The sequence below is a fragment of the Tachysurus fulvidraco genome, chromosome 2 (assembly GCF_022655615.1).
Source record: "Tachysurus fulvidraco isolate hzauxx_2018 chromosome 2, HZAU_PFXX_2.0, whole genome shotgun sequence".
Taxonomy (NCBI): domain Eukaryota; kingdom Metazoa; phylum Chordata; class Actinopteri; order Siluriformes; family Bagridae; genus Tachysurus; species Tachysurus fulvidraco.
The window spans coordinates 30,186,032-30,313,940 of record NC_062519.1 but is presented as its reverse complement, the minus strand read 5'-3'; the positions used below and the strand labels follow the sequence as shown (position 1 = coordinate 30,313,940).

Sequence of the window (127,909 nt, the reverse complement as noted above, 5' to 3'; positions counted from 1 at the left end):
CGCGCGTGAGTGTAGCCTACTTGCCAATATTAAGGCAGAATGGCGCGTTTGTCCTTTGTGGTGATTGGCGGGAGAAAGTACCGTCATAAATATAATAAAAATGGCGAAAACAGCGTTGTATTTCAATAAATTTAATATAATTTACTTTCTATTTAACTTTCTATTCAATTTATTTTTTCTTACCCTGTATACACACAACACAACTTTTCAAAGATGACAGTTGAGTGGGCCTATAATCTTGACTGTAATAACACTTCTGACTTAACAGACACCAATAATAACATTATTTAACATGCTAGTAACATGCTATTTAACATGTTAGTAAACAAATCAAACTCACTTGGCAATAAACAGCTACCTGCAATTTGTTCATTTTTATTTAGGGTTCAGTATTTATTTAGACTTTGTTTAAGAAATTTATTTTCAAACATAAATATTTCATATGCATATATGTTGCAAATACTGAAAAAAAAGATTTAAAAAGTACACCCAACAATTAAAATACTTTTTTGAAAAGTAACACACAAGGATGAATATATGTAAGGAATAAAGCATGAAAAGAAATAATAAAAAAAGGGTTGTATGTCCTTTTATTCCACAGCATTTTTTACAAATTCATTGCAATTTATTCATTAAGATACATTTACAATTTATCCATTTATAGATACAGTGAATATAGAACATCTGCAAGACCAGTTAGTTCCAGTATAGTCTTGTACTTTATAGCAGCTTTAAACAGCCTGCACAAGCCTCTTTTTAAGTTATTAAGACAAAATGTCATGTTACAGAGAAATCTCAGAGAAAGTGTGTCCCATGTCACAGATCATCTCAAGGCTCTTACACTGAAGACCCCTTCAAAATATAATAAATTAGTAAGACAATTTAACCTTTATTCTGGTATGTATGTTGTTGTTGTTGTTGTTGTTGTTGTTGTTGTTGTTGTTGTTGTTATTATTATTATTATTATTATTATTATTATTATTATTATTATTGTGCACCAGTGAAATCATGTAAAATAAACTGCATAAAAAATAATAATAAAATCAAGAAGCTTTTATTGTTATTTCAATCATATAAAGCAGGTGCAGTACATAGTGAAATGAATCATCGTTCCTCTTGACCATGGTGCTACATAAAAAGAAAGAGCTACATTAAATAAAATTACATAAAACAAAAGACTAAGGACTAACACTGATAAAGCAAAGTGTATGTGTGCAAACATGTGCAGAACAGTGCAAAACATGAGACATGAGCCAGTACTAAACATTACAATACACTACACTACAGTGTAGATCAAAATTAGAGAACAACCTACAAGTCACCACTAAGTCCTATTTGAAATTAGCTAAACAGGAGTAAATGAGCATTTTAAGCATATTTCATGAGTTACATATATTTTGAAGCACAGAAAAAAAACTAAAATGAGATTATAAAAAATAACAGATCAAAATTATTGAACACTTTCAGATTCCTCCCAGTTATTGGTGTTAATCTGGCACCTGGTGCTAATTTCTTTAATTTCTTTAATTATCTGACAAACCCTTTAACTGGCAGCCTAACTTTACAGTTTTCACTGACTTTGCCAGATGGTGAGCTGTTCTAAGGTGAATGAAACCCTCTGGCAGCAGATTGTCCAGATGAAGGCCAAAGCGATGACCCTTTCAGCCATAGGAAGAGAAGGTGGTCTGAGATTTCTGTATAATGTCACAAACTCATTCAAGTCCCCCAAGAAGCCTGATCATCCATAAAAGTCAAATGCAAGAGAGGACAGAATAATGCAGAGAATCTCAATGGGTAATCATTTCAACACTGCAGCTGGGATTGCTCACCAGTTCAGCGCTGAACAGAGTAAGGTTCTGTCTCGTCATGGTGTCTCGACGTTTAAGGGAATTTGGACTGAACCCCCACTCTGCATTGACCAAACATCTCATTAGCAGAAAGACTCAAAAGGCTAGACTAGGAGCATGCTGTGTAGACAGTGGATAAGTGATCCAAAGTTCACTTGTGATGAAAGCAAGTTTAATTTATTTGGTTTTGATGGAAATGTTCGTCAATCAGGGGAAAGACTGAACCCAACATGTGTAAAAAAGTCAGTGAAAGGTGGAGGGTGAAGTGTCATGGTTCGTGGGATGCTTTCTGCAGCAGCAGTTGGACCTCTTATACAACTACATGGCAGAGTGAATTCAAATGATTATCAGACCCTTCTTTTCCTTCCATGCATCAATCACCCAATCAGACCGCAATTTTCATGCACAACAATGCCCCCCGGTCACACAGCAAAACAGGTAAAGCAGTTCCTCGAAGTAATGAAATGGCCAGCCCACAGTCCTGACATTAGGGCCAAGAAACCTACTAGTCACCAATTTAAACTCCTACCATTAAACTCATGGTATCTTAAGTATGTAACCTAGCGAGCCAGCATTAATGTATCCATTGTTAAGAGATTTAAGCACTTATGTACGTCGCTCTGGATAAGGGCATCTGCCAAATGCTGTAAATGTAAATGTAAATTTGTGGAAGAGCCTGGAAGAGTGGACCAAGATCACAACAGATCAGTGTGAGAGACTAGTGATGTGCTGTGAGGGCAGATGTGCTGAAGTCATTCAAAGCAAGGGCAATTCTTACCAACTGTTGACTGTTGCAACCTTCAGAAATTTTAGTTGCAATCTTTATTCCTGCTTAGTCCTTGCTGCTCTCTAATTTGTAGCAACGAACGTCAATAAATGTCACAGGAATATTATCCGACCGCACATTTTCAGCTGCTTCGCGTTCTCACTGGAAATCTGGCGCCATCTTGCGGTCACAAGGTCGGGATGAATCCTAAATCACTTTAGCTACATAGCACACTACGGCATTATGTCATACACGTATATAATGAGTAGGTAGCGAGCTTTTTTATTTTTATTTTTTTTAAATTAACCTGAAATTTAGGTTTTTACGCTTCACTGTTTTCAACGGGGCAACAGAAATATTATACGTATTTTAAGTTTATAAAATATAAAATAACTTTTGGGACGTTTCCTAAAATCCCTCCAAGTCCACTACAAACTTTCAAGTGAACTAATTTCTAGCGTATGAGCAACAGATAATATAAGTAGGAGTTTTGTTTAATTTGTGCAAAACCTTTCACACGAAACATGGATCGAACATGGTGTCTGCATATATGATTTAAGTGCACTAGTTTAGTTTATAGACACCATTATACTATCACACCCTATCTAGAGCACTTACCCAAGCTGTTTGTAACGGGCCCATTGTTCTTTTACCTTGTGTCGTCAACGGTCTACCAAACTTCCTGTTCCTGTTTCTCTATGGAAGTAACCAAAGGCAAACAGCGTTACCGATTTAGAGGTATGTTTGTAAATTACACCGCAGTGGATTTTTTGTTGTTGTTAATGTTTTTCTTGTTTTGATAGTCCAATATTCAATGGGTTAATAGTATCGTGTGTAAGAGTGTAATCAAAATCAGGTCGAAAATTATGTTTTACCTGCGAATTTATTGTTCAAATTTGATCTAATTGATATTTTATTAAGGTACTAAATCTTAACTATCCAACAAACCCTTAAAGAAAAATTCAGGATCCCTTCAGCAACCTACATACCAAGGCAATGTGACTAAATCATACGTAAAATAGCAGTTTAGAATTGTAAACAATCATGTAAACGGGTGAATAAATAGGATCTGTAAAGCGTTAACATTCCAAAGTGTTCTTGCTTGTGAACATTAGTAAATGTGAGTTAAAAGTGTAAATGTGAGTTATTTTCATACCTAAAATGCATGAGGGGGAAAAAAGAAGTGTGGAATTTCTAACTCATGACCCAAAACCTACAGTTTCCCTAATATATAAAGCACTTACCTTTTTTCATGATGCTATTGTAAACTTTGTTGAAACAGTTTGGAATTTTTCACAAGTATTGGAGGTTTTAACTTTTCACAACCTTGTCAAGAATGTCAGCTCTGATATTGCTGCGAATTGCCGCACTTCTCTCAGGTCACGTCTTTCTCTTATGCAACATTACCACTGTGGGTTGATTTTCAGTATAGCTGATGCTGTTTGTGGCAGACCAGTTATTTAGTTTAATATTTAGTTTTTATCAAGATATTTTATTCCGAAAGTCTGATCAATGAAGTCAAGGTAAGATATAAAAGGAAGTAAAATGGATCTGTTTCTTTTGCAGGGATGTGGACATGGATAAATCGGGTTCATCAACCCGCTCGGTCAGTACTTTTGTAGAGCAGGAGGACTGAACATGTGTGCTGGATATGGTGGTTTGGCCAACACTTGTGTTACACCAAGAACAAAATGACAGAAGAGACGGCATTGGTGGAGGAGAAGAAGCTGACAGAACCCTGTGCGGACCATAACACTGGAGTAAACATCCCCACAGAAAATACAATCTCAGAATCAAGAGGCACTGAGAATATCTCTGGAAAACACACAGTTGCTGGATGTCTGATTATGGGTGCTGCTCTCCAGCCAGGCAGGGGGACCACTGAGGAATTAAACACTCAGAAAGAGCCACCTAAACGAGATGATAGCTACCCATCCTCACTTCGCTCCACCTCGACTTCCTGCAGCTCATACAGCCTAGAAATCAGTCTGTCCACAACCAATAACAGTGACAAAGAATCTAGACCACTGTCTCTTAGGACACCTCCAGAGAGCAGAACTGGTCAAAATCATGAGGCCAAGCCCCCAAGTTCCCTTGACAATCAGAAACCAGTTTCTCCAGTAACAAAGTCATATGGCTCTTTAAATCCCAAGCCTGTCAAAGAAAAGGAACACTTAGCAGGATTAAAGGTCACTCAGTGCCTAGATACACATGGCACTTCTGAGATCGTAACCCCCAAGAGCCCAAGAATAGAATCCAGTCTGGAAAAGACATTTTTGTCCAGTCCTAGTGGTGATGGGAAGTTAGGAGCTCAACCAGTGTCAACTAGCCAGCCACATAAAGCATCTTCCACTCAACCAGACAGCTTTAGTACAGAGAAGCGAGCCAGCCAGGAGAAAGAGGACATGTTTTATGCCTTTGTAATCCTGCATGCACAGGAAGATTTTGAAGAAGCTGATAGACTCAAGACCAGGTTAGAGTCACTCTCCTCAACAACTGGAGCAACGTTTGCTGAGGACTTTGCATTGCCCGGCTTTTCTAATTTCAGGTGTGTGGAGCATGCCATCGAGAACTCAGCCTACATCATGCTGCTGCTCACTGCAAACTTCAACACTCACCTAAATGAGACAAACACAGATTCTGTGCTCATGAACTCAATTGAAAAGCCACACAAATACAACACTGTCATCCCTCTGCTCCCCCGGACGAATTGTTTGACTCGTGATCAAATGCGTCCCATTTTGAGAACTAAAAACCCGCTAGATGAAACGAAGGACAGAGATATTTTTGAAAAGATGGTCCGAAAGGTCTTGGACTCAAAAAACATAGAGAGACAGAAGTCAATGTGGAGACATGCCCAACTGCTTAAAAAACAACGGGAACATCATCAATGGTTACTGGAAGAGAGACAATACCATATGAACATCATTAGAGAGACTACAAGGGTCCGAGAGTTAGAGGAGCAAGTACAGCGCATGAAAATGCAAGAGCAACGTCTGCCACCTCCTAATGCTCACCAGTCCTATTCATACCAGGGTTTTAATGGAAGAACACAGTCGCCTGGTCACATGCAGTTCCCAAGCCCGTGTCCAATGCCTTCATATTACAATGGAAACATGTGGCAACAACCACCATCCAGCATCTGTATCCAGAATGCTAAATGCATCATGATTGGAAATAACTCCACTATGACTGTGGAAGGAGGTGTAGATTCTGAAGATAACCTTTGAAAAAATAAACACAATTTTAAAAAAGTGCAATTTACATGACTATGATATTGGCCCTTAACATTATCCAATGATCAGCATTAATATGGTATCACATTGTTATAAAAGATCGGACAGTTCACACATCACAGTTGACTTTTTTGCAACACAGATTAAATCTTTCCATTACTAATTTTTTTTTTTAATTGCAATGTGTTTGGCTGCAACTCCCCAAAAATTCTGCAACTTCTTTTCTTTGAATTTAAATTTAGTCTCCATTTAGGAGACATCACTGTATCCCTTTAGCCGTTGAATCCTCTACTTTTGTAAAAATGTTTTAATGCCTCCTCTGCTGAGACTCCTTTCATGTTCATAATTTTATTATCTACAACATCTGTCAATCACACAGAGTAATATGGCTAAACCTAACAGCACTCTGGGGTGTTTTGGCTAAGAAGTGCTGCATACCACCATGCTAAATGCCACTCTGTCAATAAGCTTATAAGAACAATGGGATAAATACTAACAGTGTAAAAGATTTTAGGAAAAAGCATTCTTGAATGTATTAAGTTAGGGGAATGTATTGTAAAGAAGAGTTAGGGGATTTTAATTTCTGTTTGTTTTTGGGTTTTTTTTTTGGAGGAGGATAATCAATTTAATTAATTCATTATCACTGTCTTTTTTTTGTATTTTTAAATGGTTAATTAGTACCATGAAATCGAGATTTTTTTTAAACTAGGTTATCATACTGTGATAGTTGCAATGATTCACAAATGACTGTAGGTGGTTGATGGACTGAGGAACAAAATGATTTGAGATGTGTGTGCACTGGCACTAAAATATGTTATTATAAGAGAAGGTGTTTTTGGGGGAAAAATCCCAAATGTCTGAAAATGTATCACATACTAAAATCACAAAAAGTCAAATACAGTTCTTCACAGAGGCTCTTGGACTTCTTCTTGGACAGCCAGAGGCAGATCAAGTTGATCAAGAACAAAGAAATGAAGAACAACATCAGTATAAAGAACAGGTTAAATAATGGCACCATGCCTGTGACAGTTGGTGGAGTCATGCAATTATTAAACCATTCTTGTGTATTGATTGTGGTACCCGGCATATCAATAAAATGATTACTCTGGAATATGGCAGCAGTCAGCATAGTTATTTCAGAAGAGGTGGATTATCAGAACTGTAGTTCTGTAGTGATATTAAAGGTTCTAAATTTTCTGTAAACTTCATAGCATTAAATCCAGACTTTCAATAATGTAGGTCTTACCAGCTGAACCGGTTCAACAATGTAGTCACTCCACTTCCATCCATTGTCTTCTTTCATTTTCCACCACTTGGATTTGAACTTGTGGATCTTGTTTCTAAGAAAAAGGAATGTGTATGTATGTATGTATGTATGTATGTATGCTATAACAGTGTGCTTAGCTTGAGCTGCCAAAACAGTTCTGACCTGCTGAAACATGGACTCCCCAAAACCTCTGAGTGAAGTCCTGTAAGTTTCAAAGTGGGGCCTCCATGGATAAGAATACTCAACTGGATTGAGATCTAGAGAATTTGAAGGCCTGATCACTGTCATGTGGTAGGTGGCATTAGGGAATACCATTGCCTTGTAGGGGTGCACTTGGCCATCAACAATGTTTAGGTAAGTTGTATGTATTAAAGTAACATTTCCAGAGCCTCACACTGCCTACTTCCCATAATGCGTCATGGTGCCATCTCCAGGGCTGTCAAGTGTCAACAAACACTTACAATAAACAACACCAGTCATAATCTCTCTCTCTCTCTCTCTCTCTCTCTCTCTCTCTCTCTCTCTCACACACACACACACACACACACAATTAATACATGGAAATTAAACAAATTACATTGCTTAAATCGCGGTCAGTGATCCTTACCAAACACAACAACTCCCCCGGTTTTTTTTGCTTTTTGCCTTTTTTTGGGGGGGAGGCAAAAAGCAAAAAAAGATGTCACGCTTACCTTATTTCATCGCTCTATGGTCCAATTCTGATGATCTCATGCCCATTGGCTGTACTAATTTACTCCTAGCTGAGAATATGTGTGAATGTGTGCATTGTGCTTTGCTTAATGCACACATTTAATATAGTTTTAATATACTTAGTTTTAATATACTTAAATCCTTAAAGTTTTAATATACTTAAATCCTTATATATACTTAAAGTTTTAATATACTTAAATCCCATTTAGGATGCGTTCCAACTTGTGCTGTGTGATTCATGGATTGAATCTTGATTGATCAAATATAGATATCTGCTTTTTACAAACTATTTATATTTTGAAAAAAAAAGGAACAAAAAAAACAACAACAACAACGCATTACTCTTTACATTTGTTTTATAAAATCCAGACAGGATCCTTCATAAATAAATAAATGTATAATAAAGTAACAATGTGCTTAGAATAACAATCAAGTTGTTTTCTCATCAGGATGAAGCAAATAACAATATTAGTATTTCTGCTGCCATTTTTAAAACTCTACAAATCAACCCACAAAAAATTGGTACCAAGAGACAAAAGGATAAATAATTTCAGGTCTGCTGTCACCTCCACGTGACAATGCGGTCGTGGTTTCCGCCTCCAGAAACGCGTCACAAGGTCAACAGGCGCACACAGGCAACGCGACCAAGATGGCGGCCTCCTTGTGTCACTTTTATCAGGTGGGATTTTTTTTTCCAATTAAAACTTTTGTTCAAGTTTTCATCAAGTGACTGTGTACAAGAGGATTAAAATGTTGTGCTCTGGCTGAGAAATATTCATTTATAATGTGTAAGGATGTAGCAGTAAAAAAATAAGCAGGGGTAACAGCTACCCGGTTAGCATTAGCATTAGCGCGTCACGCCGGCGAACCATTTATTGTATCAGATATGTTATTTCTGACATTCCTCAATCTGATTTTCGGGAGTTTTTCTATTTATTTTGATTGCTTTTATTGGTTTAATCTCTGAACATTTGGAGGAGTTTCACATAAGAGTATGTTCTTTGCTTTAGAGTACAAACACTAGCAGGGCTCTGAAGTTTTGAAGACAGGCAAGCATGCCCCCCCCCCTTTTTTAAATTAAATTATTATTTTTTTAAATTTATTTTAATTAATTAAATTGTAATGTTGCTACCATTTGAAACAGTTCGGCTCAAGCCCAGACATTTTCAGGGTCATGATTGAGGACAATGTCCCGTCCGGAGACAAGCTGTTTCGTTTAGAGGTTTTGTTCAAACCGACCATCGAAAATACCCTCTCTATTGAATGTTTTTTTTTAAATTGGTTGTTGCGTTAAATATTACTCAGATAGTGCTATTTTCTGATTGGCTGTTGTGTAGGCTATTTTTTTTTTGATTGGCTGATAAGTGTCAGTCTCGACTAAGAACTCCAGGTGACGCGATTGATTCCTGCCCGGTTCCATAGAGACAAATACGCGTGAGAAATACGATGTGTGGCGGGAGAGCGTGACAAAAGACTCAAATACGTGACTGTCGCTTTCAATGCGTGACACTTTACAGCCCTGCATTAGCTACGTGCTTGTCTGCTCGTTGCTCTGTGTATCGCAGGTTTTCTGTATTAAATCTTCAATATTTGGAACATTTGTGATTTTGGTTTATTTATTTTTTATTTTTTTGGTTTGTTTGTTTGTTCGTTTTTGGTGCTATACTTATTCCGGTGTGAAGTTAGCGGTTGTGCGTCCTTCTGACGTCACAGGGCGACCATGATGGTGCATTTATAATGATCCGTCCATGATAATCCATACTACTAATAGTGTTTACATAAGAAATACGATCCTTTTGTTGGCAAAATTTCACATTCACAAATGTAAATTTTCTGGGGGGAAAAAAATCCTGTTTCATATCATTTTAAAGTGCGGTCTCCCTTTTTCTGTTTTCAGCGCTATGCCAGGAGGGGTTTAGTATTGCTCACTACACGCACTTGTTTGTCCACATATGACAGCTCCTGTGTGCACAGGATATGTGGGTCTGTCACAAGTGCCTCACAGGTTTGAACTATACACTTTTCACTTACACTTTAAAGTGCCAGTTGGATATTGCTGTAAGATGACAGTCTAATCTTTGTGCTTTTGCAGGTACGGTATTTATCAGCAGACAGAGGAGGACGTAAAGGCTTTTTAGGTGAATTTCTGGACACCTTGAAGCAGGAGCTGGGCAAAAACAAGGAGATGAAAGAGAACATCAAGAAATTTCGTGAGGAGGCCAAAAAGCTTGAGGAATCAGAAGCACTTCAACAAGCTAGGCGGAAATATGTAAGTTCTTTCCTGTAATAAGCGTCATGTTATTTACAGAGCAGACATTATGAATGAATTTAGCATAAATCACAGAGATAGGAGTGTGTTTATGTGGCTGTCCTCTGGAAATATCCATACATACAACATACTAATGGTGTATAGTGTGTGTGTGTTTGCGTGTGTGTGAAATAATAATATTCACTGTTGCTGTTCACTTTTTATGTTGTATGCTTTCTTTTAGATATTTTGTCCTGCTCTAGCTGTTCCAAATTGTTAGACTGTTCATATTTCTTTCTGGCAAAATTCTGCTGCCTGTTAAATAGTATTAGTAAATAGCAATATTAAATCCACCCCTTCTCCTTTTCCTCAGCAGCATGAAAAGGAGAAGGAGTAGTTTGTGTGAGGGCTAAGGCAATCTTACAAGCACACATACTCTCTGCAGATTTGTATTGACATGCACACTTGGATCAGTGCTTCCGTGTGTTGCTATTACAATTTCAGGACAGTTTCCACAAACACAGGTTACTTGCAGTATAGTGGCAGAATTAACAAGTTTATTAAGATCACAAGTTTTGCAGCGTGTTTATCCACCTAGCTGGCATGAGCATGGCATGAGGAGATGTGGTGAAGGAGTTAGCTCAGAGCACATCTGTTTGCTGCATAATTATTGTCTTATTGTTTATGCAGTATGACAAATTGTATGTGTGCTGAAGCCTTTAGTGTACACCAGGAAATAGACATTTATTAAATGTTAATAATTCTTTGTTCATTGATCTCTCTATAGAAAAACATTGAGTCTGAAACAGTGAAGACTTCAGGGGTGCTGAAAAAGAAGCTGGGGATGCTGTCCGAGACAGTCAAAGAGGTGTGTGGACTTGTGCAGAACATTTAGGGAAGGACACGTGGATAGTAAATGGGAGTCTTAATTACTAATAAAGTAACAAACATTATCCAAAAGGTAGTTAACTTTATCTTCACTTGGCTTGTTCCCTTTAGTATTTTTACCTAGAATAGTGCATGCAGCACTCTAAAAGTTACCCTAAAAGGTAATTACATTCAAATATCTAAAATGATTTTCAGCTGCACATTATATCTGCATTTCTAGGTGATCTTCACATATTAATGGTAGATTACAAAAAGGTGATCTATATTCTTAAGAGTTAAGTAGAGCTCTGTTTACAGTGTATTGATGGTTGGTTGTATTGTAAATCAACATCCTGTGTGTGTGCGCACGCGCTCCTATAGGGTTTAGAAGAGGTGGGCCGCTCGGACATTGGAAAAAAAATCATGGAAGGTGTGGAGGAAGCAGCAAAAACAGCTAAGCAGTCAGCAGAGAGCGTGTCTAAGAGTGGAGAGAAGCTGGGGAAGACAGGAGCTTTTCGAGCAATCTCACAGGTCCCAATTTAAACCTGGAAGCTTTGTTTTTGCTGTTTGTAACATGAAAGAATTCCACTTTGCTGAACTTTGTCAGATGTGTCCTAAACCCAGTTGCTTATGTGTGTTGCTCCTCAGGGTATGGAGAGCGTGAAAAAGGAGATCGGGGACATTGGTCATAGTGGACCTTACAGAGCACCCAGTAGTTTACGAAAGAGAAGTGACTTCTCATCTAAAGCAGCAGAGGCTGAATCCAAAGTATTTGATGCTAATGAGTAAGGATTAATGAATTTGTTCCTCGTCTTCACCCTTTGTGTATTTTTGTAGTCAAGTTTGAATGACTTTCTGGTAGGTGACCTCCAAGTCTGTCTTTTCTGCCTGCCTGTCTGCCTCCCTTGCCTGTCTGCCTGTATGGTTTTTCTGTACGTCTGCCTGTGTGTCTTTTCTGTACGTCTGCCTGTCTATTTTATTGATCCGATTTACTGACCAAACTAAATCTGCTCATTCTTTTCATTTGGTTGTTGAGTTGAAATGTAGACTTAGAATTAGTTGTATTATAGTGTTAATTAGCTGCATTAATAATTACGTCGATGGAAGGTAGTTGTACAGATATTATTAAACGTGTCTGTGTGTTTTCAGGGAGGCGACAGGTGTCGTGCTTCATAAAGACTCGAAATGGTTCCAGCAGTGGAAGGATTTCAAGGACAACAATGTAGTTTTTAACAGTAAGTCTCTCCCATGTACATGTGTTTTTTGTTTTTTTTTGTCTTGGAAGAAACATGGAAAGGCCAAGAGGTTGCATACAAGGATTGTTTGTTCAGCAGATGGCGCTGTAGTCTCGACCGAACCAGCAGTGTCAGATGCGGTGCCAGATGAAAATTGGCTTTAGAGCTGTGGATCATGTTTTTTTCCCATTAATGTTTGTCCTAATGAGGCCCATGAATGAAGCGCTGCTGTACTGCATTAATTCAAAGCAAGCTGCATGAGCTGGAATCTGAGTCTCACAGTTGAAACCTATGATTCATACAGAATGAGAGAAAGGATAAATTGGATGTTAGCTCATGCTGGTATTGGTAGGGGGCCTGTCTTTTTTTTTTTCTGTTCGGTTTACTTTAATATTATTTTCTAAGCCCCACAACAGGAGGCTTGAGAGCTAACAAGAGGTTTGGATTTTTCTGTTTCAAAATTTTATCAGCAGTGGAATTTAAGAGTGCCTCCTATTAACTCTTGGGCTGTTAACTGCTGTCAGCATGACATATTATATATCATCTTATACTTGCACTGCTATCAATGATTTGTAAAAAGACTTATGATCCATGAAAATGGAGTCTTGCTAGTGAAATGATCTTGGCCAAAAAATATGATGCTGTTAATCGAGGCCCATTAAGCCACATTGTGCTTTGGGTTAGACCTTTATGTAAAGGAAAAGTATCTGCAAAAATAAAATTTACAGTTTACAACCCAGTCTGGTGCTTTGAAGCTTGTGTAGCCAAGCAGGAATAAAAGAATAGCGCTTTTTTTTAAGCATCATTCAAACCACATGACCGAATCATCACATACTCGCCTCAATCCTTGTTGATTTCAAAAAGACTTATTGATGTGGTGCTTTACACTGTATGATAGTTATCTATCAAAATTCAACAAATGTAAACCAAGAGCTAAGTACATTCATTGCTTGGCCTAAAGTCTGAATTGTAAATATATTTTTTCCACCTGTTTTCTGTCTGCAGGATTCTTTGAAATGAAGATGAAATACGATGAGAGTGACAATACCTTAATCAGAGCATCTCGTGCCATCACGGATAAGATGACGGATCTTATAGGTGAAGTGGATCGGCACCTTCGCCACCTGTGGCTTACTGACATCTCATAGTAATAATTTGATCTGAAAATAGGTTTCGTGTGTTCTATATTATGAAGCTGATGAATTGGGAGTTGGAGTATACCTGATCAGCATTCCTTCTTCAATACTGTTTAAAAATGTTTCTCAGAGTCTGTAACACTAGCTGAAGGTCATAGTACATATAATTTCCCAATATGGTTTATTTTAATGACTTTGGGCATGTGTCAGACCCTGATAGCTGTGAACAGATTTCTAATTATTTCCAAATAAAAAGACTTCCTACTTTAAAGTACAAGATAGCTTTTTGTCTTGAGTTGGAAGATTTAAAAAAAAAAAGGGATAGAAATGATGTTATGAGACATGTTTATAATGTGGAATTTAGAGCACACTGATAGCATAGTCACAGTAAAGGAAGCGTGTCCTCTACTCCTGTCAGTACCATTATAGGAGACACGGACTCTTTGCCCATACTGTACTTCCCAACAAAATGGCATGGCATATGTATTCAGTCCTAACAATAAAGGGTGGAGTCTGTGGCAGAAAGAGGCATGTTTTCTGCAGTGATCAGTCCTAAGAGACTAGCTGTGGCCTTTGCACCTATTAGTCTTGGTGAATTATGGAGATCTCTTCTGTGTAGGACTTGTGGTCCCAGTAAAGGTGGGATAGATTTTGTCCCACAGGTGGGTTGAGAGAGAGAGAGAGAGAGAGAGAGAAAACGATCATTATCGATCTTTGCTTCTTCATAGGTGGCTTGTTCTCCAAGACTGAGATGTCTGAAGTTCTTACCGAAATTTTGAAGGTAGACCCCAACTTTGATAAAGACTCATTTCTTAAACAATGTGAGAAGGACATCATTCCCAACATCCTGGAGGTGCGTCTGCAAAACATTTAACTGTAACAAAGTGATCTGTGCACTTGTGGGCCACACTGAACACCTCCTCCTCCTCCTTTTTATTTATTTATTTATTTTTAGGCTATGATTCAAGGAGAGCTTGAGGTCCTGAAGGATTGGTGCTATGAAGCTGTACGTCGACATAATTTAGAATTAAAAAAGTGTTCTTTTGATATTTTGTTACAGGATTAATGATTCCTCAAATGATTTTTTTCCCTATGCTTTTGGTTTTGCAGACCTACAGCCAGATGGCCCATCCAATTCAGCAAGCTAAAGCGATGGGACTACAGTTTCACTCGAAGATTCTTGACGTCGACAATGTGGATGTGAGCATTAAGCTGACATTATGCAGGAAATATGTTACATTTAGTTTTTTTCTTTTCACATTACTCACTATTTTGTTATATGGAATTTGGCTAAGCTGTGTGCTCAGATTAATTCCCCTCAAAAAAAGTTTTTTAATGGAAGAAATGTTTAAAAAATAATAAGTAAAAAAGGGTGATTTTAAAATTGTGTGCACTCTACACAATTTCAAAAAGTCGCTGACCCGCTCACACTACATGACTAATTAATTGTATGAAATGTATTATGTGTCAGACAGAATCATTAGAACAGTACCATTATATTTATTTTCCACAAACGGAGCATTAGCATTCACTTCAGCACTCATGTGTTCGTTTTTATTCTAAAGACGTAAATCAGTTTGTAAAAGCTAATGGAGCGTGTATGCACAAGACAAATGCTTTCTTCTCAGGAAATGCAATTTAAACTAATTCAGTTGTGTGCATGTGTATATATGTGTGTGTCTGTAGCTGGCCATGGGGAAAATGATGGAACAAGGTCCTGTCCTCATCATCACCTTCCAGGCCCAGCTGGTGATGGTGATCCGTAACACCAAGGGCGAAGTGGTGGAGGGTGACCCGGTGAGTTATAATGCGGCTTGAGGGTGTGCAAGTGTTGGCCCACTTTTCATTTTGGTTAATAAATGTGTAGGTGCTGGTGTGTTTTTAGTTAAAACGATATACAACATGGAACTCAAGTCCCAGTGCAGCAGTTAGGGCTGATGTAGTAGCCCACACTGCCCCAGAACAAGCATACATGTTATGTACTCGTGTGTTGGCAGCCTCCTATGTGATAGTCTGTGCATGATATCATGAAATCTAAATCAGAAAACCAGTAAACAGAAAAACGGTGTTCTGAAGATCAAACATCAATGCTATGACATTAATTACAGACGCTTGTAGCTTTGGGCTAGGAGTCGTCAGTTAAAGGTAATCTAATTATTTTTGACTCTCTTCATTTTTTGTCATTTCAGGTCAGCTTTTATTAGCCTGGTGATATTGTCTGGAGCTGCTCAGTCAGAGTTGTATTAAGAAGCACATAAACACTGGCTAACTCATTAATATGACATGAAGGCTTTCTTGCAGCCTGTCAATGCTGTTTTAATGTAGATGGAGCTGTTTATTACAGCAGGCTCCCATCTGAGACACAAGAGAGGACAGTGAAGTAGCCAGGTCATTTTAGACCATTAAGAGCCAAGAATAACATAGTGATTTAACCTGTAAAGGAATCGTTTTTCTGAATGAAATGCAGTTATTCCTAGTCTGTCACCCCAGTTATTTTTATTTTTAGTCCTTGAATGCAAATTTTGTAAATACATACACACTGGTATTTTGGTTTACAGCATTATGATTCTTGTGGAACAGATTTTTGGTCAAATAGACTTACTTTCTGACCATTAAGCCTCATGGTTTCACTGCAAATTTAAAGAAGATTAATGGAGATTAGTGTGTTTTTATTTTAATTTATTCATAAAAGGAAAAGTCTGTTTATTTCTCCATCCATTTAGCTCTCTCTAGGATGATATTTTAACTGGGAAAATACCTGTTTGTGTTTGTCTTTCTGTCTGTGTGACGTCTGGGTCATAGGAGAAAGTCCTCCGGATGATGTACGTTTGGGCTTTGTGTCGAGACCAGGAGGAGTTCAACCCCTATGCTGCCTGGAGGCTGCTGGACATCTCGGCCTCGAGCACAGAGCAGGTCCTTTGAGGAGCCGGAGTTTGGAAGCACACGCGCTCATGGCACAGAATGGAATGAAGTGGCTGTGCACAAACTCCACTGTGTGACACTTTCCATGAAGCATGACTGTACTACATGAGCCGTGTCCTATCACTGGACCTGAGAGTGATGTCACACTGTTAGATGTATGTGTGACTCTCGGCTGAATGTGAATTTCCACTGCAGATTTGTGTTCAGTTCATCCCAGTGTGGTCTGTGGTAAAGCAGTGCCATTTATATCAAATAATGACCTTAAATGGATAGTTCAACCGGATATGCTAACTTGGCTATGAATAAGTGGAAAAGCTCAAAAGCCAACATTATCCTAAAGTTCACCTGTTACTAGCTACATTAGCATTTTTGCCCAGACTATATCTTTTAATGGCTAAGATTTGTATAATATAATCATTCCCAGAAGTTTATGATCAAATAAACTGTAAGAACGTATTTGAAGTATTTAATCACATTTAAAAATGTGGAAAATGGTTGCGAGACTTTAACAGGAAGTTCCACCTATTGTAAGTTCATATTTCAGTTTTTTTAGTCTCATCAAAGTAATTCTGCTGTTGCCAAGGCTTTGACTGACACATTAAAACTGAAGTTTGAAATAAATAAATGAAATCCACTGTAAATATTTAAAGTAAACTCAATTAAAATTCATTTAAAGAAACATTGTCAGGATGAAAGTAATAAGGATATGTTTTGTGTTTGAAATTAGATTCTTATGTGCTACAGTATAAGGCTAAAGTCGCTTACAATTAAGCTTATAGGTACCGTTTTTGATTAATTAAAATCAAATGTCTAAATAATCAGTCATAAAACGCATGATTAAGTGTCCCTGAAGGGCATTTGTCCTTTGTCCCTGTCTGTGCCACAGAAGGGGGTGTGGCCTCTCTCCCTGTCTGTGACAATGAAGGGGGTGTGACCTCTGGGCCTGTCTGTGCCAATGAAGGGGCGTGGCTTCTGTGTCTGTCAGTTTCATTGAAGGAGGTGTGGTATCTATGACTGTACCTGTCACTCTCAGTGTATGAGGAATAGCCTCTAGTACTGTTGTTCCACTAAAACTGATTTGTTTACTGACTCTCATTGGAACTACTCTAAATCATATACTAAATTGTTTGCCGCTTCAAATATATTTGATTGTTAATCCCTAACAGTGTGTATTATATCATGTCTAAAAAGCAGATGCACACCATAGCATGAGAATGGGGCTTGGCTGACACAGACGGGGGATTAGATTTATATTCCAACACTGAAAAAAATGATGAACAAGCACACGTATTCATCCATCGCTGAGCTCGGCTATTTCAGGCCTGTCTGCCGTGATAAATCCCCCTGCTGAGGCTCACAGCTCCTCACCACCCACATCCCTTGATATGATTCTCGTGGGTGCCAGCAAATACAACACACCTCCACAACCTGCTCCTGCCTGAAACCGTATGCAATTGTGTATTAACACCAATATATTTAGCAGATAAACCAATTTCTCTGACTCTCTACGAGCATAAAATCTGTGCATTATGAAGAATAATACCTTTACTAGCAGAATTAGGAAAGGTCATTACTCGCTACTTTTCCGAGGCTAGTCACTTGGTGAGAACATGCTTTAGAATAAATAGTACATCTTGAAGTTTCCACAAATGGCCAACGGAATGAAGAGACATGCAGGAAACCTGAGGTGGCAGATTAGAGACAGTTTGCACAGGTGTGTACAAAGATAGTGACTGTGTGTCTGTATGCAGGAGCCTCATGAGCATCACAGTTCTTCAGCCAAGAAAAGCCTGTCCAGAAGCGAGCTCATGCCGAAATTAAATCTGTGAGTACCTCAGACACAGACATGCCAAGTCTGTTACTAAAAGCCATAAGGCAGATTCTTTTAACAAGAATATATCATTTTGTCCAGGAAGGAAGCGATGGCTAATTTGGTTTGTATTGATCACAGAGTCTTGTGCCGGCTTGACAATGTCCGGATTGTGGCTTTCAAGAGAACACTTTATCACCAAATTTAATGTGAATGCAGACCAGAATAAATCACAGACTCGGTGGCGGCTCACCGGTGGCCAACTGAAGTTCATGCTTCAAAACCACAAATGGCTTAACAAAACAATTTGGTGCAATATCAAATTCAAATTTTATTGGTTACATGCAAAATCCAAACACAGTACAACATGCCGTGAGATGCTTTTTTTTTATCATAAAAAGACTAAGTATAGAGTTACAACAAAAACAGATGATGTAGGGTGGCAGAAGAGTAGTGCAGATATGTGCAATTTTAGTGCAATATATGCAATATACTGTACGCTGTGCAGAATCCAGCCGAGGCAGTGGGTGTTGTACAGACCGGTCCTAAAAAGTCCACATTCTGTGTGTTGTCCTGATTGAGATCCTGACTGGCCTGCAGGAAGAAGCTTCTCTTTCTTTCTGTGTTGGCCTACAGGAAGTAGAAGTGCTTTCCTGACCACAACATATAGAAGAGTCTATTGATATCAATCTGAGTCAGTATCCCTATACTCAGCTGTGGTAGTTCTATAGATGCTAGGTCTGCATTTCCATTTGTTTTGCTCTGGATTAATGGAAGTCTATATCACCCAAGTCTTTTCCCTAAACACATGCTGAATTCTTTATTTACTTAAAAAGTCATTCCCTCCTAAGCCTCATTTTTCCTCTTTGTTGAAACTAATCAGACATTAAAAAACACAGCTGTTCATGCTATCCAAGAAACCAGAAAGTGAAAAATCCTTTGTCCTGAATACTTTATTCTGGTACTTATTAACTGCTACAAAGAGCTGACAATGGAGACTCTTTTCATTAAACATTCCCATACAGAAAACTCCAGAGTAGCAACAAATTATTATTATTATTTTTATTAGCTAAAGATTCTGTAGGTTGTCCACTACAAGTTCCTTCATGTTGTTGGAATACAATCTATACCATGTTAGAACGAGTGCATTAATACAAACCTGTGATATGAATTTCAGCCTGCACTTGTCAGAGCTGCTGTTAAAGAAAATTAAACAACAACCTCTGGCCTACACCTGGGTTATACAAGATTAGTTTAGTCTTTAGTATAGTTTAGTTACTTATGTTTATATACTAAAGTCATTCACACTAACTGCATATCTTAAGTCATGTCACTGAAGAACAAGATGGCTCTTTATGCAGAAATATACATTTTATATGAGATAGAGATTCTTTAGCTAGTTGTTAGCTACATTAGCATCATATTTCAATTGAAAAACTATAGAAGCAAATATTAGACACTAAACATGACATAGCTGTATTTGAGGTGAGGATTGGGGTCAGTTTGATTTAGTTTTTCATCCAAGTAAATCACCAGACAATAAAATCTCTTTATAAAAGTTTGAAATGATAGCAGTGAAGTCAGTGAACATTGCTGCTGATAAAAGTCTAATGCTGATGTCTTCATTGTGTCAGATATAAACATAGCACCCTAGCAAAGGAAAAAAATCATAATCCTTCACTGATGCACAGAAGTAGTGGATGAATTAGTGTGCCTACACTCACAAAATCTTCCTAACAAGAAATTGCGGCTTTATACACTTTGGAATATTAATGTTTAAGTGTCAGAGTGGCGTGTTTGGATGTAAATCCTCATGGCTTTACAGGGCCTGCCTCAGGAGTGCAGTGAAACAGGCTGAGCTCAGCTGCATGGCACAATTTCCCATCAGTCATCTCTCACACAGCATGTTAACATGTGTCCATCCTCTACAACATACTTTCAGCTCTCGGCAACTGTGCTGCCTCGGTTCTCCCACCGTTGCTCATCCATAAATTTCAAGCGATTTCACATGTATTGATTTCACTAATAAGGTTTTTTTTATGTGTGAAAGATTTTCTGTCAGATGTTAGCTTTGCCCACAAATTCTAAATAATAAAAACAAAAAATCTTTATTGATGTAGCACTTTTACACTGAAAATCACACAGAAGATGAAATAACAAACACACGAATAAAGCCATTAGTGAAATATTTATCAAAAAAGATTCAAATCATGAAAATAATCAACAGTTATCAGGCTAAAACAGGGTAAAACATTTTATATTATACGTTATTTTAAAGGAGTTTAATGAAACAAAAAAAATTATAGAAGTACAAATGAGTTCAATGTGCTCTCTTGTCATTATTTCATTATTTCCTTGCCTACTTTTTCTGATGCGAGGAGTTTGAGCCGCTGCAGCCTAGAAAGAGAGTGCCAACATTTTTCAACCCACGATAAATCACAAGGAGAATGCCAAAACAAGTGTGGATGGTGTGCATCTGTTCTGTTTTGTTCCTTGCCACAAAGTCTGAAGCAAACAATTATATATTATAGGATGTCCTTGTATACTATACAATTATGATTTCCCATCACTGGAACAAAGGAGTCCATAGAACGGCTTGTTAGCCAAGATTGATCTCCTTAGACACTGAATTTCACACAGTTTCACAACCATCACGTTTTGGTTAGCTACAGTATGTGCTCTAATGAAACATTCACTACGACATTCATTATACATGCATGGCTATAGGGGACAGAATGATTTTCAATTGCTGTTAGGAAAAATGTGATTCTTGTACAATGTGGCTGCCCTGAAAATAGCCTAATAAACTGAGTGCTTAAGTTTTCCCACAGATTGATGCTTTTTTGTCACGTGACATCACTGAACAACTGAATGGAACTGAAAGTAGTTTTACAAAGATATTTATAGAAAGGATTGCATGTAAACTTTAAACTTTGAAAATATTCAGTGAAAAATGAAAGACAAAAATAGGGAAAATGCTATTTGTATAGCACAGCTGTGCAGCAGGAATTTACTTTTTAAATTTTCAGATACATTTTTAAGGATACAACTTCTAATTGCCCTTGATGTCTTGCTAAAATTACAGTACACTGCTTGCTCTTCCCTATTCTTAAACTGACATGTTGCTCAAGGAAGCCATGTCTTACCAATGATCTGAGAGGGGCATGCCATTCTTCTCCATGGTTAAGCCTGAGCTATGACAGAGTGAGCATACACTGTGTGTGCCATATTATATGGCAGTTTCATGTGTACACTGCTGAAATAACATCTCATTAGCATGTGGAGAGTGACAGTTTGTCCATGAGCTGTCAAGTGTAATAAATAGCCGTATTAAAGTGTGATGCGGCTGCTCTGAGCCGTAGCTTACTCGCCTATGAAACGGTCGGCATGGAGCAACAAGGCTGCTGTGCAGTGATAGATGAGCCCTACACCTCTGTTACACATTTAAAGAACAGAAGGGGGTGAGAGAAGGAGAGATTTAGGAAGATAGCCAAGCTTTTGATCAAATATGGAAAGGCAGGAAATTAAACCATGGACAAAAATATAGAAATCATCCTTTGTGGCTTTTTTTCATGCCGATGACTGATTAAAAGAACAGAGCCCATTTAATTTTTAATGAAGTCATCCAGTCCTGATCTGAGTCTTAACTAGGGTAAAAGATTGAACATGGTACAATCTCATGCAGAAAGAGTGTGATACTGGTGTTACAACATATCGTAAAATCCCGGAGAGTTTACATAGAAAAACTCAGTTCTGGATTTTCCATGCAGTAGTGATTGTATGTCGGGTTTTCAAAAGACTAACATAACTAATGCTGTGGGTTGCATGGTCCAAAATCCATCAATTTTGCCCATTCATCTATATTAACTCCTAAATTTTATAATAATAATCTAGGTACAACTTTCCAAATGACTTGTATGTTTTACCAGTTCCATATGCATTGTATCAGTGTTTCTCTATCATCCTGAACTAAAATAATCCTGTTGTAGTGTTGAATATACTTTAACACCACCTTTGACAGTAGATGTGGCTGTGATGCAATGGCAGGTTCTAATATGTTTTTATAGTAACAACCTACACAGGGCTTGTACTGATGATGCACTATGTAATCTCACACTGTTGAGATATTTCTATAAAGAGATGTTTATTTAATTTTTTTTTATAGGTATCTTGTTTTGCAATTTTATAACAAACATATTTAGAGTTGTAAAAGCTTTCCATCATGAGGGAAAGAACAGAGCAGTTTACCAACATACAGTAAACAGAGCTAGTGAATATATTCCTTGACATCAGTGATTAATTCTCAGTAGGTTACTCATGTATAAATTTATATTTTTGGCAGTCACCAACAACCTGCATATTTTATCTCTTTTTTTTTGTTACAACTGAGGACATTTCTCAGGGACACAGCAGTGTCAGCTTGCTGGGCCTGGGATTCAAACACACAACCTTCCTATCAGGTGTTCAACACCTGTACCACTAAGCTACCACATCTCATGTTTGTAGCAGTATCTCTACTGGCATTGACATTTTCCCAAATTGTATCCCAATTAAAAACCTGAACCCTATTTCTGATTTGAAATAAATAAAAGAATAAATACTTTAGTTTTATATACACTTACCATCTACTTTAAAAGACACAACAGCAGAGAACCACACTTTGGTCACTCCTGAGAGCCAAGAACAGGAATCTGATGCTATCATGGGCACAAGAATGTTGAAGATTAGGGGAAAAAATTGTCTTCAAGCGTCCATTGTTTGTGCCCAGATTCTTGTTCTTGGCTGGTTGGATAATTGTATAAATGAGAATATCTGTGCATGTGTATCTGCAGTGATGATGGGAGATTCGTTCACATCCAGAGACTTCACTGTGGCCATGATTCCTTCCCCAAGAAAATCATTCTAAATGTGGGCAAAATAATGATTAATGCAGTGTGATTAAAGGAGGCCTCGTAAGAAACATCGCTTAATTTGGCCTCCACAATTAACTGTGCCACTCCCTTTTTTCCATAAGTAACATAATTTATTATTCATGTGCTCTGGGTCAGTAAGGCTTCATTTCAAACCAGCTGTAATTACACTGGAAATGGCATTTCATTAGTTAACTGTCAGTTTAGCTTTAGAGAATAAATGAGTTCCAGGCTGTTCTAATATCTAATGTTTTAAAACCCTGTGAACAGTAAAATCCTCAATATTAAATTAACTTTACATGCTCATTCATAAATTTATAGAATGTGTAGAAACATCAATTTGAAATTAGAATCAAAGAATAAAAGCTTTCTGATGATTTTTAGTGCCACTGCATTCCTGTAAAAAATTAATACTGAAAGGTTCTTTAGGTGGCTAATCTTCTATTGAATCCTTTTCTGAAAATGAAACCTTCCCAGAGGGTTTATAAAAACCTCTGCAGGTTGAACTCTGAATCTTTTTATGCTATTTTTATAGATTATGTTAAAATTCAAATTTAATTTATTTAAATGAGACCTAATGAAACGCATCATTCTAAATGTATAATTCATAATAAGTATAATTAAAATCATATTTCAATAGACAGATGTACTCAATTTAAGTCCAAATCATAGCAACATAAATATAACTCTTCTAAGTTCTTTATTTTCAGTAAAACATGGCAGAACCAAAATAAGTATTCTTTGAACAGTTCTTTTTTACTAGTTGTAATACTATTCATACCTCAAAACCAGAGAAATCTAACACCAATTAGGGAGATTTTTTATTACATATATTTTAAATAATTAATTTAAATAAACAAGCTTACTCATTTTTATTCATACTTGACTAACATACTAACATACCACTAACATACTGTATAACCAATGCCATGACACAAGTTGCTACATTTCCTTAATAGCAGGGTCGCTGACAAAAATACTTTAAAGTACATACTGATTGTGTAGCCCTATTTATTTTTTTACTGAGATATAATATTAAAAATTTGCACATGACCAGCATGCAGAATGTTCTGTAAAATGTTTCATCATCTCCAGAAGAATGGGCATAAATAATTACATAGCATACGCTGAAAGTCAAAAGTTTTTGAGCACCTGGAGTTTCATTTTATTGCAGTTTAATAACTAGTATTGCCACAGACCAATTACTGTGATACAGAACAGCCATTAAATAATGAAAGCTAAATCTTTGTGGATCTTATTAACTGCTTACTCTCAGATCCGAATAAAACTCTAAATGAGTGCATTATTAAAGGCTGAAGCTGTAAAGACTATAGATAAAAAGCTAGTATTAACTATAAAACATAAATATAGTGAGCAAAAAAAAGTTTAATTAGAGAACTAATGATTGTGGCCTTTTATGATTAAATTAGTTCTAACATGTTCCAATAAATTAAAGTCATTTCCAGCATTTCTCAAATCTTAAAATATTTAGTAATAGAAAGTTCTCCATTTATACCTATAATCACTCCTAAATAAAATATAGGGCAGGGTTATCTAAATTTATTTACAAAAGGTCTGCATTGGTGAAATTTTTCATTCTAATCAGTGATTCCTCAACCGATTCCACCTGTTTAATCAGTTGATATTGGCTTAAAAATAGACAATCAAGAAAAGGCTTTTTCAAAGACTAGACAGCCCTGATATAGTGTTTACTAGCGTGAACATATGATGGATTTAAATTTTAAAAAATTTAATTACCATATTTAAATTTTAAACATTTGGTGAAGTAACTTAGCTTTAGCTCTGAAACATTTCTCATAAAAACTCATATTTCATATGAGCAGGTGAGATCAAAATGTATGTGGCAACCTGTTGAAAAATGGTTCCAATATTCATCTTATGGGGAGCACAGGCAGACAGATAGATATTGAACTTAAGACATCAGGTAATGGAAAGTATATCCAGTAAAAAATATTACTAAGTACAAACAGCTATATTAAAAAAGGAGTAAAAATTTAAACTGATTGCTTTGTTGATCCTTCTGAAGATCAGCCAAATTCAATCCTGAAGGTCACTGAGACATGTAATGTGTTCATAATGTGTTCAGCTCCCTCATGCATGATAAACCCATTCCCAGTGGGATTACTGAAGTGATGGCTTTCCCTCGAATGTTGATCGATACATGTGGGGATTGAGGAGAAGGAGAAATGAGAGGCTATCAGTCCTAACTTACTCCAGCAAAGGGCACTGCTGGACATGCCTACATTTTCACACAGCTGACCTCCAGGGGCTTGGTGCTGCTCATGGGATAAAGCTGTGACGGAAACACTTTAGTGTGTGGGGAACATGATTACACTAAACTATTAATATTAGCTGCTTTCTGCAGGAGTGTGTTTTATGATGTTCAGGATAACATCTACATTTTTTATTTCACCTCAATCCAGTTTTAGGGTTGGGGGAAAACTGTGAAACCAAAGCACAACAGCAATACCAAAACACTTCAGCAATAACAAAACACCACAGCAATACAAAATAATAAAACAGTCACAACAATACAAAAACGCCACAGCAATACCAAAACACCACCCTAAAACCATAACAACACATCATAACCAAAACATCACAGCAAAACATAAACCTCACATCAAAACCAAAAATCAACAGCAAAACCAAAACATCACACCCAAACCAAAACACCACGTCAAAATCAAAACACCACAACAGCATTTGGATCCCAAGGGGCATAACAGAAAAAGCCTCTACACTATTGTTGGAAGATTGCAAGTTTGAATATTTTCAATGTTTCATTATTATATAGTTCATTATTTTAAAAATCTTGGGAAAATATAAATATGCAGAAGGCAATTAGTGCTTTTCTCAGTGTCCCTCTGGGGCATATCGGCAGCAGCAATTCAGAAGTATATGGTGGGTTCACATCTCAGAGGAAGTGTTTGCCAGCCATCACCCATCCTGTTAGGGAGAGCTATTTAGAGAGTGGGAATTGTCAAACTGAGCAAACTGAGTGAAAATGTAGTTTTTAAGAAAGAAGTTGCCAATAAAAGTTCTAGACACATCCTTGGAACCTGACTTTTGGTTTAATGTACTGAACATTAATCTTGAATATGACAACTGCAGATTTAGCCCTGTTGACTAATTATGCTTTGATTTGTTGCCTCTTACTGCAGTTGTTTTCACCAGTGTTATAATTTATACACACTTACATTCCTCCAAAGACCAAATTATTATTGTGTTCACTTGTAATTAAAACAGGATTGTTTTAACGACTACTCAGGGTCACTGAAGGTGCCTTTAATACTGTTTTTATTGCTAAAGGATGAATTTACTGTCTAAATTGTTAACTTTTTGCATCAGTATTATGTATATTTTAACATTTGTAGACAGATGCTTATTCTGTTTGAGATGTTCTTCTGTGAAGCTTGAATTAACACCTAAATAATAAAAAAAAATATTCTCACTTTTCGTTATGGAATACCAATACAAAACTCCTCCATCTTTCCTCCCACAGATAGAGAGTGAGAGAGAGAGAGAGAGAGAGAGAGAGAGAGAGAGAGAGAGAGAGAGAGAGAGAGAGAGAGAGAGAGAGAGAGAGAGAGAGAGAGAGAGAGAGAGAGAGAGAGAGACTGTATAATGCACATACTATATAAGAGAAAGCATAATTGAGCTCAGTATGTGAAGCAACCACTCTGGGATTACCAGACCAAAAACAGACTGCTTAATGGCCTAATAAGTAGTTCTTTGGTGTAGGAGTGCATGATTAAAACAAAAATGTTCTGATAATCAACATTAACTCTCTCTGTCACAGAGATTTGCCTAGGAAATAACAAGAGACAAACAAAACAGCCCTTCCTTTGATTCTGTGTTACTCTACCTCAGTTTTATTCTTGGAACTGAAAACATAAAGTCAGCAAGTGCTCAAGCCTTATGGTACTTAATTCACAGGGCTCAGTACTTGGTCCTCTTCCTTTCTCCCTGTATACTCACTCTCTTGGTGAAGTTATTTCATCACATGGGTTCTCTTACCACTGCTATGCTGATGATACACAACTTATCTTCTCTTTCCCACCCTCAGATGCCACAGCTTCTGACCGGATCTCAGCATGTCTGGCAGAAATTTCATCATGGATGACTGCTCATCAGTTAAAACTCAATCCTAGCAAAACTGAACTGCTGTTCATCCCAGGTGATTTATCCCCAGGTCATGATCTTGCTATATCCTTGCACAACAATCTGATCTTCCCTTCAGCCACAGCTCGCAGCCTTGGGGTAACCATGGACAATCAACTGTCCTTTTCCTCTCATGTTGCTAATGTGACTCGCTCATGTCGGTTTCTTCTCTACAACATTAGAAGGATTCTGCCATTTTTGTCCACACAGACTGCTCAGGTACTTGTTCAGTCTCTTGTCATTTCTAGACTGGATTACTGTAATGCACTGCTGGCAGGTCTATCTATGAACGCAATCCGTCCTCTGCAAATGATCCAAAATGCAGCTGCCCGGCTTATTTTCAACCTGCCAAAGTTCTCGCATACCACCCCGCTGCTGCGACCCCTCCACTGGCTTCCGGTAGCTGCACGCATCCGATTCAAAACACTGATGCTGGCCTACAAAGCCAAAAATGGACCAGCTCCCTCTTACCTCAAAGCCCTCATCACTCCTCACACTGCACCCCGCAACCTCCGATCTACCAGCACTGCTCGACTGGTTCCACCATCTCTCAGGGTAAGAGGCAAGTATACTACAAGACTCTTCTCTGTTCTGGCACCAAGGTGGTGGAATGAACTTCCCCTAGAGGTCCGAACAGCTGAGTCACTGGCTATTTTCAAGCGGCGATTAAAGACCTACTTATTCAGGAAACACTTCAACTAGCACTTCTTTCCTTATCTTTTGCATTTAAAAAAACCTTTGACACTTTTTCATTGTAACTTTGAACAAATGTTTTAAACTCATGGTATCTTAAGTATGTAACCTAGTGAACCAGCATTAATGTATTTAATGTTAGAGATTTAAGCACTTATGTACGTCGCTCTGGATAAGGGCGTCTGCCAAATGCTGTAAATGTAAATGTAAATGTAATTCTTTTCTGTGATATCTGCTTAGCTTAAGACTACTGCTCAAATTGTTTCAAATTGGTACTACCAAAAAAAAAAAAGGATTATAGAATAAGCGGTAATAATAATAAGCTGAGTGGTATATCTTTCTATGTCATCTTTAGTGATTATAATTGATTGCTGCTTTCATATGGTCATTCAATCTAGAATCCAACTGTCTTCATTCTGTTTGTAGATTTTAAAGCAATTTAGACAGAGGGATAAAATATTTGTTATATATTTTTCAGTTGTTATTGTTATTGTAAAACAGCAATAAGCATAGCCTTAATATTAACTTTAACCTCTTGAGACCCGAATGTCCTCATATGAGGACATAAAATTTTCTCACAACTTCATTGTCTGTATATATTTATTGTACCAACCTTATATGAGGACTGTTAGGTATAATTCTTTTGCAAAACTGCTTCCTTGAAATCACTGATTAAATTTATAGTTATCAGATATGAATTAAGAGAAACAGTCAGTAGAAATTGTAATGTTCACAACAGTAGCGTACGTGTCTCAGTAGTGTAAGAACATTGTTGCTAGGCAACCAGGGAAGCATTCATTCAGAGCAAAATATTAGCTAATGAACAATGCTACTGATTCAGCTAGCAAATAACAGTTATCCTGTAAAAAAGACAAAGACGGTTAAGAATATTATTTGCCTAAAATGTGCGGATAAATTACTAAGAAATGACCCTATATTAGCATGTAGCATCATCAGCTTATGAAACCTACCATCAACATAGAATTAGGAAATATCCAAAATGAGTCCCAGAAATCTACAAAGTTTTTCAAATAAAAGATTAACACTGTCCCATTTAACCATTACATGTCTGATAGTCAAGAAGAAACTTTTATTGTCATTTCAACCATATATAGCTGTTGCAGTACACAGTGAAATAAGACAATGTTTCTCCAGGAACATGGTGCTACATAAAACATAGACAGAGCTAAGGACTTAAGTAGTCCTAGATACATAAAGTACATCTGTGCAACCTGGTGCAAACAGTGAGGACAAGACAAAAAGACAGTGCAGGACAAAAGACAGTGCAAACAAACAATACTAGACATTACACAAAAGACAATACACAAAAGACAATAGACAAAAGCAGTACTGACCAGAGTAATTACTGTATGTTCAATATTACATGTGCAGAATTACTGGAATGAACACATTAGTATTATAGCAGCAGTTACCTGAGGTATTGTAATATATTGTGCAAGCAATCAACTGAAATGTGAAAGAGCAATAATTTTGTGAAGGAGAGCTGTAAAGGAAAAATGATCACCAAAAAGTTCAGTTTATGCTATGTGTGGTTTCCTGTCCATGTGTGAGTCTTTTCTAAGTAATTTATAAACATATGTGAGAGAAATGCTGATGTTCTGGTAGTTTTGTCTTATGTTTACTGTACCTGCATTTTCACATTGTATAAAAGGCTTAAAGGTTACTAGCTAATTAGCTACAATCATTAACATAAGTTATATTATTCTTGTCATTTATGTTTCCCAGTTGCCTAGAAACAGTGTACTTTTGACTTTAATCACTTGAATGTGTTTGTTTTTTTCATGACAGAAGCTTGAATAAGCGAATAAACAAAGCATATCTTTATTAAGCACCCAGATGCCTGTTTCTCCCCATCAGTCTGTCAAAGTCCAACCACAGCATTTACACAATTCTAAAATAATAGCTGTATGTTTCCTGTACATTCATTTGCATGTTAGATTTATGCAAAACACACACACAAAATAAACCTTTCAAGCACTGGCCAACAAAGAAAATTGGACAAATTATACCTTTAAAATTAACCTGTGTTCAACCTCTAAGAGCAGAAAAACAACCCAGGAGTAGATCTTTGACCAAACGAAAGTCTTTTAAAGACCTCGAAAGGTTAATGAGGCTTATTGTACAGGGACTGAGGAAGATGCTGTTCGTTATGGAAGAAGAGCCATGTGGTGCTTGAGGGGAGGACAGTAATGACACCCCATGGATCTCATTATTGAGGTTATTGATTCGATCGAGCCACCTGCAATCCACCTCTCTCACCATCCCCATCTCTCTTCCTATATTCATTTTACACTGCCCAGCAGGATGTAGACTGCCAGGGTGTCTGCCTATTACCTTCCACAGTGGAGAGCAGTGTATCTCTAATTGTGGACACGTTTTTGTGTGACAGTATGGCTGGAGAGGCACTGCTCGTAGACTCTGACCTCATGGAAAATGTGATATCCATGAGCAGCACAGCTGAAGACTGGCTGTATGCGGAGGAAGTGGCAGCAGGTGGCACAGATGGCCAAATGGTTGCCTGTCCATGCCTGGGGCTCTGGATCACATCTAGACCACTGAGACTGGACTGGCTTCTTGGTAGAGTCAAAAGGGCGAAGGTTGAGTGAAAACCTGTGGTCATATTAATCACAAAATAAGTTAATGAGGCATACGTATACAATACCCAAAACAATTGGTTCTGATAATACCTTGGATGTGCAGCACTGATGCTAGCTCTTTATAGCACATTCATATATTGAGACTGGGCTGTATCAGTGTAGCTACACTTTATTTTTTTGGCATCAGAAATAAGGCATGACTCATTGTATTAATTTCAAAGTAGTTTGATGTAGCTTGTAACACATCAAAATATTTTCCAATGCAACTCAAATTTCTAAATATCTGCTAGGCTGTAAAGTTTATTACTGCAATTTAAAGCAAAATATGCAGTGTTGAATTTTATTTTTACTCTATTTATTGTTCCTGCTAGTCAGAAAATGCAGCTTGCCTGACATAACGGTGAACGAAGATATCTGAAACAACCATCTCTGCATAAACAGATAGGCCTGCAATGCCATCTACACCTACCTGTGCGATTTCATCCTGGCAGGGGTTTCAGGCCAATTCACACCTTCACACCATCCCTGGTAACAAATGCATTGTACCACAGGTATGAATCTCACTCACAGCAGTTAAATAGCAGGAATTCCCCACCATTCATTAAGTAAGTAATGGGCCTGTAATCAACATACTGTAAGTAATCATATATAATGAAGTCAATGTCTTAAAAACTTAAAGCCATTCTGGTCACCAAGATGGTTTGGTGAGATGTTTTTTGTCATGGTTACTCTCATGATTAGGCTACACAGAAATCAGCAGCATTGATGTAGCACTGTGTTTGATATAGAACATTAATTTGTACAGATTTCTCTGATTTAATTTGTTACAGTTTATACGAATATTCTCCATCCACTTGTATAATAGCTTGTAATGGCAATGTATTATCAATGACAAAAATTGGCATATATATTGTTTAAAAATCTTTGACAAATCTAACAAACTTATTGCAGTTACTTTTGTTGTTACTACTAATAGTAGAACAAGTATTGTTATCATATAAGTATTATTATAAGTATTATTATAGTTATGGACATATTCTATAGTTATATACTTTTTTTTGGTAATATTAAGATTTTTTCTATAGTATTTTAATTTCTTATTTTATCCCATTTTATTGTCTTATACATACCTATCTGCAGCAAGAAATAGATACAATAATACAAGGGAATGCAAACATTTGCTTCGTAATATTAAAAACTGTTTTCAGTATTAGATATAAAATAGGTTTACTCTGTTTTTATGCATGACACGCTCGCCTTCGTACATCTTCCGATTAAATGACTCTGACACTGCGCATGTGCAGTAGCTTATCAATATAGAATGACTGCAAACATGTTATTTAATGAAAAAGTGAAATTAAAGGCTGGAATACGCACAGTCTCAACAACGCGAATGCACAAACACATACTTTAGATTACGTAGGATGAGGGCGTGGGTGAAAAAAATCTCCGTATTTGTTCTTGGTTACGAATCGATTCCGTGATTCAATTGTAAAGAATCGTTCATAAAGAAACGATTCGCTCACGAATGGCTTTTCACTACCCGTTGCTCGATGCTGTTATTCGAGTTCGTTTAGCGGAGCTGCAAAGCGGCTGAAGTTTCACTTCACTTGACATCTGATGCTAGACATACTCATCTTTTTTGGCGTAACAGAGGTTAGATTGTTATTTATTTCGTCTCCGTTTTTATTTGCACGCAATGCATGATTTACTGTTTATGCTGTTTGATGGAACGTTATATCCTTCGGATTGCTGACAGCTTCAGAAACTTCCATCGGATTTATTTGACACGTTGATTAAAATAGCAGGAATAATATCTGGGAAAAAGCTGAGATGTTAAGTCATTTTATTCCAAGGTATCATTATTTATTACTTGAATATAGTAGTAATGCTGTGTCATTTATTTAAGTGCAGAATAGCTAACAGCCTCAGTTTTAATGATCTGCCCCATTATATTCTACAATTTAACGTAGAAAGTGGTTTTACATATATATATATATATATATATATATATATATATATATATATATATATATATATATATATATATATATATATATATGAGATAGATAGATAGATAGATAGATAGATAGATAGATAGATAGATAGATAGATATGTTGGTAATACTTGAATCTGAAAAAGGTACTGTGTTCTTAAGAGAACAAAGGAGTTTTTTTAAGGTCCAACTACTTGCCATAAATTAGTTTATAGGTAATCTTCTCATCTTCATGTTCAATGGGAAAGATACATAATAAAGATACAGAAAGTGTATGTATTCGAATTATGTACTCGAAATAAGCGATTCTTGTGTGCACAAATCATGCAAACATATGAGAAAACATTTTCACGTGAATATATTTTTTTAGATTCTAACTACAGTACATTTGACTTGGTACATACTGCAAACGTATACTCATTCTGAGCAGAATCATTGTTGGACCTGTGATCACTATAATCATGATCAATGATAAAAGGGGAAAGTTTTGGTGCAGTCAGGAGTCTCACTGGTGTCGCTTAATTTTTAGAATCAGTGCTTACGTTTGTCGTAAAAGAAGCCATTGCTAAATCTGAGATTCCTGTTGCTCGATCCGAAAACATATTTAATGAAGTAACACTCTGACTGTAATACTGGTCAGAGTTAACATTAGTCATAAATCTAAGATGAATAGAATCATTTAGCTCAAACCATGACCTTAACAAAAGACTATGAAAAACACTAAAAAAAACTTCTTCATTGGTATGTTATTGGATTTTTTCTTGAAAATAATGAAAAAAAAATGAATATGCAAAATAAATAACATATGCGTAAGTAAATAAGTGAGTTTAAACCCAGATAACATTGTTTAAATTTTTTCCTTACAAAATGTTTTCCTAAGTAGTACTTTGTTTTGTGTGAAGCACTGACCTTAACATTATTGTTCTAAAACTATTAATATTTACATTAATATTTGTTGAGTCTAGAAGTCTCTATTAAGGTTGTTGGATCTTGATATTGGTCTAGCAAAATTTTAAGAACTTTGTCTACTCATTGACTTGTTTATGTACAGCCAAGTCTGTACTTCCTAGCAACCAAGTTTTGAGCTAAAATCTCTTTACTTGGTAAATTTATTCACAAGAAAATAGGCCCAAAATACAGTCCCAAATCATTGGTGACCTTCCCCAGTATTTGATGGTGGATTTTGGGTCCTTCTCCTTATCCGTATTGAGTCTTCTTTCGTCACCAAAACCTGGCATTTGTTTTCAGCCAAAAAAGATTTTGGTCTCTTAACTACAATAGACATTCCCAATTATAGTTTCAGTGGTGATTGATAGATTTTAGAGCTGCATTTTTGAGAGGTTCTAAGGAAGTGTATTTTTTAATGCTTCCAAAGAGCTTGTTGTTATGGAGATGGCATCTAGTAGATGAATTAATATTTATTTTTATACCTGACTTGTGTAGCTCAACAACAGTCTGTCTCTGTCTCTGTCTCATGCTGATAGATGATAAAGTAATTTTCCATGTGTGCAACCTTGCATTTGGACAAAGGCCACATCAGGTTTTTTTTTGTTAGAGGAAAGGCGAATAGTTACACTAATTAAGTCGAAATTTTAATCATTCTCTGAAGGGGGTGACTGCATATGTACAGTACTAATCTCTGTCTGTTTTAATATCAAAGAGTCCCAGGTTCCTTGGTCAAGATGCAAATTAATGTCAGTAAATGTTTTGAACTGAGCTTGGAATGATATTGATTTAAAGAGAAGGGTTTAGTTTCTTTCCAAGATCCCTACTGAAATATTTATTAGAGCTATAATTTTGAGCCAATTGATAATTGACACCATGTCTGAGTTTTTATTATCTTCCCAGTCAAGACTGCCGATTTACAGTCTGGTCCAGGGGCTGTTAACTTGTTTGGTTTGGATTCTAGCAGTTTGGACTCATGTCCTGCTCATACCGCTAAAGGGGGAAATACGGAACACTGCTTTTATTTAGTGTGTTTTTTTTTTCTTACATAAGGATTTTGAATCCTATAGGCTCTTTTGAAGATCCTTCATATCTTCTTTCCTTTATTTTTAATCCAAGCTTTCTTTTTCTGGTTTATGAGCTGGAGTTTTTCATGCACACACCGCTTGCTCTACATCAGCATTTTCATTTTCTCCTGCACAGATTTAATTACTGCATTTCATTCTGTTTCTGCTGACAGAAGTTCAAACTTAAATCAGTTTTTATAATACCGCTCACAGCACAGATAGTTTGACCTTTTTTCTGTCCCTTCCCATTGTCCCTTGCCGTCCATTTGACATTTGTTGCGTTTTGATGTGATGCCCTTAATGACAGACCGCTGGAAGGGACTGACATGTCTGTGGGCGGATAGTCCCCGGCTGCATGTCCTCACAGCAGGTCATCACACAGTAGAGATAGTGCTGTCCTCTGTATTTACACTTTAGAAAGTGCTGAGGTTTTTTTTTTAACAGGGTGTGTGCAGTGAGACGGAAGATTCTGGGCATTAGGTAGGCTTGTGTCAGTCCTATAACTGTGACATTTCTCTAGTTCTAGACCTGTGCTGCAACATACACTCCTGCTGCTCATCCTGTCAGTCACTCACTGCCATCTGTGCTGTCCATTCCAGCTTAATATTTCATGCTGTGATTTGGGCTGGGAATTAAAGATGCGGCAGGTGGGTTTGACAGAGTGCTGGCATATTCCCTCTGACTGAGCTCCAGGTAGATAGTGTGCACTCAACCAGTCAGTTTGAATAAAGCTGTATCATGTAACATGCATTTTAAATTTGTCACTCAAGTTCTTACTTTATACTCCATGTCCTTTACATTTTATGCACATTTTACCATTTATGTTTGTCTCTTCCCTTGTCTCTTTTAAACTATCCATTTGGCCATGCTTCTCAAAACACTTAAGTCGTAAGACACTTTTTGTCAGTATATACAGTGTGACATTTCTAAGTTAAAAGAGAATTTTGAAATTCTTCACTGGGCATAACAGGATCAGAGGCAAAACCTCCTTCACTTTGGGACTGCCTGGCACGGAAGCCAAGATGCCTTCATTTTCACCTGACAGGTACAGAAGCCACGCCTCCTTCACACTGACTGACAATTGCACAGGTCATGCTTATTTGTCATGATAGCAACCGATCAAAAAATGGTAAGAGTTGAACACATACAGTATGCAAAAAAGTTTAAATAGCACACTTTATTTAAGCAGAAACAGTAGCACTGAATCCTCTGAACATTTTGTTCTGTAATATTTTGTTTCAGTTCTACAATTGTGAATAATACCAAAATTAGATTCTGCTTTAGGCAGTTAAGTTGTTCTTATTGGAAAGCCTCAGTAGCCTGCGGTGGGATGGGAGGCAGATGTGTTTGACATAAAGCCCATCAGCAGCAAGGGGTCTTTTGTGGATAGCCACTGGGTTCCTCCATTACAACGGATATCAATGGCACAGACTCAGTACAGAAAATTACTCTGTCATTTTCCAGCACCGCCAGCTGGGTCGTGTCCAGAAAACCGCTGTTAGATTTTTCTTTATTAGTCCTGTGACTGCTTAGAACGAGATTTTTAAAGTGATTACTTCAAATCTGGCCAATGATAGATGAGACTGTACATTTATTTGGAGAGGAGGGAGCAGGGAGTTCAGCTGTCTGAGAAGAATCACCATTTCCAGAGACACAGCAGGGCTCAGTGAAGAGGTGGAACAAGAATTCTCTAGCGGGCCCTTATATTAAATTTACTTATAAACATGGCTATAAAATTTTTCCACTTTCCTGAGGTTGAGCATACATCGATTCAGATTTTTTCTTCTCACACTTTTAGGCAGCACACTGTTTTTCCCAGTTTAAGCATTATTGCTACGAGTCCAAGAGCACATTGGCCGTGTCTCTCTGTCAGTCAGAGCAACACTAGGTAATAATCATGGGCATCGGTGAGTTTATGCATGTGAAACAAGGATGGAAAAAAAATTTCCTCAAAGAGTGTGTCCTTGCCCTGTGATGCAGTATGTACAGCAGTTTGAAAAGCACATTTTACGAGTGTACTTGTGATGGTGGGAACAGGTGTGTGTGTTTGTGTGTGTGTGTATTGGGGGACTTTTAGCTGTCATTTAAGATTATGGGATATTAATTCAGACTCAGTTTGTTTTTAATTTTAACCTATAAATAGCTTTATTACGTGTTTACAGGTATGGGCTTTTAGCCAGTAACTACCTTGTGGTTAAAAAAGGGCACATAGTTAAGTGTGGACCTTTGATTCTGAGTGGAACTGTATTACTGGGCCTGTGTTTCAGAGTAGTACATGGTTCGGTGGTCTAAACTCTGTGGCCCTTGGTCTAAAGACTACTACAGTTCTGGTTATGGCACACAGTTAACCTGGACTTTGTAAAGAGTATACTGTGATGATGTTAGTTTTTCAGATCCAGCAGACTGCTTATAATCATTCGTGTACATTTTTTTCCTCCGAAACTTTGGTCAGTTTCAAAGCATTAAGAAAAACAGCCACAGGATTTAAGAGCAGCAGTATGAAAGTGGAAACTCGGGCTAAACTGTCAGCAGGCTGAAACACACTCTGTTTAATTTCTCCAATGCAGATTAATGGTAATAAGTAAACCCCTACGCAGAATGAATTAGGGCGCTTATAAAAAAATTATGAAAAAAGTTTAAAAAGGGAAAAGGGGAGCTCCATTAGGAAAAGAAACTAGTATGTAGATAGTAGGATACTGGAGAGGGAATAAATTCATGAACATTAGATGCCTGTGGTTTTGGATGCATCTTTGTTCAAGGTGACCGTGTTTTTAAGCAGGATCTTATTACTGGAGATGTTCTCTACCGATCAATGAATTGAACCAAACAAGAGCCCAGAACCACCATCAGAACTTACATGATTGATGGCATAAATAGCTCCTTTGAACTTCGCCACACATCCGCACGCACACACAGACACACACACAGACACATAAACACACACACTCTCTCTCGCGCTCTATCTCTCTCTCACTCTCTCTCACTCTCTCTCCCCTTCTCTCTTCCTCTTTCTCTTTTTCACTATCTGTGTGAGTTTCTATTGTAGCATTTGTTCTGCTCACACACTGTGTTTCCTCTTGCCCTTTTCTCCTAAACCCATTTTATCTTTATAAGCAGACAGTTGGAAGGAGTTCAGCTAATTTCCCATCGAAGTGCAGGCCATCAGCATCAGCTGACTGTCAGTTTGGATATGACATTGGTGGTGTGTCGGGGGTGAGGGTGGGGGGTTCATTTTAGATCATGGCCTCTAATTCATTTTGCAAAAGGACCACAGACAAGTCACAAATAATGATAAATCCAAGCTTTTGCTCCTCAGTGTCACCACATGAGGAATGGCTGCTGGTGAGGTCAGACACTGTGGGCGACGTAATGATCGGACACAGTGGGGACACTCCGACTCTAAGCTCCAGAGGACAGCATATAACACCAGCGGACACAAGGGTGCTTTAATAGAATGCCATTTATGTCTCTGCTTGCCCTTGTTTGTTTTATCTGTCAGCAGTGAAAGAAAACCCTGAGGGTTTTAGATAAGAGACAGACATGTTTTTGAGGATCATCTCTGTCCCTGCTGGGAAAGAGAGAGTAGGATTCCAGCAAAGAAAAGAAAAATGAAAGCAAGTGAGAAGGAAGAAAATGAAGAAAGTGAATGTAGGAGATAAAGAAAAAACAATAAAACAACAGGCGAAATGAAATCCACATAAAAATTGAGGTAATAAATGACCAAGAGAAAGGAGTGAAAAGAAACACAATGATAAGAGAATGAGAACGACTGAATGAAGAGGAGAAATTGGTTATGAGAGAACTATAGAGAGAATGGAGAGCAAAGGAAGGAAATAGGGAATGAAAAAGAAAAATGAGCTAAGGAAATGGTAAAAGAAAACAAGAAATAGAAGGAAAGAATAAAAGTCAGATCAGAGAGAATGGATGATAAAAAAGATACATGAAACAGGAAAATGAGTGCTAAACTGAATAAAGACAAAAAAGAGAGAATCAAAGAAGGAAAGAAAAGAATGAAAATATGAGAAATTAAAGTAAGACTAAGACTTAAAGGCTAAAAAGAAAAAAGAGAACGCTTGCATCGAAAGAAAATGAGCAAGAAACGTACAGAATGAAAGAAGGCCAAAATAAGTGACTAACAAGAACATAGAGAAATGATAAAAGAAAGAAATGGAACATGGAGATTGAATGTGAAAGAGAGAATGATAATGAGTGAAAGCGGAAATCTAGCAATGTAAAATGAGAGAAAGGAAGGGATGAATAAGATAAAATGATAAACAAACAGCAGCATATTTCAGCATATTTCATACATTTATTTTTAAAAGAAGCAAAATGATCTACATTTTTAATATGATAAAAGGGGAAAGGGAGATAGAAAGGGAGAAAAATGAACAGATACAATGAAACCTAAAACAGCAATTAACAACTGGGCAAATGGGAGAACAGGTTAAGAAAGAAGACAGAAAAAGGATAAAAGGACAACATATCAGTATCAAGCCCAGACTTTTGGCCATGTGCTTTTGTTTATGTTCTGTGTCACATGTCTGCCCCGCCCTTGTCCCATTCTGGTTTTCTCCCCCCCTCCTGAATCTCGCCAGGATCGTGGTCCCCTCGTATATGGTTTGATACCGGATTGGCGCTTCGGAAGCCGCGCCTCGAGGTGTGGGTACTGTCAGGATCCAGCCCGGACTTTTGGCCATGTGCGTTTGTTTATGTTCTGTGTCACATGTCTGCCCCTATGGCAACGTGGAATCCTTGTCGTCTCTTGTTGCATTTTGTGTCGTGTCTTTCTCCCTGTTTTGTGTCTTTTATTTTACGCTATCCTGCATTTGGGTCTGTTTTTAACCCCGCCTCGCTGACACAAAATGAAACTTAAATGAGGGAGAAAATAAGAATGATGGGGATGAAGAGAAAAAAATAGTACAGACACAGAATATTCATTTCAAAAGTAATGAAATGAAGATATAAGAAAATAAAATACATGAAAGAGTGAAAAAGTAAGAAAGTGTATAATCAAGAAGTGAAAGAAGAATGAAAATAACAGGAACAAAGGGTCAAGAATCAGTGGTCTGCCTGCACCTAAAGGAGAGCAGAGATACGTTCAAGGATTAAATGTTCTCATTTGTGTTTAATATAAAGATCTAATTCATATCTGAAAACTGGAATGTAATATGAACTCTGTCATATGACTTTACTAGTGAACCTCTTTGAGCTTTCTTTGTATTAGAACTTTCCAGAAGTCAGCTGCCATTGTAGTCAGCTGCCTCATTCTCTACCTAGATCTGTCTGGAGTGAACCTGATGACTGAATTCTGTGATGATCTTGTTGTGTAGATGTTAGGCGTCAGATTACTATCAGGAGTTTGGCAGGATGACCAGTGAACCATTGAGGCATGGGTTTACAAAAAAAAAAAAAAAATGGAAGTGCTAAAGGATGCTGAAAGGGGACCTGATGCTTGCAATAATAGCAGCTGCAGAAAAGGAACATCGATTGTCTGAGTCTCACTTTCACTTACTGCAATGTGTACTGAATTCAGGATTTTTTCCCTATATGTACATTAGGACAAAGCAGCATTACAGAACTCTGGATTTAGGTATTGATCCATATCAAGAAAGCCATAGGTGATAGTGGAAAGGAAAATCTCCCTGAGGCAAGATATATGAGGAAGAACTGAAGAGAGAAGAACAAGAACCAAAAACCACATCCTCTTCTCAGTGACTCAGATTCCAGGATTATGAAGAGATCATGCTTATCAGGATAGAATTGTTTCATTGCAGGGTAAAGGTGGTCAGTCAGAAGAAATTCCTATTCCAAAAGAGAAGTCGAACCATCTCAACAAAAAGAAATATATAAATGCCCCCTAGTCATAACAAAGCATTTAAATGTTTGTATGCTATATGTGTGGGAGAGATTACAGTATGTGGCTGTATTTTTACTCAGAAGCAGGTGTCTTGGTATCCTCAGCATGTCCTCTCCTTTCCTGTAGGCTCTGATGTAAACGTTTTGGGGCTCATGCTGCGCTGCCATCTGCTTTGCTCTCTGGACAGACGGTCACTGCCCGACCCTGGAGTCAGAGCCTTGCACAGCCCCTTTCATCTGAAGCTTCTCCCTTTGCACGACCTGGAGGACACACAGCACATATGAGGTCCTACAAGTGAATTTTTTTCTTTTACAATCTGTGTTGTGAGTGCAGATCATGTCGTAATGTTTGTAACACTGAATGTGTAAGTGGTAAAGGATATGAAGAATTGTTTGGCTGCTATATCATGGATTAGAAATAAAAAACCCAATATGATCAAAAAGCAGATGTATACCTAGTGTTAACATATTAATGATATCATTAAACACTGTCATGTCAATTATCACAGAATGCATTGATTTATTCATAGTGCTATAACCAGACCTATTTTAGTGAGGTCTACAATGCAAAGCTGTAGTCAAGATCAAGCTTCAAGATCAAGATTCTTTTTTATTGTCACTATACTGAGTAAAGCAAAATTAAAGCAGTCCTTACAGTTCAATTCACATATAATTCGGTGCAAGCTAAACAATAATTTAAAAAATTGAAAAAACAAACAAACAATTGTAGTTAAGACGATAATAATAAAACAGGAAACTCTGTTAAGATTATCATTAAATAATTTTTTAAAATTGAAATTACCCAAGCACATTGCTAACATAATCTTTTTACTCACTTAACAAACATAACCAACAAAAGTAACTACTACACCTCAGGAGTTTAATTTTTTAATTATTAGATTTATTCTAAATTTGGAAGCACTGATTTTGTTCTAGTAGACAAAATGATGTGTAACCTTCTCCTGGGATTAAACTTTAACAGTCTTTACAGTTGCTTGTGCTTATTTACACCTTCTGTTTGCTCTGACGTCTGCCCTCGGAGTGTGCCTTCAAGAACAGCTGATTAATCTGCTTTTATTGATTAAGCATTTTATTTAATCAAATGACTTAAAATTTGAAGTGTGTTTGTGTTTGCGTGTGTGTGTGTGTGTGTGTGTGTGTGTGTGTGTGTGTGTGTGTGTGTGTGTGTGTGTGTGTGTGTGTGTGTGTGTGTGTGTAATGCAAATATAGTGTATAAAAGAACCTGGACCACAGAACTACAGTCAATGATGAAATAAACAATAATTTAATATAATATGATTTTATTATTAAGAATCATAGAACCAGAGTTATTGTGTTCCCAGTGTCACCAAGTATTCAATGCAATATTATTTAAGGCTATAATAATATTTAGAAGATATAATGTCCATTCAGCTCCAGAACTATTGGCACCCATAGTTAAGTTGGAGGAAAGAAGCTAAATGATTAAAAGTTAAATGATTAAAAGCTTAATCACTAAAAAATCACTAAAATTTACTGTTAAGTTAAAAGCAACAAAAACAAGTCTTGAAATTATTGGCATCTTTCTTTATGTTTGATGAAACTGGAAAAATCCTGATGAGTCTGAGCTGAAACTTTTTCTCATTACAGACTCTACCCACATCCTTCAAGGCCGTAGCATGGAATTGTTTCTTCACCATCCTCTACATCCTCTGTTATTCTTTCAGTGTTCGATTGCTCCTCACAGCAGTGTGTTAATATTACTGAAACACAGCCCTGATGAATAGGCATCGTATTTACTCTATTAATGTCTCAGTGTGCTATAGTTCCTGACTGCTAATGCTGCTGTAATGAGGCAATCACTGACTGATCATGCTGTCAGTGTGTCAGAGTAATACTTAAAGCCATTTTAATTCATGGATGTTGTAATAGACATTTGAAAACTAATTTCATGCAGTGTTTTTCAAGCATGCAGGCTTTTCACATGTTTACTAGATGTAATTATTTCCATTACTGGGCTTCTGGTTTGGCTGCTGGTTGTTTAAATACTGTATGCAGAGATTTCTCAGACCAGTGGATTTACAAACTTTTAAAACCTCAATCACACCAGAACTGTAGGGCAATTATGGATTAGCAGTTTTAAAGGAAAACTCTACCCGCAAAAACACATTAAATATGTGTGTGATGTGTTTACTGATTCTTGTCCGAATTTGTTGCCTGGTGATGTATCATTAATCCTGTCAAAAATGATTGCTAGCACAGTTAGTTTAGTGTTTAATATGAATTTTTATTTTAATAATCTCAAACATAACAGATAACTATCAGTTTTTGCTGTTAGGTCCTGAAAGAGCCATGGCTTTCTTTCTCACTCACCATTTTCCAGCACTGATATAATATGATATCAAGTATGATATCATATTAATGAGAAATCCAGAATGGAAAGTGATGTAGGAGGTGATAAGTGTAATGGTGTTGTTGAGGTATTTAATCTTTAAAAGCTGATGTGTTTGAGATGGTGCGAGCGCTGGAAAGTCTTGAAGGACTAAAGGACTACTGCATCGATCTCATTAGGTAGAGATGAAGGAAGTGCTAAGTCATATGCTGCTAAATCAGCATTGTGGGTAATATTGAAACCAAAGTGAAAAATCGAGCAATATGTCGATTAAATAAGTGAACAAATCCAAAGTTAAAAAACAAATCTTTATCTTTAAATCTTACAACACTAAAGATTGCATGTTTTAATTACAAATGGTGATATGCAAATATTTCAGTGTGGATCTTTCCTTTTAGCTACTGTTCAAAAGCTACTGATTTTAAATCCCAGCACCAAAAAAGCTGTCACTGTTGTCTCCTTGAACATCAAATGCTCAGTTGAATCCTGACTGAACTGCACTAGAACCGTAAATATGTATATTTAAAGATTGTGTCTTCTTGCTTGCTAATGATAACCAACTTTATTTAGTAAGCAATATCAGGTAAAATGAATATATATGATTGGGGAATGTTACATAAAATATCATGTTAAGCTCTAATTAGTATATCATCCATTTTGGATCTTCTGCTACATATTCAAAATCTAAAGAAGTTGCCAAAGTCAAAAAGTTGACAAAACCTATTCACATCAGAACTGTAGGTGATCCCAGCAGGTTCCATTGAAATGGCACTTATATTTTGCTGACAAAGAGAGCAAAAGCAAGTGTGAGTGGAACGTTATCTCTTAGATTTGTCAAATACAGGTTTTGTGTGTTCACAGGTGTGGACCAAGGAGATAAGGAAGACGACTAGAGACATTCATATGTGTAATGGATTGCTAAATCTGGATTGGAGAGCCCCAGACTTCCTCTTCTCTGACCCCACAGCCTTCAATAAGTGACTCAATAATAGATTTTGAACCTTCAGAGACCACCGTCTATCTGTCACCAACTTCCTTGATTGTTTGCATTGTTTGACAGTTTGTGTAGCACTATCAGCAGCGTGTATTTCCCACTCCATCTCCTCCCTCCAGTGGCCAGACACCTTATTTTGTAACTGCTATTATTATTCTGTGTGCATCCAGCTGCTGTCCCACTGATCTGATTAGTCACAGGTCTGCAGGCTTGGACACGCTGAAAACAGGAAACAAGGACACGTGTCATCAAACCATTTACAGTTCAGCTGTGTTAAGCTCAGAAAAGCAGGGTCCAGTTTATATAACACCTGGACACCAAAGTCCCATCTGGATCCATTTAGCTGGTGTGAGAGCTGGTGTGGATTAGCTATCTGTCCCTTGCCGTGTCATGCCGTCTTTCCTCACACCAAGTCTGCTGTTGAGAGGACCAGACGTGCTGGGGCTAAAATAAGCAGGCTTGTCGTTTTGTTCTTCCTGAGGGCAAGCTGCGGTTCACAGTGTTGCCACTTGTGTGAGATTCTAAAGCTCGAAGAGGTTCTCTCCCTTTCTGTTCAATCTGGCCGAGCTGCCCATACTCCCGAGTGTCCAGACGGTGTGCAGGTTCTGTGGGCGTGGCGTGTGGAGGATGAGCGATGTTCCCCCACTGGAGTACGAGCCGCTCTCCCCTGCGCTTCCCAGCAGGCCACCGCTGGCTGCAGACGCTGAGCAGAGAACGGCTCTAGCCTTCGTGGGCCTACTCATGCTCTTCCTACTTTTTCTGCTTGTGCGTTGCTTCCGCATTCTGCTTGATCCCTACAGCCGCATGCCGGCCTCGTCTTGGACTGACCACAAAGAGGGCCTGGAGAGAGGCCAGTTCGACTACGCGCTGGTATAAAACACTGCCCAGCGATGGTGGACGAGCCGAGAGCCTCTGCCTTCGCTCTCTCTGTGGTCAGCCCTCGACAACTTCCCACATCCGTGTGAATCTCCTTTCACCGCATCCTGTAGTCACTCCTCAGGTTCCCCTTAGGGCAATGCTGCCTGATCCATGATCCACTTTCCCTTGGCCCATAAAATCTGCAGAGCATTCAGTCAGAGTCCAGTACTAGGAACAACTACTATTCTATCAGTTATGAAAAACTAATACAGTTTTGTGAAATTCTGTCTTCTAGATTCACTAGTCCAGAATGATATGATTTTATTTAGTCAGTATCAGGTGTTAGGTATTTAGAAATTAGGTTGGTAGAAATTAACACAATGTGTTAGGCGTATATATGGAGTTACACAGTTTCAGAGACACAGGATATTTTACACCCATTTAATATCATACAGTCACAAATCAATCTCTTTTTTAAATGAAAAAATACAGATGCAGCAGTTCTGTATCTGACCAATGATGGCCTGAAATTCAGATCATATTTATCTCTCATCCAACCCACTCAATTTTTTAAAATGCTAAACTAGCTTAACTTAACTAAACTAGCTCAGTCCACCTCAGGTCCATCATTAGTTTAAGGACAATAACTTCAGGCACCTTCACAGTGAAGTCTTCTGAACATGTTCTGCAATTACTAAAGTGAATAGTTTGTAGCCTCAGCCCATATTAGAGCTCTGATAATCAAAAATGGTGTTGCCAAATGCCAACTGGGCAGTGTATTAGTTTTTGATAAATGAGGAACTGTTCTTGGTAGTGGACTCAGAGAAAGTATGAATTAGATGTATTTTATTCCATCACCACTCATGTCATTATTCACATCATAATTTTTGGGTACCCACTGCTCCAGAATCCAGGATTTCATTTAACACAGCGGGGCTGCCATATTGGATTGACTATTTCAAGGCTAATCAGCTCATCCCTGCCTCATTCACTACAAACCCAGACGTTAACAAAATGAAAATGTATAGTTTTTACAAATAATCATCAGACAGATAAAACTGAGCAGCTTAAAGCAGTAGTCAGGCCACCGGCAAATATAGTCACCTAGCTGTAAATAGAATAAAATCAAGAACCTATAGAAAGGATGACAGGCTTTGCTCAACTGGTAGTCACAGCTACAGCTATGGCAGCTACTTTGCTTTTCATTAAAAAAAAGGAAAATAATTAAAACAGGTTAGCTAGCTAATGTGCTAGTTGTTCACTGGATTTTCTATTGTCCAGTTTGATCTACTAATTTACTGATGACATTTTTTCTTATTATCTTTTTTGTATTTCTATGTACTTAGCTCACTTACAGCTAGCAGATAAGAGAAGTACCTCACGCAGGACTGCCGTAATCATCGTTTTGCTCTGCTGAAATAAAATGCAGTGTGATCAAGGCTACATTCCAGTCCAGTATATGTCACCAACCTGTTGTAATAGAGACCGGATAAACATACTTACAACTCACTTTTGGATAGAATTGGTTATCATATACCAGATGTGTAAACAGTGTACACCTGCTATGTGAAAGTCCCTTCTGACTGCTGCCTTCGTACACCCGTAATTAGCACTGTTCTTTTTCCCTGATGGTGTTTTTCCTTGGTGTTTACAGGAGCAGAATCCCCTTTAAGATGTCAGAAATGTGATATTGCTGCAGTGTATTTCAGTGTATTTGTATCATTTAAAAGCCATATCTATCTATATTTATGCCTTGGACAGTGTTATGTTGTGTGGCTATTAGCCGTAGCTGATCTGCCGAGCTCTGTGACTGCGTAGTGAGTTACTGTGTGAGTTTTAGAACTACTGAAAGTGCTTTATTTTTGTATTCAGGCTCAGATTTGGAGTCTCCTTTTGCTAATACTGTACTGTATGTATTCAGTTTAAGATTTCTAGCTCAATGTCTTCTCACTGGATCAAGAAAAATATACCCATAACAACGTGTTGCTTTGGTGTGTTTTTGATATTTGTACTGTAAGCAGATTGGATATTTTCCTAACTCATTTGTTTTGCTAAGCTGGGGCAATTGTGTCAAATAAATAAGGGTTTTATTCTCTTTATGTTTCAGAAATCCTCAGTAATAGAATGAAAATTATAACCGTCACTTTCTACATTCTCACAAAGACATTTCCCACTTGATATAATTTAGGACATAATTTTTGGTTTTTAGGTTTGTGCTTTTAAGTGTTGCACTGAAGCTACAGTTAACAAGTGAATAAGACTCCCAGCTCCCAGTGTTGCATGAATCAGTCATTACACACTCATCTCAAACTGTGTTGAGTTGTTCAGTTTATCAAAGAGACTTCCTGATCTGGCACGGTGTGACACACTGTTATCTCTAAAACCCAGAGAAAGTATGTTATAGCGCTATCATCGATCTATCTTGAAACAGATTCACTTTCTTTCTCGGAACATTTTTTGTGTCACATCACAAAGTCAGAGATAAAGTTGGAAAGCAGAATTGTATGTTAGAAGTAATTCTGATTATTACAGTGTTTTTAATGGGCATAGATATTGAGACTGGTTATTTACACAAGTAATACCAGTGACAACATAGTGGCGTGTGCTGTAATAGGAAAATAATCAATCCCAGGGTGTTGCGATGCAGAGATACTGTTCCACCCAGAAGTATAACAAATACAAAGCAATAACAAAGCAGAAACTACATTTCTTATGCCTGGGAATGAGTAATATGTCATCTGTTATTGCTACACTGTGGTTTAGCATCTGCGTTATTGGTGCACATATATTCTTTTCCAAGTTTGTTAATGATTTCAATTCTACACATTTCCAGATATTCTTAACAAAATGTGGCTTTCAGGGTAAAGAAACTGACACACACACCACACACACACACACACCAAAGCATTTAAAAACATAACCAATATTGCTTTATTACCATTTGTTGTGTTTTACAGGTTGTTTAAAAATGGCATGTAACTGATCAAATGTTTCTAAGATCTCTTTTATTTCCAGAGTGTGGTGGATGCTCAGATACAGCCTCATTCCTGTATGTTCACAAAAATACTGCTGTGTGTGTGTGTGTGTGTGTGTGTGTGTGTGTGTGTGTGTGTGTGTGTGTGTGTGTGTGTGTGTGTGAGTGTGTGTGTGTTAAACAGTGTTAGGGGCTGCCAAACCATCACAAGCACCACAGATGAAATGTGTTCAGTTCTAAGAGCATGACGATTACTGAAATATTTCAAGTTTGCTAACGATGTTGTAATACAGTACACACACGCACATTCGTTCCTTTACATGTAGTGGCAAATAAAATTATGATTAAAAACATTACAAAAAAAGATACAAAAGTATACAAAGTTCCCATGTTAGACGAATGGTTATGCATAAATATAGCTCAGGCTGTTTTTTTTTTTTAAAAACAGTGCAGTAACTTTGATGTTCAGGTTTGAAGATTTGATGATTTTTAGCACCAGAGAGAAAGCACCAGACACTGCAGTCAGGCTGCACCAAAAACAGTACGATAACTCAATGTGCAAGTCCTCTATCTAGCCCACTTCACACTAACACCAGGCTGGTGTTATTTCAGTGAGCGTAACATAAAGGACGGCGCCATGTAAACAGTGACGGTATCACTCAGTGTCTGGCAGCAGTCAAGGACGCCATTATTAATTACGGAAACAAAGTCAACAGCACTTTTAAGTCTATTGCGTGTTCTGTTTGTTTTGTCAGCCTTGATGCTCTTCAAAAAGTTTGACTTTAAAAAAAAAAAAATCTACATTTCACTTTTAAAATATACAATTTAATTTTCAAAAAAGCAAGATTGATAATATTGGTTTTCAGCATTGAGACAATATAAACACAAAAAAAAAAACCCAGACAAACAACACAAGAGATCAGGATTGCAATCTGTAAATTGAGACTGCATTTCTGTATCACTGATGGAGTCATTTAGCACCTTTTTATTCCTTGAGAGAAAATAAGAACGGCAGCTAATAAAAGTCCCGATTGTTGGTGATGTGGTCTGGAGTTTCAGAAAAATCAGCTACTTAAGATTTAATTGGACAACAACTTGTGTGTAGTTGTGTTGTATGTCCATCTCCCTGATTTAATGAAAAGCAGATCTAATGCATAAAAATGACCTCTTATAAAGGGACGGTTTGTAATTTTTAGAGACGTTTTAACTTGTGAGGTTGAATTACAATGACAATTAAGAAGCCTACAACTGATTTCTGACCCTCTCTGATGTAACAATGATTTCCTTGTAAGTTTCCATTTTAAGGGAAATGGCTTGGGCTTGAGATTATTTCTCAATGGAAAAATGTAAACAGAAGCCTGAAGAAAAGGCACTATTGCGAATCACAGCTTTTCGAAGGTACCTTTAAAGCTAAACAACTTTCACAAATTATAAACTGCACCTTTAAGATCTGTACGTTTGAGGTATTATGACATGGCAGCAATTTCAACCTTCTCCTGAAACGTCCAGACTTGGGACCAGAAACCGTTTGCTTCAGAGGTAAAGCAGTACTGTATGTGACTCCATTAAAGTGTGGCAAATTTTACACTCAAGCTTTACCTCAAGACAGATTTCAATTCCGAAGCTGATCCAACATTGGCTCTAGGTGTGTAGCTGCTGGATTGGTTCAGAATGAAATAGTGGGATTAAAGCTTTAAACTTAAAGGAGCTAGCTTGATCAACTTTGACATGATCGACTTAAGTTTTGACCTGAAACATGGTTGTTGTTGCAGTCCTTTGTGACTTAAAAAAAAAGAAAACAGTACAATATTTTATGAATGACTCAATACTGAATGGATTATCCTTTGACCCCAGTGTTCACTGAGATTACAGAAAGGTCAGTGGTTGTTCAGGCCACACGTTCAATACATTATGTAATATTATAAGACAAGGCTTAACTGTATGTGCATTTACAGGCTGATATAGTCGCTACATTAAAATCTAAGAGGAATACTGAATTGTCTTGGATTACAGAAAAGAGATTTGGGCATCATCGTAAGTCCTTTTTTTGGTCATTTTGACAGTTTCATCTGTCACTAATGGCTTAAATACCTTTGTGGAAAATTGATCTTTCTGATTGTCTTCATGCATGTCTTGCTTGACTGTAATGCTTTGGTGTAAGGGGGAGAATGAATAAGGGGGGGGAGTGTGTGGTGATTGAAGACAGTTCTTCAGCATTATATAAAGCTCTATAGCGTAGGGACTGGGGTCAAAGGTCAGGAATGCGCTCAGTGCAGGTAAATGTGCAGCTTGATGAGCAGCGCATCTCCAATCTCCCCCAGCAGGTAGTCAGTGTCATGTTGGTCCTCCAGCTGGCGGAGTTGGCGTGGGCCATACAGGGGCAGCGAGGCGATCTCGAGGCGGTAGGAGCCGGCTGGGGGTGTCTTACGGCCCAAGCGCAGGATCGTCTTACCGTCACGGCGCTCTATCAGCCTGAAGTGCTCAGCCTGGTTTCCGTGAGTAATGACATAGCGGACATGATGCTCCAAAGGCTCCAGGGCTGGAATTAGCTCCACAAGCGGCTCTCTGTTCTGGAGCGAGGCCAAAGACAGATTCATAGGGATGGAGTTCTGAGTGTCCACACTGGCCATGCTTACAGACTCCTGCAGCACAGGAACGAGATGGAGAGTTAAAAACAGCACAGACATCGCTTTATCAACAAACTGACAAATAAAAAAACACAACTAGAATCAGATGCCGAAGACGATAAGAGATACAAGTGGCTTAATCTGTAACAGACCTTTAGCTCGTTGTCTGTAGCACTGCGTCTGTGACGGCTGCCTTTGTCCCCGTTAATCTTACACTCGTAACAGGCTTCGGGTGAGAGAGCGCTGTCCTCATCTTCCTCAGAACCAAAATGACCCTGGAAGCCTGCTCCTGTGATACAGTGCCTACACACACACACACCACACACACTTCATCAAACACTAATCTACAGCAGTTTTTTTTCACTACTGTTTTACTGCCAAATTGTGAGGAAACCTGTTGCTGTGTGTGTATATATATGAAGAAGATGAATTTTCAGGTGTACAGGTGTTCATAATAAATTGCTTAGTGAGTGTATTATATATAAAATATTTAACAATGAAAAGGAGATCATTAATACAAAAATTTCTTCAAGTATTGAATCTAGTTAAAGTTGATGTTTATGTTCATTTGAATTGAGAAAGTGGTCTTACCCCTGTCCTGCTCTGAAGAAGCCCCCAGGGCAACCACACAGGTAACCACCGTCTGTGTTGGAGCATCCGTAAGTGCAGGGGTTGCTAGACATGCTGCACTCGTTAACATCCTGGCACCCACCCATGTTCTGCTGGAAGTCGAAGCCTGATGGACACACGCACTTGAAGCTGCCCAGAGTATTATAGCACGAGGCTGAGCCACACACCTGATTGCCCACACACTCGTTCTCATCTACAGAGCCAGAGAGAAACAATGAGAGAAAGAAACACAAAGAGAGCGAGGAGAGTGAGTAATGCTTCAGAGGTTAAAAGTTGTACTTTATTAGTCTTACCTGAGTCAATAAATATAGTACTTTACTTTTTAAAACACATTTTCCATGCTCTAAGAATTATTCAGCCTGCATACAAAATATGAAATGGTATGTACAGTAATATGATAAAGCCACAAGTCAGTAAATAATCATATTTCTTTTTACAAAAAAAAAAAAAAAAAAATCAAGACTAAAGATATTCTTGATATCTTCTCTACCTTGTTAAATTTTAAATTAGATTTATAATATAAATTTTAATACACAATCTGATTGATGAGCCATGTTTTTATTGATTTCCTTGAAATCTGATAACAGCACTAAATGATTTAATATATCTTACTAATGGTATTTACATGGTCCCAAAAATAACTGATAGTCAGTTAATTATTAGCATGAATTTCAACAAAAGAGGAATTTAAAATTGTAATGTTTTATTTGTGTTTTTGCATTTCTTTGTCTTATTGTCTTATATTTCTTTAGTTTTGAGAGTTGTTTTGATTAGCTGTGCTGTAGGACACTCACCCACACACTGGTTCCACTGGTAGTGTTGAACGTAGCCTTGAGGACAGCCACAGCGGAAACCACCCATCATGTTCTGACATCCGTGCTGGCATCTGTGGTTTCCTGTGCACTCGTCCACATCTGTAACGCAACAAGCTTTTTATAAATATTTTTATATTATAGCATGTCACACCAATGTTATAAAGTATTTTTTTCGAGGATTCAAACCACCCTAAAATATATCAGGTTTTAATCCTGGATCTGTGTAAAACTACTATATACATACAGATTGTAATTTTTTTTCTACAGAAGGTTTCTATATATAGTGGGCTTCTGAACTTTTAGCTATAATCAGGATCAGGATGCTGAAACTCTTATTGGAAAATCCAAGATAGTATTAAGCACCTCACATGTGAGTGTTACTGCATCATAAAAAAAACCCCACAAGCCTATCATGTTCCACTATGCAAATGAAGCCCCATGAGACATCAGTTTACTGAATGGAAAAGCATGTGGGAATTCATTTTGGGGAGAATCTAATTTGCATATTCATAAGATGGATTTCTCAGTAAGAGTAAACTTTTGAGTTGCTTCTGTCCTTCTTCCTGTAGTTTAATATTATATCTTGAGCATATTAAGCACTTTATTATGTGCAATCCTTTTTCATTATTGAAAATATCTCCTGGTAAACAGCTATATAATATAGAGGCTGACATTTCCACAGCAGATCACATTGTGGACGTTAATCTGGCATCAGTTACTAGCTGTTAAGGTCAGTGACACTCATTGTGTCCTATGGTGCTGATTCCCTAACCGCTGACACTGAATGCCCTACTGTATTATCTTTACCTTCACACTCCACTCCAGTGGTGTCCAGAGAGAAGCCCTTCTGACACTCGCAAGAGAAACTGCCAGGGGTGTTGAGGCAGGATGCTCGCGATCCACATAAGCTTGGTTGGTTGGTACACTCGTTATTATCTGACGGGTAGAAAATACATTCAGAACCATGGAATTTTCAGCTATATTTCTGAAAATCTACAAAAGAACTATGATCATGAACCAATGAATATATTCTAATAAATACACAGGATGGAGCTAATATTACATCTGGTTTTGTCTCTAATTGCTTATTTTCTAGTGTGTGTGTGTGTGTGTGTGTGTGTGTGTGTGTGTGTGTGTGTGTGTGTGCATTCAATAAGGCTATAATTTAAATCCCCCAGACAGAGCAGCTGAACTATATAATGCATAACAGATAAAAGGTAAAAATTACATCTCTTTCTTGAGCAATTAAACTCACAAGGATGGAATATAATAATTTTGAACATCCCAGATATTGAAGTTGGTATATATCCCACTCAGAATTCACATGAAATTATTTTAACAAATTTACAGAGGGATGTTTTTTAATTCCCCCATAAGACGGAATTCCAAATAACTTCCTCTTCACTGCATTTTCTCCATACGTAGTGTAGGCTTACCAATACATGCTGTCTGGTGTTGAGTAAATCCAGAGGGGCACTTGCAGGTGAAGCCTCCAATGGTGTTCACACAGAGGAACTGGCAGTTGTGTTGCTTAGTGGAGCATTCGTCCAGGTCTGGGTGTTAAAATGTCAGATTATTTATAAAACATTGCTTGTACTCCTGAACTCTACATGCTGCATCATAAATCGTTTTATGCAATGAGGTGATGCAGAAGGGATAACTTACCTTTGCAGGTCTTTCCATCTGGCTGCAGGATGTACCCTCGGGGGCAAGAGCACAGGTAACTGCCCTCTGTGTTCTTACACAGGAAGTTACATGGCTTGGGAGACTGAGAACACTCATCCAAATCTGAAACAGAATGGAGCCAATCAATCAGGATCATCAAGCTTGTTAATTATATAACATCCACTATACAGTTTACTATTTGGAGGATGAAAAAAATACAACGCCCATCAGTTAGCTGACATAAAATCGGTTATTACGGCTAACAAAGGGCACACATGGAGTCATCCATGTTTCTATACCTTTAATTTTTTCCATTTTGAAATGAACTCAAACGCGGTACTAGATAATTCAAATGACAACTTGAACTTCTATCTTAAGATTTTTAGCTCATTGAACTCATCTGATATTAGGTTTCTCTTTGTACACTAGTTAAACATTATGTTACTTTTGACAAAGAAAATATGTAACACCTAAATATAATCCTCCTATAAATGACATTTATATGCTGTATTTTGTCATAAGGGTGTGCAAACATTTACACTCAAGCATTTTTTTTAAAAAGAGATTGCCAGATAGGAACTTTTGAAAAAGATGTTTACAAGTTCTGATAATTGCAGTATTTCTGACATCACCTTAGCACTTGACTGAGTGAAATGTGAAGGCCGTACCGATGCAGGAGGTGCTGCTGAAGTCATTGGTGTAGCCAACATTGCAATGGCAGAGGAAGGAACCCAACTTGTTAACACACTCGCCATTCTTACACAGGTTTGGCAGAACCTTACACTCATTGATATCTGTGGAAACAAAAAGTCACATTCAGTTTAAATCCAACGGGTGACAAAAAAATAAACTGAAAAAGCAATTTTATGTTTCTGTATTCTACATAGCAAATTTACTGTCTTCCCAGATGGAAGACTGTGGTTCAGAAGTAAGCTTATTCAGTCACAGGCACTGATGTTAATTATTTACCATAATACAAATAAAGTGACCAAAGATATGCTAGGGTGCCAATACTTCACCCGAATAATCGTGGCGCAATTCCCCTCATTGTGCTGAGTGTTTTGATATAGCACATGTCCATTTTGTGGTAATTTTTTATTTTGGGGGAGGGGCTGCATATGATGTCATCCGAATACCCGTGAGGAAGTTCCCCTCATTGTTTTGAGTGTTTTGATATGTCACATGTCAATGTTGTGGAAAGAGTTTTGATTTGGCATATATTGGAGGTGGGGCTGCGGGATAAGCGAAAGGCCAGTCGGTACCCAAATTTAAAACTTTGTCCAAAAGTAAAGTACAAGAAAAGTAATAGCAACAAACTTCAGACCTGGGTCTAAGACATTCAGATTTTGGGGCATGTGGCTCGAAAGCCCTAGAAGGAGTAGCAATTAATACATTTTTGTCTAAGAAGAATAAGCAAAACAGAATGTTGGCTTCTACAAGCATACATAATATCTTCTCACAGATAAGCTTGCCTAGGATGAGCAAGATAGATAAGCACTAGTAATAAAAAAAAAATAAAAAATTATCTATGTGCTACTGATGCGACACCTGATGCCATAACTATGGTAACGTGCATATGGCTGCATGCTGCCATTGGTTTGTTAAGACCTGCCACATCATCGTTAACATGTCCTTCCAATATATCCCTTCAAATTTGCCTTCTCTCACCCCTGCCGTCGGTGGTGTAGCCAGGCCCATGTGGACACATCTTCTTGTACTGCACAGTGCCAGGCAGGGGGCAGAGCTCGCACTGTGGTCCCCAGCCACGGCCTCCGTTACAGCAGCACTCGGACTTGGTGACGCTGTTGCGGTTGGTGGAGGATTGCTGGCACATTGTCTGTAGAACCTCAGTGAAGCAGAAGCCCTGACGGTTATCTGGGAAAGATAACAGATAATCAGATGTATAACTTTGCATCTTTGTGATTTCATTGTTAAAGATTTCTGTGGTTTTGAGAAGGAAATAATCATCATCTATTACTACATGTAATTGACAATATAAATGGATGTGATTAATTAATATAATGCTGTGGTCTGTGTTTCTCATATAATTGATCTATAACCTGCAGCAGCCATGGAATAGTAATCACACCTAAATCGCATTGTCTTTCTGTGATCTATCTCCATGCTGGCACACATCCATCAGTGAGGGTTTGAAATTTTACAAAGAATTTTACAAAGAATTTGATTTGAACAACGACAGACAGAGAAGCATGAAGAAGCAAGTAGGAAACAGTGGCTTCTACCTACAACCTTTATATTTTTAATCTTTAAAAATGGTTCAGTTGAGCCTAGCTTTCAGTACTTCGTTGTTAGGTACAAATGACTTGCTATTTCATAGGAAGATCGCTCCTTAAGTTTGTATAGTGTTTTTTTTTTAAGTATTGTTAAGCTGCTATGTATTTTTACACTCCCCACTGTGTGCGAACTCACAGGATGTGTATGAGATAAGTCTTCTGTATGAGAGAAAAAGCTACCAGAATGGACATGTTATTAGAATTCCTAGGCAGTTTTGCAGACTTGTTATTGTACATGTTATTGTCAGGTTTTCTGTGTGGGTGTTTGTTAAATAACATTTGTGGAGGTGTCATGTAGGCTGCAGTTATGATCCACATATCTAAGAATCATCATATACTGTCCATGCAGACTTGCTAGTGACAGATTTGTTTATGTCTGTAATGCATGTTATAGTGAAAGCATATGTGTAGCCCTGCGTGAGTATGTGCTCCTTCGTGGCAGGTTCTTACCAATGCATTCGGTGCCTGTGGAGCTGGGCTCGAATCCTTCACTGCACTCGCAGCGGTAGCTGCCCACTGTGTTCACGCAGCGGCCGTTCTTGCAGATGCCAGGCTTGGTTCTGCACTCGTTCAGGTCTGCCAAGGAGACATGCAGAGGAGGGGATGAGGGATATAGTGAGTCAGGATGAGTGGGTGGTCAAGAGCATAGAGACCATGAAGACAAACCGAAGTAGAGAAAAAGAGATGGAAAAACCTGAAACTTAGTGTGAGAACCAATACAACACAATGGGTATTATTAATATCACTTGAATCTTATTTACAGTATTTATTGCACATCCAAAAACATATTCAAACAGAACACTGGAGTGTTAGTGTGCTCTTCTTTTTCAATGTACAAATGCATTCACTGTGTCTGTTTACAGGACAACAGAGATAACGCTTAAAGTCAAAATGTTTGGATAGAATCAAACTATGTTCATATCAGAAAAAGAGGATAATAAATGTACATTTCCTTATTGCTGGAATGGTGCCCTATTATCATTTCACATTTAAACAACTTTAAGCCCACACACACACACACACACACACACACACACACACACACACACACACACACACACACACACTCACACTCACACTCACACACAAACACACTCACTCACTCACCCATACAGCCCTCGCCATCAGGGCGTCGGGTCATTCCAGGTGGACAGATACACATGAAGGTGCCAATGAGGTTTTTACAGACCATGCCCCTGCTCTCACAGTCATCTAGCCCCTCTGAACACTCGTCCTGGTCTAGAGAGAAAAAAGAGAAAAAGAGATTAACCTTAACATTACACACAAATTCAGGTTGAGTTTTGTTTCTTAATGTAAAAAAATACTCCGTAATAACTTGTATAACAAAACACTTCAGAATGTGATGTATGTCGCACCACTCTGCCGTGTTCCTACAGTACTTAGACTCTTTTATTCCTTATGTAATATTCACCCTCTATTTTTCCTAATATACCCCACCAAATACCGTACACTTCATTAAATAAAATCACATCTGCAGGGTTGATTTACTATTAAATTACTGATTTAAATGTACTACGTTCTACAACACTAGCTTGTTGCAGGTTACCCCTTATACACCCCTTTCACATACAAACCTTTTTTTTTTTACATCCATAATTTGGTTGCAAACATTTGCACATCATTGCAAGCAAAGTTTTAAAATCATGTTATTAAAACTCAATAAGTGCAAACAGTCATGTGAGTAGAGTGTGTTCATCCAGTAGAGTGGTAATTAGAGACCAGGGTGTCTGTTAACACACTGTGGATTTTCTCACCTCGACACATCCTCTGATCCTCCCTCAGCACGTAGCCTGCAGGACACATGCACTCGTACGAACCGAACGTGTTCACACAGCGGAAGGCACACAGTAGCGGGTTCACAGAACACTCATTAATATCTGAAAAAGAGGAAAAATAAATAAAGAGACTGTGAGGCAGACTCTGTCGAGTCCGAATGTCCACACTGTGGAATGTATTATTACTATTTTAAGAATTACATGATTTCTGCATGGATGTGGGTGTGATTGTATATAACTGGTTTACAAAATAATGTCTTGTACATAAATTGCTTCAAAAGTCTTAATTAGCTCTGTATTAAAAGAATACTAACTGTATGATCTTAAACAGTTTTCTTTTAATACAGAGCTAATTAAGACTTTTGAAGCAATATATGTACAAGATTTATTAAAAAAAAATCTATTTATATATTATGAGATTTTGCATGTAAATCTTAAAATGTTTCAATGTTTTTTTTTGCCACTTCCCTACATTACTATATTTATTTTTATATTGTATTATTACATTTACATTTTTATTATTGTATTATATTATATTTTACTGAACATTACACAGCTCATTCATTTATTAAGTGTCATTAACTTTATATGTGTGATAGATGATGATGATGATTATTATTATTATTATTATTATAATTATTATTATTAGACACTATGGTATTATGTCCTGAGTGCACACACACCTTCACAAGTCATCATGGGCCCAGGTTCAAAGCCATCCTGACAGGAACACTCGAATCCTCCTACCACATTAGTGCAGGTGCCGTTACCACACGGGTTCCCGATCGAACACTCATCCGTATCTAAAGCATGAAGAAAGAAGCATCACACTAAAGATCTGCCTCATGTGCCTCTTTTCAGAGATGTTACATGTTTGCATTTGTTATGTTAATTGCATCCCTTGTACATATCTTATGTGTGTGTACGAACTTACCCACACATTCGATTCCAGTGTAATCCAGGTTGTAGCCAAATGGACATTCACAGCGGAAGGAGCCATCAGTGTTAATACAGACACCATTTTTACATGGGTTATCCAGACATTCATTCATATCTGTACCAGGGGGGAAAAAACAGGTGTGTTATAAAGGACACATGAAGGTGATCACAGATTTTTATATTTGGAATTGAATTTCAAAGTCCGGAGCACAGATAATCTGGAGGGATGACTTTTGTAAATAAATATTAGAGCAGAAATCTTATTGATTGTGTCAGGATATTAAATGTGTGTTTCCATACAGAGGAATTTGTAACTGAGGTCTTACACATTATTAACACATTAAAGGTGCAGTTGGTCCTTTTTAAAGCATTTCTAGCCCTGTACAGTTTTAAAGATACTGTTAAAAATCTATAATTTAAAAGGCTCAAATAGATTGCAATCTGTACCACTACTTTAAAAAGGCTCAGAAATAATCTCTACAGTGAGATATTAAAGAGATTAAAGTGAGATTAGGGCTAACATTACAGTCAATTCTATCAAGATATTGATAATTAAAGTGTTATGCTATAGAATTTTTTTATTGAATGCTTTCTGAATCCATTTTCATCAGTCTGTAGTGAAAAGAAGATTTGGATAAAAAACACATGTATTTCTCCATGCTTTATAATTCTGCTGAGGGCAATGTGAATACGGGAGTATTCCCTTCATAGTATGGAAACTATTCTGTTACTGTATTGTGAGTGATATTCTAAGCAAAGAAATGAAGTGTTTAATGTGTTCTCTGTACAGTATTTATGAGAAGATCCCTCTTGTGGTCAGTTCACGAGTTATAATAAGTTGATATTTTTTTCACATGGCAGTTTGGAACCTTTTATTAATAAACACATCCAGAAATTGTATAGAATCAATTCTAGACAATTCCTGTCATTTGCACATTTACACAAAGTTTATATTACATTCTGGCATTACCTAGTTTGTGCATAGCATCCAGACTTCTCTGTTTCCTAGCAACAGTGTTCCCAACTTTAAGTGCTGGGTTAGTAAATTTACATTTGCTTTTTTTTAAATTTACATTTGCATTTACATTTGTTTTTTTGGAAGGGTTTTTGATTTCTATCTATGTATATTTATTGTGTAGTGTGTAGTGGGTATGTGTAGGATTCTTACCCACACGGCCTTCCCCTCGTCCAGGCACAGCTCCATGGCCGTATGGACACAATTGTTTAAAGGCAGCTGCAAGGGGACAAGAAAACATTTTAAGATTGTTAGTCAGTGTACATTATGCAGTTTAGAATATATAGTGTATGTATGATTATTTACTTTTATTAATTACGTTAAATGACCGAATGTTACAGGATGTGCAGTAAGTATAGTCATCAGTGAGCATTGGTACCTTGGTTTTCCTGGGGGCAGAGTTCACATGGGTCACCCCAGCCTTCCCCGGGCATCAGACTGCAGCAGCAGTCAGCCTTGCTAATGTTCTGAGGTTTGGGAACAGAGCATTTGCCAGCCTCGAATCGTGTGAAACAGAAGCTTGTGCGTGTGTCTAAGAGAAAGACATGACAAGGGAAAGGTATTGACTATCTCAAATGTTGGCCTCTTCATTCATTAGGCCGTATTGTCTGCAGGATTCTACATCACAGCTGCTGTAACTATTTTATGTGGTTTACATATTTATATCAGATTATTAAATTATTAAACATCAGAATTGATACTAAAACATTTAAAATATCCAAAACTTCACACTCACCAAAGCAACGGCGTCTGTTATCAGACAGAACAAAGCCTGGCTGGCAGTTACACTGGAAGCTTCCAGGTGTGTTAACACAGTTGCCAAACACACAGAGGTTTGGCTGAGATTCACACTCGTCAATGTCTGTGCAGAAATAATGTGAAAGAGGAAGACGGGGGGCAGCACAGTGAAAATCAGGCCTTTCACTAATCTATTGTTTGTTAAAAAGTGGAAGGAAGCAGGCTCACCAATACAGCTCTCACTCTGCAGCTCATAACCTGGAGGACAGATACAACGGAACGAGCCGTCCAGGTTTTGGCAGGTTCCAGGTGAGCAGGTACCCGGGTACGTCACACACTCGTTAATGTCTGCAAGCAAAATAACACCTTACAAACTGCACATACAAACTGTGATTTCAACAGTGTTCTTCAAATTTTATTTAAAATTAATAATAATAATTTCAGTGCCGATGCATCAGCGGGGGATTCTAGAAGTTTCCGAACTTACTTTAAAATTAATCCTTACTATGAATTAAAATGAATCCTTTACTAATTCCATAAGTGCATATAACAAATGAAAATGTAAGAGCTATTTCTCAAAGTGATTATTATAAACAATATGAAAAAATGAAATTATAATTTACAAAGTTCCCAACCTGTCTATTATAGAATGCTACAATAGGGAGGCTGCATTATTGCTGGAAACAGAGCTTCTTCAATCTGTATTACTGTGACAACAAAACATTAACATTTTTGTTCTATTCTAAAATAGTCCTTATTCCAGGCTTTCTCATACACATTAACATGCCTAAAAGATAACATCTGACTGAAACTGCAGACAGTCTATTCAGATTTTTCTGTACAGTAAATAAAGTATTATATATTGTATAAGTGTGATAACGTTACTGACTTACCAACACAGTTCTTAGAGTCGGGGGTGAGCTCATATCCATCCAGACACAAACACTGGAAGGAGCCCAGACTGTTGATACACTGACCATATCTGCATACCTGACCTGCCAGAGTAGTGCACTCGTCCACATCTGTGCAGCAAAACAAAACATACTCTTAGAGATACACAACAAACAATTACAAACATATAACAAACTCTCAAAAATGCACACCTATTCAGACACAACCAAATTTTCAGAGATGCAACAAACACACAGACACACAACAAACTCATCCAAAAGACACGACAATCTCTCAGACAAGCATTAACCATTAGACACAACAAACACTCTGAGTTAATAACAAACGACCTCAGAGACACAACAACAGAGATGATTGACAAACTCTCAGAGACAAACACACCGTCATAGACAGAACAAACCCAGAGACACAACAACAAACAAAGAAAACATGTAAACTTTGATATCTTAAAGTTTTGAGCAGAAGCTGTGGATGTAAAAAAAAAATTGGAAGTCGTGTCAGTGTTTTTCAATGACAAGTTGTGTTTTTTGTCTTATCAACTTTGAGAAAGAAACTGGTGAGGTTTAAAGTTACTGTTTAAAGCTACTAATAACACTTATTTCACTTTAACATTAATAGTAGCTATAAATGGATAAAAAGTAGGATGTGTAATTCATAAAATAACAAATCATTATTCTTTATTATGATATTGTTGGTAAATTGCTTGTTATATGAGGAATAAAAAAGTTTAAGGCTGATTTCATTTGAAAATCATCAACAAGTCATCTTCACCTCAATCTTCTTGAGACCACGACGCTGTTCATTCTTTTACTACAGCAGCACCATGTGTTGTGTTTTATTCATTACATAATTATCCATAGCTTTAGTGACATCTTCCAGCCTTTCAGACATTAGTCATTATAAAAACAATGGCAGATGAAATTTAAACAGCATGTGTGTGCTGTTCCGCATCCATGGTGAAATAATAATTAATTATAATACTTATAATAAATGTTTGTAAATGTTTTGGGACAATAATATAAAATGTTTCTTCTCGAAGGTTATTAGTAAAAGGATGTACTGAGCAAAAATGTATATATAAACTAAACTATATAAACTAATAGGTTACTCACCCATGCAGTCATTATTGTGTGTGAGCTCAAAGCCTGGGAAGCAAAGGCAGTTATAGGAGCCCACTGTGTTCTTGCACGTCCCGTTTCCACACGGCTGTCTCTCACACTCATCAATGTCTGATAGAGAGAGTGAATAAGAGGAAAAGAGAAGGTCAAAGAGAGATTAACACATGCATTCAGGTCATTATCTCATTATCTTATTATTGATCTGGGTCATGAGCATTTGGCAAAGCAAGACTGAAGAGCATTAGTCTAATCCAAAGTCACAAAGTCATAAAGTCAAGTTCTTTTTTTTTTTGAAGAGGTGGGAACACACTCACCCATGCACATCGTGAGGTCAGCTGTGGCTTTAAAGCCATTATGGCACAGACAGCGGTAGCTGCCCTGTGTGTCAATGCATTCACCATGGCTGCACACATTGGGGATTTCCAGACATTCATTACGGTCTGCAATAAAGAGGAATGGCATAAACTTTCATAAACACATAGCAAACAGTTAACAAACATTTGAAAAATGTAACTGATGGACCAGCTTGTAATTGTATTGCTAAATTACCGCCCTCATAATTATATAAAATGATGCCCCCTGTGTGGCTTTTGTAAAAAGAAGACTCACCCAAACACGCTCCACTGGGGGATAGTTTGAAACCGGGAGAGCACTCGCAACGGAAACTACCAGGGATGTTGTTGCAGTTGGCATTACGCTGACACAGGTTGTCCCCGCTGTTACACTCATCAATATCTTAGAAACAAATAGAGAAATAAGGAGAAACAGCAAGTGCTACAATTAGTCATGAGGGATATAACTGTCTTCTGTTAGAACATGGTGTGTCTCCATACAGAATGGATTGGGAGGGCTGTGTGTATGCATGCTTGTGCGAATGTGTGTATGTACCTTCACAAACCAGCAGGATGTTATTGTAGCTGAAACCCATAGGGCACTCGCAACGGAAGCTGCCGATCTGATTGATGCATGCTCCATGTGCACAGATTCCAGGAATCTCCCTGCACTCGTCAATGTCTGGATCACGAAACACATTTTACATGTCAATTTATACGTAATGTAATGGCAAGCATGGCTCTATAAATTATAAACTTTACTATATGTCTTACCAATGGGTTTTCCAGTGTGGATATCGATGATAAAGCCTGGAGCTGGGTTTCCACACAGGAGCTCATACTCAGCTACACAAAGCAGCAACACAAACATTAGTGGATAAAAGACTGCAGCGGCAATTAGTGACAATCAGAGTACTTAATGTTGCCTTCCAAAATGGCTCCCTAGGTCTGGCAGCTGTTGTGTTGAGCATTTGTACACTGTCCCATTCATAAAATGCTCTGAGGTTTCGAGCCAAGTATGAAGGCGGCATTGCGTGAATCCGTGTTCCTATAATTCTGTTTCCCAGACCATGAACCATTCCACAAACAAGCAAATTAAACTAGAATCCGTATATCAATAAATGTCTAAATTACTTTAATAGCACAATATCATACTTTAGGCACCCATTTATTTCTCCAGATTTTTCAATTAAAATTCGTTATTGAAAATGCCTTATAATAACTTACTACAACGGCTTCTTAAAGACCTATGAGTCAGTTCATAATCGCTGTATTAAGTAACACTTCCGGGTGTTTAATGCTGGGATATTATTAACTTTGCGAAACAGTTGCATTTGATGACTTTTGTCATCAAAAAAAAGTCACGCATGATGCATGAGCCAACAAACTAGTGACTAGACAGCTATCTCTTCTGGACACTCACAGGTAGCTGGAGTTGGACAGGGTTCACACGGCTTGTTCCAGGCTTTTCCCACATTGTAAGCACAGCAGCACATCTTCTTCGTCATGTTAAATGACAGCTCGTTTTCACATGTGTCATTAAAGTTGTGATAACACACGCTTTTCCTCATGTCTGTAAAAGAATAGAAAACATCAGTGGTGAAATGACTTTATGTATGTGGTAGATTCCTGTTTTTCTGGTGAAATAAATGCTTTACCCATGCAGTTGTTGCCACCGTTGACCTGCATGTACTCAGGAGGGCAGACGCAGGTGTAGTTGCCCAGTGTGTTGTAGCACGTTCCTGGGCCGCAGATGCCGATGTGGGTTGAGCACTCATCAATGTCTGGAAGAGCAGAATTTAAATGAGAAAAGATTTTTATTTTAACTTATTGGGTAGGTGGGTAATGTCATCTTTTGCAAGGGAACATTTTATTTTCCTCTGGATCTGCAGTGATGGTTCATATTATCTCCTCTAATAAAAAAAATACAGCCTAAAATACATCCTGTTTTTTTTTTTTACAAACCCAACAGGCTGATTGTTTCAGTTGTGTATGCACTGATATATCTATTTTACAAGCAGACATTTCCACTTGTTTTTGACAGCTGTTAAAGAGAATAAAGAAAGAAAATACCCAGTTTGTACACACACTACAGTTTTCAGTTTCTTGACCACAATGTTTGACAGCTGTGCTGACAGGTTCAGGAGAGTGTTTTTTTTTCAAATGATCATTACGATTAAAGTATTATCTATAATACATAATACTAATAGATTATGTAAAATATATATATATTATACTTATACTTAATTTTTCTTATTATCTATCAAAATTTTAGTTCAAAATTTCAAGCTAAAAAGTTTTATGAGCAATTTTTCCTTAATAAACAATAAATTAACCAGTGTAAAATATATATACACATGTCTAATGTTTAGCTTCAGGAAATCAGAACAAATCACTGATGAAATCACCAACACAACCTTAAATCATTCCACATTTGGAACTGATAGGATACCCAAAGCCAGAATAAAGCTTCCACTTTATACAAAAAAACCCCCAAAGTATAATGATATCACTTAGTTTGTAAGAAAAGAGAGTTACTAGATACATAGGGAACTCCCATAGATTGTTCATTCATTTATTATTTTTATTTTAATACATTCAAATAATGTATTAAAAGAATACCATTCCTAAATAGATTTTGACCGCAAAGTTGCAGTGATCAATACTAAGTCACTTTCTAAGTAGATTAATGTGAATGGAAGTATGAGGAATATTAATATTTGGGATGATCTCTTCTTTACTCATAAATGTAAAAGTACAAGTAAGGGGAATGGCTTTCAGCACTGTCACCTTCACAGATGCGTGTCTCTTCATTGAGGAAGTATCCAGCAGGACATTCACACTGGAAACTGCCAAATGTGTTGACACAGTTGCCCCCTTGACACAAGCCGGGCAGTTCCTGGCATTCATCTATGTCTGTTCAGAAGGAGAGAAAGAGGTACTATTAATGTGAGCATCAGAGTGGAAACAGTAAAGCAATTAGTAGTCAAGTGTCACAGGCACAGCAAGGATACTGCAGATATACACACAAACTAATACAGCAAGGACACTCAGAGCACGCACGCACGCACGCACGCACGCACACACACACACACACACACACACACACACACACACACACACACACACACACACACACACACACACACACACACACACACACACACACTTACTTACCCTCCAGGATGACTGTGATAGGGTTGGGTCTAAAGCCTTCTCCTCCAGGACACAAAGTTTTGTATTCGGCTACATAGAGAGAAAATTTGTTAAAATTCTCTACAAATAACACAACACAAACACACACACAGACTATGTTTAAACTAGCCTTTCATATAATAATAACAACAAAAACAACAACAACAATAATAATAATAACATTAATACTACCTTATATTTATTATATATACAAATCTGAATGACTTTGTGTATTATATGCTTATTATTATTATTATTATTATAACTTTACGACAGCTGTTAGTGGTGAGTTGTCTTCATGAGCAGCAGAAAGGACGTACTGGAGTTGATCAGAGGACAGAGTTCACACGGATTCCCCCAAGCTCCACCCAGAGAGCAGCAACAGGAGGCTCGAGACACACCCACTCCAATCTCAGCACTGCATGAAATGCCTCCATCACCCCGATCCAGCGTGTCCAGGAAACAGTTACCTACCCGTGTGTCTACAGATAGAAAGACAAAGTGGCAGAGAGACATGAACACATATTTAACTCAGGTAGAACAAATAGTATACTGCATATCCTTCCCATGCCTTTATATAACTAATCTCATTCTCAGAGAAACTGAGAGTGTTTTGAATGAAAATCTCAGGGCAGATAAGTGTGTAAATGCCCATATTTTTGGCTGATACAGTTGGTTGATGTTGCATTTCTACAGTCTAAATGGAATTGAAAATTATAAAGTCTACCATGGTGTCTCTTTGACTATTAAGTAGAGGCAATACTTTTAGAGGACACTTTAACCAATTATTTATCCTGAAGTTTGTGAACTTACCATACACTATTTTCATTAGCAGATTTGGAAATTGACAGATGACTTTATTTCTTGTGACAGCAAATGGCAAATTTTTTTTTATTTTTTTAAAAATAGATTTATTATAATATTGAAAACAGTGTAAACTGATGCAATGATATGATAACATGACTGAGTTATGTCTTGCTGATGTAGTGAGACATGAGACTGACACACTTACCCACGCAGCCTACCCCTGTGGGGTTGAGCTCAAAGTCTTGAGGGCAGTTACACAAGTAGCTTCCTGGCATGTTCACACATAGGCCATTAATGCAGTTCACTGGGTCTGCACACTCGTTCACATCTAACAAAGAGAGAGAGAGAGAGAGAGAGAGAGAGAGAGAGAGAGAGAGAGAGAGAGAGAGAGAGAGAGAGAGAGAGAGAGAGAGAGAGAGAGAGAGAGAGAGAGAGAGAGAGAGAGAGAGAGAGAGGGGTGAACTGTCTGGTGTGGAACATCTATTTCACTTGAGCTTTTCACCGCCTACTGTACAATGATGGGTCATATGTTCAGACTTGTGTGTGTGTGTGTGTGTGTGTGTGTGTGTGTGTGTGTGTGTGTGTGTGTGTGTGTGTGTGTGTGTGTGTGTGTGTTTCGCGTGCAAAAAAAAAAAATCTGAACAAATCCAACATAAGTAAATGAAGATATTTTAATCCTACTGAATACCAATATGGAGCTTTTTACTGAGGCGATAATACGTAATGGGTTAAAAGAAAAGTATTTAAAACATTTAAGAATTTTGTTATTAAAACATGAGATGGTTAAGAAACAGCCTGACAAAACAAAGCACTTTTTTGAGTAATTATTTTGTCACTGTAACTTGTTCTGGTAGTGTCTCTGTCTTGATATAAAACGTTCTGAAGGTTTTTGAAAATGCTGAGTTGGTCAACATAATAGTTCTTGGTAAACAGAAAATACTGAATCTGCATCCGAAACAAAAAGCAAACTGAAACTGGTCTTAGTTAAAGAACTTAGAACTTAAAAACAACTAATTGCATGACGTGTCCTTTCATTTACTGTAGTTTCTGGTTGGTGCTGCAACTTTTGTTCAAAACAAAGCATGTTTTGTAGCCTGTATGTACAATACAGTGGACTACACCAGTGTGAGGTGCTACTTTACATTATTATGTTAACCTGCAGTACTTCCTCTCACCTGTGCAGTTGCCTCCACTGCGGTCCAGTTCGTATCCATCGTCACACACACAGCGGAACATCCCGGGCAGATTCTGGCATGTGCCGAACACACAGATGTTCTGGAAGTTGCATTCGTCTATGTCTGTGTTTATACAGAAAATAGTAAGTGTGTGTACATGTGTATAAATATGTGTTTGTGTGTGTTTGTGTGTGTGTGGGTGTGTACCCTGGCATGTTCTGCTGTCCTCAGTAGGAGTGAAGCCCATCTCACACTCGCAGCGGTAGCCTCCAGGGGTGTTCAGACACTGGCCGTTTTCACACAGGTTCACGTTATCTGCACACTCATCTGTGTCTGAGAGAGGAAACCAAATTTCGTGATCATTTATTCATTTCTCAGTTCAGTTACATTAGAACTAATAACATGCTTGAGGTGGAAGGAGTCTCCACTGTCTCCTTCATTTGTAAGTTTTCTCTCACAGAAAATTCATCAGGAGAAAGAAGTTTGCAAATAACATATGGTATGTTTTTGGGTCATTAACTTCAAAAGAGACAAAAAAGTTTAATGATCGAATGACTGCTTATAACTGTTATAATGTGACTGATAACAGGAACTTAAACAGTATTTGCAGCCATTCTTGACAAACTGCTGTGGTATAAGAGTAATAAAACACTTCCGAATGTTCTGTTTTTGGAAAATGATCAACTCTGGTTTGCCAACAGTAACTCAGCTTGCTTCAGATTATTTTGCTATAACTGCACACACCCCGATTGTTTTATTCCTTCTTACTAAATGCTAGCTAACAAACTTACACTAGCTACTGGATTTAAGTGTTAATGGTCAAATACTTATCTTTATAAATACTTACTAAAGCTACATGTATCATCAGGATGTAATGTTAAACTAAATGTGGGAAACATGGTTATGTTAGATAGCTACAGTTGTTTACAATAATTATATTGTGCATTTAATATCAGTATGTTGTGATAAGCAGCAGAAGTGAAATGGCGGTGAGGTCGCATGGTCAAGTTTGCCACTGGATCTCACTGAAACGCTGCCTTTGGTCCACTCAACAATTTCAGACTCCTAATTTCAGTCCATTAGTTTCCATTAACCATTTTCCATTAGTACATAATGATTGTAATGATGAATGGAAACGATTAGAAACAGTAAGTGAAGTGTGATGTTTCCTGTACCAGAGCAGGAGAAACCATCTCCATTGAATCCTTCCTTGCAGGCGCAGCGGTATGTGCCGGGAGTGTTGACACAGTCAGCATTGGGGTTGCAGTGGTGGTCCTCTGTGGTGCACTCGTCCAAATCTACACACAATCACAGAGTTAGAACTCACAGAGAAACTTGAGAAGTAAAGGAGCTCAGAGCTGCGTGTAAAATGTAATAGAACTTTTTTGACTGATGATTGTGTGGAAGGTCGATTCAGCTGCAGTCCTTCACCTGAACATTTAATTCCATCTCCTTCCCAGCCGTCTCTGCAGCGACATTTAAAGCTCCCAGGAACGTTAACGCAGGCAGCGTGCATGTCACAGTTATGAGCGCCGATCTCACACTCGTTGACATCTAGATTAATGCAAACAATTATTGTGGAGTAAAAAGCAACCAAATAATTTAAGTGGATTAAAATAGATCTCTCTCACACACACACACACACACACACACACACACACACCTGTACAGCCGGTAGAGCCTTTCTTCACAAAGTATCCCAGCTGACAGTGACAGATGAAAGAGCCCTTGGTGTTCTCACAATCACCATGCAGACAGATGTTGGGGTTCAGGTCACACTCATTGACATCTTGAGAATCAAACAGGCAAAAGTGTTAGACAATAAAGGACCAAACTGAGCATGATGTGTGTATATGTACCGTTTCCTCACCCACGCAGGAGCGCATGTCCATGGAAGCCATAAAGCCATCGTAGCAGAGGCAGCGATACTCTCCAGGGATGTTGGTGCACTGACCGCCATCACAGATATCCGGAGTGTCCTCACACTCATCGATGTCTGATCAGAAAAAACAGACAGGATTATATGCATGTGTGTGTGTGTGTGTGTGTGTATTACCAGCACAAGTCAAGCATTCAGAGAACATGGAGGTCTGTATATGTTTGTTTATGTGTGTGTATGTGAATGATTACCAGCACAGGTCCTAAGGTCAGGCATCAGGGCATATCCCTCACTGCAGCTGCACTCGTAGCTGCCCTCTGAGTTTGTACAGTGTGTATCACAGCCTCCATTCATGATTGTGCACTCATCGATATCTACCAAAACACACAAACATCAACGACATACTCACTGTGAAAAACATTTGAATAAGGTTTAAATGCTTTTGAATATATTCCAAGTCTTGTTTGTGTGCATGTTTGTATGTGTGTGCATGTGTGTGTGTGCATGTGTGTGTGTGTGCATGTGTGTGTGTGTGCATGTGTGTGTGCGTGTGTGTGTGATGTAAAAGTGTGAATGCTAGTCACTCACCCACACAGCCCTGCCGGTCAGGAGTCACCTGATAGCCTGTGTCACATGAGCACTGGTAGGAGCCCACCATATTCACACACTTGCCGTTCCTGCAGAGGTTGTCACTTAGCTCACACTCATTCACATCTGGATTGTTAAAAGAGGAGAGACTATTGTTTTAGAGCGCCATTGCACAAACATTAAATACATATAAATGGATAAAAAGCATGACTTGTCATTCTTTTATGTTCTGAATAAAACACTTCAGGATGTGGAATATAATCAACTTTTGGGTGATCACACTACCCAGTTGATTATTTTCCCCTAACTGCACATGTGTTTTATTTAAACACATAACCAGCATCAATATTCCTTATTAAAAAATGAACATTGTGTGGTGACATATCGGCTGTTTCTACCTTCACAGGCGGAGCCCTCAGGGCTGAGCTGGTGACCTTGGGGGCATTCACACTCATAGCTGCCCTCAGTGTTCAGACATGTACCTCCACGACATAACAGGGGATCCCGCTCACATTCATCAATGTCTGATAGAGATAGAGAGAGAGAGAGAGAGAGAGAGAGAGAGAGAGAGAGAGAGATGAGTATGGAAGTTAGACAATATACACAGACAAATTTGTGTGTACAGGGTAATAAGCATATGTGTGTGTCTGTGTGTGCGTGTGTGTCTCACCCATGCAGTTCTTCATCATCATAAAGCCACTCTCATAGCCATCGAAGCACTCACACTCGAAACTGCCTGGCGTATTCACACACGTACCCTGACCACATAGGTCCGGAGAGATAGCACACTCATCAATATCTAAGAAAGAATGACAGAAATATCACAAAAAGACACAGAAAATACAGAAAAAAACATCTATTTTGAAATTCTTGCCAGAGATTGTGTGTGCGTGTATTTTCATATTGGAGATATTTGACAGCTCTCCATAAGAAAAACTGGATGTGTGTGTGTGCCCACCTGTGCAATTCCTCTGCTCCATAGTTGGCGCAAAACCATTGTTACAACGACACTTGAAACTGCCAATGGTGTTCCGGCATGTTCCATATGTACAGAGGCTCTTAAACACTTTACATTCGTTCACATCTACCAGGAGAGAGAAAGTGGAGTTACACTGCAGTACATCTACAATTTGTTTATGCTTGTTCATAAAAAAAATTATAAATATTTATTTGCAAATAATAAGTTCAAATAGAGAGATATTTAATGTCATTTATTTTAGTGTCTTACTAATATCGTTAAAATGAACATTATTAGAATCTGGGAGCTGACATGATGAGAGCGTCATGACAACAGACAGTCCAACCGTCTATATACAAAAACAACACTTCATTTAGAGTTGCACCTTTGTAGAAGGGTCTTCCCGTGATGATGTCTCCTCTGTTGGCGAAGCCTTGGCCTCGAGGGCAGATACTCTTGTACTCTGGGGTGCCAGGTTTAGGGCAAGCCTCACAGTCTGCCCCCCACGCTTCACCCACCGAGCAACAGCACATGTCCAATCGATAACGGCCTGGTATCGGCTCACCACACTCATCCTCATCCCACTTCAGGTAACACTGCTCACTGCGGATATCTGATCAAACAGCACACAGCTGATATGTACAGTACATACACTTTTATATGACTGTATATTTGCTGAAACCGATTGCTGTATATTATTTTGGCCTACAGACACAGCTAGTAAAAATGACTAAAATATAAACTGGTATTCTCACCGACGCAGGTGCGACCCCCCTCGTCCAGCGTGAGTCCCTCAGCACATTCGCAACGGAATGAGCCGTGTGTATTCATGCATCGTCCATTAGTGCAAACACCCGGAAAGACCTCGCACTCATTAATGTCTGACAGAAAAACAGAGACAGGGTCTTTATCATCGGATAGAAACTTTCTTGTGTATGTGAAACTGGGAGCTTGTTTGTGTTTAAGAAATTTCCTGGTAAAGACTGTATATGTATGTACAGAAAAATAAACAAATTCAAGATATCATACCTTCGCACACAAGTCCCTTCTTCCGAGTGAGACCACGTGGGCAGTGAGGGTCTGTAGAAGAGGAAACAACTGTTATTACAACTGTTAATTAACGTGTTAATAACGGTTACATGTTAATGCAAATGAATTGAAAATGTAAATTATATAGAGATGACAGATATTATTGTCATTTAAAAGAGAAAAGCTCTACTGAGCAACATTTAAATTCAAATTCAAATCAAATTTTATTTATCACCTACATAAACATACACGGTGTGACGTAGTGAGATGTGTTTTACGACTGTTCCTTTTAGTGAAAAGAAAAGATGCAATAAAAGGATAAATATAGAGAGAAAATAAATGATAAACATAGATCTATGGATCTTAGAAATGAGGATAAATACAAAAAAGTAAGGATAAAAACGAATCTGTACAATGTGCAATGAGATGCACGTTGAGATGGGATGGAATGCGGATAAGTATGTTGTATATATTTTAGATGTGTATTACTTCTACATAATTTAGATGTTCTATTGAAGTATCATATAGAAGCTTTCAAGATTTTTCAAGATACAGTTATGTTATACGTTTCTCTCTGCAGCTTTGTGTATATCAGTGTGTGTGTGTGTGTGTGTGTGTGTGTGTGTGTGTGTGTGTGTGTGTGTGTGTGTGTGTGTGTGTGTGTGTGTGTGTGTGTGTGTGTGTGCGTGTACGTTTACTCACTCGCTTCACATAATTCACACGGACTTCCCCATGCGGCGCCCAGAGTAGAGCAGCACTCCGATTTGAGCGTAGCGCCGTTGATGTTCACCTCACAGTGACCATCTTGAGCATGTAGCCAGCAAGTACCCTTCATACTCTCTGTATAAAAAGAGAATAAAGTAAGAGTTTTAAAAAATGAAGTTTGTGTATATGTGACTTCATAATGCTGCTGGTATTATTGAATATTGTAGCACTACCAAATTAATAATCTTTCCTTCTCGGTGACTTGTATTTGCATAACCTAATAATAATAACTAATAACAATAAATACCATGACTGTTGATATGATGAGATTTACTGTAAGATGTTGATTTATTATGTGTAGAATGTGTCTCCTGCATAGGCACTTTGTAAGTAGATGTTCCACAAGAAACTGGTTTAAAAAAATCTGTGCTATTCATTAATATATTGCTATAGTATAAGAGAAATAAAACACTTATTCAGTTCACTTATGGTAGCGCCATCATCCTGTCTTGGCTTATTTGCCTATAACAGCCAATAACTGCACGCTATGAATATAAAGCCAATTTTCCAATAAAACAGCAAATACACATGTTTTATTCATTATAAATCTTTGACTTTCAATGTAATTTGACATGATTTATGATCAATAGTTTATACATAATTCAGGAAGTATATACTGTATGCAATATCACTTACTACTGCAGTCTGATCAGTAAAGATGGTTATGTGGTGCGTTTCTAAAAATTTGTTATCCTTTTAAAACTGATGACATGTCTACTCTGTCTCTTTGATTCAGACTCACACAATACCTAAAAAAAATGTGTCTGAAGGCTGTTTATAAGATTTATAAGATTGTACATCCATTTTCCCCCTTTATTTTCTTTCTCTTTATGTAGGAATGGTAAAGGATTGGGGTTTGATATGTACTTGGCAAGGACATTTTGTTTACTGATCAATTTCTTTAAGTGATACTTATTCGGGCCTTGAAAAAATTGGAAATAACTGATTGCAAATGATTTGCTTTTGGTTGAGAAAAAAAAATCATCTAGCATAAGCATAATATTTCAGAAACACACAGATGTTCTTACCCACGCAGATGGTGTTGGAGTCGAGTCTACTGCCGTGAGAACACTCGCATGTGAAGGAGCCGGCGACGTTTCGGCAGATTCCGTTGATGCAGGGGCTAGACTCACACTCATTAATGTCTGAAACACAGAGAGACGATCAAACACTGAGGCAGAACAGTCCATGTCTGAAACAGACATGGAACAATTGTGTATCTTGCATGTACAACTCAAGACAAATACAGCAAGTGAACAGACCTGGAGTAAAGCAAAAGTGATCTAAAATTTCTCACTGCCAGAACATTAAAATATAAAAGGACACCATTACCCCTATTTATTAATTTTAAGCTTCGAATAGAAATCGTCTCATTCTATTTGGTTGCTTCTAGAAATAAATGTTGAAAATAAACACATTCATCTGCAAAAAGAATAAATGAAATAGATTGAGTAAAATATCTATAAACAGAAATACCAATCTCGTCTAAGTTTAATTTTTATTTATTTATTTATTTATTTATTTAAGAATTCAGTTGAATTTGCATATACATATTTTTCTTGCTAAAATATCTTTCTATTTTTTTGCAGTGCACTTATATGCTAATAATATTGAAATGTTTTGAGTGTCGTTCACCCAAACCACAACTGTACCAGAAGCATTCTGTGGAGTCAGGAAGACATCTGTCACATCCTGCTAGCTCTATAACAGTCAAGTCTGCATTTTATTATGTCCAACTCCAATAAACTACAATCCTGTTGTCATTTCCTCCTTTACTCAGACTGTTCTTGCATTACAAGCTACAAAGCATAATCACAAAAATATGCTCTCTGATGCTCTTGACACTAGTAGAAAAAGTCAAGTAACAAGCAAGCTATACTGACAATAATTAAATGACGGAAAAAGAAACAAAACGGAAACAAAAACTGTCTTAAAGTGTCATCACTGATGTTTTTAAGCCTTTAAGAGGTTACAGATCTACACTGTCTGGGACAGTACACAGACTGGGACAACAAACAGTAAAGTTGAGAAGTAAAAGTCACCTTCACACGTCTCTGAGTCAGCTTTGAAGATGAAACCTTTCGGGCAGGAGCAGGCATAGCTACCAGGTGTGTTCCTACACTGGCCGTTATCACACAGCAGCCGGTTTACCAGACACTCGTCCACGTCTGGAACATTACAAAAATCCACCAATGAATATCACCAAGCACAAAAAAACCCCAATCAGTTTTACTCTTAAGAGTGTTGACATTTCTTTACAAAAGAAATGATTACAATTCAGAAGTAGTGTGCTTAACTGGACAGGGCTGACTGTAAAACTACATGTCTGAATGTGTGTTTGTGTGTGAGTGTATGTGTAGCATGTAGCTGTAAGGATAAAGCTTGAAAAACTGTTAGATTGTGTATATATAATGATATAATGAAAATATTATTGTAATTTTTTTACTGATGAAAAAAGGAGTCTCTGGAATGTCTGTGTTTCTACTAAAATGACTGAAATGTAATTAATTTCAATACAGCGTTCCCACAGCTCCAATAGCCAGACAGGCGTATCACTCACCCACGCAATTCTTGCCACTGGAGTCGGACTCCCAGCCGAAGTCGCAGATGCAGCGGTAGCTCCCACGCAGGTTCTCACACACCCCGTTCTTGCAGATGTCCGGGTTCAAACCGCACTCATTGATATCTTAGAAGCAAGAGATGTGTGAAATAAATAAATAAAAAACCCAGAAAGTGTATGGTTTGTTGACATTGCATTCATGTTTTTTCATTGACCAAAAATAATTAGGCAAGTAATGATCATGTTCTTTTTCTTTGTAGGTAAATGAACAACCTGGATATTTATCAGAAATTCTTGGAAAATTAAAGATGGACAATAATGCAACAGTAAAGAATTTACTTCTTCATATTTTGATCCCGCCTTTATTCTTTTTTGGATACCATCAAAAATTCTAGAGTACACACTTAAGCAGAGAATAGATAAATGGAGTCGACTCTGTTCATTCTGAATTGTACTAAACTTGGCATCTTTTCATGTTCATAAAGATTCCATTATTAGCTTTTGGTTCAACAATTGGATACAAATTTAAAAAAAAAATTTTGTTAAAAAATTTTATTTTGGAAATCGTCCATGGTTTGTGGGTGCATCATGTGTCAGTGTGTATGTATAAACGCACCTCTTCCATCTATCGTCATGCCAATGCCACTGCTGCACAGAGCCTGGAACTCAGCTGGGGAGAACAGAGGCTTAGTGAACTTTATAAATCAATCACACACATAGGCTCAACACTATGTCGTTATGTATACAATAAGCACTGTATAAGCTTTTTTAATATCGTCGTAAACAAATTTGTCTTCTAATACATTTCACTTATAGATAAGTGAGCATTTTTAATTAGGTCCACCTCTGAATTCATTACATTATGCAGATCTGAGAATTTTATATTTTGAAGCAAAAAGATTTACCCGAGTTGCGAGCAGGGCAAGGTTGGCATGGCTGGCCAAATCCATGCTCAGGACTGGCACAGCAACACTCCGACTTGGTCACAGCACCAGGGAACGGCCGCGAACATGTGCCCATCTTGATGGCGCCGTAGCAGGTGGTGCGCATGTGTGTGTCCACACAAACACGGCCATCCAAATCGATGGCCAGCCCGGGCGGGCACTCGCAGCGGAACGAACCCTCTGAGTTTAGACAGCGGCCGTTCATGCAGATACCAGGCGTCTGGCATTCATCGATGTCTGTGAGATTAAAAGGAAGCAGGAGTTCATGAGACAGGCTCGTTTTGAGATTTGTTCACCAAATGGCACCTGCTGCAAGGGTGTCAGTTAGGAAGAATTGTGTGCTATATTAAAATTAAATTCAATAGATCATTCTACTTTCTCCCATCATGCTTCTGTCAGACATATGGAGTCTGCTCAAGAAATCCCAGAATAGTATGTAAAGCCAATTTGCCAATAAAATATTCATGCTATTCCACTACTGGGAAAAAAGATGGAAAAGAAGCTTAATCATAGCAAGACCAGCTAAACAAGTATGAAAGAAACAATAGGGTTTACTATATACCACAACATATGTATATATAACAAGAAATGATCACATAATCAATAAAATATTTGTTTCCATTCATTTTCAATGTATTTAAATATCTGTATTATTTGAATTAACTGATTTAACCGTAAATGCACTGTACAATTCTGGTGAACGAATTTAATATAGTTTTTAATACAGAATTGTAACAGTTGTGCAATTCATCCATTTTATTATATAATTATATATTATATATGATTTCCATTAACAAAATTAGGCTTCTTATATAGCTTATTAATTTTGAATTTACTGATCGGTCAGCTTATTTGGCTTTAGTTGAGAGATGCTCCTGGATCAGATCAGCAGAGCTGGGGGACTCGAGTCATATGACTTGAGTCAGACTTAAGTCGCAAATTTGAGACTTGAGATTGCTTGACAAATATTAAAAAAAGACTCGACTTGACTTTGACTTGACATTCATGACTTGAGACTTACTTGTGACTTGCACATGCGTGACTTACTCCCACCTCTGCAGATCAGTTATGTTACATAAGGATTTCTAAACAAGTTCCTGTGATTGATTCTAATTTCCGTCAAATTTGATCAATCTAAGTTTCAAACAAAATGAATCGCTTTGAAAGACATCAGTAATATCTTTATATTATTTAATAATAAGCGATTCCCCAAGCCGCTTCTGCTCACCGACACAGTAGCGTCCGTTTGGAGCCAGGGTGAAGCCGGGTTTGCAGATGCATTTGAAGCTGCCGTCCTCATTGATGCACATGCCATTGAGACACATGTTGGTGGTCGCACATTCATCATGATCTGCATTAGAAAATAATTATAGCTAACAATGACAACAGATCAAATAACAAAAAGACATTCAATTAACAGTAAAGCCTAGTGCAAGTCCATGAATAAGGATAACTTAAGGGTGTGTGGAGTTTGCATCCTCACCTATACAGTTCTTCCCATCGGGGCTGATCTCAAAGCCAGCATTGCAGATGCACTGGAAGCTTCCTTCTGTGTTTACACAGCGGCCGTTGCGGCACATGATTCCATTTACGATGCACTCATCAATATCTACACCAATAGACATTAGGAGAGGATGTTAAGATTTTATTGCATTCATGTGTATCTGGATCATTGGCTTGTGTATATGCAGTGTTGGAGAGTTCTTCACAGTTACATATAAAAGCATTTTATAACTCATACCGATGCAAGCCTGCTTGGTGGGGGTGCCCTGATACCCCTCATGGCACTTGCAGTGGTATGATCCTGGGGTGTTAATGCAGTCTCCATTCACACAGGGGTTACTGCTACACTCGTCCATATCTACAAGAGAAAGAGGAGAATAAAATCTCATAACCTAAAAGGCCTACAGATGGCAGCAGAGGAGCGGAGCGGAGCGGAGAGGAGAGGAGCGGAGCGGAGAGGAGAGGAGCGGAGAGGAGTGGAGAAGAGAGGAGAAGAGAGGAGAATAGAGGAGAAAAGAGGAGAGGAGAGGAGATGAGGAGAGAAGAGAGGAGAGTAACAGAGAGGAGAGGAGAGACTTTGTTTCACATCTGGCTGTATTACATCACCCTGTCAATGATTATTTTCCAGTAACAGCATGTCTCTAAGGGTTTTATTTCTTATATAACTTCATCTTGATGCTACACAGTTTCCTAGAAAAACTTCATTCATTACTTGCTTCTTACAAATTTATTGAAACTGCACAATGCCAGAATCAAAGTCAGATCATTGTATTACGTGTATCAGTGACATCATTGTTTCCAAACTTTCAGGCAGTAATGAATACAGTATGTGACATAGTTGCTGTGTTTATCTTGTTACGCATGTGTTACCTGTGCACTGGCCAGGCCCCTCCTGACTGTAGCCCATGTTACACTCGCAGCGGTAGCTGTTGGGGGTGGGAATGCAGCGGCCGTTCAGACACAGATTGGGGAAATGCTTGCATACATCGATAGTTGTGCTGATATTATGAGGCAGGACTGGAAACCAAACAACAGTACAGAGTGATCAATCTAAGTGATCACTGCTTTTAATGATAAAAAACACTACCCATCAAACACAATGCAAAACTACCTATATTAAGACGTGTGTCGGTCTTGGGCCAGTCCCCTCCATTCCCGTTGCCATTTCCATTGCCATTGTTGTACCCGTGCCCATTCTGTCCAGGAAGCTTGTGACCATTAAACACGTTAATAGTCTCTCTGCCGGTGGTAAAGGGAATTCCTTCGATGCACAGCCTCCGATATTCATCTAAAAGTACAGAGGACAATTTTTATGCTGTATAACCTGTGTAGCCTGTTATTACTGCTTAATAGCCAAGAACAAAATCAATGCTTCCAAAAAGGTCCTGGAGATTTATATTTATCCAAAACATATTCATCTGATTCTTTATCCAAAAAAAAAAAAATATGTGAATTTCAAACCCTGTTAAGTTTCTGAGAAAATCTGACTGTATTGCTTTGGGCTGTATTTCTCCAGTGTTGAAAATTTGGATCAACTGTAACAGTTATTGTTTTTAATATATATTATATTGTTGTACATTTGAAACATTTATTGACAATAACTGGCATTAGATGTGTGTTAACTAAAGTGTTTAACTTTTAAGTGTAGAAAGTGTACAGTAATCCTAAAGTAATCAACAACAACAACAACAACAACAACAACAACAACAACAACAATAATAATAATAATAATAATAATAATAATAATAATAATAATAATAATAATAATAATAATACAACCCCAAACCCCAGGGGGTCCCCATAACCCGCATAACCATGATTTTAGAGAACCTAAAAATGCCCAAGATTTTTTAGTATAAGATTGAATGACATTAATGCAATTATAAAATTCAGGTAACGTGTGATGGTTCTCACCTTTGTCTTATTACTGTAAGTTTACTTATTTGTGTTAGTAAATGTGTTGGCATTTTACGTGCTGCTTTCTTTGTAACTCCCCTAAAGAGAAGTTATCTACCCAGCTTTTGTTAAATCAAATGTCCCTCCAATTGTTTAAATAGGGAAATGCACCTCTTTATACGTTATTCAAGTTCACTGACAGCAGTTTGCATGTGAATAAGTAGAGTGTGTCTATGAATAAGTCTATTAGTATAAACAGAACCACTGGCATTTGCTGGTGAGCATATGTGTATTCAGTTAGATGGCAAAGCATGAAGGCCATGGATGGAGATGAACCAAAGGAAAAGAGGCCTTTCGGAGGCTTTAGCAAACACTCAGTCTGTACATTCCTGTGGCTCACACATACACTCTTACAAGCTTGAAGCCAAAGAGATGGCTAGAACTTGGGTTAAAAAGGGAAGTATTTAAAAAGCAGAGACCTATGGTTTGTGAATCTCTGGTTTTCCCACCCTGTGTCCGTCAAAAGCTTTTACATTACCCATACTGGTTTGGAGTTGCCACAAATTTTTTGTGTGAATTTGAATTCAGCTTTTTTTTTGTGTGTGTGTGTGTGTGTGATTATATATATATACACACATGTATACAGTAAACTCACCAGACCCCCGGACTGGACACATCTCTGGGATGTGACCCATGGCCCAGCAGCGGCCCGTGTCACAACAGCACTGCATTTTGGTGTACTGGCCTGTCATTTCCATTGCACAGCGACCATTAGCCAAGGAACCAAAACACATACCCAGTCTCTGATCTGAAAGAGACATAAAAATGAAAACAGAATCAGAGACAGGGGAAAGATTAAGGATTAAGGAACCATTCATAAATCAGTTCATACATTTCATATAAAGAACTTCAAAGGTACCATTTCATTTTTGAAAACAGCCTTAAAAACGAACATAATAATAGGATTACAACATAACCTTAGAAATATTTATCTGAAATACTGTTAAGCAATAGATTTGGTTAGGCTTCCAGTTTATTTATTAATGGGCCAGAAATGAGCCATCGGTCAGAATTCCTTTCTCCTTGAAAATTCAAAATGGCTTCAAATGTTCAGTCACTGGACTGCTTGTGAATGTGTGAGTTACTACTAACAGGTCTAGCAGATGGGAATAATCATAGTAGAGGTTTTTGTCAGAATATGTGTATGAACAAATAATGCAGAACTAACAAGGGTGCCAGATATGATCTTAGGTCATCAGAGAACTCAGCTCGTAGGCTACAACTTAAAAAAAAATTTAAAAGTGACTGAAAGAGAGATAATAGAAAAACATGTAAAATCAAGCAACAAGATGGAAAGAGATGAAAGAAATACTAAGAGTAAAACCCAGACAGGAGAAAGGCATCTATGCCAGCTATGTGGTTCATCTATTTCCAAACACACTTATTTTCACACTTTCTTCTAAATGTGATGAGTCACATCCAGATTTTGTTTCTGAGGTCCTTGCCTTGAGGAGCAACTCCAAGATTTCTAAGTACTAGCTTTCTCCAGTGAGTATTCACAGGAAGTCATGTTCCTTGTACCCTTCTCATGGCCAACTTCCAGGAAACCCCTTTATGAGGCAGGAGCTGGAGATGTCAAGAGGGGGGTTAGAAAATCAACGCAGATCTGAAAGCAAACCAAAAATGGCTCTTTGACTGCAAGTTTTCCCTGGTCAAGGTCAAAAACTGGGGCTAAAGACTTTAGCGGGGCTTGTGTGTTTAGAGAGAGAAAGCACAAGCATGCAGGAGGGGTGGTGCATGTCGATTAGCCAGTCTAATGAGACAGTGCTCTGAAATTAATCAGTTCCATGTGGAGCATTCATGAACAGTTCCAGTCAACATAAGCAGCAGTCTGTCTGGGGGCTAAACTGCTCATTTTAAACCTAACCAGCCAGCCCACTGGGACATGGTGGGGCAGAGAGAAAGGGGAGAAATGGAGCTCAAGAGGCATGAGAGGTGGGGGCACAGTGTTTTTTTTTCTGCAAAGGCTGTGACGAAGATGATAGCTGTAATTGGAACCAGACCTTTTTACTTCTACAAGCACAATTGCAGCCTTTCTCTTTTCCCTTCACCAATTCATTCTTTTTTTCAGAGTGGGATTTCACAGTATGACACAGAATTGGCATAATTAGTGTGGCAAAACTTTTATTTCTCAGGAGTTAGTAACAGGCAATACCTACCACTATTGCACAACATCTTCACATCTGGAAAAGTGAAACCTACCATGTGCTCCTTCCTACATATAAAACTACCTCATCTTTTCAAACTGCCCATAGTGCAATTATGCAGCAGAACATATGGAGCACTATGTGTCCGACATAAGCTAGTAGACATTCATGCTTGCTTGACCTAATTCTAACAGGTAGAAGAGGAAAACCACCAAAACTGCCAAGTATGCTCTGTTAGACTCGAGCTATCATAATATCAATATATTTTATGTTCTGGCATCGAGGTGGTGGGAAGAACTTCCCCTAGATGTCCGAACAGCTGAGTCATTGGCTGTCTGCAAACGATGGGCATAGACCTACCTCTTCCTGAAACACTTAAACTAGCATTTATTTTACATGTCCGTTTCATGTATTCTTAAAAAATAAAGGCTGCCAACAGAGCTTTAGTCTGTACAAGTCTGTACAAGTCTGTAAACTAGTGAAACCAGAGTTGAATTGTATTCTTTGAGACTTCAAAGCACTTTTTTTTTACATCACTAAGGGCATCTGCCAAATGCTGTAAATGTAAATATCAACATGCAATCTTCCGATCATGGAGCAAAACCAAATGCAGTGGCACCACTGGAGTTGGGAGACTAGACCACCACAGCCTGCACAACTCTTACAAATCTCCCAATATTCTACAGCTCTCCAAGTGAAGGTGAATTCCGAGAACTGTATTTCCACCAACAGACAGGTCATGTGCATGGTAAGAAATGACTATGTCTTTGTCTCTAGCATCATAAATTTGCTCGGAAATATAATTTAGTTCAGAGGTTATGATGGTAGGGTGGGAAAGTGAGATAAAGGCTGTCTCCTAAAGAGGGAAAAACCTATAGGGACTGAACAAAGAATAGAAAAGTAAAATTACACTGCAATAAAATAAGAAATGACAGAAATAAAGTCGGATGATAGAAGAAGTATTTAGAAAGTCAGTGAGTCAGAGAGCAACCCCATGCCAGAGTAAATATCTAGCCTTAGTGTAAAGAGGAAATAGCAGTCTTGTGTCTCCCTGCTGAGCTCTGGACTTCTACTCCCCTGAGACTGCACTATAGCAGTCCAACTTCCTTGTACTAACAAAACCTGTTTTTTGATTAGTCCACATGTGCAGGCCTGAAATTTTCCCAAAATAAATTCAATCATTTGCTATCCACTCACTGTTCCCATATCAGTCCATTACCAGTCAGTCTGGAATGTCCACATCGTCTCTCTAAAGATATACAGTGGACAATATTTCTATTTCCACACCCCGTAATCCTTTGCTTCGGCTTTGGGAATGGGAACAAAGCATTTTTTTAAACATCTGCTGCCAGAAACACAATTTCACTGGTCCCTGTACTTTCAGACCCTAATTTTAGGAATATTTATCATAACATGTTTACCTGAACAGGTCCATGTGATCAACATGTGAACCTCACCTGATTTTGTGTTTTTCCGCAACAAAAAAGTCAACAATGCAGGCCATTAAAAAAGACATTCCTCACAAATGGCAGATGACAAATGAGTACAGGTGAATACGACTTCTTCATTGTAATAATCACCCACTTCCTGCATTCAGACATACAGATTCTTGAGAAAGAGTTCAGCAAGTTTGCTCAGAAATGAAAGAGCCTTCAGGAGATGCCTATATCCATTAACACCTGTTGGTGCTTTGCAGCAGATGTGGAGTTGAGTCATACATACACACACTCCACGTGCCTGGGCTTGCAGGGGATGACCACAAGCCAAAGGGCCAAATGACTCATGTTGGCAAAGGAAGAGTGTTGCCAGATGTCAGACAGGTGTGTTTTGTATGTGTGTGTATGTGTGTCTGTGCCTGCCATACATATTTAGACTCACCTGTGTTGTTAACATAAGGTGTCTCATTAGGTCAGGAAGACCTGTGTATGTGTATCTATTTGTGTGTCTTAACCATTCATTTGTACCATTTTTGACTGATGATGCAGCCAGAATTACAGGACAGTGATAGTGTGTGTGATGTCTTACCTATACATCTGGAACCATCTGTGCTGGTGACAAAGCCACGAGGACAGGTGCAGACGTAGCTGCCAGCAGTGTTGGTGCATTCTCCACCGTCACAAACCCCAGGGATGGTGGAACATTCGTCCACATCTGGAAAAGTAAAACAAAATCACAATAAATAGCTGGTCATATGAAACCCTGAGACACACCAGAGGGTTTTTAAATTGTTTCAAATCTAATGCTTATGTTCTACTTTCATTGTGCATGGAAGGTAGTACAGATGTAAACTTTTTTCTCTTCAAAGTTAAGTTCTAGCAGCAGCACGTGGTTGGGATAAATGAGAGCTTGGGCCTCTAATGTGGCCACTAACTTGCCATCTCTGACCATTTTCATCTACACCAGGGACTTCTGGTAATCTACAATATTGGAGAGAATTCTTCCTTCATAACATTCAAGCCTATTAGATTAACTGATATGACGTGTTAAATTATGGCTGAACTTCAGCAATCTGGGTTGAGTGGTTTGGAGGGGATTAGACAACCAGGATTAGACTTGGGTTCCCCATATTTCTATGTTCTCCAATTGTCTGTAATTCTCCCTGACACTCTAAGCCAACATTTTGAAATTAGCTCCAACAAAGACTAAAAGATGACGAACACTCCTATTGCTTTACATCTTCTTTGAAAAGTTGCACATAAAACACCACAAAAATGACAACTAATGTCTGAATTGCGTACACACTGTGCATTTCCTAGCCAGGGTATAACTCATCAAAGTAGAAAATTTGATTACTATATTCATATAAAGGGAGGTCATATAAAAGTCTATATTCTTAAAAAAGGGAGGTCTCGTATCATGTAAAGATGTAGTGATTCACTACAGAACAGACTACACATGGTGAATTATACAAATTGCAAATTATACTGGTAATACCGAGCAATAGCCTTTCAATGAATACTAATAAATTTGGTGTATCCAGCCTCTTAATAAGAGTAATGGCTAATAAACAGTCGTGTATTCGAATAGCACGTCACCCTAATGCCTGTATGCACAGCTGTTTCAGCTTTGCTTGTAAAAAGAGAAAGGCAGCAGACTCAGCTTTTCATCCAGACTTCAGTGGCACTTCACTTCAGTGGTAGATGGTTCATTGAAGCTTTTCTCTGCTGAACCTCTGACATTTATTTCCAGGACATTTATAATCTTTGTTGCTCTGAGTGAATTAGATGATGTAAACCAGGAGACGGTTTAAGAGCTACAGGTGTGGACATGGGTTTTCCCCACTCCAGCACCCACCAGACTTGTTTCAGAAGAAAATAACTGCAATTTGGCACCACATTTTATGTGGATGGGAATGTGTGTATTTACAGAACGGGAATGTAAAGCAGCAAAACCATTAGATGGAAAAACTATATATATTCATAATATTGCACTTATTTTTAGGTGTGAATGAAGTTTGAGTGATGATTGATCCTGACGATCCACAGCATGTGAGTAGATGTTGCGGTATTTCAAAACGTATCTGTGTAAGTAGCAAGCTAAGGAACCATGGAGTCACTCCATTAGTGGTGGTTTAACAGGCATGATAAGAGTCCAGCTAAATAAATCTGACGTCCTGTAAACCGGCCCAGACTTTACACTGGCCAGACAAGAGGGTGTATGCTAAGGGAAATTACTGCCATCTGAACAAACTGTGACTGTTGTGTGTATTATCTGGGTATACTTTCTGAGTATGTGTATCTGATTAACAGTAGCTCTGAAAATAGTATAGGCTGTTATTCAAACGATATCTTTATATAAATGCACTCATTCTACTAAAGTAGTCTCTAGCATAATTGTAGGTTTTCTGCCATTGGAATGTCTTCAGGACAGATGGATTTTTGCTTTCTAAGTAAAATAACAAGCTAGAAACATCAGGACAAAAAAAAATATCTGTAATTATATAGAAAGTTTAGTAATAAATAAAAAATTTGCTGTATGCAAATCATTGGGTTAATAGAGAAATTAAACACTTCAGAATGTGCTGTTATTGGAAAACAATCCACTTCAGTGTAGCATCACATCATCCCAATGTAGATGATTTTCCTGCATGCCCAGAAGTGTATTATTACTAATATATACAACATGTTCACATGCTTGTCTGTGTGTTCGCTCAAGGTCCTTCTATACGACCATTTGTGAGCACCCTTTGTGGCTACGCCATTCCAGATGTAAACGATTCTTCGTTCAGCACTAGCAGATGGCCCATTTCCAGCACCCTGTATTTACACTAGGAGAATGAGAGAGCAAAACAAGGGAAAAAACAATTGAAGACCAATGCCTAAGTGAGCAATATCTCTGTCTTCCTGCCTTTCACTCCTTGTTGCAGACTTCAATTAGAAATAACTCCATTTTTGGCGTGGTGGGATGCAGCACGCTAATTAGTGTCTGTGAAATATAGCTTTTAGCTGTCAGTGGCAGTAGAGCAAGATCTCCTTCCTAAGAAATTGCCTGTTTAAGCAGCAAGTAGAGTTAAGAGTCATAGCCTGAAGGCGCCTAAGGGTACACATCTTTGCAGTTCAACGCTGTCTTTTAATTAGCTCAGTTTCTCCACGTAAGCAGCTCATCTGTGACACCGGCTGAGCTCTCATAACTTAAATGTGGTTTTTCCAGCAAGACACTGCAACTCAGTGACCTTTTGTTCTCCCATGTTAACCCTATTTCCACTTCTACCTCTCAATTGCTCCAGTATAATTGGGTTAGGACAAATTAGTGTAAATTAAGTTTTTGCATAGACAATGTATGCATGTGTTTGTATAAGAGAGAGAGAGAGAGAGAGAGAGAGAGAGAGAGAGAGAGAGAGAGAGAGAGAGAGAGAGAGAGAGAGAGAGAGAGAGAGAGTTAATGTCTCTCAATTGCTCTCTCTCACTTTCTATGCCCTTCCTGTAACCTTGATAATATTGCCAACTCAAAATGGTTGAGTCAGAGAGTGTGGAATCTTCTCAAGCCTCTCATCAATCAGCAGTGTGCGGAGGTTAATTTAATAACACTGAGAACACGTGGATCTCTGAGGACAGACCAGATTTAGAAGGACATACTATACCTGGATATTTATTTATAGATACTAGTTTAAAATATTAAATATATTAGCTTAAAATACTAAAGAATATTAATAATAAAATCATCAGTAGGTAAACACTTTATTTTGTCAACTTAATGCAGAAAGTATTTTTGAACCTGTATGAAATTCAGTGAAGCTATCCTTAGCTTAAGAGTCTTTGATGTGAAAACTAACATCTCTAGTATTTCTGGTTAATACTAATCTGGAAGTTTTGTTTAATATTAATCTTAAACTTTTTGTAATATGTTTCTTATGTTCTGTAATGCTGATCTGAGACAACGTCCATTGTTAAAAGAGCTACAAATAAAATTGAATTGAAAGTTTAAATAGGTGGAAATAAACTTGATATACTACTAAATAGTTACTTTTTTGATTGGACAGGACGCACATTCGTACACAAAAAAATTGCACGGTTGGTGAATCATGTATACAGCTAATAACAAATGTAAAGCTAACTAAGGTTTAAATTTAAGTAGATGGTCAAGTGTTGTTATTATTTTTAGCCACAAAAAAGGAAAAAAAGAGAGACTCTATGTTCTTCTAGACTGTTCTTCACCCTTCCACATCTCTCTCGCTCTCTCTACCCCCAAAGACTGTGGTAAGATCTATTAGCTTCTTCCCCCACTAGAATCCATTGCCTGCTTGTTTTCACTTTTCATTGTTTAAATTCCAACCAATCAAGCCTATGCAAATTAACATACCCCTGAGGAGAAACAGACACAGTGAAGAAAAACCCTAAAGCCTCAAACATGTTGACTTATAAATAGACAAACAAGCCAGAGAAACGTAGAGCAGCGTTTTGCTGACTATCTGATCATGATAACAAGTGCATTTCAACAGCATGGTGTGCTTTGGTGAAATTTGACGATAAGCAAACAACTTAATTATTTCCGATTCTTAGAACCATGCACCAAAGATAATCACTTTACTTTTCATCTTCTCATATAACACCAAGACTTATCATATACTGAAATCTCTTGTATTAGAAGCCAAGTAACATGATAATTGGATTCTGGGAGTAAAGCCACTTCTGCCATGGACCACAAACTCCACAGGCTCCACCCCTCTACCTCGCAGAAACACTTACCTTTCAGTGAACTCACATTGCAAAATCTCATTATTTGATCAGCAATTAATCAGACTTCAAGGATCAGTTTCAGCAGATTAACTAGTTAGAAATTAGTTATAATGTAGTTATAAATAAATAGAATAGAACAGAATGTTATCTTACTGATATCTGTCTTCCATTGAGCTGTCTATGTGAATTAGATGCTAAATAACTTTCATCACAACGGACTGTTCCCCAATATTTTGGGGGAAACGTTCTTTGTGTTCTTGGTATTATTTCTGAAAACACTGAAATCACCGGTGGTTTGTTGATGATAAGACCACAGTGGAAATACAAGAGCAGAATACAGTTACACGTAGAACTATCTGAAGAAAGATAAAAGTTTGAAATATTTAAAGGTTCTATGAAGAAACCTACAACTAAATGGCTCTTGCTGGGAAAGAATGTCAAGCAGAACCTCTTTAAGGAACTAGATACTCTTAACCATTCAAAGAATCATTTAGAAACCCCCTGAAAAAAAGTCTCTTGTACCTCTTCTAATTAATAGAGACTGTTAACAAAACATTCACTAATGCATATGGCTGGTGCTAAAGGTTAAGCCATAATGTTACACAGAGAACATTTCTGCAATGTTCTTACAATGTAATCTTATTCATAATGTTTCCAACTTAACAAAAGGTTAATGAAATGAAGTGCCCACAAGTGACAGATTGGACACCTGAGTGAGCAAAAAAAAAAAGAAAAGAAAAAGAGCTCTCGTCATGATTTATTTCGGTGCCATTTACCTTCACATTTCTGGTTGGTCTCACTCTGCCGGTGACCTGCAGGACATTTACATTCATAGGAACCCACAGTATTAATGCAATTCCCTCCTGCACAGAGACCAGGGATGGCCTGGCATTCGTCCACATCTAGAAGGACAGATTGAAAACATAAGTTTAGCATATTGCATATTCTTCACAGTGATTTAAATTATTAACGGCATCCTGTGTTATGTCTAAAATGTTAGCCAAAATAGTTTACTAACAGGCTTACAGTTTCCTTTAAACATTTTGTTAGCCAGAGAACCCGCTGTAGCCAAAAGAAGATTTTCTCTGGTTTCAAACAAGATGTGACCCAAGAATGGACTAAAGAAAGATCAAGAGAGGCTGGAAATCCTGAGACCTGTGCAGTCTCATAAAAGTAGAGCACTTGTTCAACACTTGCCGTGAGCCAGCACCTCTTTCCCCCTCAAAATGAAATGAGCTGGCCAATGCATGACTAGATCCATTGGGAACACTCTTGGCCACGTTCACACTGCAGGTAAACACTTACTTGTGGTACTGGATCAGACCCAAATCTGATTTTTTTCCAGTGTGAACAACCAAGGTGGATTTGATGCCACTTTTACGTCAATCTACATCAACATTCGTTAACATACCTGTATAAAAAACACACTATATATACCCTTATTCAGTTACATGTACATATTACTACACCTTCTGTATAACCTCATACCCTTATTTATTACACTGCCACTTGTAAATAAGCCATCTATGCACTTCTGGTTAGATGCTAACTGCATTTCATTGGCTCTGTACATGTACCTTGCACAATGACAATAAAGTTGAATCTAATCTAATCTAATCTAAATATGTTTGCTTGCACCAGATGATACAATACTTCATAACCTCGGCAACTTTTTAGCGCAACGGCGTGCTGCATGTGACGTCATTGTTATTGTTCGTTTGCACATGCGGGTCAGTTCAAAACAGCAAACAGTTCACACTGGTATCTGATATAGGCCACATTTTAAAAGGTAATGTGAATAGCCAAACAAAAAAATCAGATCTGGGCAAAATATCCGAATTGAGCATTAAGACTTGCAGTGTGAACGTGGCCTATGTTGTGTTCTCTTACAATGTAATTGCTATTACCATATATGTCCACTAGATGGTGTATACATATATATATATATATATACACACGTTACGAGATGTAAAGATGTGCTAGTGCTAATGCGAAGAAGAAGCATGGAGATGTTAAGCTACAGCTCGTGTCCTGCCTGCTTATTGTATCTAATCTCCTCCTTCAACATAACACACTCCTTCACTCATTCTTTCTCTTTCGCTTTTTCACTTACATTTCTGGGGGTTTGTAGATGCATATTATGTTTAGCTTTATTATTATTGTCAGATAATGTTGTTTTGTCCTCTTACATTGTCCATTGTAGTAAACAATATAGAACTTTCTGTATCTCACTAACCACTATATTTGTACTGTTTTTATACTAAAGAATACATTTACAGTCTCCATGTTCAATGGGCATTTTTACTTTATCTTCTTTGCTAAACTTGACATAGCCTTTGGATAGTTTGTCAAAAGATTAGGGTTCAACTCAATTAACCTAGACAGATCTGTATATAATATATCTGTAATTCAATCTAATCTCTATGAAGACTCAAAGTGTTTTCTTAAAAAGACAAACAGCAGCAATGACGTGCTGGATATTTGGCCATAAAAATCTATTAAATTAATAAATAATAGTAAGTAATCATTTTTTAAATGCCAGTTTCATGTTCATAGAACATGAACAGGTTTTGCAGTTTCTCTGCATACTTGGCATTGGTTTTACAAATAGGTTTTCACATAACCCTCAGCCAGTGTTTTTGTGTTTACTGGGTCTTCATGTCAAAACAAATCAAACAGCAAAATAAAGAGATACATTTTGTGCTGATTTGGACACTGTCAACACTCTTATATGTAGGAAACCACTTTAAAATTCTAGGTTTGAGAATAGCTTCACTTTCACAATATTTTCCTTTCATTCTTGGGTTTTGTCAGTCAGCTTATTTTAATCTTTTTCATTTTTTATCTTCAAATACCTGGAACGAAATCTGATGAAACTTATATGAAAGGACATTTTGGCAAAGAAAAAACTATCTCAGATAATCGGCGTAGATGGTAAATTTGTAAATCAGTAAAATTAAAAAGAGCTATTGGCTTCTAGATTTCACTTTCTGCTTGACTGACACAACAAACACAAACTGAGTTTAGCTGCACTGAGGACTCTCTCTTCCTTTCCTCTATCATATACTGTAACTAGCATGATAATACTTAAATAACTTCAGTCTGGTTTCAATCAAACACACTTATCTGTCTTGTAACACAGAGCCAAAATAGGTCTTGTCATTAAAGAGTTGCCCATCAGAAAACACCTGGGAAAAACCTGGTGTGTTGAATTTGAGCCAGGATATAAGAGTCTCCAAGGTCTAGTATTTAGGTGTCGGGGTATTTCAGCTAAAAAGAATCCAGTGGAATTTCACTGCCTTTACTTTTTTTTCACTAAGCAGAGACCTCAAAGAGACTTTGAGTATTTTTGAAGTCTGCACAGCAGTCAGGAATCAGGCAAAGACCAGCTAAAGCAGTGACGTGGAAACAAGCTCAGAGGCAGGGTGAGGCTCTCAGCTACAGGAATGAGCAGATAATCTTTTTGTTTGATCAATTCATTCCACTGAAGTCCCTCGAATTTGTAAACACAGGCCTTTGTCATTTTTATTGTGTCATTATGTTGGGGCACATGGCCTCAAGACAACATTCCAACATGTCCACTTTTAAAGTTGCGTCACTAACAGGGAATAACAAAACTAATAGCCTCAGGGTCCTTGTGCAGATCGTCTGGAGACAACCATTTGAGAAATCAGCTTCAGACTGGACATGTTCAGGCTTTGTGGCAGAAGTGTTATATTAAACTGCATCATTACACAGTCTGACTGGTCATTAGCTCAGTCTCATTCAGACACCATGGCTAGACAATGCTGTTCCAATGCTGCACTTGTAGTCTCCATGGAGTGTCCTGTTCCTTGGTTTTGTGAGTCTTATCCAAAAATACATAATATATTAACATGAAATGGAAAGAAATATTCATAGTAAACAGGGCTTTGTTCTAAATATTCAGGTTTACCGTGTTCAACCATTAAAGACTTAACGCCTTCATTGTGGATATTACCCTCTTTATTTCCGAAAGTACTTGGATTTCATTAAAACTTTACTGATGATGGGTCTGAAGTTAATTATGAATAAATGAGTTGATGATTGGATAACCTTGATTAAAGAAGTTATATTTTTGAGAAAAAAAAATCGGATTTATACTAAAAAGTAAATCCGAATCATTTTATTAATTGTGGTATAGACTTTGAATTGTCTTGGTATTCACCTCAAGCTGAGTACGTATTCTTAAAAGCTACTGTATCCATAGGATGATACTGTAATTCTAAATTAAATCGCACTGCAGTTCTTTTGCTTATTTTGTTTTTTTTTTATTTTGTATTATTATTATTATTATTATGTAACAAAATAATTTATATATATATTTACATTTTGTTTTCCCTAACGCTATATATATATATAAGTCTGATTGAGATGTTTGTAATGGTGCTAAAGAAGCAAAGGCCACACTATTTGCTCAGGAATGTCGATGGGGCTGAGCTGTCTCTTTCTGTGTCTCAGTCTCTGACTCTCTAAATTTTAGATTTTTCAGTATTAAATTGTGGCATATGGCTTGTCATTGGATTCTTCGAAGAATGCAGCTGCAACATACACTGCATAATCACACTCATGAGAACACATCTGCTGTCAGACCACAAAAATGGTCTGTTGTTTAAGTAATTTCTATCAGCTGAAACAGCAGGTGATAGACAAAATTTAAAGCCTTAGGCAACTGTTTCTTGAGTGAATAAATTTAATTCAGCTTAATATTTGGTTGCATAGATGCCAGTTGTGTTTCATATTCAACTGACTCTGTTAAAACATGACTTAAATAATAGCTGACTGTGAACTTCATTGCATTTTAGCTGCTATTTTAATATTTTAACCTGCTGACTAGGGCTGACTCATCTGCTTTTCTGGTTTGGGCTAGAACATTAATCCTGAAGCTTTTACTCACTATCTGACTCTGACATTTTCTGTTTTCCCAAAAGTTATGACTGCAAACATACTCACTCTCCTTTTGACTACACTGGCAAAACTAGCACTAGTACCTATGACAGCATACTATGGTGCATCTACTTGACTTTAAAACCAGGAGATCATGAATTTGAAGCCTGTTGATCACTGCATCGTCTGTTAGCTAGAGGTCTTCTCGGGTCTAAAGAAATGTACCCGACCCAAAGTGACACGCTTTTTACCCGACCCCGACGTGCATATGTATATATTTTTAAGAACGACCCGTCCCGAGACAAACCCAAAAAAATTAGACCCTAGTCCGACCCACAGCAATTTTTTTTAACCTGCCTGGACCCGAATGTTGCATAACTCTACACTAAAGCAACCGCCACAGCGTGGATTCAAAATTGATTGACAGGTCTGTTTCAATGAAAATTAGCTTACCGCCAGCCACACGTCGCCAGCCACATGTCGCAAGCGCTCTTGGCAAAAAGAGTAGAGAAAAGGAATCGAGTCGATGCACACAAGCGAGATACAGTAGTTCGGGTCTTCTCGGGTCCGTTCGGTAAAAACAAATTCATTTTAAATTACCCGAGACCCGATGCCGTTATTATTATACCCAACCCGTGTCCGAGGTTCACGTGAAACTTTTAGACCCGAACCTGCTCGGGTCTCGGGTCGGACCTCGGGTTTTCGGATCTAAGTGGACCCGTGATGACCTCTACTGTGAGCTAATGTTTATGTGTGAGTGTGTTACACTGCCCTATGACACAGAATATTTTTGTTTGGTTTTATAATTTTTAAATGCATTTTTTTGGAGAGTTAGGTACTAAACTGGAACCTCTAGACTTTGACATCTTTACTTTATCAGTTCAGCAATTCCAGTTTTCTAAACACAAACCAGCTCAACTTCTCAGCAAATCCTCTGTCATGGCCTGTTGTGGCATGTCGAGGCCAAAACATGCATTTATGTAAATTATTTAGCTGGAGGCAACTCATCAAGGAAAAAAGGTTTTAACAGACATTGATTTACCTTCTCTCATTTTATTAGTGCAGTAAAAAATACTTCAAAAAAACCCTGACAGCAAAAACAAAATGTTTAAAGACGGACGGAGAAGTGAGCACTTTCTCTACTTCAAGAATCCATGGCAGTAGTTAAAATCAGTAATTTGCCACTATGCAACAATACATAACCACTTTAAAATGATGTTTTATTTATTTCTGCGGACTAATCATAAATGGTTAAGCATTAGAATTTCACTGATAGTTGCTGTTAGTAACGTGTTAGTTGTTGATCCAGACCTTTGAAAGCAAGTCAACCCTAGCTAAACAACCCTACTATCGTGCGCATCATTTTTACCTTGAGCATATATCATTCACCCAGGAAATTAGATGTAGTGCACTGCTAAAACCCGCTTAGATGTATAATTTGAAATCCAGCACTGACATATTATACCAGATTGTGTGACGATCATGTGTTAATATCCCTCTTCTGTATATGAACTCTGACCTTGGCAGGCACCACTGCGGATGTTGGGGATGAAGCCTCTGCGGCAGGGGTGTGGCTGTGCAGGGCACATCTCACAAGGATGGCCCCAAGCTCGGCCAATGGTGGCACAGCACAGCGTTTTGGTGCACACAATACCACTCAGCTGACCCTGGCACATCTGGTTGTTGACCTGTGTGAAGCATGGGCCGGTCCTGTAGTCTAAAAAAGACAAAAAAAAGAAACGATAAGTGAGAAAAATAGTTTATGCTGTAAAGAGATAAGCCTTCTTTTCACTAACTCTTAGCTTTTTGCTATTGTGGGAAAAATGACACCTAATGATCACAACCATATATGCTTGTTATATGAAATAATATATAACAATAACCACCTCCATTCTCCGAGGAAAGTTTTAGAAGATTTTGAAACAGCTGTGGTTGAGTTTAGGGCTCTGTGTAGGTCACCCCATACTTGTAAACCCAACAAACCATGTCTTAATTGAGAACACTTTGTTCACAGGTGCATTGTCATGTTGGAACTGTTTGGGGCCTCTTAATTCTAGTGAAGGGAAATTGTAATGTTACACCATTCTATGGTGAAACATTCTATACAATGATGTGCTTCCAACACTAAGGCAAAAGTTTAAGAAGAACTCAGTCACAGAGTTTATTTACATTCAGATTAAACTATTAAGTAGGCCTAAGTTCTGACCTAAGAGGGCAGAAATGCTTTAATGCTTATAAAACAAACTGACCACACTTTCAAATCATATGAGTTGTATGAAATGATTTCAGTAACTTGTAAGTTGTATTCTGAGGCAAATTACTAAAAAGGTTCACTGCACAAAGTAAACATGTGAAAGACTCCTGGATGAATAGAGAAAAGATTTATTTTTTTAGTGAGACTCAAATATGGTAGAGAAATCAGTAATACAAGAATGATTTGTTGATATATCTATAGACACATGAGATTGCTGAGAAGTGTTAGACACATTTTCCAGTGGTCATTATCATATTTAGGGAGAAGGTTGAAGTTTGATATGTAATAAAAGAGAAAGCAGTTTCATTCCACAGACGAAAGAGAAAGTAGGTCAGGAAGAAACCATTAGAAAGAAAAAAGGCGCTATAAGAAGAGAAACCTGCCTAAAACTATTCCACAGTCTCTATTCCCCTTCTTGTCCTCTCTCTTCTCCTCTCCCTTCCTGTCCTCTCTTGTGTACACCCTTGACCTAACAATATTTCCTGGATGATTTGAGTGCAGGAATGTAAGCCCTCCTCAAGCTGGGGCGACCCGCTGGGTGCATCCTATTCACATCTGGATCCAATTAATAATGCCTGGTTGTGACTATGGAGCAACACAATCCAGCCAAGATACATCCATCCATATCCTACTCCAAATTCATCAGTTCCTCTCTCATTCTAAATTGCAGTTTTCCTACTGATTATGGCTGCAAAAAGTCGCATTCAGAGCATAAATTGAGATGAAATCTGGAGCATTGTCTCTGAGCATCAGATATGATCCTTTGCTCAGGTTTAAAGCTTGTGTTAATGGTCAAGAACTTAGTAACTAGAATTATTTACTTTTTTCTCTTATTATTTGATCAGAGAAATTGGATCACATACATTGGTGTAAAACCTTTTATATATGTTTAAACTGAAGGAATCTTATTAAGAGTATGCAAGATGGTGAGAGGACATTACCTGCTCAAGTTAGCCAATCATCATTTTCCTTCATCTGCTGGAAAATATAAAGCTCCGGAGATTCAGGGACAAACCCAAAATCTTGCCAAGTTCAGTGCGGTTCTGTCTCTGTGTGTATAAGAATAACTTTGGAATAACTCAGCAAAAGCGATGTAGGCCAAACTAAAGACTGAAGCCCAACAGCTTGTTTTAACAGAACACTAAGCCGAGAAGTGAAAACCAAGCAACCAAGCTGAAATGTTGCCTTGGCAATGAATGAATGTATGGACCAAATTCACAGAAACACCCAGAATCCCAGACAGATTAGCAAAAAGGACCTACACGAGGGTGACGCAGACAACATTCGGAAGCAATTTTGACTGATTACAGTTCAAGCAGCGTGATTGATCAAAACCGTTCACCTACACCCCCATCCCATTTGTGCAAACCTTTTCCATTTAGTCACTACCCTGATCCTATGCCAGATGATTTTGGCAGGAAGTCTGTGATTCAGGGAAAGACATATTGTGAATCACATGACAGAGCTTGAAAGGACCAAAAAACAGTTTTAAGCTTTTGAACTAATGTATGGAATTTATAATGGTAAATAGGCCAAGATAAGGTTATCAATGTACAGTGAGATCTGATTCTGGGAATTTCAGTTCATTATACCCTAAAGGGTCTTGGCCTACCGTTATCATTTACAATGTTAATGGGCCAAATGTGATAAGCTGTCATGAAAGAGTGCAGATAAATGAAAAATTGGCTCTGTAAAGGAATGATGTCTAATCTGGTCTGGAACGCTTAAGCCTTGGGGCCTAGTCTAGCCCTGCAATTAATACTAAGGGAGTCTTAACTCCTGCCAAGAAAACATGCTCTGTAGTTTACAACTGAGAAGTTCCTCCAATTTGATGCAACCTATTGCTGACTGGTTTAAAATCTTGTTAAAAAGTTGTTTTTTATTTATTCGCAGTGAAAAAAATTGCTTGTTTATCAGAATGCTTGATTAGAATCGCTCCAAGGACCACCTAAAGAATTTTTCTAAGAACAGTAAGAAATTGTTGGTTGGCCATCAAATAAAGAAGATGCATTAGCAAATAAGAAATAACAGATGTCTGGTGAAGTTCTTTCACATGTCACTCCTGGCCAATGGTTGCACAAGTTAGCAGTAAATTTGGACCTCTATGTTTTAGAGTGTGACCTTCCTGAACTCCCTCTTCCCCCTCACTATGAAATCCCTTTCTGCCCTTCGAAAGCATTTTCTGTAGGATTCAAAAAATGCGATTCTTGCCCTTTTCCAGAGGCACATAGTGCTCAGGAAATTTGTTCTCATAGTCTTGGGCCCTGAGACAGTAAGACCGGAGTGCCTTCAACAGTGCAACACCTTTGGAGCAAAATAGGGTTAACTTTCTAAAAGACAGCAGACAGCATGGACTTATCCAGCACTGGGTAAACTATTGTCCAAAAGTGATATCGTGCTGGATTACAGGGTTACTGGAATGCTAATGTACACAAAAAATCTAAAAGATTTCTAGTATACTCCGGGACCAGAATGTTAACTCCATATGGGAGAAGAATGGATCCATTCACACATGCTTGACAAGAGAGGCCCCTCATGAGAAGAAGGGAAATATTAGAGACTCGATCCTTCCCATCAGGACTGTAACTTTTCCTGGACGGTTAAGCCTATGGTTTTATAGCCATGTGATTTACAGGACATCTAAACAGGACAGTCAATTGCATCTCCTTCACTTGCAGAGCTCCAAAGTATAATGACCAACAGCAGCGTTTTCTCCACAGGCTTCTGTTTCAACTTCAGCTCACACTTCTGCATTCCAGTGGTTAGCTAGTCATTATGGACATCTTCAGACTTGGAAAGCCACAAGCTGACAATTAAGAGACCTGCAGGGGGGGGGGGGGGTCTTTGAAATTCCCCTCTGTTCCAAATAACCATCTTCAGCAATGAATGATCATGTTTTCCTCAAGCAAATAAGTATCCAATTGCTGAATGAACAGGCAGTATTCATCAACGAGGGTCACTGTAAGTGTTAATGCAGAGTAAACACACATTCATGAGGAGAATTAATAAACCCAGAGCTCAAGACACTGTCCTGAAACCTTAACCCATTGCACTCTTCTCCTAAAGCCAAATTTACTGCACATCCAGCTGATCTCTCAGGAATTCCACAGATGGCCAGTCTTTCCCAGTAAATTCCAGCTATTAAGCTAGATGTATGAGCTTTAATGTGCATCAGAAATACTGAAATGTCACTGACTGTGCTTCTTTTAGACTTTTTCTCATCCATGACTTCACAATAACCTTACTGTAACTTACATGTACATTAATATAGTGTAATAATTTACAAACAAATAGTACTTACTTGTGTGAATGGCTTAAATGATGTGTTTTACTCTTACTTACTAAACCATATAGGACTGAATAAAACCTTTCCCTAGCAATCCATTACCTCAACAGTGACATGCTTTACCCATGTGGTATAGTGGTGGACTACAGCCTAGTTGCCAGATCAGGACAGTGACCACATGGTCAAGCCTTTCTAATGGCAGGGTTTCACCTTTTGGGAAGTGGCCAACATCAAGAACAGTCAGCCATTCATGTGAAAGTGTCAAGCATAAAAATCCAATAAAGCAAAATGGAAACCTCAGCCATGAGACAACGATTTAATTTATAAGAAGAATGTCAAACTCAAATGTAGTATGTAATTTTAGTCACATTAACACATGGCATAGTCTAATGAAAATCCTCATATCCTCATTAAAGAAGCAAGGAGTTTTATGAGCTTGAGACTTAAATATACTGACAAATTGGATAAACAGTTCATGTCAGTGCTGACAGATGAGCAATAACAGTGCCCTCCAGACATGAGGCAAAAGCAGCATGGGGTTCAAGATTCAGTCATGAGGCTAGTGGGTACCTGCAGGGTGCCTTAAAGCAAGAAGAGAGGGGCTGAGAACTTATGGTACTGAGAAATAGAGAGAGCATTGGCCTAGGTGTTAGGGGAGTCCAGTGACCACCAATCCCAGACTGTTTGTTCTGGCCTGTGCAGGCTTTGCTTTGTGTACACAGCTGGCAACTTCATTTTTTGCTTCTCTCTCTCTCTCTCTCTCTCTCTCTCTCTCTCTCTCTCTCTCTCTCTCTCTCTCTCTCTCTCTCTCTCTCTCTCTCTCTCTCTCTCTCTCTCTCTCTCTCTCTCTCTCTCTCTCTCTCTCTCTCTCTCCCTGCAACTGACTCTAAAAAGAAATGAGCTCTGCTCTCATTCTAGACTCTGTCTTATTTATTTCCAGATGCTCCGCCTGTCTCCCCCAACGTGTTTTCCAAGAAAACAGAGGCCACTGAGGGAAGTGGCAGGACAGAGACAGTGATTACGACAGAGTGCAAGAAGAAGAAGAGTGAGGTGTAAAAGAATGGATCATGCAGTATGTCTTAGCTACAGATGTAAAGTTAAAACCCTCCCCCAGAATTCTCTGGGCCTTAAGACTGGTTTAGACTTGCTTCTGAGAAGTGCTAGAAATTAACGTTCTGGACTATTCCTGGTTTTTCAGAGCAGCAGGTGGTTCTTAACTGCAGGCTGTCCATCAAGTAAGGGAACAAAGTAAATAGCAAGCAGTAACAGATGACAGTTCACATTTTGTTGTCTTTTCTGTTTAAAAAACATTAAAAAAGTGAGAATATTTAAGGTCAACTGTTCTGTAGACAAACCGCGATCGCACTATAAATTGCGTTGTTATTCAAGGTATGGCTGCATGATTCCAAAGTGGGATCACGATTGTCAGTCTTGATAATTAATAATAATTAGTTTAGTTGATGTTTATCTTATGCTGGTGGGTAAAAATCTGTCCTAATGAACACTCTATGAGTAATGCATGTTTCAGAGACAGCACAAACAGCCATGACTCACTTAGTCCACTTATTTCATACATTAGTCATTGTTTGTTTAGTAACCGGGGAGTAACTTATTATTCAGTACATCATATTAAGCATTCATTAGCCTGGTTCACTACGAGTGGATGCATGGATCAGTTTCGATCATCACAGCTCTCCTGTTTTTCTTCCGTAGACTCACTGAGCTTCAGATGAGGTCATAAGGTACGGTGTCTACAGTTACTGTTCACAGCAAAAAAGAAGAAATGTTTACTTTCTGTTTTATGCAATGCCTGGGCAAATACAAATGCTGCAGACTATATGCTGTTGAATCAACTTCCATTGAGAAACAAGATTGTGATTGTGAAAAAAAAATTTTTTTTACTCAAAACTTGTTGTCATCCCAGATTACAATCTGAAACTCATATGCTAACTTTATATGCATGTAACTAAATGAAAAGCTGAGCAACATATGTTTCCCTTGTACAGCACTACTAATAAACTTAGATCACAATCTATGTAAACTACAAGACAACATTAAAAAATATTAAAAATCATGAAATTCTTCAATAAAGCAGTGTTTTCCTCCACATTGTGAGCTATTCTTTATTTTCAGCCATGTTACTTAATCAAGCCATCATTCAACAACTAAACCTTAGTCTAAGCTACTCTGCTAAATCTATCATCTTTACCACTTTTTTAATTTTGAAACCATTTATCAGAGCTGACATACAATTTATTACCATCAACAGTTAGTCAACCAATTTGGAGAAATAACATGGAAAAATAGATGTTGGCTTTACTAACAAGCCTCTGGACTTGGACTGATAGCTTGGGTTTTGCATTTCTCACACTACACGCTACAAATCAACTACATGGAAAACATGGTGTAAAAAAAGAAAGGAAATGATATTGACAAGTCCTAGTTGATTAAAGCTTTCTTTCTCAAGAGCTATTGTGTGTGTTTGGGGAAGGAGTGACCTACAACCACAGGGGAACTGGCTACAATTTAAAAAAATTCAGAGAAAAGCAAAATGGGTCCTCTTTAATATCAGGTCTAACATTGGCTTACCTCTTTCACACTGTGGACCAGTAAATCCATAAACACACGCACATCTGTTTGGTCCAATGCAACGCCCGCCATTCTGACACCCGTTCTCACAAACCGCTGTAAATTATAAGCCAATTAGTTCATAGTTAATATTCAATTTACATGAGCCCACGAATAATGCAATTCTGTGTGTGAGGTTTACTCACGCTGCCCACAGTGAGTCCCCGTATAACCCTTCAGACATACACAGGAATCTTCATTACAGGCACCTCCATTCATACACCGGACACTACAGGACTGGACTGCAAAGAAGAATAAGAGATTAATGTGTAGAAATTACACAGCTGTTATACCAATTTTTCTACATTTCATACAACATTTTCTTTATTTCATTCATACAACTATCTATGTTTGCATGCAAATAATTTGCTAATAGTCCAACTGATAGCTCAACTGGTATGGACAAAGTTTCATAACTGAACGGAAAAAACTGATTGAGTTTAATCCAATCCAATGAAAGCAATGTCTGTGTATATGCTCTGTGCATGTGCATTTCAGTCACGTTGCACTCATTGTGTAAGAAAAGACAGTTAATATTGTGGATTTCTACACATTTTACAACATCTGAGAGGCTCAACCAAAGTAAGAATTTGAGCCGCAGTACTAGAATTCAACACGGTAAAGTTTGGCACATGTTTGATAAAAGCTATTCAACAAATATTCAATTTGTTGATGCAGTGAAGATGCAGTGCATGTGTGCAGTAAAAATATAAATTGCCATTTTAATTATATATATATATATATATATATATATATATATATATATATATATATATATATATATATATATATATATATATATATAAATTTGTTTTATTTTTAATTATGCAATTATTCAAAAAGATTATCTATAATTTAGGCATGATTATAAGATGAGCAAAAGCATAAAAGTGCTGCATAAGTAGTGTATTTCATGCTATTTTATGTTATAAGAACCAGAGAATCCTTGTTTATGAATACTGAGCCAATATGAAATCCTTGTATTCTCTCAGTTTATTTAATAATCACACCTGAATTATGTTTTGCTGATATAAGACAAAAGTGATTCCTTTAAAAGGCTGAATAAGATGAGGCCATGTTGTAATGGTAATGTTAACACTAAACCTTGATCCATGCATATGTGTAATTTTGGAATGGATTACACACAACGTGCTAATAAACAGACACTGGCTATAACATCCAGCCTGAATTATGTATAAACAGTTCATCTGGAATCTGCAGACACAATGAATTGATTTGGATTGGTGGAAATCTTTGTATGTAAACACAACCATTGTTCCATTAAATGGCCCACACAGAAGATCCTGTTGAAGTAAGCCTGTATAGCTGCAGGGAACCTCTACAGCAGACGCAGAGCTTTAATTAGCAGTCTAGTCTCCTGAGCTTAACGGGGATATTGTAAAGTCCTTAAAGGCAAGTTTGTCCACTTAGTGGCCATTTTCAGTCCAACAGGACCAGACTCCTGCTGAGCTACGATTACCACGTAAATAAATTGTTGTTCTTGGCATAAATAATACAATATTTTCTGTTTGACCACATATACAGTACACCGTACATGCATATAATTACTACAGAGTGAGAGCAATGCTTTAAGGACCCCACCTTCTCTACCCTACAGCTAGACTACATGGTAGAGCAGATCCTAAAATTATTCTTGCTCTCTACTTACATGAACATCATAAATGATTTTTGCGTCCTATCTAATGCATTCTAGGAAGGCAAATAGGATTCCATGTAGGTTATTTGCATTTATTCAAAATATTACTTTGCCAAATGAGAATATTCTGAGGCATTCTTCTAACAAGAATGGTTTTTGTAACAAAAATTATTTGAAGCATCTCTGAAAGTTTGAGTGGAAAATCTGACTCACTGTGTATAAGTTTATTTTATAAACTCATTTACCCATTCTCTTTATGGGTGCCAATAATTGTGAAATAGACTCATCTTTAAGGGTGGGGAAACTCATAAGCTCCCAGAGGAATACTTTAAAGTGCACTGCCTCCCAGCAGTTGTTTGAAGAACAATTTTGAATTCTTGTCCAAACTGTGTGTTTATACAAAACATCGTTCTGAGACATACGGTATTTCTATGAGGAGAAAGCATCCTCATTTTCTAAGTATTGTTTCTTTGCTTGTGTGTGTGTGTGTGTGTGTGTGTGTGTGTGTGTGTGTGTGTGTGTGTGTGTGTGTGTGTGTGTGTGTGTGTGTCTGTCTGTGTGTTTGTTCTGATCAAGCAGACATGCTATAGTACAAGATCAGTCATGTAAACCAGAAAGCTTTTTTTCTATTTACATGCCATGAATTCAGACATGAATGCAGACATCTAAGTTAAAAGAAATGGAAAAAAAACCCCTCAAAATTCACATGGAGAGATTGGAACTGGAGGGAGATCATTCATATGTCTCTTCTCACACCTTACTGATCTGTTTCGGAACTTTGTCTGGAGTACATGAGTGTGTGTGTGTGTGTGTGTGTGTGTGTGTGTGTGTGTGTGTGTGTGTGTGTGTGTGTGTGTGTGTGTGTGTGTGTTTCATGTGCCCAGGTAAGTAAGCAGAGATAAAGATGACCTCAGAAGCTAGACAGGATGTTATAAAAAAATTCACAATAAAAATATAATAACTGAATTATTATTAGTTATAATTATATTAAATAGTATATTATTTTTTTTGTAACTAATAGTAATCATTTTGTTTCCTTTTTATGCTTTTGAAAAATAAAGAATTAATTAAGAGAGAAAGAATTAAGAGCTAATTAAGAATTAAGAGAATTAATGGAAAACCTACAAATCCATCCGTGTGGTTTTTGGCAATTTTCAGGGGTGAAGATTTGGTTTAAGCCCAGACTCCTGCTTTGTCTTTCCTCCCCATGGAACTTGAAAAGTCCCCCTCTGTATAATTTACAGGCTTGTCCGAAAAGCTTACAGTGTCTCACACACACCTCACTGGCCAGGTTAACAACTGATTATAAGCCTGAAAATGGACGGCTGGAGCAATCAGAATTAGAATAGGATTTTTAATTGCGGTTCATAATTATAGCAAAGATGAAGGAGAACAAGATGGCATTTTTTCTCTGGAGTGCAGCTGTGACTCCTTGAACACAACTAACAGTAGCCAATGGCTGTTACTATGTTTTTTTTTTATGGAGTAATTACAGATTCATCGTTGAGTCATAAACATTAGCCGTTCAAACTTTACGAACGATGACATTACTGACCTATCAAATCGCAGTAGATTTGAAAAGAAGATGAGTGTGCCTGTGTGTGGAGTTTAAAAAAAAATAAAAAATCTAACTCGCGTGCAGTTTCATAATGTCTCATCACTCCAAGATTCCAGAGAAATTACATGGCCGATTTCACCATGAGGAGTCAATTGACTGTACAGTTTTACAACCTGTGAGACCATAGCCTTAAGTTAAGTGTCAGTTTATTTGTCCTGGACACTGTTACTGTACAGTAATGTAAGAATACCGGTTAAAGTTACAAGAAGTGGTTATCTATGATTTATAAGGATTCGGCAGCTTGTTAATAAGAAATGTAATCCAGAAGCATCAAAAAGCTTGCCTTTTAAAAAATAAAGTAAAAACAGAGTAACAATTTATGAAGAAAATGCAGTTTGGTTTGGGGAAAAGCTGCCTTAATAAAGTGCCAAAACTTAAAATGGTAATCGTTTACATTTTTGAAGTGAAAGCATTATTATCCAGCAACTACACAAACAAAGCAATGTAAAATAGTCAAACTTCGAAGGCATGACAAATTGTGGGTTTGATTTCTAAACTCCAACATGTGTGTGGTGTTTACATGCTCTCCCTGTGCCTTGGGGGTTTCCTCAGGGTACTCTGGTTTCCTCAACCAGTCCAAAGACAGTGAATCAGTGTTCAAATTCATTCTGTGCAGCCCTGGTTTACTAAGGCTCAGAGTATTTTGAATCTGTATAGTTTTAGAATTTATTCACAAGGATCTAAAGCACACAGATGTTCCTGTAACTTTCTGTGCTTTCTAACATTTTTGTTAAGCCGATTTCTTACCTGCAGCAGCTGCAGCTCCACAGCTGGGAGCAAGGTGACCACTGGAGCAGGTACACATGTTCGGCCTCGAGCAGAAGCCATCGCCACACGAGTTCCTACAAATTGCTGAGGGAAGAAGAAGTGAAGGTGGTGAAAGGAGAAGGATGTGATAATAGGCAAATAACATGGTTTATGAAGCAGTTTTGTACTTATAGAAAACAATAATAATACATTTCTAGGCTTCTGTCAAATCAGCAAACATGTCCTAATGAAGGATAATCAGTGGCAGTGACGTCAATCAGTGACGGTGATGAAGAAACACTCACTATCATATACTGTAGTTAAACAGGAAGAAACCTTCAGAGGAACAAGGGCTTAGCTAAGAAAAGTCATCCTCTGTTGCATTCAGAGATTTCTTCATATTTTGCATACATTTTTTAGACTTAGTATTTTTTAGTTCTCATCAATACCAATACTGATACTGACACCAAAATGAGTAGCCTACTTGGTATTAATCAGTATTTGAAATTTAAATTTATGTTACCCTGTGTGCATTGATAGCTGCCATGTCCTGTTACTAATAAACTGTTTGTGCTATGTTTAAAATTTTATTTTTTCCACAATAGAGAGTAAAAGGTTGATCTACCTAAGAGCACCGCGCATGGATTTTAATAATGAATGGTAGGATGAGTAAGAAAAAAGGAAGTGCGGCATATTTCAGTTCTCATAGTTTCTCTGAGTGATTAATTCATGGCTTCATTCCTTTGCATATACAACTCATGGCCTTAAAGACTGTGGTCTTGGATGTTGGTATCAAGCATGTGTCAGAGTACAAGTAAATAAATATTGATAAATTAACACCTAAAGTTTAAAATATATAAATTATTACTGTATTCTGTAAATGCTATGACCATAAGAGTGTCCAGACTTGTCTCACTCTCTCACTATACACTTCACCTGTTCATTTTATTGTAAGAAATACTGATATTTAATGTAATTTAATGAATAAGAAAATACAAAGCTAACTTTAAATGTAATTTATAGTGTGTAGCCAGGGGACCAGCTCAATGTATATTTGTGCCTGAGTCATCCTGGTAGGCGTTCTCCTTTTCCATTTCCCTTTTATGGACCCCTTAACATATCACCATCACATCTCAAAACAAAAACTTCCTGGACCGCTTTAGCTTTCTGTCATGAGACACAGCAGAACTACTCACGAACTATACACTGGTTTCCCCCAGGCAGCGTTTTCCATCCCGGGCAGCAGTAAGGTTGGAATCGAGAACCACACACATTGGGCCTAAAACAGAACAAAACACATCCAATGAACAAAACACACCAAAAGTGCTTATGTGTAAAATGATAAAGATTAATCCAGTTAATCCCAATTATTAAGTTTAAGCCAGTGAAGTACTATAACATCTAATAACCATAGAATGAAAGCCACCAATCAGATCAATGGATCACAAAGCCACTAGCAAACTTACCAATAAAGTCAAACAAATTCAATAAAACGCCAATACTATAACAAGAAAATATAAAATATTACATATGGACAAAACTAACCTAGACAAAACACAGACAATACATATATAGACTATAACACTAACAGATAAACTACACTACGCAATGTGCATGGAAAGAGGTGGCTGAAGTATCTATTTATCTAGGAAACTACAGCTTCTGCCATAGGATTATATAATGCTCACATCATATAGATAGTTCCATATGTTCATGTGCATGTAATAATAATAATAATAATAATAATAATAATAATAATAATAATAATAATAATAATAATAATAATAATAAACTACATAAGCAAAGCTGTCACTATATGAATCTACCGTCTGGGCGAAAACAAAAACAGCCCATACTTCACTTCTCACGTCTTCATACTGTTCTGCGAATTTTGCTTAAGACCTCTGGTGGCGCTGCTGCACTTGGTTCCAACAGCACACAATTATCCCCATCAGATCATGTACTAACAGTAGAAAATCTAATGTGCATGCCAAATTTAAAACACTTTTTTATATTTTTAAGCCAGGCAGCTTAGGCTTGTTTACATATTTACATCAGATCTGTATTATACAGAGTGACTTGACCGAACAGGCACCAGGCTGTCAACATTCAACTCTGTAATCATACTTGAAAATCTCCAAAAAATACACAGTTAAGAGTTAATATAAAGGTTTAAGGCTGATGTGGCTTTTAATGTAAATGTGGTATATATTTACGAAAAAAAAAACTTTAACACACTCTTCAAGAGGGTCACAGAGAATGGCACAGATTTCTCAGTAACTCTAAGCTGTTTTTGGCTGAGTTCCAGCCTTTCAGCCTACTTAAAGAGTTCAATATGAAGAAGTCTGAACACATGAGATTAATGTCATAGCTGTGTTTAACACTCCCAAAGTTATCCAGTGTTTCTGAGAGACCAATGATTGTATCATTCATGTAGAAAGGATTCTGTTTAGTACCAAGAACTATCTGAAGTGATATAATCCAGTTTCCAGGATGTAATAGACCCCTTCTGTGACATGACACCTCAAGCAAAATTTGTTTCACAAAATATGTGCAAAGTATCTGTGAGTTTGCAGACTTTCTTCTTGCTTATATTCTTTTGTTGAAGATTAAAAGAAATAATAATAATTCTGAGGTCCACTGAGAAATCAAAGCTTTGTTTGCTAAAGCTACTTTTTTACCTATTTGTCCCCAAACAGCAAACAAGTTCCACACAAACACACACACACACACACACAAACACAGACACACACACACACACACACACACACACACACACACACACACACACAAACGAAGATGTCTCATGAAAGCAAGTTTGGAGATAGTTTATGAATTCCAATAATAATGAATCACAAGGGAAAAAATATGAAAAAAGAAGACACATAAGAGAGAGAAAGGTGAGGAGAAAGAGGAGAAAGGTGAGGAAGAAGAGAAAGCAGAAAGAGCGCTGAGCAGCAAAGACACTGCAATAAAACATGTGCATGAGAGAATTGCATTTGAATGGAGGTGAAAGGGTGAAGGAGATAAAAAAAAAGAGCCTAAAGACAGGAAAAAGAAATGGTGGGAAAGGTCTAAGAATCGGCAGGAGGGAAAGAAAACAACTTTAAGTAAAGTACATGGGAGGGGTGGCGGAAAACAAAGCAGTGGATATCAGGCCAGACAATGATGGAGCACCAGCTATCGAGGTAAAAAAAATCCAAGGAGCTGCATTTCTCATCCTAACCTGATCACACTTACAACATGACAAATGAGTTCTTACATTCGTAGAATAAAAGGAACATGCCAGAATGCATCCCCCTAGACATCTCTCATCAGCCTCCACTAAATGCCATGAATGTAGCTGACTGGACTCGGAGTCTGAGACTTTTGTCCTGGGGATGTTGTTTCTCCCATTACACTGAAGCAGTGGATACATTAAACATCAGAATTTTTCTCAACATGAGATTATGACAGGTTTCAATGTGATATGATTTTGGAAGGAAACAAGTGAAAGTTGGAACAAATAACCATTTAAAGAACCCTTCCATGGTGTTATGTAATGTATTCTTTTACATGTTTATAGCTGGCAATAATATCCTGTTTATTGTCTGTAAAATTAAAATGCCGATGAACAAATATGTAAAATCCTCAGCTATAAGGAGGTCATTGGTGCCCTTAGGCTGCTTTTACAAAAATATTTTTTTCAATGCAGGTTTCCTGAAGTCGTGTTTGTGTCCAAAGAATTTTTTTTTAATTTCCTTTTTTTAATGAATGAACAATATGGAATTCATACAAATTTGAATATGAATACTAGATCAAATATAGTATATAGTACAGCAACACATTTCCATTGCTGTTGATTTGACAATTGACACTATTTGTTCATCTTACTAATATGGTCATACCTAAATTGCTGAAGCCCGTAATGTTACGACTAATAAATTAGATAATAGGGACCTGAAAAATCCTGTTCAGTCCCATCCTTTTCTGAACTATGAATGTGAATCCTTGTTTGTCTGAAAAAACTACAAAATGTATGATCATTTTTTTACCGTATTAACACTAAGGTGCATTTGAGTAACTGAAACTCTGTCTAAGAAAGTTAAGAAGATATCCACATAAGACCAATTGATGTACTGTCGTAAAATGGCTGCAGTAGCGTGAAAATAACTTGTAAGCATTGCCATGCTAAGAAAGGAGCCTGCTGTCTGTCAATGTGTTCTCACTGAAATCAAAGGCAAGAGGTACAATTTTGGCAAATTCCTTGTAAAAGCAGCTTCAGGATTTTGACATTTTCAAAAGCCAGACCCCTGAAGGCCACTGACCTATTACTGGCCAAATATTTCAAGACAAATGAAGCAGGAACCAAGTGTGTTCCTTTCAAAATGATCTTGGAGCAGGGCAAAAGGTCATAAAAAAGAACGTGTCACCTTGGGACCTCCAAAGCAGGAAATTCTTCCATGGCATCCAGCTTAGTTTTCTAACCTATAAAGAACTAGCCAGGCACATGGAGAAACATTCTTAGCAGACATAATGGCAAATACAGGACAATGTTGACTCAGGAGCTGACCTCAGGTCAAAGGGTGAGTTATTGGCATCTGCTCTAAGCTTAACCTCATACTGTTGTTAGCATACTCTGTAAATCTGTCCATGGTCTTTGCAGGTCCTGCCTGAACTTTTCCAAAATCCTGGTCTTGATGACCTGTGATGACCCAGTTGTCTAGACAAGATTTTGTCCTAAATGAGCAAACATGGAGGTGTCTGGACGTTCTCAAATCTCACATCTTACATTTTTCAGTGAATAATCTCTTTAGCACACGATTGTACACGGGTGCTACTGTAATCATAAATACTAATTTTTGTGGAAAAAAAACTGAACATCTATTTACATGAAATCTACTCATTGAATTGACCATAAATTTTACTGTCTATAGGACTGCCAAAAAACATTTTTTCATTTGGTTGATGCCTTTGAAAGGCATCTTACAATTAATGCAGGACACAACAACCTTCTATCAAAGCCTTAACCACCGAGCCACAACTATAGCTTGTATTGATTCAATGCTTCTTTTAGTCTAAACTTTTAAGCGTGAGTTAATTCAGTGGTGAAGAATTTCAGTTTTGCTATAGTTTCTCTGTAGCTAATAGTTTCAACATAAAGTTGCTAGGATTTGAACAAACAACTTTCAATGCTGAAACAATAAGCTACTGAGAACCATAGCAAAACTGAAATTCTTCACCACTGAATTAACTCACACTTAAAAGATCAGACTAAAAGAAGCAAATTCTGAACACTAGTTTATATGATACTTTATACCATGTAAGATATTATACCACTTTACAATATAGATGTTTAAAATCTTTCAACTACTGACATTACAGACAACTATGTTAAAGTTATAGCCATTTTTACAGATGCTCTATTGTAAAGCTGCATTGTTATTTGTCTATTGTTAAAAGTGATGGTCAAATTAAATTTAGCTGCATTAAACTACGCCCATGAGTTCCAATAGGAAGACTGGTACTGCTGTCTGGTGCTAGATTATGAAAACCAAATGGGTTATGGCATTCTTTACAATATCAGTGAAAAGCAATATAAATTCACATGCAGTAAAATGCAATCCATATGGTATTATTTTCAGATATAAGGCATAAAGTGTGTGTGTGTGTGTGTGTGTGTGTGTGTGTATATATATATATATACATACACACACATACATACATACATACACAAATCCATACACAAATCCATTTTTGCATCCTGTCTATTTATTTTTAGAGAATAATCATAATAACTGTTTAACAGATTATAACAGAGGTTTTCTGCATATCATTTGTAGAAACTCTTCCTTTTCCCTTTCCCAAGCCAATATATTTACACAATGCACATTTATAAAAATGCATTCCATGATTTACACAACATTTGTTGTTCATCACGAAATTCATTGTGCATGAGGCATTTGAAAAGATGTCCTGACTAGTGCATGAAAACTGACAGCCCCTTGGCTGCGTTCTGAGTGACTGACTATGATTCTTTGCATTGAGGAACATTCTCAAAGCCAGCAAACGTTCAACAACATCTCCCTTGTGGGCATCGCTGGTCTCCAAGCCAACGTTCTGCTTTTCTTCTAAGGTCTTTGAGTCCAATGCAGCCTGCCGTTGGTGGACCAGAGCCACAAATTCTTACGTATCACTCTGCTAAAAGAGTCAATAAATCAGGCAGACTCCACATTAAACAGGCTGCTCAAACAGTCTGAAACAGGCAAGATGGCCACAACACAGTTTTAACGGCCAGCCCATGCCGCTGTCTGAGGTGATTTTTCATCATTACATTTCTTTAAAATAAATAAATAAATAAAAATTTCCTGTTCTGTCCATGTAACAAAAGCAAAATGAAGTTGTTTTGGAGACAACTATACAAGCTTGATTTTAATCATTTTTAATGAGGCTAAAGATATATCATTAGCCAACACAAACAAAATGGCAGTCTTGAAGCACAAGCAATCACAATTCACATCAATATGTCAAAATGTTAGTTTTACCAAGGTTGGAACTACAACACGCTATACATTACCACTATTTAAAGTAGCTAGAAATTATTTTTTAATGTAAAAAAAAAAGTAGGAATTAGATATTTTAACATCCAAACACCTTGGGGTAATAAAGTCCACTCTCCAAAAACACATTTGCTTGGGGTAAGTCACAAGGGAATTGTCAAGATAAGAACAGGAATCAGGAAGTTGTGCAACTTCACAGTCCCGCTGAGCAAATCAGCATTTGCATGTGTTTGTATTTTCTAAATTATGCAGCACAAATCAGTACAACACAACGTTCTGCCTCACTGAATAGATTATTCATAAAAACTAATGGTGGGAAAACCGGCCAATAGATCTAACCATCTGGAGGGCCTATGCTTTCCAGGCTTTTGCGTGCAGAGGCAAAAAGGTTCCACTACACATGTTATTAAATTCTGTCATGATTTCTTGTACAGAAAGAGAAACAGAGCCAGGAGAATTTAGACACTCAAGCCAAAAGTATTTATTTAGGTCTGGACTCACAGACATTTTTTGAAAAATAAGTTCTTTGTGAGCAATGCAAGATCCTGCTTAATGTAATTACAGATGATTCAGTGTAATGGTGATGTATTTCTGTTCACAGTGCTTTCTGCCTCATTGTCACCTGTAGCCTGAAAACAAATGTCCTTTGTAACAGCTCCCAAGTGATGGGGATACCTCATTTCCTGTGGCAGCTTGTGGGGGAGTAAATAAGCAGAGACAGATGAGAGGCTGAATGGAATAACTGATCCTGACATTCGAGACCATGGGGAACAAAACATCACTTGTTGTTGCAAAATTTTTTAAATATACTGAAATCCACCCAGTTCTGTGGGTTCACAAGTCTGTCCCAGAAACATTGGCACACTGCAAAAATGTCTTTAAAACTACCTTCATCATCCAAAGCTTCATGTTGAGTGACAGTGTATTTACAATAGCTTTTGAAAGAAACCCACTGTGAAATGATCCTACCAAATGTGTAACATTTATTCAAGGTAACTAAGTAAGAAAGGAAATGCCCATACTACCGGCATCCATTGTTTCTGAAAATTGCCATTTCACATAACCTGCCAAACCATAAAAAATGAAAATGTTTTCCTATATCTAGAACTATACCTACATTTCACCTACACATCATCTATATGTGCTTCTTTAAATGTAAGTTCTTCGTTTTGGTATGGCTTTCATCAGTATTGGAAAGCAAATGAGTACATGCTTATGATTAACCAAATGGCAATACAGTTATTTTCCAGATTTTGTAAGTAAATATACCCAACTTGCACTGGGCAATTGTGTGTTCACAATACCTACGATAAGATCTCACACAATACCAACGAGAGCATCCCACTTCTGTGTTTACCATACCAGAAGTCTTATTTATGGATTGCTTCAGGTTCAATTATGCTCTCACAACCGATGCTTGATGCATATTAAGATTACAGTTCAGTTACATTCAAAGTTAAGTGCATTTCAATCATACAGTTGTTGTTTTTTTATTTGTTTTACACATTTCAGTCATATAGTCTATTTTTTCACACATTTACCAACATATCCAACAGTTTTATCTCAATAATATTTTCACTTTGTCTTTATATTGTCAATATAAAAGTCCCTATTCATATATTCAAGTTAGATAAATTGTTACTCTGTGTCATTTGCTAGCTTATGAACAGTATCCATATTTCCCAGCTGCTAAGCAACCTTGCTCTCATGAGTGATGCTGATGTTTTTCAATGTGGCTGTTCAGTTGGCAAATAATGCTAAGAGTAAATAAACAGCATAGTCTTGTTCTAACATACCTGAGGTAAATATCATTTCCAGATTTACAATGTCTTAAAAAAGACGTCATGATTTGGCCATTAGCATTAACTAGTTTATAATTGCTATCCACATTTCCAGATGCATAGCACAAGTACAAAACATTTTACAATTTACAAAAGTACAAAAATGTAAGAGAATCTTGATATTCCTGAAAGCATTGTCTTATTTTTATTGTTATGTCTTTACATTGTAATTTCAATAGATGTTATGACTACTGTCAAGCTAAAAATGTTTATGCTCAATGGAAATGTTTCCCAGTTGCCTGTCTACAGTGCTCTCACAACTTCAACCACTTAAAGAGTGAGCCTGTCTTGTGCTTGCTGTTTTCCTACATATTAATATATGTAATTGAGATTTTGTCTCCTGATTTACACTGTGTACTGATTTACATAAGGTGTTAATACTGACTCCCTCAGTGCCTGACCTGAAAAAATACTGGACATGTCCACTACAAAACAGTTTTGTTTATTTCCATCACCATAACAAGAACTATGTCATAATGTCATAGCAATTCCACATCGGTTTTTCGGATTTTCATAGGAAAATTTGTGAAATTGAATACAACCATTAAGCAATAGTCCAAGGAGGAAACAGCAATTCTTACTGCCAATTGTAATAAACGGAGCAGCAGCTACTACACAAAACAAACATGAAACTATTTTATGTAGTTATTGTTTAATGATATCATTGTGCTTGACCTTCTTACAAAATAAAGTTAAATCATATGGTAAATTTATATATAGCTCTACCAAAAACTCTTCCAAGGATCTGCTAAAAACAATGCAAAGACACCAGAAGGAAAAATACTTCTAACAATGTGCCCAAAGCCATTACTGGCTAAAAATTATTGCCTATTATAACTATAACCTATTAATTATCTTAATTTTTTTCTATAGTCTTTATTATGCTAATCAATAGAAACAATTCCATTTTTGCTTTGATATAGTGTTCCACTGAAAACATTGGCCAGTTGCTAAAAGTGCTAAAACCTGGTTGTTCATTGAACCAGCTCCATCACCCTATTGGTCGAAAAGTGGTAGTGAACAAGCCTCTTACCCTCTGAGTGTATCCTGTCCTCTTCGACGCACCCTCTGCTGGACCTCTCCCTCTGGCTTTCCATTAAATAGGCTTGCCTGCAGGCCTCCATCTCCCTGAGCCTGCACCGTCTGGAGAGACACCAAGCACATGGCAGCCCATCCCAGCACCACCCTGGCCACAGTCCAAGCCCCCATCAGCCCACACCGTGCTGCTCCTCGTGTCCTCACACTTAACACACACTCTGATCGGCTGAGCACCTCTGAGCTCCACTTGTCCTGTCCACTTCCACTCCAGTGTGAGAGCTGGGGGTTCAGAGAGAGGTAGGGAGTAAATAAGTGCAGACTATATATTGCCTTGCCCTTGAGTTGTATTTGATTATGTTTTTGCAGTTGTGTCTCTCATAGTTTACTTATAACCACATAACAACTAGATAAGAAGATAATTGAAGACAAACCCTAGGAGTATACTAACACAATCAGACTTCACTCAAATATGCAATATCATGTGACCTTTACTGCCTTACCCTTAATCAAGGAATATATTGTTTTCCAAATTTAGCTCTGATAAAACGTGGCTTCTGCTCTTGGCTGAGTAAGTCGGTATGTGTTTACTCTGGCGCAGGTGTGGTGCTTGAGAGGAGAGTCAATACTGCTGGAAGCATGGTGGAGCTCAGTCCTCCAACATCCACATCCACTTTAATTTGACAGCATATTAATCATCTACAAAAGTTTTCAATACTCATCTTAGTTTTTTCTGTTGTTTTTGGCTTTATCTGGTTTGTGACCTAAACAATCCCCAAGGCTCAAGCACCTTCACTTGTATTTCGATAATTAGACAATTCAAACCATATGCATTTATGAACACACCCATAGTAGGGGCAGTGTGTAATGGAATTATTTGATTGAAACACCAAATGAGCTACTTGGCTGAATTTTAGGCATATATTTTAACCTGTACATGGGAAATAGATTTATGCAGAATTCACACTGTAAAATTAAATCTGCCGGTCACCAGGGAGAAAAAAATACATGGCCACACACAAATGTTAAAACGATCTCACAGAATTTCAGAGACAAACATTTGCTTTAAATTAGATTGAGTAACTGAAACAAATATCAAAATCGCACCCATAATATCTATATAAGTGGGTTACGGTTGGAAAAAATGAGTCCCACTGTAAGCAACTTGGGGAAACTTTTAAAAAAAACCATAGTTGATCTTTATACCATCCAATAGCTTATTATGCCCACTTGATCAGAGCTTTCATGAGCAAAGCGATGGTGAATTACATACCAGCATATGCGGTTTTACAAGTCCACATCGACCACATTAGTGCAGCATAGTCTTGAAAAGTGGCCAACTGCTCAGTCCTCTCATTAAAGTAAGAGTTCAGGTTAAATAATGGGCCTCAAAAGATTTATAACTGGTAGATATGGGTTTTAACTCCAGGGGTGTTGTGAAACAACTGGGTACATGGACTGGGTATTTTCTTTTCAGCAGGATATATTTGTCCTCCACTAAAGAAAGTAATATATCTCTTTAAAACTTTAAAGGATAGCTGTAAATTAAGTTGAACTAACCGCCTGGTCTAAAAAACCCTGTCCCTGATAACCTGCAGACTTTATTATGCAGTGTGTAGCCTTCATAAATTTACTTGTAGTGTACACAGTACAGTGTTAAATGTCTAAAAACTGAGAAAAATCGTGAATCGGAGATAGTTTGTTGTTTCAAAAAAAAAAAAAATTACTGACACCACTCCAATAAACGCTAATTAGACAATTATGGGTGCGTTTATTAACGCTTCCGGTTTCCAGTGTGCACGCGCGATATTGTTTCATTATCGCGATAAATATAATGGCGCGCGAGCAGATTGTCTTGGTAAAAAAAAATTGAAATGATCAGAAGGAAAAATTTTGATCAGCAACAATTGTATACAATCGCTATATATAGAAACAGCTTTGTTGGAAAATATTTCTATGAACATTATTAAACTGGTTGAATTTTATTAATTAGGATTTTAACCATCACTCTTTTTTATCTATATATGCAATCATAAAACAGTTGTATAAAACATCAAGCAATATGTAATCCGACCGAATGAATAAATTCCTGAATGAAATCATGGGTCGTTATAACTTTTTTCCCCCACTCTACTAACGTTACTATTCATTTCAAGCTTAACTGCAATGTCTAACTTTTAGCACAAAAAAAGGTCTTAACACGCTTTTGCTAAGAAAATCTTTAAGAGAATTACCTTATAACTGTCGGAGTGCGTTGAGGCTGAAATCCGATTTTTGTAACGGGATACGATGCGGAGGCTGAATGGGGGAAAATTGCAGCGCTGGCGCGTGAGGAAAGAAAAAGTGTAGTGAATTAGTGCAGAAAGGGAAAGGGGAGGGGCTTCCTGTAGTGCGTAAAAGGGGGCGTGGTTTATAGCATACAGTGAGACAGGGGTGGAGGGTGACCAACATAGGGTGGAGGGTAACCAACATACCTTTACTGCCATGAGATAATTAAGACCAATGTGTGCAGACAGCAGACCTACACTGAAGTTACGAAATATTTTATTCTGAGCTGGGAGTAAGCTGGGAACAACACATCCACTAACTAATCAGTAGTTTATCAGTTCAATAATTTGTTTATATTGGCTACTATGTGTATAATTAATATATCCTTTATTACATGTACGTTTGCGGTGAGGGACATTTTAATATGTTGGTGAGGACCAAATTCCCCCATAAAGACTCGAACATCCCCATGATCAAAAGTGCTTACAGACCTTACAGATAATTGTGTTTTTTTATATCTCAGTGGGAAATACTTGACAGGTTGGGTGTCTCAATGTTCTAATATTGTGTATCTATTAAACACATTTTCACATTTTAAGATCTCAGCTATCTCAGAGCTCAAACATTCAGCAGCATTTCACAACTCTGTGCCTGCATCAAGGACAATACCAGACCAGATTGTTTGCTCACTTTTCCTCTGTAACAACATGGTCACGACTTGACGACACTTCTCGCTGCCAGCTGGGTGGCCAAGCAGCTGAACACACTTTTACACAGAGAGTGCACACTGATGACATGAGACAGCAAGTTGGGAAAGTACTGAAGAATCTTCTCCCAAGAGGTTCTAAAGCAAGTTTCTATCTCTGTCCTTAAGTTCACAAGCCTCTTTTAGACTTACACCTTTTATTTTTTACTCTCACTCACTCACTCATTTTCTACCGCTTATCCGAACTACTCGGGTCACGTTGAGCCTGGCTCATCTCAGGCGTCATCGGGCATCAAGGCAGGATACATCCTGGACGGCGTCTTTTATTTTTTATTTTTATTTTTATTTATTTTATTTTTTTAATTATCATAAATTCCAAAAACTCCGAAATTAAAAGATGCTCACGAAAACCCCATTCAAGTCTTACATACAAGTGGAAAATTGGAAACTATTCTGTATCTGAGTTTACAATTTGTGCAATTAGCTGCCTTGTTTTATCATGGTAGAGAAAGGTATATTTCAATGGTCTGATAATCTATTTACTAGTGTTAGGCACTCTTATTTCAACAAGAGTGCATAAAGTCCAGCACAAAAAAAACATTTTATGACACACTTCTTGGTAGGATTATACAGTCATGTACTGTAAGAAGGTTTATGAACTGTCTGTACATGGTGCAGTGGAGGGACAGGACTGAGATTCGGGTTGTTTTGCAACCCCCTTGGGTTATGCTGCATCTGCACCAGAATATGGGATAGGAAGAACTTTTCTGACTCAACCCCCCTTCCCCCAAGGCCATTGCTGTTCACCGCCCTCCCTTTGTCCTAAACAGAACCACATTTTCTGCAGAGCCCAGTAAGATGGCTTCCTTCCCCCTATATGCACTGACTCAATACAATAAGTTAATTGAGACTGGAAGTCCATATAATGTTTTGCATGTCATGAGGTTCAATCAAAAGCCTGTTTCTGTCTCTTTTATTTAGACCCAGGTATAGCCAGGGTAAGTGGGCATAGAGTAGAAGCACTGTTTTTTCAAACTATGCAGATTATTTATTATAGCACTGGATGCTGTGTGTGATTGACTTTAAATTTTTGTTGCCCATTTTTTTAAATGCCCAAGAAAGTCCCAATGTGCAAAGTTATGCAGACAACATTTCCTGTAGCAACCAGATGAGAATGCAGTTTGGTCACCATATGGGCCCAGTGTCACATGGTTTCTGGTACAGTCATGTCTCAAGTTGGAGTAGAGAACATTCTTGAATGAAAATCAGCACCAACCTATTGGACTACTTTCAGACTGTGGCACAGCAAGCAAACCTTTTTTGATTTTTCAATACAAGTGTCTTCATGACAGGACCCATTACAACAGAAATTGTTGTAATTAATGTTGTATTCGAAGTAACTTTTTTCACTTGGCTCATACTTGGGTGGGTTTTTCCACAAAATGATAGTATGTCTTTTTCTCTGATATACAGTATATTCAGGTATAACACATGGGTTTCAAAGTCCAAATACCAGATTTTTTCTAGACTTCACATGAGTCTAATTTTAAACTAGCAATAGAAAATTTCAGCAGCATTTTGCAAAAACTTTATCAGTGCTTTTTACTACAAGGTCATGCTGAAAAGACAGAACTGCTGTTATTTACTTATGAAATGTAATTTGGGACTCATTCATTTATCTTCATTAAGGGCTTTATTCTATCCAGAATTGTGATGTATCCAAAGCTCATCCTTGGAAGACTGGGTGCAAGGTGGGAAAACATCTTGAATGTATTCCTTGGGATGCATGAATGTTGCAGAAATATTTGCATTTAGAGAAAAGAAGAGCACTTGGTATTCAAAGTGTGTTTAGAAAGTATGAGGTATAAAATGCATTAAGTCTCCAATTGTGCTTGGTTTCAATTCATGTATATCTTTTCTACCGCTATGCCTCAGCCAGAGCCAAGATAAACATACTGGGTTGTTTAGAGAAAAGAGGGATTGCATATCTCGTATAACATATGAGATGTATGAGAATGGAAGTTTGGATGTGTTTCTGCATCGTGTTTGTGGTGGAGTCTGTGGAGTGTGGGTGGAGCAAAGCTCAGTTTGGAGAAACCCCTGACTGAAAAGGAAGAGAAATACTCAATGAGGACTTTTCTGAAAAAAATGAATGAGAAAAGCTCTTCGGTTCTGAGGGAAATAATGCTTTTAGGATATGTCACTAGAGTCAGTATAAGCTCATTAGACAGATTCATTGAGGCCTGTCATAGCAGCCATGGTCAAAAGGGTGCACTTTGTGGTCAGTGGGTTGAAAGAGCCACCACTGACTTTACTATAAATCATACTTTGAAGAGGTTGCTCTTATTTGCCCAAAGTTTAGTCATTTCCTTCAAAACATTACAGAACAGAATGAGGTTAGTTTTTGAGAAACTGTTCTTCCATTACATATGCATAAATGTAAGGCACTTTGGTTTTATTTACATTAAAAAGTGGTGCAACGTGAAACAAATCAATTTTTAAGTTCATCATCACCAGTTCTCACCCACTATTTGACTCTTTCCTGCCACATAACAGCTACAGCTACCAATTTAGGAGTGGAATGGACAAATTTCAGTTTTTGGTTGAATATAACATAAATTTCCCTGAATTGTGTGAACACATAATTTCTGAATTCTGAATTTTTTCCAAATCCAGAACAAAAATTCAGAATTCTGACTTTTTCCAAATACACTGGCACCCCATTTGCATTAAAAATATCAGATTAATGTTTTTCTATTATATAAATTGAAGAGATTTGCAATAATAACAACATTCAGCAGCATTAAGACAGGTCAGAGATTGAGCTGTTTCCTTTCTGTTGTTAAAAATGTATCAGTTCTTGGTGGTGTTGTGTTACAAGCAAACAATCAATGATTATGTTTTATGGCCCATACGTAAGCAGAATTACTACTACCATCTAATTACCCTAAGGTCATTATTTTCCTATTACAGTATGGGCAGAGATGTTTTATTCTTCTTATACCTCAGCAATTTGCCAATTTATTGAAGGACAACACTATTATTTTTATGTCAGTACACAGTTCCTGTGACCATTTATGTTGTAGCAGCCCAGTCATTCCCTCACCATCCACTCTTTTTTTCTTTCCCTTGAAGTTAATTAGAAATTTCTCATAGGTGAATATTTTTGTTACAAAGCACTGACACTATAAAGTAAAATTCTCCTTACAAAACTTTCACCATATCAGTGATTAAATGTATGATTAATTTCATGAGCTCAATTCAAAATTATTGTTTAAATCAAGATATTGTTTAGTTATATACAGTAAACAAAAATGAAAAGACAAATCTAGCATTTGATATTAATGTGCAGGCAAAGTGGGATGTAAATTTCAATGTGATTTCCACTGTAAAAAAAATAATTATCACCTGAGTTGTGAATGTAGCTTTTTAAATGTGGTCAGGGCACATAATGTATCTAATACGTTTAATTTAACCTTTATTTTTTAACATAACATTTATGCATATTATGGAATCACTGATGATTCCTCTCTTGCACCCAAACATCCATGACATCAGAAGTTCTGCATTTGGTCTTTGTTTGTGTCTGCAATGTTTACAGTATATGCTATTTGCTAGTATACTGCAATCATGGACTGTGTAATGTGTCTGTCTGTGTTTTCCCCTTGTTTCTGTCTGCCGTCTCTCCCTGGTGTTAATTGTTGACCCTGCCCACCTATCTGTTACCATGGACACTAATTACATTCAATCTCTTCCCCAGGTGTTTTGTCTTAGTCCTTGTCTGTCTCTGTTTTGTGATTGGTTCTCGTTCTCCATATATACTCTGTCTGTTCACTTCAATGTTGTTGGTCATTTGTTGGTGTTGGTATGTAGTGTGTTTCTGTTCGATGTTCCCATTGCCTGTTCGTTCTGTGTTCTGCCTTGTGTTGCCTGCCTGACTGTTTTTCTGTTTCGTGTATTGGCCGATTAAAACTCTAAAAACTGCATTTGGATCCTCACTCGCCTGTTGTCTCACCGTGTCACTCGTGACAGACTGTCTCTCAGTCAATGGAGTAATGGACTGAGTTCTAGATATAGTGAGAATGTAGCCTCTGATTCCACTACAGCTCCTCATTCAGCACTCAAAACACCTTGTTTCATTTTTATGACCACTTGGTAAGTGTAACCTCATCTACCCTCTAGCAGCAGCTGTGCCCGACCAGTGATGTAGAGCAGCAAGAATGTAGGACTTCAAACAAGAACCAGGGACAAAAGTGCGTTTTGTTCCGGCTCTGAGAGCATGTCATCCCATAAAGTGCACTCCTGCAGGCACTGTGTGTCAGTTTGTTCCCCATGGTCTTGCGTGTCTGTACGGTTTCTGAGATTTCGAAGAGAACAGTACATGTGTACAAAGCTTCCAGAGTTGATTGAACACACTTTATCCACTGGGATTGGTTTATTAACTCCTAAACACACAGAAAGGAGACACATGAGTGAGAGAGAAGGCAGGAGAAAATCTTTTAGTCAATGTATGTTGAGTTTTGACTTCCTGGTGGAGACACCTTGTAAACCCTGAGTAGAAAAGCAGGAAACAGCAAGCAGAGCAATTCTAAGAGCTGAATAAAATGTTTACTCACTAATTCCAGTAAAAAAAATAATAGTTTTCTGATGTATTACATGCTTCACACAAGAGTGTGTAAGACAGAAGGGAATCCAAACAATTTATCCCAGCTGAATTTGTTCTAAAAGATAGAATAATTATGGCTTTAAGACTGATGTAAATCTGCTTCAATAAATGTACTTCAAAGAATCACCATTTCCTTAATAGTTATAGATTTTCCTGTCTTCTGTCTGTGATTTATTTTAACAAGGAAAGATAGAGAAAGTGAAGTCATCCTATTGAATATTCTTTTGAGATTAGTTTCTTCATTCTTGAGTGTCTTAAGTAACACTATGCATTATATTCCTACACTAAACACTATGGTTTGATGAGACATTATGGCAGAACCATAATTTTTGTTTTGTTTTTTTGTTTAAAAAAAAAAGGCAAAACTAAACAGGCATGAAGCTGTTTATCTGTCTTTAAGTGTGCAATAGTTTATTCTACATTATTCTTAGTATGTCGTTAGGGAGAACTCATAATACAAATGCACTAGCTTAACCTTGAAGGCATCATTATCAAGCTGTTGATAGATTTAAATTTTTTAACCCTCCTATTTATTTTTTCAACTAATCATAACTTATTTCTCCTTATTGTTCTGCAATTATACAGTTTAACACATTAGCTAAAGATATAAAGACTGACATTTTCCTTTTTTGGGGGCCAATTGAGCTACATCTGTCCTAAAGCATCTGCATTCCATTTTCAAAGACTAAGGAAACTCATTTCCAAGTTCTTGTATAGCCTTTGGCTCCTTTTTGATCAAGTTCATTCTCAGTACTAGTGTAAATTAGGAGATAATGCAGTTCAAAGTATACAGTAAACATATCTCTTTGTACAAATGTAATTTATACTCAAGGCAAGGGTTAATTTTAAAGAAACTGACAACCTGTAAAGAAACATACTAATATTGTTTCTGTTAAACTAGGACCTAAGTCTGAATCTAATTTTCACTGCCCAATGAGGCAATATGAGACGCTTCATTTATTTTGACTTTGGTTTATGCAAGACGGTAACACTGAGCACAGACTACATCATCCAGAAACTTGATACTCTTTCTGCTGGGATTCAGAGCTCAGAGGACTGCTAAGCAAAACCTTGGTTTGTTCTTAAATCTGAGTAACTTTGTCTTCTTAAACCTAAGCCTGGTCACAGTGGGACAACTGAGCACAGTTAAAACAAGTTGTTCAAACTAAAATAAGCAAATATAAATTTTGAATGTTCACCTAATAATGTGAAAGTGAGTTTTTTCTCTATGCATCTCGTTCTCATGTTCATTGTTCACTTGAGATTGAGCGAGACTGAGAGTATGTGTGTGTTAGGCATATAAACTGTGCTTAAGTGTGAGTGCAATACAGAGCACATTCTCCTCAGTAATAATAAACCTGGCCTTTGTCCAGAGTTTGGATTATTTGTACAGCAGGCCCTCATCTCACCCACCCTAGCCTTAATTATTTACACCAAAACCAACCCAGAGCAGACATTCAGCAGCAGACACTCTTTCTGCTAAGGTAAGAATGTTGGTACTCATAATCAATAAAAAAAATACTTCTACGTAAATTAAAATCAAGAAACAAGGATTGTGATTTCCTTGATTTAGATTTCCCAGTTGTCAAAGCGTGTTCGAGAAAATTGTAATGGCGCCCTTCATGGCAAATTAACCGCTTAACCGCTCTGTAATGACAGTGCCCAGGTTCCAACTAACATGCCTCAGACAGCCTGTTTACGGGCGAAATTAGGCTACAACAGATGGCCAAATGGTGGGATGGGATGGCATGGATGATTATTAGGGGCTTGTACAACAGAAGCTCAGTTTCTCAGTACCTGTGAATTCTATATGTCTCTTTCTCAGTCATTTATTAGTTGTATGGATTTTGTACCAGTGTAGGCACCAATGGGAACTACTCGTACAGAGAGACACAGCATTGGTAGTCACTAATTGTTTACACACAGCACAAAGTACAAAAAATAACTGATTCAAAACCCATGCAATAATAACATACAAAATAAACTAAAAAAAATAGTGACATAAGCTTGTTAACCAGTCAGTAAATCAGACAATGGAAGAATGTTTATCTAAGTGCATTTTCCATGCTAAAATTACACACTGGTGTCTTTTAATGCCATAATCATGACATAACACAGTAAGTGTAAACATTGTAAATGTTCTTGTTCTCAAGTTGCTAGAAGAAAGACTAGAATGCAAAGCGTATATCCAATACCACCAATAAACACAGATCCTGAAGTGTTTTATTCCACTTAAGCCAGAAAAATTTACCTTCACTTATAATTTGTAATTTATTAATTATATTTTTATTCATTTATTGCATTTGTTGCATTTAATGTTGTGAAACTTCTGTGAAACAAATGAGTTACCTTTACCAAGTACATAATTTCACTTATGAAGAACAAGATACCTTCTGACCACATCATATTTGAGAATTCAAAAGCACTTGTACTTTCCGCTCCATTTTGGGACAGTCCTTTTTTGTCCAACATCCTTAAGGGTGTATTTGTGTGTGCCTGCATGTACTCGTGTTGAACAGATCATTATTTTACTCGAATACCTATGTAACTATATTTAAGCCTGTGCATTTAAGCAAGAAATCAACAAAATTTACATGTATCTCCTCTAAATAAGAATGTAACAATTGCTCAAAGACCAAACTGAAATTTGCTTTACAATTTATTAACTTACTTGGAAAATGGCTCTAACCATGATTCTGTTGCCTTTCTATCCCTTTATAAGGACTGCATCTGTTTCAAGTCACGCTTCTTCAACATATGGAGATGCTTTAATGACATTTAATTACATCAGTAGACCACCCAGAAGTCTTGTGTGTGATAGTGGTCTTTGAACCAGTCTACAAGCAAAGCCTCCTTGTATCCAAACACAAGAAGTCACATGAAAGTTGACCTAAACGGCCACGTTTTCACAGTTCACTCTCTCAAACTCACACGTCTTTGTGAGTGACACCATCTTGTCTTGGGTTTTCATTTGCAGAGTCAAAATCATTTTGTGGCAGGGTAAAGTTTGGACAAAGTCCATCAGGTGACCAGCTGTGTTTGCCTTCTCAGCAATAGCAGAGCAGGAAGCCCAATAGTGTTTCCAATGCACTTAAATGCCGTTATAAACAGTCACATAATTAGCTCCATCAAATGCCAGAGGAGGAGAAACTGCCTGGCATGTAGATTGAGTGCCTTTGAAAACTCCTTGTCTGTCATCTGGAGTTCAGTTTTGCTTGCCTGTCCCAGTTGTATGCAGGTAGGCATGTAGCCGAAAGCAAGAGGATGCTCCTCAAGTACAAAGCCTACCATCTGTTTGCAAAACATTAGCAAGTGGGATCCTGTACACCAGGACTGAGGAGCAATGGCACCTCTGTGGAACTCCAGGGAGGAAGCTTTGAAGTGACGCCTGGGGTCAGTCAGAGGCTGGGGGAAGGGTGGAAACCCTGACGGGTGAAGTTAACCAGCTGTTAGATACCCCACACTGACAACACACCTTTCCATAAACAGACACATACTGAGAACTATCAAGGTTACTAGAGGAGAAGCTCCCCCAAATATCATCAGCAAAAGATGTTTGATGTCTACTGTTTGCATTAGTTTTATAATAAGAGGCTAATATAGCTAACATGGGATGGAAGTCAATGTCAAGTAAAATGTTTTCTGTAGCTTCACACTGTATTCAAAAGACTTGCTGCTGCGGTTCAGGATATACTTTAATCTATAAACATGCACAAAAAGCAATGTCAATGTAGCTGAACTTTAGAGGAGGGTCATCATGGGCAACCAGAGTTACTTTCTACCACATTGCAATTACAATTCTTCCACTGCTACATTACTCAACTGGATTACAACTTGCTTTTAGCAAGTCATTTGTTGCTGTGTATTCACAGAAAAGCTTTGTGCAGAACTAACAAACCAACACATCTTTTCTACTGCTAGCAATCGTGAATAAAGGCAAAGCTTGCACAATGGTTAGATTATGTGGGTGTAAATTACATCAGTGTATGCTTCATATTAAGGATGCACTGTACCCTGAAGTATTCATCTTGGATATGCTGATTCAAATTAGTGCGTTTGTACTTTCTGAAAGTGTGGAGTCCTTGAATATTTCTCAGACATCTGCATCTGGTAACTGTTGAGGCTTGGCTGCTGAACATGTTCAGCTTGTTGACATAGTCACAACTAGCACAGCATAGTGGTAGTCGGATATGGAAGGCCAAGGCCACTTGAGAAGAGAGTGGATAGAGGATCGGCTATAAGAAAACTGCCTGTGGCCTGGATGAGAAGGTTATTCTTTAATCAAATGCCTAGACACACTCTTCTCAGACCAGACCACGCTAGATTGTGGTCTACACCCAAATGACCAGTTTTCCTGAAATTTACACCTCAGACACAATTTTGAGACAGTTGCTGTGAAACATGATAGATACCAGAGTGTTTTCCCTGATAACATTGCTAGCCTTTTTGAGTGTGCAGTGGGAAATCTGGCACTATGAGCTTGAGGAAATCCTTCTCTTACCACTCCTGTCGTGCCCCTGTGTGAACAAACTCAGCTGGGGTTAGGAGATCAGATCAGAGGAATGTAGTTCTCGCAAACACTACCTTGTCTCTTACCACTTGTCTTTGTTATGGAACCCCCTCCCTGATTAATGGTCATGTGCTCTAGCAGCAGTGAAAGGCAAATTCCTACGTCGGATCAATTCCAAATTCCAGCTACAAGGATTTCTGATGTTAAAGGATGGTGGGTGTTATTCGGACACAGAGCAATTCTATCTCAATTTAAATCACTGATCTAGTTTGCCTTCAAGCTAAGGAGTTGCCAACATACCCTTATGCTTGGACTTGCCCAGTGGTTAGTTGTAATTTAAGTGCTAATGAGGAATTGTTTAACACCTCTCATTACAGGGTTGCTAACTCATCATGATAAGTCATCATGGTCACACCAGGGTGAAAAGGAAACCCTCAAGCTCAGAGAACACAGGTGTGAAGAGTGATCTTACTATTTGATATGACTTGCTAATTAGCCAAGGAATCTAATCATGTCAGACAAGGAGAAACACTAAACTGCATAATGTGGCAGCTCTCCAGGGCATTTATTTTAAGACAGTGGTAGAAGAGTGGTTAATGTTCTGTGGTAGTGTCCAGAAACTGGCATTCAGTTTTCAGCTCCTGAACAAGGTCCTTAACAGCCAACTTACAGGCAAGGTTCATAGAATCATTGGATGACTCATTTACAGTACTCTTTCAATTATATGATGGAGACAGCGTCTTTTTTAGAAGAATTTAGAAGAAATTTTAAAATATTGGAGATGAAATACTGGCTGTCTAAACCCTAAACCCTTTCCAATAGGGTAAAGAACAGAAATTTCTTTAAGCTCCATGTAGCACTTAAATTATTTTCCAATCTGTCACTCTGAGGAAATCCTTAAAAATTATATGAAGAACTGTACATAGGTACTTTTAGGAAAAATATGTTCCCAATAAATCCCCATTAGAGAACTATAACCATTTAACAATCCAAAATACTTCTGATGGCAGTACAGGTCAGAGCATTTTGCTTTTTCTTTCTTGCTTTCTCTAGTCCTCTAGTCCATTTTTGCTTTCTGTCTTCCTACTGCTGATATCCAAATGTATTAATGGTCTATACTATATTTTTGATGCAAAAGACTGAAGATGCTAAATCAGATTTTCTCTGCCCATT

General features: G+C 37.7%; 4 protein-coding genes and 1 long non-coding RNA gene across 11 annotated transcripts; 3 read left to right on the top strand and 2 right to left on the bottom strand.

Moving 5' to 3' along the window:
• Window positions 1–3,199: 3,199 nt before the first annotated feature.
• On the top strand, window positions 3,200–6,960 carry ticam1 (toll-like receptor adaptor molecule 1). Its single transcript, XM_027159633.2, has 2 exons — window positions 3,200–3,351; window positions 4,180–6,960. Exon 2 carries the CDS (start codon window positions 4,305–4,307, stop codon window positions 5,841–5,843), a length of 1,539 nt encoding a protein of 512 aa, XP_027015434.2. The 5' UTR covers window positions 3,200–3,351; window positions 4,180–4,304; the 3' UTR covers window positions 5,844–6,960.
• LOC125140739 lies at window positions 6,448–7,636 on the bottom strand. Its single transcript, XR_007139964.1, has 2 exons — window positions 7,279–7,636; window positions 6,448–7,189 (listed from the first exon to the last, which is right to left on the bottom strand). It is a non-coding gene; the product is annotated as an uncharacterized LOC125140739 (long non-coding RNA).
• A 717-nt stretch (window positions 7,637–8,353) lies between these two features.
• On the top strand, window positions 8,354–16,951 carry timm44 (translocase of inner mitochondrial membrane 44 homolog (yeast)). The gene is made up of 13 exons (XM_027159646.2): window positions 8,354–8,506; window positions 9,725–9,832; window positions 9,920–10,096; window positions 10,863–10,943; window positions 11,324–11,473; window positions 11,591–11,727; window positions 12,092–12,177; window positions 13,183–13,275; window positions 14,042–14,166; window positions 14,269–14,319; window positions 14,424–14,513; window positions 15,000–15,110; window positions 16,116–16,951. Exons 1-13 carry the CDS (start codon window positions 8,477–8,479, stop codon window positions 16,233–16,235), a joined length of 1,359 nt encoding a protein of 452 aa, XP_027015447.2. The 5' UTR covers window positions 8,354–8,476; the 3' UTR covers window positions 16,236–16,951.
• Window positions 16,952–31,828: 14,877 nt separating this feature from the next.
• Window positions 31,829–48,294, top strand: LOC113651051 (cortexin-1). 7 transcript variants are annotated; one of them, XM_027159699.2, is made up of 5 exons: window positions 31,829–32,107; window positions 32,211–32,307; window positions 39,056–39,157; window positions 40,444–40,602; window positions 43,549–48,294. In XM_027159699.2, exon 5 carries the CDS (start codon window positions 44,309–44,311, stop codon window positions 44,555–44,557), a length of 249 nt encoding a protein of 82 aa, XP_027015500.1. In that variant the 5' UTR covers window positions 31,829–32,107; window positions 32,211–32,307; window positions 39,056–39,157; window positions 40,444–40,602; window positions 43,549–44,308; the 3' UTR covers window positions 44,558–48,294. The 7 variants fall into 7 exon arrangements, with proteins under 7 accessions (XP_027015500.1, XP_047662049.1, XP_027015511.1 ...); XM_027159687.2 differs by lacking the exon at window positions 32,211–32,307 and having other exon boundaries at window positions 31,831–32,107; XM_027159704.2 differs by lacking the exon at window positions 39,056–39,157 and having other exon boundaries at window positions 31,831–32,107.
• fbn2b (fibrillin 2b) lies at window positions 47,940–116,944 on the bottom strand. Its single transcript, XM_027159657.2, has 65 exons — window positions 116,821–116,944; window positions 114,585–114,868; window positions 106,368–106,450; window positions 105,172–105,276; window positions 101,296–101,391; window positions 101,111–101,206; window positions 94,501–94,698; window positions 88,853–88,978; window positions 83,926–84,051; window positions 80,349–80,501; window positions 78,909–79,085; window positions 78,668–78,814; window positions 78,036–78,155; window positions 77,778–77,903; window positions 77,523–77,645; window positions 76,256–76,531; window positions 75,967–76,020; window positions 75,351–75,476; window positions 74,833–74,958; window positions 73,819–73,935; window positions 72,728–72,865; window positions 72,026–72,076; window positions 71,752–71,877; window positions 71,382–71,609; window positions 70,997–71,122; window positions 70,709–70,837; window positions 70,437–70,562; window positions 70,039–70,164; window positions 69,702–69,824; window positions 69,442–69,567; window positions 69,235–69,360; window positions 69,003–69,125; window positions 68,747–68,869; window positions 67,779–67,904; window positions 67,572–67,694; window positions 66,602–66,724; window positions 65,910–66,071; window positions 65,572–65,640; window positions 65,185–65,310; window positions 64,053–64,178; window positions 63,818–63,967; window positions 63,169–63,240; window positions 62,951–63,076; window positions 62,672–62,797; window positions 62,377–62,502; window positions 62,057–62,173; window positions 60,926–61,054; window positions 60,261–60,380; window positions 60,031–60,156; window positions 59,674–59,826; window positions 59,448–59,513; window positions 58,275–58,394; window positions 58,024–58,143; window positions 57,320–57,442; window positions 56,652–56,783; window positions 55,995–56,120; window positions 54,919–55,125; window positions 53,919–54,044; window positions 53,251–53,373; window positions 53,022–53,138; window positions 52,393–52,521; window positions 51,565–51,684; window positions 50,732–50,963; window positions 50,293–50,443; window positions 47,940–50,155 (listed from the first exon to the last, which is right to left on the bottom strand). The coding sequence occupies exons 2-65, from the start codon at window positions 114,758–114,760 to the stop codon at window positions 49,781–49,783; spliced, it is 8,589 nt and encodes a 2,862-aa protein (XP_027015458.2). The 5' UTR covers window positions 114,761–114,868; window positions 116,821–116,944; the 3' UTR covers window positions 47,940–49,780.
• Between the last annotated feature and the right edge of the window lie 10,965 nt (window positions 116,945–127,909).

Excerpts from the sequence above, each read along its gene's own strand:
- timm44 (XM_027159646.2), top strand. The coding sequence starts at position 8,477 with ATGGCGGCCTCCTTGTGTCACTTTTATCAG. Across the intron at positions 10,097-10,862 it reads AACAAGCTAGGCGGAAATAT|AAAAACATTGAGTCTGAAAC; the intron begins GTAAGTTCTTTC and ends ATCTCTCTATAG. Across the intron at positions 13,276-14,041 it reads TAAGATGACGGATCTTATAG|GTGGCTTGTTCTCCAAGACT; the intron begins GTGAAGTGGATC and ends GCTTCTTCATAG.
- LOC113651051 (XM_027159710.2), top strand. The coding sequence starts at position 44,309 with ATGAGCGATGTTCCCCCACTGGAGTACGAGCCGCTCTCCCCTGCGCTT.
- ticam1 (XM_027159633.2), top strand. The coding sequence starts at position 4,305 with ATGACAGAAGAGACGGCATTGGTGGAGGAGAAGAAGCTGACAGAACCC.
- fbn2b (XM_027159657.2), bottom strand. The coding sequence starts at position 114,760 with ATGGGGGCTTGGACTGTGGCCAGGGTGGTGCTGGGATGGGCTGCCATG. Across the intron at positions 101,207-101,295 it reads GGGGACTCACTGTGGGCAGC|CGGTTTGTGAGAACGGGTGT; the intron begins GTGAGTAAACCT and ends TATAATTTACAG. Across the intron at positions 64,179-65,184 it reads AGAGACACGCATCTGTGAAG|ACATTGATGAGTGCTCAACC; the intron begins GTGACAGTGCTG and ends CTGCTCTTCCAG.